Raw genomic sequence first — 144179 nt, 5'->3', positions numbered from 1 at the left:
AATAAGGACAACAGTTTAGCACATCTCAGGAAGATTGCTTTATTGGATATTATTTATGTTGATATCATGTCAAAATTTTATTATGATAACCCCAGTTATACACACAATTTATGATGCTTTGTATTTGCTGAGATACTGTAGTGCCTGCTTTTACATATGGCACAGCAAAATGCAGGAACTAAATTTCACTAAGCCATGCATGCATTTTGCAGGACAGAAAATGCATCATTGCAAGATTTTGTGTTCACAACATTTTTCTTTAAACATATTAAACCTTTTGTTTTTCTCATTTCCTGGTTGAATACTCATTTCACAAACAACAGTTCCAAGTGATGATAATAATCTCACATTCTTCACTACCACCTATTTGCCAAGTTTTCATAAACTGGTGGTGTTTATCTGCCTGGTTTTGCCCAGAATAGACTAAGGACATGTATTGTTTTGAGCTGGGGTAGCGTTAAACTTCTCAGTGGATGGCATGGGACTGAGTTTTGGATTTGTGCTGGACAGAGGGTTGATAATGGAGAGATGTTTTTGTTGTTGCTGAGCACGGCAGGGCTCACACAGAGCCAAGGCCTTTTCTGCTTTTTGTGCTACAACAATGGTGAGGCAGCTGGGAGGGGACACAGCCAGGACAGGTGACCTGGACTGACCAGAGGGATATTCCAGACTGTATGACATCATGCTCAGGTTATAAAGCTGAGGGAATGAAGAAGAAATAGGGAACATTTGGAGTGATGGCATTCGTTTTCCCAAGGCACTGTTATGTGTGATGGGGCCCTGCTCTCTGGAGATGGCTGAACACTTGCCTGTCCATGGGAAGCAGTGAATTAATTCCTTGTTTTACTTTGCCTGTTTGCATGGCTTTTGCTTTCTCTGTTAAACTGTATTTATCTCAGCCCACGAAGGCATTTACCCTTCCAATTCTCCCCCTGATCCTGTTGGTGGGGAAATGAGGGGGTGGTGCTGATAGCTTGGCTGCTGACATTTGCCACATTTGGTAAATTCTGGCAAAACCTGTTAGAATAAAACAGAGAGTAAAAAAGAAGAAGTCATCTTTAACTTGCAAAATTACATCTGGTAGAGACTATCTGTTGCTAAATCCAAAGTAATCTCTTATCATATACTTCATTATCTTTAAAATAGACAATCTTGGAAATGATAAATTAACCTTCAAAGGGAGTTGAAATATGAAACAGAGGCAATTATTTGCACATGGAAGTAATGATGATTTTAATCCTGCTTCTTTTTGCTTGGAAATAAGTCAAAGAAACAAAAAAATTAGCACCTCTGAAAATTAAAATCATGGCATTAGAAATAGATAGATTTGCAATAGTTAGTTACTTGAGATTCAAATGAAAATATGTGCAAAAATATAAAATAAAGAATTATTGCATATTGCCGCCTTTGCTTTTGCCTGAAGAAGCAGCAGCATTGCCTCACAATTTCCAAGAAAACCTCAGAGTTTTTTCTCTTACAATGTTTTATATATTTTTTCATTACAGAAACAATATTTATGTATATAACCATATATGTAATATATTTAGATATATAATTATTATATTATTATATTTCATTCAAATATGTAAGTCTATATTTGCTAAGATACCCATGAATGACTGATACCTATCCCTACTTACGCCAGTAGACAACTGGCTTAAGTAGACCCAGGGAGTGCAGAAACCAAAATTAGGTTAGCGTATAACTGATGTACCTTTGCAAGTTCTCTTCACCTCTCTACTCTTGACAATGTAAAACAGGATAAATTGCCATTGTCTTTTTAAAAAATTATGGTTTTTAAAGGACTTTATTGTAAGGGAGCCTTTTTTCAGAGAGCTGAAGTTTTATCACAGTTGAAACTAATTCCAATTAGAAACTAATTGAACTAATTAGAAGTACTAACTCTTCTTCTTTATTAAGAAACTATTTTTCTTAATAAAATAAGTACCAAACTGCTGAACACTCATTCATGAGTTCTGAAGGAAGGAGTACTTTGTGAGTTAAATTAAAAGAGGAAATAAGTAGACCGATGTCACTGGTATTACCAAATAAATTTTTACCTGCTCTGGGAATTACATCATAACTAAACTGCATTTTAATATGTGTATATAATTGTAATATGCTCAGAAAGAGTGCATCCATCCTGAACAGCTTGATAAACCCTGAAAGACATGTTAAAGTAAAGGACATTATGAGATGACACTGCTGGATTTATTACGTGAGGAAAAGATTCAAGAATCTTTCATAAAGAATGTCTCCTCCATAGTCCTCTCCAACCCTTACCTCTCTTCTCACAGACATGAAGAAATTTTGACATGGGGCTACAAATACTAAATAAAATGGATAGGGTTGTCTGGATTAAGCTATTAAAGGACACAGCCTTACCTCTCCTGATGAGAATTTTTGTTTTGATTCCAGCAGAACTTATTCTTTTTACCAAAAATTATTAATCTGATTGATAAGCAGAAGGACTATTTAAAAGAATTATTGATAGGATTAACCACTTAAAATCAGTACAAAATGACATGCTTTGTCATTCATTCTCCAGAAAAGATCCTGCTGAACATACCCTCGTCATTATGAATTTAGTTACAGGTTCTGTCTCTTCTGTGGCAGTCACTTGAAGATCAAGCCCCATATTTCTGTTATTTACTGCCCACTTTAGAGACTTCAGTGGGAGCTCTGAAACTGCAGTGAAGGCAGACTCTAATTTTAAAATACACTGCAGCCATTATTTGAATTACATTTCCTTTTAAGTTCATTACTTCTTTCTCGAATTACATGCTATGTGAGTCTTACTGCTTGGATTTGCTCTGTCCTCTGGAGAAAGGCTGACTCTTACTTGTAGTACAAGAAGGTCATGCATTTCAATCAGTTTGCAGTTGTGAACAGAAATTACGGCTTGGTGACATTTACTCTTTTTGGTTTTAACTGCAGTCCTTGAATGGTGTGCTAGTGTGGAATACAACTTTTTTTTCATGGTAATGCATAACCACATACCTTTAGCCTGAGATAATTTCCTCTAATCTCTAAAATAAAACATTCATGAAGAGCTATTGATTAAGGCTCAAAAAATGAACTTACAGGCTCTTTTGTTTCAAAGCAAGTGTTATTCTGGTAACAGAAGGGAAGTCCTGGCTCCTTAAACACCATAAACGTAATCAAACTGTCATCCTACTGCTTGTGGTAACAAACAGAAAATGCAATAGAGGCAGCTTTGCACTGCAGATAAGTGGGGTTCGTTTAGTCTCAAAGGCCATTTGTACAAATCCCAACTGAAGTGTAAGACATCTGGGAAATGTATTTACAGTGACTCTAGGATCCTTCTTTTCTCACTGGCTTCTTGTGAAAACCCTAAATGAATCACAGTCTGGAGTCTGACTTGAAGCTGAGAAAATACTCCTTTTAGCAAAAGAAGGAGAGTTAATTACTCACTCAGTTTGAAGGCCAACATGAGAAAACCGGTCTTTCATTAATTACTAGGTAATTGTATGTTTGGAAGCGTGGCAAAACTGTGTTTTTTTGTACTCAGGAGAATTTTGTGTGAGGAGAGAAAAAGTGCTCGACTTCAGGAGCTCTACCTTAGGTCTGTGCCAGGCGACTCCACAGGAGGAATCAGATTAAGCAGGTCTGGAGAAGACAAGGCCTTGGTGAAGGACAAACATCTCACAGTATTCTCTGAGAAGCCAGACCTGTTGCAGCTGATTTCACCTTGTCCATGACAGGACCAAGTTCAAGCTCAGAAAATTCAGCAGGGAGGTCTGCTGCAGGGTCTTGTCCTGGCTACCACCACTGCTCTGCTCCTGGCAATAGCCTGCATGAAATGCCATCCAGCAGCCGGGCAGGTTTTACTGGACATACTTGGACACAAATGACGTCCACAGGAACTTTACTGTTAACATGAACACCACTCTGATTGTCAGAGCATGGTATGAGGGGTCCGCACAGATTGCAGGCCATGGTCGTGGAAACTCCACCTCCATCCTACAGATCCCACTAGTGTACATGCATACTGGGTATAAAGACCCACATTAGTTCAAAATGCTCTTCCTGCCCTGCCAAAGGATACTCAAAAGGCACGGCACAACAAATAAAGATTGAAAGTGCTGGAGTCCACGAATGCTGGCAACTTTTTAAGAGCCCTGTATTAAGAGTGCAGAAACAGGTAATTCCAAAATATCGGAAATCAAGCAAGAGGGCCATGAGGCTGGTTTGGGCCAGGAGGAATCTTCTAGAACTTAGGAGGAGAATGAAAGTGTATGGACACTGGCCCACCAGGACAGGCAACATGGGAAGACTACTGAGATGTTGTTTGTCACTGTAGGGAGAAAATGCATGAGGCCAAAGCTCAGTTAGGGTTACAGCTGGCTGGCACAGTGAAGGACAAAAAATAATAGCTTTTTAATGTATGTTAACAGTGAGAGAAGCAAAGATAACTCTGACACATTATTTGATGAGGCTGATCACCTCACAAATTGGGATGTGGACAAAGCAGAGAGGTTTAACACCTTCTTTGCCCCTGTCTTCCACAGCATTAACATCACCTGGGTCCCAGAGCCGGGAGAGCCAGAAGGTAATAATGGGAGGAAATATAAACTCCCAGTTAATTCTGAACTTGTTTGTGACTTGCTGATCCAGCTGGATGCACATAAGTCTATGGAGCCTGATGGAACTCATCCCAGAGTACTGAAAGACCTGGCTGATGTCATCAGAAGACCTCTCTCCGCTGCTTTTCAACAGTCTGAAGGCTCAGCTGGCAAACGTGAGGTAGCTGTAGAGGTGGTGAGGCACTGGAACATGTTGCCCAGAGAAATGGTGGATGCCCCATCCCTGGAAGTGTTTAAGGTCTGGCTGGATGGGGCTTTGGGCAGCCTGCTTGAGTGGAAGATGCCCCTGTCCATGGCAGGGATTTTGGACTAGATGATTTTAGGATCCTTTCAGTCAGGACCATTCTATAGTTCTATGATTCTATAAAGTGTCCCAATTTTCAAGAAAGAAGTATAAGCGTAAGAAGGAAGACCCTGGTAAATACAATCCTGCTCGTTTCACTTTATTGCATGGCAAAATTAGGGAGAAGGTTTTCCTGAGATTTATAGATATACATTTGAGAGACAATGCAGTCTTCAGTGGTCATAGACGGCACAGGCTCACAAAGGGAAAGTCTTACTGAACCAACATAATTTCCTTGTGACTAGGCCACCCATCTAGCTGGCCAAGGGAAGCCAGTAGATTGGTAGTTTGGGATTTTAGCAAAGCTTTTGATACTGTCTCACAAAGCACATAAACCAGACAAGTCTATAACAGAATGGTTGAACAATTGGTGAACAGGTCTGGTCCAAAATGTTTTAGTGAAGGAAGTTTCAATGGGCTTGTGGTGAAGTCACCAGTGGAGTTCCTCAGAGCTTGAGTTTAGGGGCAGTGCTCCCCAGTGTTTCTATAAATGACCAGAATTGAATGTACATTAAGTAAGGTTGCCAGTGATACTAATTTAGGAAGATCTATAGACTCCATTGAGGATGGAGAGAATTGGATAGAAAAAAGATCTGTGTAATCATTAACTGAATGCAATTTAACAAGTGTTGGATCCTCCACCTGGGGTGGAGGAATCCTCATTACATTTTGGAAATACAAACTGAGGGATCAGAGGCTAAAGGGCAGCCCCAGGGAAAGAGATCCTGGGTTGATGACAAGTTGAACATGGGTCAGCAGTGTCCTGGCAGCCAGGAGGGCCAGCCCTGTCCTGGGGTGCATAAGGCACAGCATCACAGCTGGGCAAGGGAGGGGATTGTCCTGCTCTGCTCTGCATTGGGGTGGCCTAACCTGGAGTGTTGGGGGCAACTGTGAATGTCACAATATAAAGAAATAAAACTATGTCCAGAGGAGGGTGACTGAGGTGCTGCAAAGGTCTAGAGGCAAGACTTATGAGGAGCAGCTGAGGTCACTTGCATCGTTCAGCTTGAAGAGATGGCTGAGGAGTGATCCCATTGCAGTCCACAGCTTCCTCAGAGGGGTGGTGGAGTGAGAGGTGGTGATTTCCTCTCTGTAGCCACCAGCAATAAGTCAAGAGAAAATGGAACAAATATGACTCAGGGGAAGTTTAGACTGGACATTAGGGAGAGATTCTTTGCCTGAAGAAGAAGCAGGAACAGGCTGCACAGGGAAGAGGTCATGGCACCAAGCCTGTCAGAGTTCAAGGAGAGTCCAGACAACACTCTTGGTAGTACAATTTACTGTTAGGTAGTGGTGTGAGGAGCAGGGTGTTGGACTTGATGGTACTTATGGATTCCTTAGAACTTGAGATGTGGTATGGTTCTATGATTCTAAATACTTCAGGAAATACTTTCACAGACATATAGAACAGTTATAGAAACAGTTCTAGAAAATCATAACAGCTGTCACAGTCCATTTGTATCTCAAATTTAGATACAAAGATATTCCATAAATTAGAAATTTTTTCTAGGAAAGAAACGTACAAATATGTTAAATAACGGCTCTATCCCCTTGTAGACTAGTCTAATATATTAATTCACTCATTCATTGCTTCATTAATGACGTTTACAACTCATAAGTTCTCTAATTCTTAACTTGCAACTGGCAACTTACATGCTTGTGAATAAAATAGTTATCTAGTCAAGTAAGGGCAGCAGAGCTTATCCTTCCTCCCCTATCATGATTTGCTCATTCCCTGTGTCACTCAGGGAACCACAAAAGCCTCAGTAGTCTGGCTGCTGTTGGGTTCTCTTGAAAATCTTTTTGGTTAGGCTGACGTATTTATGCCTTCCAGCTTGAAAGGTTTGTCCACAAAATTTCCCTAATTTCGTGGGTTCAGAAGAACCCACAAAGCTCTCAGAGATGTCATGTTTTGCTGCCTCTACTTTGGTGCAGCATCTCAGGTGCAAAAGCAGAAGAAAAAACACAGATAAGCATATGATGAAATTCAGAGATCATAATTTTCTTTTAAATTACATAAGCATACAGCCCACAGCTCTTGGCAGAAAGTCTTCTGATGACACCAGCACCTGGGTGATTCTGAAAGCAGCTCCCCCTCTCTACTCTAGATTCTCAAATTTTGTCACGTCAAAGGTAAGAGAAGGGTAATCTCAACAAGGCAAATATGCATACACACTCCATCACTGTGCGCTGCTAGGCTGAGAAAAAGTGCCATAGCATCATCTGGTAAGTCAGCTGAACTGTGTCACCCAGCAGCACTCAACATGACTGCAGCACCTGCACTTCAAACTCAGGCAAAGCTGAGTGACTCAGGCTTTTCCAATATCATTTTCAAACCCAGTCCTCTGATCTTACTAACTGTCTTGTAACTTAATGAAGGAGGAGAAGGATGGGACTGATACCTCTTGGCACAAATGGCAAACTTTTTGTGGCTCTGCCTTGGCAGCAAAGCTGGATGCAATTTTGCTAATGTGCTATATTAACAGGAATTAAATATCTGGGCCTGTCTTTCTCCTCAGTCCAGCAGCAGCTGTGGTAAGTGGGAGAAAATCCAGACCTCAAGGCTTGAAGGTAGGCTTCACCTCAGTCTGCCCAACACTCTGTAATATTTGTTCAGAAAAAATTTCTCCATGTCCTGCAAGGACATCTACTTGTTAGAACAACTTTTGTTTCACAGAAAGTCTTTCAAAACTATGGCCCTGATGTAATTTGTTATTATAACCAATCTATCTGCCTATCATTGTGTCTATACACCTCCCTCCTTCTCTTCCTCCTTATATTCTAAGCTTTTCTGAGTCAGGATTTGTATTTGTATTTGTATTTGTATTTGTATTTGTATTTGTATTTGTATTTGTATTTGTATTTGCATTTGTATTTGTATTTGCATTTGTATTTCTTCACATTACAGAACCTTGTATATCTCTGCTCAGTGAGACTGTACTTTTTTTTCCAAATTATAATATTCAGTTATGATCCACCAACGGTAGTCCTTGTAGGATATGGTAAGCCTAGGAAAGGAGTCAAATAAGTTCGTTTTCTTTCTATGGTAAAATCTTCATATCTTCACATCCTGGCAAGGTGGCTCTCGGACCCTGAAAAAATGCTGTGTCCTGTTGTAACCTTAATTAGTCCACTGGAATTATTCAAACATTAATTTCTCCATCTGTCCTAGAAAATTTATTGCTGTGAAGCATATAGCAGATATGTGTCTCTCAAAGAGAAAGATAGTGTATTTGGAATATTCTAAAATAGCAAGAAGCTTTAATACTGAGCATTGCACATATATCATATACGTGTGGTAAAACCTTGATGCAAAGGGAGATATTCACTGTTGCCTTTGACCGCAAAGGGATGAGGATTTCTCCCACATTGGTCAAATGGAAATAAAATGGCTACACAAAAATAAGTGATAAGACAGAGAAAAATAGAAGAAAGAAACAAATATCTAGTGAAATCTTTAGAAGCTGCTCATTAAATTATTAGGTTTTAGGAATCTGAAAAATTCAGCATTAGTTGATCTAACTGGAATGTTTTCATTTCTATGCCTACACTCTGTTGTGAAATGAAAGATAATAAATGAAGATGATTACTAGAGATTTTTTACTGGGAAAAAGGTGACATACAGCAGGCTAAGAGACCAATATACTTAGTAACAAAGAGGCACCTAAATTGTTATGCATTTATGAGTTTCTCTTGTTGAAAAAGTACAGAGTGATAACCGAGTTCCTGTCCATATCCTGAGCCAGAAGCTGCAGCTCTCTGTGGGAGGCACACATGTTGGAAAATGACTCCACTGTTTTCTTTTGAATAGCTTTTCACCAGGTGCAGATGCCAGATGCACGACCTTCTGCGCTGCAGAAAGCTCTGGATCACTTTTGTCACACAGGGACTTTTCCGCATTAATATCATGCCCCGAGTAGGTCCCAGTATTTCACTCTCATTAGGAAATAAGGTCTGTGAGCACTCTGCTGAAAAGGAAGAAGCAGAAAGAGGGATACTGCAGAAGGACTGCAAGATTGTGTTTCATTGTTAATTTGGAAGGCAGTTTGTTAGCAGTCGTGGGGGGACAGAGAGATGTGATTTAACGGCTGGAGCACAGAACTAGAAACTATAAATCTCTAATTTGGCTCTGAAGCATCATTTTCTTGTGGCCTAATCCAAGTTACTTAGTCTTCCTTCAGGTGTAAAACAGGGATATTATATATTTTCCAGGGCCTTATGGAGGGCTTATTGGCTTATGTTTCTAAAGTATTCCACCGAGAAAAGAAATTAATATGTCCTTAAAAACTAGATAGAAGCTTCAGCTCACGTGAGGTCTTGAAATTCTAGTATTTACTTGTGTTTATCTGAATTTAATTTCAAAGATATTGAGCTCATAAAACTTGATGAAAAAAGATATTTAAAAATGGTATTATCCCTTTCCAATGCAATGATATATTTTATTCCCTCCAAAACTGTGGCAGATCTTGGATGTTTTTTATCTCTTGTTGATGTTTGTTGTTTATTCACCACATATATTTTTTCTCCTTTCTTCTTTATTTCATCTCTTTGAACATTTTTTGCAAAAAAGTAATAATATTTATAATTTTTGTCTTCAGTTACACTGTCCAGGATACGCTCAGCTCGGACAAGCCTCAGTACACCTCACAGGCCCAGTTATAGCTCTGACAGCCTTGCAAACAATTACCTTGACAAACACTGTCAATTCAGTCAAAATCATATGCAAGATAAGGAGCTGTAATAACTATTAGAGAGGCTGGTTGATTATTAGAAAGTATTTTGGAATCAATAGAAAGGATTTTGGAATCAATGATGTCAATGGAAAATTACCTCCTACGAGTCAAACCTGCTCTGAGGATGGAAAGCAAGAGTTTGCTCTCAAGTTATCTTTCTAAAGTTATTAATGACTTTTAAGGAAACATGTAGTAACTTGTTGCTGTACTACTTTGAAGCAGGTAATTGAAATGTCAGTCATTTAGATTTAGAGCACAAAAGACTGAAAAATAGAAGCCTTAAACAACATGTTGATATTCATAAATATGAACACAGAATGGGAAATATCTTCAGGTTAGAGAACCCAAAATAATTATGCATAGCAAGACTCAAATCACATACTGTCTTATAATTAATAGGAATATCCCTAGTTATTCCTACTGTGGTAGTACCCTTTAAATATTTGGTGTTACAAATTAACCTTTTTCCCCCAAGTACTTAATTTACTTGATTAGATGTAAAATCTCAGTTTTCTTATTAATTGTATGGTGAGCCCTTGGGAAGGTGTACAATAATTTACATAAACTGGGCTAAATTTGCTTTCTGCTGCAGTCAATGGCAAAACTTGTTATTAGTCTCAGTAGAAGGAGGATTCAGTCCCCAGTCTTGCTAAACAGCAAATGAAAGCATGCCTGGAAATTTATTTGCTTTTTATTAATTTTTTCATGTGAGTTATCAATGTCCTGTTCTGCTGTAGGAAAAAATACAAGATTCTGTTTTAATAGAAGTCTGCATCCAACTGAAATTCTGTTTTAAAGGTGCCAGAACCAGAAATCCTGTTATAAACTGGGACAAGAAGCAGGTCTGCTAAGACTTCTAGAGAACAAATTAACAAGTGGGAATGATTAAGTTAGAAACGGCTTGGTGTTCTAATTGAAGAAGTCATGCAGCATGATGTCACTCTCTGTTATTAGTATTAAATTGCTTTCAGAGAGAGCTCTGTGTGCTTCTCTTCTCTCTCCCCCAAGAAAACACTCACAGCATCTAAAATACATCAAGTTATAGAAGAATGTTGCTGTTTAGTCTGTTTTAAGTTCATGTAATTAAATTAGCTAAATAAAAAACACAGAGCTGTTTATAGGCTCAGCTTTGAATTTTTCATTTTATGCATCCAGGTCTGTTTCCAGTCTCATTGGCTGGTTTAAAAACTATTCTTGAAATGTGTCTAACAAAGAAAAGTCACATCCCATGACTGCACCTGGTTTGCTGAACTGGCTATTTGAATTTTTTCTCAGCAAAGTGTTAGTGTAGAGTCATTATATTACAGAAATTGAGAGGGACAGGAGGACGTTGCTGGCTACTTATCCATGCTTATAAGATATTCAGAATCTTTTGGTCATCAAAGTGTTGGGACAGATGAACTTGACTTTTACATTATAGCCAAGTAAAACTTCTAATTTTTGCTTCTATCGATTGCAGATGATCTATCTGCCTCCTATTGTCTGAATGAAACTATATGTTCATACACCATAGAGAAATAAAGACTTAAATGACATTTCAAAGGAGAGAATTACCCTGGACTGGTTTATATTTGCATAAGGTAGCCCACATCGAGGCAGTAGAACTACTGAAGTACCATTACCCCAAGATTTGTATCTATCTTGTTTCCTTTGTCTCTGATGACATATAATATACTGAGCAAGTTTTTAACATTTTCAGCAATTCAATAATGCTATTATTCAAGAAAAAAATTAAAATAATTGATCTTGAATTTTGACAGACTTCTGACTTCTTCATGGCTGAATTTCTCTACAGGTTTTCAAAACAACAATCCTGAGAAATGTTACACATTCCCAGAACTTGCTCCTCATCACTTTGAAAAGGATGTCCTGCTCACATGTTTTCTATTGGCTTAGTTGCAAGGTTGAAAATTAGGTATCTTAAACACTGCTGTGGCAGACACAACTGTGTGTGGTTTATCCCACCTTTGTCTACCTATGCTGCAGCTTCAGAAAATGGCAGGAGTGCCTGCCATTTAGCAGGGCGTTTTTGAGGCCATTTTGGGCATTCTTTTAGGGCATTTTTTCCCTAAGCTGTGCCTGCTGAGAGAAGAGAGAAGCCTGAGGATTGCTCTCTAATGAAAATATGAAATACGTTCTTTTTCTTCAGAGATGGGGATTGCTGTCCTACCTCAGTGCAACCTGCCACAGGCTTTTTTCTGTGACTATTTTCCTTCTTCCTACCTAATGAGGTTTTGCCAAAAAGCAGGAATAAGTAGATATTGTAAGTGGAAAAAAAGAAGCCTTTCCTTTCTCGTGTTCCTGTGATGATTCCAGAAATAAATTCCCTTCCCACTGCAGCAGCCGATCCCTTATAACCAGTGATATTGTGTTTGTTTCTCTTGGTTCTGATCAATAAAACCTGAACATACTGCACTTCAAACAACCAGAAAACTTACTGAACCAGAACAGCTCTGTAGTCAGTTCTGCTCTTTTCCAGTTCTGAACCTCAAATCACTCTTTTAGGTAGTTGCTTGTCCTTAGGTATGTTTATACTACGTTGTTGTAAAGTGACAAAGTGGGAGATATGGATGAATAGGCTCTTCTGAACAAGTTACAAAGTTTGTGAAGTGAAAAGGAGAGACTTTCCCAATGGGAGTCCAGTGAACCTTCAAAAGCTTTACTGAGGCCTGGTATCCTAGTTTTTTAATTCCTGTTACATATTTGGCTGCCTCTGTACAAGGCTGTTTCTGACATCCTTTCTGTGTAGCCTAGGATGAGGCTGATGTAAAAAAGTTGTGTGAATGAGTGGTGAAAAGCAGCACAGGGGCTTCCTGCTTTGCTTGGGAGCTGCAGAAGAGTTCAGGCAGTTGATAATTGAACTCCATGGCAGCTGTGCCAGTGCTCAGCCAGGTACTTTGCTGTTCCAGGGTTTGACTTCTACTTTGTCACTGTGAACTTGCTCAGGGATCACATTGCTGATGTGGTTTCCAGAATCAGACTCCTCTACTCTCCTTGTTCTGGCCCCTTACCTAAAAAGCTTCCACCCTACCCGCCTTGCTGTAGCTCTGAATTCTGGGTTTACCTTCCCATATGGATTGGTGCAGTCCTGTTGGTCTCTGACAAACTGTCTGCTCTTGGTAGGCTTGTCCAGGAAGATGAGGAGGAAGCGTCATCCACTGGATGGATGTGGATGTGCTTGCAGCTCCGTCTTGGGAATGGATGATGAAGTGACTGAGAGCTTCTGGATTAGTACTCAAGGGGGACAGGGACAGAGGATTTTATTGTGGGGGTGTACTACAGGCTGCCTGACCAGGGAGGTGGAGCTGATGAGGCCTGCTACAGAGGTGTATGAGCAGCCTCATGCTCACAAGCCCTGATCCTCGTGGGGGACTTCAGGAGCCTTCAAACCCCTGTTGGAGGGAAACACAGCAGAGCATAAGCAATCCAGGAGGTTCTTGGAATGCACTGATGGCAATTTCCTTCTCCAAGTGATAGAGGAGCCAAGGAGGAGAGGCACTAAGCTGGACCTCATTCTCACTAACAAGGAGGGCCTGGTGGGGAATGAGAATCTGAAGGGCAGGCTGGGCTGCCGTGACTGTCAAGCAGTGGAGTTCAAGATCCTTAGGGAAATGAGGAGAGCAGACAGGGAGCTCACTGTGCTGGATTTGAACAGAGATGGCCTCAACAGAGGCTTTGGCCTCCTGAAGGACTTCCTTGATAGAGTGCCATTGGGATTGAGACTTGAGATAAATATCATCCAAGAGAGATGGATGATATTTAACGATCATTTCCTCCAAGCAAAACAGCAATGCTCTCCAACATGCAACTTCAAAGAGGAAGTCAGGTAAAAATACTAGAAGGCCTGTGTGGATGAATAAAGAGCTCCTGGACAAAATCAAATACAGAAAGGAAGCCTACAGACAATGGAAAGAATGCATAGAAACTGTCCAGAACAATTCCAGACAAGAATCAGGTTAGGAAAACTTAAACCCTGATAGAAGTAAATGTGGCCAGAGATGTCAAGAGGAACAAATAAAGATTTTATAGGCATCAAAAGGAGCGGCCAGCAGGTCAAGGGAAGTGATTCTCCCCCTCCATTCTCCCCCGATGTTCTCCATTCTATTTGGAGTACTGTATCCAGCTCCAGGGTCCCCAGAACAGGAAAGCTTTTGACCTGTGGGACCAATTCCATAGGAAGGACACAAGGGTGATCAGAGGAATTATGAAGTCATAAGACTAGGTTATTCAACTCAGAGAATAATCTTATTTTGGCCTTTCAGTACCAAAAAGTGGTCTGCAAGAAGGCTGGGGAGGGACTTTTCACAAAGGCATGTAGTGATAGAGCAAGGGGTAATGGCTTCAAACAGAAAGATGGCCAGTTTAGATTGGCTATTAGGAAGAAATTCTTTACTGTGAGCGTGGTGAGTCACTGGAACAGATCATCCAGAGATGTTATGGAGTCTCCATTCTTGGGATGTTCAAGACTAGGCTGGACGTGGCTCTGAGTAATCTGGTATAAGGTGTCCCTGCCCATGGCAGAGGCTAGATCATCTTAAAGGTCCTTTCTTAAAAAAACCCCGTGTCTGAAGATTCTAATTTTTTTCGTTTAAATTTGGATTATGTTATTACAAGTAATGAAGATGCTAAACTTGAAAGAAAGTTTAAGCCATAAAGTCAGAGAAACTTAATCTGTATTGTAAAGTTTCCTCTTACTGCTATAATGAGCAGTTGTACTAGAATACTACTTACATACACATCTTTTTTAGCCGTCATGAAAACACAGCTTTTCTGAAAAACTGGATTTCTTGAGTATAACTCAATAACGAGTATTGGAATACTACTTGTATACACATCTTTTTTAGCCTCATGAAAACACAACTTTTCTGAAAAATGGAATTTCTTGAGTGTAACTTTTGAGTAGATACATTCTGTCTGTTTTTTGGCTTTTATTTTTACCTTCCTTCAGATTTAGAACTTCACTGTTTCCTATTCAAACCTATCTCTGACTATGTTTTACTTGTGGTACGTGAGTATTTGTTTTCAAAGAATGAGTTTTATAATATTTGTGAGAAAAACCCCACACCTTAGAAGAACATTTTCAGTTAAAGATTACTTTTTGACCACTTAGTTATTTCAGAGAAATCCTGCTGTCATAAGTTTGTTTGTTTGTTTGTTTTTTCAGATTATCATGAGGATCCTTATTAAAAATGTTTGAAGTAAATCAATTAAATTCTTATATTAGTGAGAAGGTTTAGATCTACTCTCAAGGTTTATTTTTATACAGAAGTGTTTTAAAGTTTTCCATATAGCTTTTTATTAGCAAACAAAATAATGGTACAAATATTTTTTTAATTAACATTGCTTTCAGAAGTGAGGCCTATTACTGTTTTATGTTTGTCACACAATAGAGACATGAAGACATTCTGTACTTTAAACAACTGACTATAAAAGATCAGGGCTTCTCTGCCTGTCCTGGTTCTTATCATCATGAAAGTGGACACTTCAAGAGCTGACTGAGGATGTTGGTATATTACTTTTATGGAGAGGTATTCTAATATAATGTACATAATGAGAGACCAAAGGAACTGGACAAAAAGGGAGAGGAAGAAAGGAAGGAAGGAAGTGTCGGAAGGAAGGAAGGAAGTGTCGGAAGGAAGTGTCGGAAGGAAGTGTCGGAAGGAAGGAAGGAAGTGTCGGAAGGAAGGAAGTGTCGGAAGGAAGTGTCGGAAGGAAGGAAGGAAGTGTCGGAAGGAAGTGTCGGAAGGAAGTGTCGGAAGGAAGGAAGTGTCGGAAGGAAGTGTCGGAAGGAAGTGTCGGAAGGAAGGAAGTGTCGGAAGGAAGGAAGGAAGTGTCGGAAGGAAGGAAGGAAGGAAGGAAGGAAGGAAGGAAGGAAGGAAGGAAGGAAGGAAGGAAGGAAGGAAGGAAGGAAGGAAGGAAGGAAGGAAGGAAGGAAGGAAGGAAGGAAGGAAGGAAGGAAGGAAGGAAGTGTCGGAAGGAAGTGTCGGAAGGAAGGAAGGAAGGAAGGAAGGAAGTGTCGGAAGGAAGTGTCAGAAGGAAGGAAGTGTCGGAAGGAAGGAAGGAAGGAAGGAAGGAAGGAAGGAAGGAAGGAAGGAAGGAAGGAAGGAAGGAAGGAAGGAAGGAAGGAAGGAAGGAAGGAAGGAAGGAAGGAAGGAAGGAAGGAAGGAAGGAAGGAAGGAAGGAAGGAAGGAAGGAAGGAAGGAAGGAAGGAAGGAAGGAAGGAAGGAAGGAAGGAAGGAAGGAAGGAAGGAAGTGTCGGAAGGAAGGAAGGAAGTGTCGGAAGGAAGTGTCGGAAGGAAGGAAGGAAGTGTCGGAAGGAAGGAAGGAAGGAAGGAAGGAAGGAAGGAAGGAAGGAAGGAAGGAAGGAAGGAAGGAAGGAAGGAAGGAAGGAAGGAAGGAAGGAAGGAAGGAAGGAAGGAAGGAAGGAAGGAAGGAAGGAAGGAAGTGTTGGAAGGAAGTGTCGGAAGGAAGTGTCGGAAGGAAGTGTCGGAAGGAAGGAAGGAAGGAAGTGTCGGAAGGAAGGAAGTGTCGGAAGGAAGGAAGTGTCGGAAGGAAGTGTCGGAAGGAAGTGTCGGAAGGAAGGAAGTGTCGGAAGGAAGGAAGTGTCGGAAGGAAGTGTCGGAAGGAAGTGTCGGAAGGAAGGAAGGAAGTGTCGGAAGGAAGTGTCGGAAGGAAGTGTCGGAAGGAAGGAAGGAAGGAAGGAAGGAAGGAAGGAAGGAAGTGTCGGAAGGAAGGAAGGAAGGAAGGAAGGAAGGAAGGAAGGAAGGAAGGAAGGAAGGAAGGAAGGAAGGAAGGAAGGAAGGAAGGAAGGAAGGAAGGAAGGAAGGAAGGATTTCTATCATGTGGTAGTACATGTATGTCTTGCCCCAGCCTTCTCAAAAATCAGTGGAAACATTTGGGCAAAATTTGGACAGAAGAGACTGGTAGTGGACTGGACAATACAGACTAAGAAATGAAGGCTAAAATAATTTGGCAATGTTAAACCACTTTTGTCTTCCTCGTTAAATTTGTGAACTTTTAGTATTGTTAGTACAGGAAAAACATCTGACAACAATTAAGTCTGCATAAGTATAGTCAATTAACAAATGTTCAACCTCCATGGAAATACACCAGTCTGAACAAGCTTGTCATAGTCTTTGGGAGCTATGCATAGGCGATACCAAAATGTGATGTTTTCAGTAGAAAAATTATATTCAGAAAAGATATTCAAGCAACTTCATCAGGAGGAGGCACAAGAGGTGCTGGGTAACAAGCAATACTGTAGGAAAAAGAAACACATCCCTTTACAGGCTGACTAAAGGCATATTGAGGTAGCTACCATTAGTCACAAGACAGTAAAGGTTGTTGCCAGTAAGAATTATGCACTTTATTGTTGATTCCCAGACTTAAGGCAAACACTTCCAGATCTGCTCTTTACATTTTTCCAAGGCTCTGGCTACTTAAGAAGCATCAGCTTAGAAAGAAACAGCTTAGAAATGTAGTTTATTTTGTGTAAACAAACAATTTTATGCAATGAAGCAAAAATTATTCAAAAAGTATGGAAATATTAAAAAATGCACAAATAGCTGCACAGGGAGTTATATAAAAGAAAAACCTAACAATTTCCTCAGAATTTTTCATCTGAATATGTGACCTGCATGTGTTCAAAGGCATGAGAGTATGATCTAAATATACATGACAAACAATATCCTTTTATTGATATGTTTTTCATTATCTCATTAACAATATTCTAAATATCACTACCGAAACCAAGATTTATTCAAAACTACTCAACTTTGATAATCTTTCAACTCAAGTGCCACAGCCCTCTTAATTCAAGGTTTTTTCAGGTCCCTTGGTCTTAATGGACATGAATCAACTGCATGCCTTCTATCTAGCAAACTTTGTTCTACAACATGGCTGAGACTAACAACATGAAGTCTTCAAATGAAAGAGCCTCTTCTAAGGATCTGAGACAAAAAAGTCTTATTTTGATAATCCTAAGAAAACAAATTCACAATTACAAGATCACCAAATTTTAGAAAAAATTCATGCAAATTTTTCTCTTTGAAAGGACATTGTAGGTTTTCACAATATCTCACGGTGCAGACCACAGCAGCTGCTCCCTGTGGGCATGGTAAACACAGAAGCAAACTAGCCAACACTGAAGAAAGGAACCAGCAAATGGGTCGCCTTTCTACAGCTGACTGGAAGGAAGAAAACCCAAAGAGGGGAAAAAACTTCTGTTTTCAAAGCTGTGATGACTGAGGTTCATAAATGCCTACTAGTAAAAAGAGAGTCAAATGAGTTATTACAATACATCTTATCTAGAGTTGTAAGCATTGATCACTGAAAATGAATCCAGCAGCTGCTGTCAAGCGCAAACTAATTTCTCTTTACTACCTGTACACAGATCTTACCCATTACTTTCATTCCTATACAAATTCTCTCCTATTGCATGGGATTTTTAACTTCTCATTGGTTATGCTTAAGCTTTCTGAGAAATTAGTTCCCTTACACTAAAAGCCACCTGAGAGGCTTGGAGTTTTGACCATTAATATGAGCAAAGTTCTGTTGTAGATTCTGGGTACATGTGAGACAATATTTATGGTATTATTGAGTCCTAAAGAGATCTCTCTTCCCTCTCAAATCAAAAGGTAATGTGTCAAATTCTTGCTCTTTATATACCATTACATATCATTGCAGGAATCAGCATTAGTGAGACAAGAATTTAATATTTTTTGAGTTGGCTTTGTACAAGTCAACAGGTTGTTTTCCAATAAATTTCTCATGGACTTTTCAGAAAAAGGGCATCCTAGTACCTTCAGGTCTCCATCAGCATCTATATCAATTTCAGTACCTCTTCCTTCACTTAAGATTCTAAAAATTTAGAGGGAAAACAAGATTTTATGTTTTATGAAGTCACAGATATATTTTATTACTTTGCAGATATTTTTCCTTTATAACTTTTTCTTCAGTGTATGTGACAGTTTCATTTCAGTCAAGACTAAGCTGTAGTGAACAGTTTGTATGACACAAACTGTTTTACAGAGGACATGCGTGCTGGTGTTATACCTCTGGATGGTTTCCTGCATTTATCTCCATCACCCTCGGTCTCTGGGTTAGAGAAACTTTGCCATTTGGAATGGCATAACAATACATCTCCTATGCTACAGGAAGACAGAGAAATTCTGTTTGGCCCATCCTTGGCTTCAAGTCTTGTTAAATTGTCCTACCTGACACTGGAGCATCCTTAGCAGAATGCCATGTGAGGTCTCTTTCTCTGTACAGCACGGTGGCTATTGCTGGTTCAATGATTAGACATCCTTCTCTCTTATTTTAGGCATGGCTTCAGGAAACCCAGACACCCAAAGCTAGGACAGTACGCTCCAGAGCAGGTATTCAAGGTATTTAAAAATTGGGCACTGCAGTGGTTAATGTGCTGACATAATAAGTATCTGACACTGCTACAAACCTCAGTGTAAGAGAAGTTGTTCACTCTTCCCACAGGCTGGCAAAACTGTTGCGCATTCTGCTACATGCACGACTATGATGAATTTTGATTACATGAATCAAGATGTTCTTTGGAAATCTGTTTTGGTAATGATTTGCCTGCACTATCCCTTTTAAATTAATCCAAAGCAAGCTACACAATGACATCCCACTGAATCTGGTGGGAGATTTGCTGTACTAAGAAGATTTGTAAGAGTGCTGAGCAATTTGTGGGTTGCTTTTGCTTTGTTTTTTTCATGCAAGCATTTTGAAAGGGGGAAAAAAAGTTGGTGTCTCAGAAATTGTTTGCTATGAAAATTCTTTTTTTTTAAAGATTTGAATATGTACAAGTAATATTTTTCATAGTCTTTGAAAATATAGTAAAAGCAATCAAAAAGAAAAACAGAAGAAAATATACGACTTAATCTCATCTCTGTAGAAACAAAGTCTACTTGGGCAAAGAAAAAGAAGAGAGTGGTGTGAAATTCCCTTCCTTGTCTTCTCATACAGGACAGCATGTTTCCTGCAAACACATAATCCTTCTGTGGTGGTCTTCTTCAAATTGAAGGAGCATTACACCAGTAGTACAGGCTTTTGCTGACACTACTTCCTATGTATGGTAAACCCATGTTCATCAGCTCTTAATTCCTTTTGGGTACTGCTGGCCAATAAGCATTTCCCATTTTGGAAAGCTGATCAGGTCAGCAGGTGTTATATGGTGCTAATGTGGAAAACAAAATCTCCCATCTTCTGCTGACATGTTTTAGGGAAGAAGGTTGATTTGAGCTTGTGGGTGATGTCTGACATCACTGACATCTCTGCTAGAGAGTGACAGTTTATAAGTGCACTTTTCCTGGAATAAACTAATTTTTCTAATAAGGATGAGACACATTTTCAACATGTTCTGCTGAAAGCAGATACCCAACACTTGAATTATACTATAAACATGTGGTGCTCTCTATAGAGGTTTACTAAAAGTGATATGGGAAAAGTTTCTCATTTATATTCCTCCATCTACTCCTGCATTTATATAAAATCTTAATCTTGTTTTGAAAACTAAATAATGTACACTGGAATTGCAGGCTCCTTGTGTTTGTATATGAGGTCCATGACTATGTAACATCTGGCCATACACCTTAAAAATGCACACTGAAATTACCCTTCAAGAAAACTGAAATACACAGTAGTAGCTACAGATTACAATAAAGAAAGGTTCTAAAACCTTAGACACCACAGAAACATAAATCTAGCTGTGGTTTTTTTATAATCAATTCAAACGGAAACTACTGAAATTTAGCTGACTATTAAGTCATTTTAATAGTTTTACTATGAAAAGAACAGTAAGTATGAAAGCATTTAAACCTGACTATGAGGTAAGGATGTTTATCTGAATAGGACTTGTTACTAAAATGGTCTTAAAGTATGAGAAAAATGTGACTATCACAATTAAACTGCTTTGAAGCTTTGATTTCAAATGTCTACCTCCCCCTCTTTCAGTTTCATGATAAGAAGACATCCACTTTGTGGCATTTAACTACCACAGGTCCTCTGATCAGGGAGCTGTTAAACCAAACACATACAAGCCCATACAAAGTCACTCACGTACTCAGATGTGTGTTACCCTATAGATCTGGAGTGTCTGGAAAACCTTGCATATAGCAAGTGACTTCTTTGTGACTTCTATTGCAGGTGGTAGCCACCAGCGATCAGAGGCTCTTGTGCCACTCTGTAGACATGAAACTAAGTGTCCTATTCCCCAGGTGACAGTCATCCACTGCGTGTTGTGGCGGTGTGTACAGCACGGCTCCTGCATGGGCATGTCAGCAGCTGCTCTGCTTTACTGGCTGATGTTTCTCAGCCTTTCTAGATAATTACCTGGCCCTGCACTTCATGAGTTTGCAGAGGCACTGCAATTCCTCCTATGATCCGTGATTTTTCCACACAGCTTTTTTTCCTTTCTTTTGAGCCAAGCAAAGTAAAACAGTAGCCATACGAACTGCTGAGAGATTTCCCAGTGGCAGGACTCCAACTACAGCGCCTTGCAGAAATAATGCAGACTCGAGCTAGAATTCTGCATTTAAGACCAACTATAATAACATCTTTTAATTATTTCAATACAGACATCATTAATATTCTCTCCTACCCCTATGGAATTAAAAGCAGCCATCCACGTCCATTGAGAGCTGTTTAACATTTTTCCTCTGAACCCTCATTTTTCAGTTCACAGGACTCTTCGTTTCTGCATTAGAGATGGAAGGAACATCTCTGACATCAATATTTCAGATCCATGTACATTCACAAAGAGAATATATGGAAACTCCTACCTTGCAGCTCATGCTTTTAATTTTCTCCTCTTCTTCATTATATTTCTTGGGTGGTTTGGGAACTGGAGTTCTTAAAATGCTCTGCCTGGCTAAGCACAAGTTAGTCATAGTGAGACCTATATAAATGCTGGTCTCAATCAAAAGTTTCAAAAGAGTGAGACATGCTGTCCATTGAGAGGTAATGATGATCTATAACTACTTTTTTTACAGAATGCACATACAAATTTTTTTACCTGTGTGAACGCTAATGTCAGAATCAACTCTCCATATATTCCAACAGTTTCTTGTTTATTGCTTTGGAAAAGAGCATCATAACAAAAACATTCACTTAAATTTAAAAGAAAATATTAATTGCCACAATTATGTTCATTTTAGCCCATGTATGTCAACATAGGACTCAGTCATCTTATCCCATGGACGACATTCTGTAAAGCAAGCAGGTTTGCCACTAGATTCCCTGAGGCCAGAGTAGAAAGGCAGGACTCAGTTTTCTGAAAGCTTCCCCAAGCTTTTAAACACTGAAACAAACAGCTGGTGATTTTGCTGCTGGTAGCATGTCGGTCCTTGTGTTCCCAGCAAATCAGTCTTGCTGGTAAAACAACACTTCACTGTCTGGATTCAAAATAATTCAGATGGGGGAACTTTGCCCTCTCTGTAGACACTGCTGAGCCTGAAAGACAGTCTCTAATGCTTTTTTTCCATCAGGTACTAACTAATTTAATTTTCTCTAGCTGACTGAGTAAGACACAGCTCACTCTTGAGTAAAACATAAAGTCATACTGTATTAGGTGTGTCCAGGATCTGTTGTGCTTTAATTCTAGACATTTCTGGGTCTTTCTAGGTAAATTGCCTTTCCCTCCACTTTGTAAGTGTATAGAGACGCAGTAACTCTGTAATTCTTTTCCATGGCACCTTTTTTCCTTTCCTCTGCATGAAGAAAGCAAAACAGTGCAGTGTGAAGCCTGTGAGTTACTTTGGTCCTAAACTGTTCTCAGGTTCTTATGGACACATAAGACTGTTTTTACTCCATTTTTATGGGGGAATTTACTGTTCTGTATTAGAAAGATCTCCCCCTTTGAAATGGTTAGTTTGTGGGCTTTTAGCAATTAAATAAAAATAATCCTTGAAGGAAAGAAAGAGTTTCAAGCAACCACAATGTGGACTGTGAACTTGAATGCCAGTTGAACCCAATCCTCAGCAGTATTCGTGTTGCAGTAATAACAGAGAGTAACGAGAAACGGCTCCAAAGGAGAAGGCCTCTAACCCACTTAAAAAAGCTGGAAATAGAAACACAACATTTAATCTTTTTTGGTTTGGTTCAAGAAATTAAGATCCAGTGTTAAAGCTTTACAAAACTAGCTCATGAACTGCCCATTCATTGCACCATCTACTATGAAACCACTTTGACGTTTAAAGCTTAAATTCAGACTCAGTTGAACACTTTCAAGTGGAAAAGGAGAAAAAAGGAAAATATGCAAAATGTCTTAAGGCATTATCTGCCAATTCTTTCTCATTTATTTCCATATTAAACTTAGATCACAAATTAAATTATTTATTCCTATTTGCAACGTTGAAAAACAACTCTACAATGGAATATTCTGCCACTTGCACTGTCATTAATATTAATGCTCTCTATATGTACTTAGACCTTAATTAACAGGTCATTGTTGCATAGGGAAAAAAGGACTATTTATCCACTTACATATATTGTATAGGATTGTAGAACAGAGCGGTAAAATTCTTGAGAATTTCTGGAAACCCACTTAAGTTTACCACCTATTTTATGGGCAATGAAAACACTTCAGTTTGCTTGATGTTTTGCAGAAAAAAATCAGGTAACTTTGTTTTCCCATATATGAGACTTTCTCAAGGGGAAGCGTGTATGATAGCTTTATTAACACAAGAATATTAATTTTATCCATGTAATAATTATTTATTGTTTCTATCTTTCTTGATAGAAAACAAAATTAATTTTATTCTTTAAAGAAAACAAAAATATTTGTCTGCTGCTCTCCTTTTTGCAGAACATTTACAAAATGCCTCAAAAGGACAATGCAAGTGTTTTCCATATGCTTGTTGAGCATTACATGCTGAGCTTTTTTGTTTTTATTGAGTAATATTCATCACTTTTAAAGATGACAAACACATCATTTATTTTAAACATACAGTTGTGAGTTTACTGCAGCAGGCCATTTATAGCTGTCTTGTTTAGGTCAGATTGCCTACCAGTAAGTATTACTAATTACCTCTTATGATTGTATTGCTACAGGTTCATCACAGCATAAAACTATACTTGTTTCAATTTTTTATTGATCTACATTAAAAATACCAAATGGGCCACACATTAAGGCATCAGAAGTCATTGTTCCAGGGTCTTCAATTTACTTTTTTTATTCTAGCACATTCTCCTTTTGCAAAGTCAAATGTGTCTTTTTTGGGGGGGCCTTCTCTCTGTATTTAGTATTTCCTTCCTCAACTGAATGGTTTAAATTAGGAGATACGAGTAGAATAAAATATCCAGGACTTAAAAAATCTTTTACAAATAATTTCATCTACCTGTATTTTCTGTTGCATAATAGATTTTTTTGTGTATCATAACAACATAAAGAATTGCACCAAATGCAAAGAGGGAAATGTTAAAGAGCTTGAGTCTGGATTATGTTGCATCCTTTCAATTTTAATGGTGATACTAGAATAAGAATTGTATTTTCATAGTACCTTAGAACATCACATGTTCAAAGATTCAAGGAAAGAAAGAGCCAGGCTGATCTCAGTTTTACAAACAGACTTAGTAACAGGGACATGGAGAACATACTGGTTAAACAATTGTTAATAAAGTTACTTGTGGTCCTGATACTGACAGTGGAGTTAAGTACAGTTGCAGAGAGTATTCTTGCAGCATAGAAAAAAAATATCTGAACTGTTGCTTTTATTCTCGTGATGACTGGTGCAGCAAAGAGCTGAAATCCAAGTATTCTTGCAAACTGTTTCTTGCATGTATTGAATGACCGATCATTTTTGGACTTTTACAAAGTCTGTGTTCAAATGAACACGAGCATCCACCACTTCCTTGTAAATCATGACAATTTGGCCCCTAATTATAAGTCCAGAGATTAAAGTAAATTTTACATAAAGAATCTTTACTCTATAGGTTATTTGCATGATGATGGTGTAGGGTAAATATATAATAACTAAGTATAATGTGTTTGTCTTTATTGCCAGTTTTTAAGCCACAGAATTGTAATAAAAATCCCAATATTCAACGCTTGCCTTACTTTTATTAATTCAAAAGTGGTTGCAAAGAAAAAGGACCTTGTTTTGAAGACATCAAGAGGAATGGATCATGCAAAATCCCTTAAATTATTTCCTATAAAATTCTGTCACCCTTGGCTACTCTGAACAGCCAGACTCATAATATTTTTTTCCCTCAGTGAACGTATACAAAAATTGCTTTCTTCTATGGTTAATACTTTAGAGAGCATGTTTTAATTCCCCATGGCAAAGTTTTCATAGTAAAATTACAGTCTAAGAAAATTAATGATGAGCAGCAAAGTGCTCCAGGGATGTAATGCAATTATTTTCATGATAACTCACACCCTCTATTTACTTTACTTCCTCTGTCTCTCATGTAAATTTTATTTTAACAAAGAGCTGCTCAGTCTATCAGTAAAACATGAAGGTTTATATAAGGACTTTCAAAAGGCTTACATTTAATTGATGTCCAAACCCTCTCAGTCTGCAAATCAGTAACAAAAGATGTTTTGCCTTCTTTCTGCAAACAGAGCAGATGTCTAAGTAAAATATCACCTCTGGAACAGAAGCAACTGACTTTTATGTTCTCATCACAAAAATGGAAGCTCTACACTGGTGGCCTTTCTTATTTACACCACACACATGGCAATCTTTGACATTCATTTCCTTGAATATAAACAGAAGATACAGCCTCCCTCTCCAGAATTAATGAATTGAATGATAAGACCCCTTAATTCAAATGCCTAATAACCCTTTAGTACTTCCACAGTTCTGAAAAGTGTGTTAAAACCAATTTTAGGATAAAACAGAAGATTGGTGAAGCAGTACCTTTGTGCTTGCTATGAGAGGACTTGTTCACATACAGCCTTAAGCTAAATTAGACACAGCAATTTTAATGCTGACTAAAACTATGTTTCCAATTTGACTAAAAGCCAGTTGAAATTATTGGAGCACAGGGGTAAACTTTTGTAACTTATCCACAGGATCCTTTAATATGAACAGGATACCTAGTGAAAGAACATTAACAATATTGAGATTACTGGACATGAATCAGCAGATTGAAAACTTCAGAGAAAAAATGCATTCATTAGAACCAGTCAGAGGTTTTCAGGTGGTCTGTTTAGACTTTAAAAAAAACTACAGAACATGAAACTTTCAAACATGTGTAGGGGAAAAAAGTATTTCAAGTCACACAGAGTAACACATTATATTACTGGAGAAAAATATTCAGGATATCCATCTACAGTGCAGAAAACCTGCTGGATTCAGATGGAGGGCTTAAACCTTGGCTCTATCTAAGCCTTCCAGGCTAAGCAAATGTTGTGTAAAAATATCTGCTTTGATTCACTTAATTTTTGTGGAAAACATCTAAAATTCCTGTGAAAAACTACATAATCTTTTTTTCCAATTGTGATGTGAGAATTTTTCCTTTTTTAAATTTGGAAAATGGGAGAACACAGCTTCTCATCCAACTCTGATATTATCCCCTGCTGAGCTATTGGTTATAAGACTCATTTAGTGTGCTGGAACGACTTAGCATTCAGTTTCCTATAAACTATGGAGTCCCAAACCATAAAAATGGAAACAGATCTTTAAGCAAGATTTTAGTTGCTGTTTGTTTTGTAACTATCTCTACATTAAAAAAAGGTACCTTACACAGGCATGAATCATATTGGATTGGTAAAAAAAGCTAGAAAAAACTGTCCACATATGTAATCTTTTGGAATGACCAAAAATTAAAAAAAACCTCCATAATCCTATCCAGTAGCAGACTAAACATAAAACTTCTGCAAATTCATGCAAATGAAATTGTCATTCATTGCAAAAAAAAAGCTGCTTCACTTGCATTTCTTATGAGTGTTTAGGTGGTCAGGAAGGTAGGACTGAAATAATGCAGAGAATGGGGATGACCATACAGCTTTTATTTCCTAAAACTGCAGAAACTATATCTTGAACAGTCCTTACACTGTGATACACACCTTCCATGGTGGCATTCCTTTTGCAATAATCAATTATATCAGCAAAGGATAAATATTTGAGAAAATCAGCCTTATGTAAATAAGTTGTCAAATTAGAAGGCAAAATGTTTAACTGTTTTATTTATCATAACCTTTGCAATGAGGGATACTTTGTTGAAGAGTAGAACTCTGTGTTTCACCAATTACTTACCATTTTCTCTGCTTTTTGAAAAAAAAATCTAAATAAAGGTTTAAAAATCTATAAGATTTAAGTTTAATTTTATCCATCTGTTAGAAGAGTATATTATGAATAGAAGACCCTAGTAAGGCTGAAGGAATGTGTTGCAAAACTGGGCATAAAATATTTATTTTGATGTAATATACTCTCAAACTGAATTCTGTTGTGATTCAGTTTGTTCTGAATCAAAAAAAATCTATTCTGATTTTTTTTGTCTTTAATGACATGAGGGACAAAGATCAAACGCTTGATCCTTTAACATATGTCAGTCCTCCAGTAAAGTCTGACAGAATCCCAAGCTGCTATGCGAAAGAGAATTCTGTTGTTTTGAGCCTGATGATGTGTAAATTCTCTAAATGCATCTTGTTGACTAATTTCTATTTTTACATTGCTGATTGACTCCAAAGCATTTTAGTGGAGAGCAACAGAATCACCACTGCCATACTGGCAAACTCTGTTCCACTGTAAAGATGTAGCAGAGCAGACAAGACTGCCAGCTAGCTGGACACATGGATTTTCCTCTAAAGTAGCATGAATTCCACCTTACAGTCCTTAGAAAACAGTGGACTGTGCTGGGGGGAAAAACCACCAAACAATGAAAATATACTTTACATGCGTAATTTTTCATAGGAGCACATGACTTTAAACTACACATGAATAATCAAGAATGCAAACGTTCTCCAGTCATTGCTTGCTGTCAGTGTATGAGCAGCTCAAATTTCAGAAGGACTGCTGTCTTTTTTCCCTTGATCTTAATGGAATAGAAAATGAAGTTTAACAAAATTGATTGTCAGTGATAACTCTACTACACTAAGGCAAAAGAAATTAAATTCTTAAATATTTCTGGGCAATTTAATGCATGGCATTTGATTTTGGTTTTCAAAACTGGTTTTCATAACTTCATGAGCCTTGCAGTTCCCACTAAGTTCATGTAAAGTAGTGATAGGTTATTAGTTCTACAAACCCTGGTTGCTCTATTGTCAGTTTACAAGTTAAATATAAAAGGATTTCAAACAGTGGTCACTTGAGAAATTTTTACTTTTACATGCAAACTACCAAGCAGCCCTTGCTTGGGAGCCTCATATTTTATAAACATTTATATTTCAACTCAGTTGATGTTTCAGAGGACTTATGCTCATTGATTTACTGTACTTAAAAGGCAATGTTTGAGAAATTGAGTTTTTATGTATTTTTATCCATTGCTGTCAATGTTGTGTGAATGGTTCTGCAGCTGGCATTATTTATAGAGCTATGTAAACTATGGCTAGACTTTGTTTCCCAAGCAAGTTCTGAAGCAGACATTAGAATTAGCTCAAAAAGAAAAAAAGGGGGAAAAAACCTCTTAAATACCCAACAACCTCCTTCTTCCTCTTACAGACCACTGCCATTTTCTGAACTCCACACATCATTTTTATACTAATCTTCTGATGCAAGTGGGAATCTCCACAGGAACCTGTTCCACACCACCATTTTCTACAAAGGGCAACTAATACCAATACAGATTTTAGGACAAAGCTCACTAATTATGCAGTATGATGCATCTAACACACTACTGCCCATCCCATGACTGAGGCCCTTTAGATGGAAAAGGAAAGCAGAGTTCAGTTTCTTTACTGCAGGAAAGGGTTGTGGTTTTTCAGTTCTTTGGTTTAGTCCTGTTTCTCTCACCAAAGAAGCCTCTTTTTCAGGAAAGTTCAAACTATAATGCCCTCACTGGTACCCCTAAAACCTGTTCTAGATCAAACACATCTCAATTTGTTTGTTTTCCATATGTACTTCAGCAGTTCTTAGTTCTTAAACACATGCACAGTCATGGAGATTTGGAAGCAATTTTTACAACCATACAGCTACAATGTGAGGAGTAACAGCTGAGCTTGAAGAATATTAGCACTGTGCTGCAAGATTCACTGTAAAGGACGGTGCTTTTTTTGTCACAAATCCCTTACAAATATGTGATGATCCACTGCTTCATTTATAAATTGTACTGCCCATAATCTCAAAGAACACTTGAAAACTTAGCTTAAGGTAAAATGAATGAAAGGTAAAAAGCAAGCAAAAGATCTCAATAAAAACTTTCTTCTTATGTTAATGCTGTAACTTTGCTGGAAGTACTATCTCTTATTTGTTTTAATTTGTATTTAGGGACCATCCTACTTGGCTAGGCTTCAGTATTAGCTAAGATGTCTGCAGAAAAATTATGTTTAATAAGAGGTTAATAATTACTTTATACCATTGACTTCACAAGTTCTGTAGAACAGCAGTAGTGAAAATTTCAAAAATGAAATCAGAGTAGTTAAGAGTATATGTCAATATAAACACTGCTGGTATATATTTCTACTTCTCCTGAGCTGGGTATCAAAGTAAACAAGAAAGCCATGAGGAAAGTTACTGGGAGGACTAGTGGTAGTGTTTCCATGTACCTCCTTCAGTCCTACTGCCAGTAACCCCTAGGTAGGCACACCTATCTAACACTCAAGCCTTTGAAAATCTGTTTTCCCTTCCTTGTTTTCTACAAGTATCTGGAGCCTATGGCACACATAATCCAGCAGCAGGGAAGAAAGGACGCTCGAATCAGACCACATTTGTCTCTACTTTTTCCCCCTATTTTCCCAAGCAAGTACAAGTTCTCAGTGCCCATTGTCATGGGGATACTCCACAAGGGCAACCTGCACTGCAAAGTCACCACAGTCCATTGTGTCAGTTATCTTGTATTGTATTAATTAATTTGATCCTTTAAGAACACACTATTCCTGCTGTAATAACAGCACAGTCAGTGGAAGCAGCCTAACACTTCTGTCATAATTCTCTATAGTCGGTCATTTCCAGACATTGATAAACTAATCATGTCAACTGAATTTCTCCATTCTGGTATTCAAGGCAGACTGCGATTTCTTAACTAAAGCTTTAATTAAAAAACATAAAACTTTTCCAGCATGCAAATAAGGGAAAATAGAAATGAAAAGTACACATCTGAAATCACTAGGTGTTGCATTCCCTGAATAATAGCTGTTGTGCACACTGCCAAAGTTGATGATCTAGTGGAAAAATAAATGAATGTTTCCATAAAAAACTTTCCAAAAGAGTCCCAAAGTGAATACTTGTCAGACCACTTAAATTCTGCCGGTTACTAATTTCTGGACATGGGATTTTACAATTTCATACTATTTTTGATACGTTCTTCTGACGTGGTCATGAAAAAAGAATAACATATTTATTTCAGTAACAACACAAAAATGAAAAAATGTTTTTGAAAGGGCAAGCTAGAATTCTAATATAAGCTCATACTGGAAGTGTAAGAACAGTATAAATGCTAAAATTTTTTGTGCACTACACAACCATAGTCCATTTAAAAGCTGTCTCTTTATTTGGACTGATGTTTTCAGAAACTCAGGCAAACAGAAGAACGTGGTAAGTTAAAACTGACATACAGATGTAGGAAAACTGATTTTGCAGAAAGAGTTAGCTTGTCAAAAATGATTTCATGGCCAAACAGCAAGAAAATGATATTGGCAATAATTCTATAATATTTAAATGTGAGCATCAGGCATTATTTCTTGCTTGGAATTTTAGAAATTATCAACAGGAACACAAAGCCCCATTTATTGCCCTACACTGGCTAACTTTCAGAACTATTTGAAACAAAAATTGCAAGAAAGAAAAATGCCAAAAGGAAAACCGGTCCTTAGGAATTTGTGCACGATGACTTTAAGGTATACTGTATTTTACTGAAGCACAAAGGAATTCCATAAAGGCTGTATAGCCAACCTTTCTGATACATGCCTCTTTCAAAATTATTATGGTTCATTCACTTTTTCTGTACAGATTTACTCTTCTTTGCCCATCTCAGTCAGTAATACCGAAAACATTTTGATAAAATAAAATGCATATATCTGCTGTTGAACTCTTGGAAGTATATGCACTGTAGATGGATGACAGCACATGGTGCTTAAAATCGTTTACTACAGTGCATGCTCTTTTTCTTGAACAGTAATTGGGAAGGGGACCTGGATAAATACAGCTGTGTTGAGAGGGAGTATAGTGATGGAAGGGGTAATACCAGACGGCACCATCTGTAGAATATCCTCTCTATTACTTTGCTCCTTTCAATTCTGCAAGGGTTATTTTAATGGCTGATGAAATGCAAGATGTGCATTCTTTTGTTTCTGTATGACAGTGGATGGCACCCGTCACATCCAAATGCAAAAAAAAAAAAAAAAAAAAAAAAAAAAGTGAAAAAGTGGAAAACACTCTGAGCTAGATTATCTTCACTAGAGAGAAACAGCCTGACAGCCCTTACACTGTCCAAGGCACAGAAGTCATTACCAACAACAGCATTGAACTTCGAAATTATTTTAGAAAATCCCTTTACTTAGACTAAAACTCTTTATACATGCCAGAAATAATTTTCAAGGTTTTACCATTAGTTTAATTCTTTCTTGACTGGATTCATAATCACAACACTTTATTCTTGTTTTGCTAAAATAAAAATCTGAATCCAGAGTCAGACAGTGCTATGTCTCTAAAGGTGGATATTTTTATTTGAGTAATAGGTAATTCTATAATACCTAGAATTCTCTATTCTAGAGAATATCTATTACTAGAATTTTAGTAATAGGTATTCTCTAGAATATTTCTATGATGAAACTACAGAAGGGTTTTACCTCTCCTTGCAAAGAAAATTAAAGAACTTATGCTGACATATCTCTGAAAAGCCAACTTATTCCAGCCAGATTTGCTGCAAAACCTCTAAAGGTGCAATGGTAAAATGCAATTCCTGCCTTGGCCAACTGGTCGCTTTCAGAGCCTTGATAAGAAAACAGCTTTACACTGTATCACTGGACAGTTACTCAGTCACATTGGCTCCGCAAGAGAGACTTAAAACTATTTTGTGAGCTACATTGAATAAAATTTGTTCATAAACGTAGATTTTGATAACTCTGAACTTTTAACCCTTCAGCAAAACTATTTACAGTCCAGAAAGACCCCCCAGCAAAGAGAGTCCATCTAGGGCGGTTCTCAGCTACAGAGGCTGATAATGAAAGTCTGCGATTTTACAATGCCTTCGTATGTGGTCAGTGGCTTTGCAGGAGACCACACACACACAAACAGAGGCTCTCATAATTGCCTAACATTTTCACCACCTGTTCTGAAGCCACGTTATCAGATGTGAAGGAACCAGTAAAAAACAGTTTATAAGCTATAAATGGAAGCAGCTACGTCAGAGAGCTGATAAACATTTCACTGCAAGTTATTTGTGTAGCAGACTATAATTTAAATGGCACTAAACTTCTTTAAAGTGTCGGTTTCAAGTTACAGGATGTCACAGTTGCTGTTTTGGGGTAGGAGATATGTGTGTTGGGAGGATCAAAGAGGTGATATTTCTTGTTTAACTGATCCTGTCAAAGATAAGGTTATCTTTCCCTTGCCTTTCTGCTTCATCTTTACTCCTGTCTGCTGCTTAAGTGTGAAAGCTTGGTTTCATTTAGAAAAAAAAAGAATGCCTACCATGTTCAGTCATTTCATAGCCTTCAGAGGTGTTGAGTTAGTATGGAAACGCTGGTATCTCTATCCCTATTGGAGTCAATAAAGTTAATCTTTTAACAAAGGTAACCTTTGCCTCACTCTTAGTTTAAATAGATTAAATCTGAGTGGAAAATATATTCTATATATGACCCAGGTGATTATTAAGAGGACACTATGTCCAGATCTAAGTACAGCTATACATTTCTTATACGGTTCTTTAAGGGCACTTGCTTTGGAAATTATTTTAATTGTAGGTCCTCTGTCACTGCTGACTTGTACAAAAATTGTCTTCTATAACTAGATATTTGGTATGATATATGATGGAAATGAAGCATTCATTAGGAACATGTTGAATATATTGTGAATTTCAGCCTTTTTTCCCCTGTCTTAAATCCATTCCTATATGTTACTTAAGCCCAAAGGTCAGAACTGACTGATTTCCAAGACAGACGAGAAATGAAATATTTTCATACCCAGTTTTAAGTTGACCCAGTTAGTTTTGCATGTCTCATTCAAGAAAAATCTGACAGAATTTTAGTTTGGTCTCAGGTGCCTTATTATTGAAATTGGATTCATATGCGCTGGCTATCAATTGATTTGGGTCTAAATTACCAGGGTTGTGAATCCTTGCCTGTAATGGATTTTCATTAATATTATTAAGTGTATATTTTAAAAAATAAAGAAAACCTAATATGTTATATATATAAAGCCTTACAATTACAACTGGTAAAAAGACTGTTGAAAAATTGTTCATAAATTATTTACTGCATTGTTTCTGGAATATCCCTACATGTGATAAAACTATTCTTATATTCTTACACTGAAATCTTGTAAAATCATTTATTTGTAGCTGTATAGCTCTGTGGACATCCAGACTAAGCTTAAGTCAGTACCAAAAGTATTCCTTACTGTTCTGGGTTATCACTTATGATGACTTATTTTTCATTCACTAGGCAGAACATGAGTATTGGTTTTAATTTTTACCAATGAGTCAGTCACTGGTAGAGCACTGCAGTCTTTGAACAATGCACTTATTTGGGATGATTGCTTGGAAATTCAATTAAAAATTAAATTCTCAAGTTTTGCTCTCAGATCATTATCCACATGATATAAGAAGTCTTGTGCAATGGAATATTCCGTATCCAGATTTGCCAATTTTGGGCAGCTTTGGTACTACTCTCTTAAAAAAACTATTGCAGAAAAAGGAAAAAGAAAAGCAGAGAATGGTGACAAAGGAAGAACACTAAAAAGAATCAGGAAATTAGGCTCATACTGGAAAAGATGAGTAAAAATGGTTCTTCAGTTTGCAACGTGAGGCATGGAGTAGGATGAAGATAGGGGAAAAGAATCACAGATGTTGATGACATTATTACTGTAGTGAAGAGATGTGAAGAAGGATTTAATGACATGAGTAATGGTGACATACACAAAACTATCATACACAGACCTACTAAGGAGTGCTGACTTCCTCCACATCTCAAGTTCTGGAAGTTAGATGCTTGAGATATAAATATCTCAAACACTGGGTACTGGAGGCTGGGTAATGCATGATAGGAGGTCATGCTATTCTCACCATAAATGTACCAGATGCTTTTCTAGACTGTTTGTAGGGCTAAGTAGACTTGGATCAAATCCATTGCAACAATTCTGTAAGTTATATTGTTTTGCAAGGGTGGTAATACTGCTTTTCAGCATGGAAAGCTTCTTTTTTTGTGCTAATTAGCTGAAGAAGGAAAGTTTGAGACTTTGTGCCTGCAGAGATTACAGGAGACTCTAACTAATTACCCCAGCTAAAGCTCTTGTGCTATGCTAACCTTTTTAATTTCAGCAGTACTTTGTGTTCAGATGAACTATAGTTTTCCTGGAATGGATGCATTTTTCCATTAGCAAAACCTCTTTTTAAAACACAGACAAAATAAAACAATGTTTTTGGCAAGATAGGCTCATTTACAAGTTTGAAATGAAGTGTGAAAATTGCTGAAAACTGTTACTTTTATTGCAAATATTTCCTATGTTTCTAACAGAACAGATTTAGTTGCACCAGACAATGCAATTTGAGGAAACCTGAAAATACTGGAACCTCAAAGGGAGAACTTTAAAAACAACAGTTTTTCAAGTTTTTATTCTTACTCAAGTTCAGGCTCTACCTGAACTTGGAGCGTTATTCTATCTTCTTCTATCCACTGTCTCTCTCCTCTTTCCGCTTGCTCCCATGACCTCAGTCTCATGACCCACGACCCTTACTGTCGTGGTTTAGGGACAGTGCCTCCCAATAGAGTGTCCCTATCTCCTTCTACCAACCAGACACCCTTGCTCAATCCCCATCTCTTCCTGCCCCTCTTCTTTTGGAGGCACCAAGGTGAAAATTACAGGTTGAGATAAGAACAATTTACTGGAGAAGCAATGACATAAGGAACAGCAACAGTAAGAGCAACAATGTTAGGAAAAATAACAAAAGGTATAAGGCAAAGAAATAATTTACATGGAAATTATAGTAGTATAATTTAGTTGGTGAGATAGTACCCATCAACTAAGTCCCTTACTCCCACTAAGATTCCCTTTCTACCACATGAGCTAGTATTCTAACCTGCACCCTGCTAGTGCCTGGCCATGCATCCTCCTAGCTACTCTAAAAAATTAACTCTGTCCTGGCTGAAACTAGGCTCTTACTAAGGAGGATATTTTATACTTTCTCTAATGGATGACTGTGTTCTGAACTGTTTATCTAATTTGGTCATGAATTCTGTAATTTCCAGAATGCAATGCATCATTAGGTCATTTCTAAATAATCAACAAATTTGGTATTTACTATATAATTTACTAAAAAGAAGCTTTTTCCATCATACTACCCTAGTCATCTGCTTCCCTGTCAAATGCTAGGGAAGGAGCTTCTCCTGCTTCTTACTACCCCTGATTTATTGCAATAACCTTGGATATTAGCTATCAAACATTTAAAGTGAATGTATCCCCTGAGGCTTTCATGAATCTTGGGAATTCTGCTCCAAGAGCACTCAAGCAGCAGGAGCTGAACCCACATAGATTTCAGTTTAACCTGACAAGAATCACATGGAAGGGAGCTTGGAAACCAAAGTAAGTTTCTGAAGTGAAAGCAAAGTTCTGCACTTTTTTGTTAAGCAGTCAGGCAGAGTCTTCTCAAACAGCTTAATTTCTTATTAGAATGTGCAGTAACAGCTAAAGCAAGGTGGAAAAGTCCAACCCAAGTACAAAACAGGACAAATATATCTTGGATGGCCAGAATTTTTTATACACAAACCTGGATGCAAATCTGTGTTCTTGAGCATGGAGCTACAATAAGAATTGATAACAAAATGAATTGTGAAAACCCCTCCTGAGGATCCCTTCATGGGGAGACCTCTAAAACATTCTGTGCTAGGACTGAGAGAACTTTTGGTTTATTCTGTCTTCAGGTTGCTGTTTATTTTTTCTCTTATCAACAGTTCAGCATGCTGTCTACATACCAGACTTAGTGTACAAAGAGAAGGCACCAAAAGTCACAAGACACAGAGGTTCAAGGTCTTTTAAAGCTATTTCATCCAATTAACTCTTAGAATGTATTTTATTTCTATCTTTCTAACTAATTATTTGTCTGCCCACAGAACATCTGCATTGCGGTTCTTTCTAACAAATCACTCTGTGTTATCAATGCTGCAGAAAATGAGTAGATGAAGGAGATCAGACAACGCCCAAAATCCTCCATCTTGTCTTCTATTTAGCTCCATACTGAAACTCCAAAACTCTAAATTTTCCACACTGTGATAAACTACTATCTATTTCACACACTCATAGATTCTGATTAATCTCAAAGTCTTGGAAGCTTTCTCCATGGATGAAGGTTAAAAGCAGTGTTCTTCTGGGGATCAGGACTTCCCAGGACAGGCAGAGAAACATTCCCTGTGCCCTGGCTTCCAACACTGAACCTCTATCTCTACTGGAAATAGACAGATGCATAACCTCAGCTCAAATTCAGGCGAGGATAGCTATCATTGAAGACCATTATGTCATGGGAACAATTGTGTATTTGGTTAAAGAGGGGTTAATGAGTACAGGAAGCTTTCCATTATTCAAAACTATGTGGATTTTATTGCGGAGCATGAATACTATGACACATTTCTTCTCTCAGTGCTTCCTAGGATGCATCTCAGCAAAGCGAAAGCTAGGTGGAAAGACTTGTACTGCTATTACCTGCAATTTATCACTTATGAAACAAAGGAAACATCAAGACCTTCTAATTTAAAGAAAGATATAATTTGGAAACTATTGGCATGTATCCAATCTCTACTCATATCCCACTACTTAACTCTCATGTGAGTTCAGTTCAAGAGGTGACCCCACTGGATTCAGTTAGAAGGGATACCAAATAATGGACCAGCACCTTATGTATCCTCAGGGTATTAATTTTGTTTGGAAAGAACACAGACATCATGAGCTTTAAAGAAAGTGAACTATTTATATGTTTTCCTTTTTTCTTTAGGTGCTTGGAAACAACATACAGAACCTAATTTCAAGATCAAAGTTCTCTGGTCATCTAACCAGGCAGAACCCTGGTTGTTACTGTTAATACATTACTCAGCATGGCTGAGCAGACAGCTCTCCATGGCCTTTCAGAATGGGCATTATGAATTGCTGCTCTAAAAGCATGTGACTGGCTCCAGATGAGGAATAATGACATTTGTTACACAGTGTGGTCTCTAATGTTCTCTTGTCTTGTCTCTAATGCTAATTCTGTGTTGATAATAATTTTAAAAGGCTTGTCTCTCTCTATCATGAGGCAAAAATTGTTCTGTATATATATCATATGTGCGCTGAGTACATACTTTTCTATTACTACTTTCAGGAATTTTAATTTGATTGATTTTTCTTTTACTTTTCTAGATGTGTATTATTTGAGCAATGGCACATCTATTTACATATGAAATATATTATCAATGCTTTTTTGTAGGCCTGATTCTTCCTTTACCTGCAGCAGAGGGCAGAAATAGAGAAAATATATTTTGCTTTTGATAGCCAGAATATAGCTGTGAATTGATTGTGAATAGTTTTTGAGTTCCTCATTGTTCATTTTTATAGTTTCTTCATCTTGAACAGAAGTTGTATCCTATCCACTTAGTGCAACCATCCATCTAAACTATAGCCTCCCCCACTGTTTGTGGTGTTTTTTCTTTCATCAGGAGACACTCAGACCTGGAGACTTACTCTGAATTCAACCATTTCCCCAAGCAGGTCCAGCATTACTTACTCTTTGCTCTCCTAGGCTCTGTTTTAAACTGCTGATCCCTTTCCCATCATTAGAAGGCTCCCCAGCCCCCGGAGGCAGGAAACATCATTAATACCCAGCTGATCAAGGGCATGAGAGTTGGGAAGGGAACCCTAACTTGAAGACCACCTTGCAATATGGTTTTCAATTCATTCTGTAGCATCGTCAGCAAAAAATCACTGAAATAAGATAGTAATATCCTCAAATTTCTCGCCTTGGAAGAACTTCTACAATAAAATTTTTGTTTAAAGTGTGATATGGATTTGTTCTAAATTAAATAACAATTAGGGGTAAAGTAGTGACCTCATCCTGGAAAAGTCGTGGCATTGAACTGAGATATGGAAACAAGATTAAAATCCTGCTGTTACTAATATCCCCTGCTTATTGGTTGCAACAAACTCATCTTGAATAACCAATAGTGCTTTTCCACCTTTGGAAGGTGGGAAAGCCAGGCTGATGTCACCGCGCCAAGTGTTCTGACACTGTGGTCTCCAGTGGTGCTGTGGGCTGTGGGCTGCTGAGTTCAGAAAGGGCTCTCTGCTTCAGGCATGGAATTCCTCACATGCTGGGGTTGCGTGTGGTCTCTCCAGAAGAACACCCTGAAAAATAAAAAGATGCATTTTTTGACAAATTCCTTACTGTTTTTCTCTTAGCTGACTTGGGAGGATACAGTAAAAGGCTCAAAACTGCAAGAGAGCAAAGACGTGGCAGACAGAGAGGTACATGCAGAAGATAAACAGAACCTGTTCCCCAGTCTATCCACTGGTACTGACTTCAAGATTGAATGAGGAGTGCAGGTTACTTCTTTCTTGTGTCCTTTATTTCAGGAAACTCTGGTAAAGCATTTGATCACAAGTGCCAAAAGCAAAATATAATTATATGGATAAAAAGTGATTGGGCTCTCACACAAGCCCTTGAAATACTGAGGGCCTTTCCCATTGATTTTACTTGCCTCATACACTAGTGACATAACTATAGGCTGTTCTCTTTATTTAATTTATCTAGTTACAGCACACGCACACATACACACATGCACGGACAAAGGCATGCTGAGCCTAAGGCCTGCAAGACAGAGTTAATGATGACACACATCATTATTACATCTGCATGGAAAAATTGAAATAGGCAGAGATATATCCCCCCTCATCTTGAGCCTGGAAATCCACATGTCCTAGGAACATTTCGCATATTCAGCAGGCATATTGTATGTTTATTTCTAATATAAAGCTTGTCCTCTCCATTTTGTTCCATCTCTTTCTCAGTTTTCCATGACAAGCTTTTTGATGTCTGCAGAGCTGCCTGAACAACAATCATAAAGGCCCTAATCCTAAGGCTTTTTCTGGCTCTGTGGGTGAAGTGCAGATTTTCAGGATGTTTGCCAAGACAGCCTGTGCAAAGGATTTGTTTTTGCAAGTGTTTGTGTGCATATGCGTGCATGATCCATGTGTGTGGCCTGTGTGAATACCAAGTGCCATTTACTCTTAAGACTCTCTAAGCCACCCTCTGCCTGTGTAGAAAACATCTCCCTGCTGCAATGAAGCGGAATTAAAATAGTTATTTGCCCATCTTTTTTTTTATGTATATGCAGCCTGAGCAGCAGCTGGACATCCCCTCATGTTATCCATGCAGATAAGGCAGAGCTGAGAAGGGAGGAACAAGACACTGGAAGCACATTCACTACTGCTCTTTGTCTTGTAGAGCAACTGCTTCAAACTCCCTCCCTGCTGCACCAAGGCTCTCAGAAAGCTGCTTTTCCAGGCATGTTACTCCTGCTTGCATTCTTGTTGCAACTCCATCTACTTCATCTCCCTCTCTTGTGCTATGCTTTTCCAGCACTGCAATTGATTTAAGCCTCTCACTCCTCAGAGGCTTCATGCTTGAACTTCTTGGAGAGTGACATAGGAGCTCTGCTTCAAGGGCCATGAAAACACTTGTATTTTTCTATCCTGTTAAACTATTTCTTCTAAACAACTAAGAAAGGCATGGAATAAAACCATAACAAACTAATAGCCACCCTCATGACTTGATTATTATAGAACTTTGGAAGTGATTTGTTTAGTTACTTTCTTTCTCATGCATGCTTGCTGCTAGGAATATACTGAGATCATTTAACTATCAGCTCAAGCAGTTTTATACCTCATTGTAAAGCCTTGGGCAAATACTCTAATTTTTAAAAATTTAATAAAAATGTTGCTTGCACATGAAGTTCATTGGCAAAGTAATGATTCCACTTCACTGCTAACATGCTGAAAATTAGATTTTTCTGTCTTGAAATCTGAGATAATTGCTATTCACTTTATTGTGATTAGTCCAAAAAATTAAGTCCTGTTTGGTGCAGAGCACAATACTTAATATTCAAACACTGTCTTTCTTTTAATTTCATTATTTTAAAAAAATGGGAGTGTTTTGTCCCCTTTTTTATGTAAGAGAAACTGTGGTAGAGGGAAGATAAATGACTTTCACAAGGATTTGAAATCTTGCTGGTCTAATGGTTTTCCACTAGCCTATATTGCTTGCTTCCATTTTAGGAAGGCAGATTGCTCAGATTCTTTTAATGTATTTATGTTCCCCACCTCAAAGCTGCTTTGAGATGATTAAGCACATGGCCGGGAACCACAAGTTCTTCCCCCTTCCACAGCTGGGTGCTCGTCATATTTTATGACTATGTCAAGCTCTGCACAAAGCACTTCATTTTTGTGAGTGAGGAAAAAAGGGTTTGAAAGAGTGACAATGCACAACTGTCCAGGAAACTGATACCAGCATTTCACCTGCAGATACAACATAGATATATAGGAGACAACAATAACTGATGATGAAATCGCATCAGTGCTTTTGGTGAAAGCCTAGGTCTTTTCACTGTATGCCTCAATGGATCCCAAACTTCCCCTTTTCTCTTTATTTTTTAACTTAATCTTCTACATTTATATTGGTCTGTGCCTGTGCACCTTCAGACTCTTGACACTTAGCACGACAACTGCTTTCCACTTAAAAAGATCAAGAAAATTTTATCACAGAGAATCACTGAAGAATGCCTGTGAGAGGAATGTTTCTCACAGGCATATGAAGAAGCAGGCTGGGACTAACTGGTATTTAAATCTTGTCTTTGGCAAGTCAAATATTGCTTACTGTTTGGGAAATTGTGATAGAAATGCACCCAGGTAATTACTTCTCAGTCACTGATGTAAACAATGTTATAATGAAAATCTAGCTGACATAGTGGTGCTGCCATCTGAAATTTTACTGCACTTAGTTCAAGTTCTACATCTTTTTATACCTGAAAGTACACAAAAAAACTAACTCAGCATTTTTAAAAGACAAGATAAATACATCTCTCAGAACTCCATTTGTGTATTTGAGTAGAAAAATGTAGTCTTGTGCAAAGGAAAGTATAGAATAATCTCTCAGATTAACCTATAGTTTTTATAATGTGTAAAAGTGGTGCTGATGATTGAGCAGATAAAAGTCACCTGTATTTATACTACAGATTTATAATGATAATAAAGGCTTATCTTTGCCATTTAAGCCAAGCAATATGAGACAATTGACAGCATTGCGTGGGCAGCAGATTTCTCTCTACAGCACACTCTCTGTTTGTATTATCACCAGACAAACTGAAATGGAAGTCCCTTTCTGTCCTTCCTCCCAGCCACAGGCCAAGGGTCAAGAAGTGGAAATGGGGTGGAATCTGGAGAGCTGACCAAAACTAACCAAACCTTAGATTTACTTAGCTTGGCTTAGTTTAGCCTAATTTAGTTTAGCTTAGTTTAGCTTTATCTCAGCTCAGTTTACCTTAGCTGCTGACTGGGCTCAAATGGCCCCAGAATGCATTTATTTAAATTAAAAAATTAACTCTTCCAGCTAGCAGAGACATGTAATAGGAGGTCCTGGTTTTGGTGAATCTAGAATTGGTAATTGATAAAAACACCACTGCACTTACCTAATAGAAAAAATGTAAGTATTATTTAATCTATCAGATAGCAGCAACATACTTTAGAGAGCTCTGAATTACCAGAGCTCATGTCATGCTAATTTGTCTTGAATCAGCACATTATATAATATTATATATATTATGGAACTTGTGTTCTCCTCAAAACTTTTCAGAGAATGATTACTATTCCAAGGGATCTTTACTCCAAGTATTACTGCAGATCTGATTTGTTAAGGAAAGAAACATCATGCTTGGACTCCGACAGTTCACCTAATTGCTATTGCTACTAATACTCCAGACGTCTCTTGTTTCTTCTCTATTTTTAACTGAAGAGCTCAGAAACTTTTTCAGAAGCGCTTTTTTCTTCCCCACATGCTCTTTCCCACAGGCACAACTACAAACACAGCTAATCTGATCTGTGTTCTTCAAAGCAGCCACATTAGATATCAGAAAATGATAGAAGATCTGCTGTTTTTCTAGATAATTAAAGTACTCACCAGAACTTTAAAATAATTCTTAATACGTATTTTGGCTTTTCTTTCATACTGTTAATATTTTATAAATTTTTGCCTGGATTAACCAATATTACACATTATTTGAAAACAAAAATGGTGACTGATTTTAATACTACAAAACTAGCATTTAGCAAAACATTTCGAAGATATACTGTAACTTTAAAGATATCGAGCCTCTTGTAGCAGAAAGTCTAAGACAAGTACTTATTTGGTGGTGTTGTAATTTAGATGAAACCAACTAATACTTGTAGCAGAATTAGCTGAATTATTAATGAAAGCTTCAAAACCTGGTAAAAAAACAAGTTTAGAATTCTGTTGTCTCTGGTCCTCTTGCTGAGAGTGTGTAGAGAAACATGTGCAGAAAGAGACAGTTCTGAAAAGAGAATTCTCTGTTTGCTTATCCAAATGTTAATATTTTGATTTCCCAGAGTAAAAAGGCACTGCCATTTCCAAGAGAAATATCTTCAGAAAGAAAAACTTGTGTTTCTTTTTACCCTTCTTTGCTTTCTCTGAGAATAGACAGACACTCATGGCACAGGAATATGCTCTCCTTTCTTCATAAATCTTATGCTCATATAGCATGTTTGTTAGAACCCAAGAGGAGTTCTCTTGGAGTATGCTTGGAACAGCACCAGCATCAAAGGTGAAGTAATTGCCTCATTTATTAAGATTCAACTTGTACAGCAGTTAATTTCAAAGAAATCAGGAGGAAATTCAGCAAGAGGTTGTATTTCTTGCTGCAATTTCTACTTAAGTGACATAGGAAATTGGCTTGTTTTATTTAAATGGATCTCAGATGTCGCCAAAAGACAAGAAAACTAAGCCATGGGAAGCAGGGTACTCAGAAAGCTAGCTGTAACTGCTGGCTAATCATAGGTAGAGAAGCCAGTGAACTGAAAAACATTTTACCTTCCAGCTTTTCTGAAGACCCTTTCTGCAGCACATCTTACACCTTTAGGTGATTTGTGTCATTTCTGCACAGTGGAGGTAAATGCCAAGGTTCTAATGACTGGACTAGTATCTCTTAGCAGTCAGGACAATGGTATCTCTGAGAAAAATATTAACCTTCAGCAGCAAGTCTATATACATGTTATACTTCTGTTGCAAAGAAATCTATTAAAATGTTCTGAAACTTGATTAATTCTTGAAATTAATAATTACTAACACAGAACATGTTTCTTGGGAAAAAGCTGGTAATAGACCTATGCCAGATATGCCTGATTTTCAGTAGCAGGGCACTGAAAATTTTTTTTAGACCTTGCAATTTCAGAGACTATAAATTTGGTTAAGAAAATTAACAGAAGCAGAACCTAGAATGGACATAAAAATTTGCACAGGTGAGCCAAATTCATAAAACCGGTAAGAAATTTAATTGAAGTGAGCATTCTCGTTCAGCTTTTAGGGGAGCCAGTGGGAGAGGGGCCATACTGAGCATTCTGTTCACCATACTACACAGCAAAAATAAGTATTTTCAAAAATAAGTATTTTTGGCCTAAGCCAAACTTAGATATATTTCACTTTTAACACTTCAAATTGTTCTATGGGCCTCTCATGTTCTCACTTGCCATTTAAACAGATTTGTCTCTGCTCGTTTAGCAGGTTTGTTGTGTCTTTTTTTTTTTTTTTTTTTTGGTCAGGGTCAATGTCCACATATTGAAGTTCAATCCACGTGATTTTGGTTGTGATACTGGCAAGAACCTGTGTACGGACTTTATTTTCACCACAAGTATTTAGCAACCCTGTCATCTGTGAAGCCACTTTTGCTGTTCAATCTACATGTAAGCACTGCAGAAGAGAGATGCTTTACAAACTAGCAAGCAGACCCAGTTGTTTGCATTTAGAGCTATCCAGCTTAACTAGAATTAGTTTCTACCTAGTCCATGACACATTAATTCAGTATTTATTTCTTAATGAGAAAAACATTATATGCAATGTACAAAAGCTGGTAGATTTAATTAATCCAGATTCATGGACTCATGGAAGAAGACATTTTTCATGCTGGGGTATCAGAAATTGAGTTATATATGATTAGCAGAGCTGGAAGATGTGGAAAACATTAACTAAATCGGAAAACACAGTGAGATAGGCTTAAAGGGAAAATTCTTGACTAAAATAAAGCCTTTCAGTGGAAAGTAATTATTTCAGGAAATCCATTCTGGGGATAAAATTCATTATTTGTTTTAGCTGATTAAAAGCTCATTAATATGCATAGAGGTAAAAGCATTTGCTGTTGACCTAGAGAGTGGAGGAAGATGACACTCATCCAGAGGACAACCCAAACATGACACAGGAATTAGGAGAGTTTGAGGATGGGAGCCATGGCATGAACTCAACAGTGAAAAATGTGAAGTCACGCATTTAACATCTGTTAATAAGAATTTTCTCTCTCCCAAGAGTTCAGTTTTTGGAAGAACAGAACGTCTAGTATCTGTTCTGCAGTATGATTTGAAAAATACTGATTTTTTAATGAGATGTTCCTGTGTTTATTAATATAACTCAGGTACCATAATCATTACAGTTCCCCTCTCCTGTGCTTCCCATGAATCAAAAAACTGGGAAAAGAGAAGAGAAAGCAGGGGAGAGAACAAGGCAGAAGGAGTGTTTTGAAATAAATATTTCCTGAGCATTTTTATTTCAGTGTGACTTAAGAATAAACTGAGCATAGCATACCTGAGCTTAGCAGAACCTAGTGTGGCATATTCACTCGCACTGGGGGTATTCCACACGTGATTTGGTGGATTTCACACGTGACTGTATCTCAGCTGTAGCCAGAGGAGACTCAATGGTCGTTCATACACAGACGGACGGAGGCAGTTACACTCCCTGGCTGGCATGCTCACTTTGTCTCTGGAACTAAACAAAAGGTCTCTGTATGAGGTCACTATATAATGAGCCATAGTTCAGTTTTAAATGCATCTTCAATGTTTCCATCCCAGTACAGAACAAAGAGGAGTGCCCCAATCAGGCCAACACTTTCCAACATCATCATTTTAGGAAAAAAATTATTTTTGTCATCAGTTGTCTCAGCATCACTGTTTCATGGGAAGCAGGCTTCCTGATACATTTGATACTGGCTCTGATGTCAAATGTCTGTCACTGGCCTTGTTAATCTTAATTTGTAATCTCCTCTTTGAGCTTTGTCATATTTCTGCACACTCAGTATTATATGAATGAATCCTGTTTTGATTGTCCTTCAAAATTGTACTGTTTTGGTTATCAAATATCTTCTTACTTTGCTTTCAAGTATGTAAAATCCAGGGTGCTAAACAAAAACATGCTGGTTGGTTTGTGCTTATGCAAGAAGGCGATTTTGCAAGTTTCAATACATCATTAGAGCCCTTTTCTAGAATGCCGGCTCAGCTTTCAGGTCTTCAGGCTCATAATGTAGTGTGTTTTCACTTACAGTTTCTATATAGTTTATATCTTAATTATTGTTTTTATCTCAATTTCAAAACTTTCTCAAAACACTGGATTTCTTCTAGTTTCTGGGTTGGAATTTAGGATTTGAACTGTTGCATGCTACATTTTAAGTGGGCTAATGTATTGTTTCCAGACAGTACAATTAAACATTAGGATTCCAAATTTAGATTTGCTTTAATAAACACCACAGAATGAGAAAATTAATTTTTTTTCTGAACTGAGGATTATAGAAGACTTCCTATGATTTATAATCCTAAATAATGCTGTGAACTAGAAAAAAACAGTTTTGTTTTCAACTGGATATTTTTACATCTATCTCACTGCATTTTACAGGCAGAGCAAAATGGAGGGCAATTTTAAAAGTATTCATCTTTATTTCAATAATTCTTCATCACAATGGGGCTTAAAGAAATCTGTTGCATTAGAAAATCTCAACTCAAAGTCTTTGGCAAATCTCTCTTCCTTGAATAATCCCAGCTCCCTGGGACATCTCAGTTCTGCTTTTGCTCTTTTGTGTTCTTGACTCTGTATTTACCTTGCTCAGCAAGTTTAGAGGCAGAAGCACAGCAACAAGTGATAAAATGCTGCAGTAAGTATTCTACTAGTAATATCACTAGCAGTATCACCAGTAGTATCTACTAAGTATTCTCTAGTAGTATCAGAGTTTTTTCTCCTGGAAACATTTACTGAATGTTTTACATGATGTTGTTCTAAGCTTGTAGGAGAAGCAAGACATATTTTTGGGTGTCACAACCCTAGTATCAGATAGATCTTTGCAACTATATTGCTGAAATAGTGGACTTGGAAAATATACCCATTGGGTTCCTAAGTAATGAAACATAGAGACAGATTTTCTTGGCAAATTCTAACACTAACATACCAGCACATTAACAAGGTACTTTATAGCAATATATGGACAGCCAGGTTACTGTGCAAAATATTTCATTATAGAAACACCAAACACCAGTAACTTTCAGTGTAACCCTCAAGCTCCCTCAGATTTTAGTGTTTCGCATTCTTTAATTTATTCTCTTCCTTGACTTCCAGAACATGTCTGCATCTTCTCATTGCTTTGATTATCCAAACCTCTTTCTGTGTCTTGTGGGAAGTCCCTGCTGTCTGGAACTGCAGTCTCTTTAGAATTAGATTTTTCCTCTCACAGACCTGCATTTGTACTGCAGCTTAGACCCAGGCACAATAGTAGGGTTTCAAGCCTCCCAAAAGAGACTACCTCAGAAATGTGTCACCAAATGAGGCAGAATGTGAAATATTCCTTGAGTAATCCACTGGCTAATCTTCAGCCCTGCTCACTCCTCAAAAAACAATCAGATCTAGGTGTTCTTCATCTCTTTTTCTAGTGGTTTCTAACCCACCAGAGCTTTTTAAATTACATAATGGCTTATCAATTGGCATCACATCAGAGAACAAAACATGGCATGGGAAAGGCTGCAATCTGGCTCTTCTGTAGCTGAGCTTTTATTAGAAAATTGAGGTAGCGATCTTTGGAGAATGGATGTATTTTTCTCCCTTCCCTCCTCTGGCTGGTCAGAGCACGGAGGCTTCTGACTTCTGTGTTCAATTGAGATTTTATTTTCTTTGTTTTATTGTTAAAAACAAAAAGATTCTGTAAGGAGAAAACAGCTCTTAAAAGAACATGTGTGTGGCTTTTGCTCCTCTCTAGCTGGTGACGCAGCCTACATGACTGTACCTTGAAAATGCTTTTCCTCCCCAGAATGGGGAGTCTGAATGTCTCCCACAGTATAAAAGATTCTCTCCCCATAATCACAGCAACAAAGACAAGGCAACATTTAAGCATTTCAGAGATGTGTAAGCATGATGCAGTGCAAAATTTAACAAGCATGTTAGATGTATGGCTGATTTCTATGATCCCACAAAGAAAACTGCGAAGAAAACTCCAGTAAGCCTGTATTTTCCATTTATGAATCTACACCCCTTCATTATCCCTGCCAAGGAAAGCACAAGAGGTTTAACATTTAAGCATAACTGAAAAAAAAGTTCAAGGAAAATGTCAGTCAGAAGGTCTATTTACAAGGGTCTCAGGAACTTCAGTCTTTTCATTTGGTGAATTAAATATATTTTTATGGAACAAGATGTAGAATTAAATCTCTCTCTTCAGGACACAGTAACATCACTGTGGTAGAAGCCCCTACACTTTTCCTATTTCTTTTGAGTGCTGTTTTTTCTCATAATAAAGGACTTCAGAATCTTTAAACTCTGCTGGAATAGAGGAAACAGAGCAACTGGAGCAAAAAGGCCCTGAACTTCCGTGTTTTTGTCTTTATTTCAAGCATGTCGTGGAACTGCAAACAGATCAGATTAATGTTTGTCTGATAGCTGGTTTTCACAGACAGTTGTATTTATTAGTAAACTTCATCCAAAGCCTGTTTTCAAGATATTTCTTGTTTTACAAACACAACTGAACAAGCAAGAAATATAGATTGGTCAAAACTGAGTATTTGTCACACAACTGAAAAATTATGCCAGCGCCAAAGCAAATAAAGAAATACAATGCCAAAAGCTTTGGTTTTGTTCTGCTAAATTATAACCTTATTTTTAAAGTGGGTAAGTGTTTTGTAATTTTTTTGTTTTCTTCTTATAACAAAGCAGAACATTCACTGGAGATTTAATTCATTTCAGCATATTCTTTGGGGAGTTTTTTGGAAAGCAGATAGTGAGAAAAGAGCTTCTGCTTTTGAAAATAATTTTATTTTTTTAATTCTAAATATTTTTATAGTATTTTATTTAGCAGGTTTTGAAAGAAGGAGAAAAGGATTATACACAAGCCTCCACGGCTTCTAACACAGATAGAATTAGTTTTTAATTTGAAAAATACATTCAAACTAGCCAAAGCCTACATTTACATATGTGAGACATAGTACCAAAAAACTTCAGTGAAATTTCTCTGATTTTGCAGGTATAACAGGCTAAGATATATCCATGTGGATTTATGTTCCATAACATGGAGTATATATTTGAAGTGTTAATGTATATACGCCCCATAAAGCTTTATCTAGGTGTAATGAGTAAATCTTGATTTGTGCCTAGTGAAGATTTACAAATAGAAGCATCTAGCCCTTCAAAGAAACTGTTCATTTTTCCTCTGACTCTAGTCCTGATTTATGTTGGAGTTTTTAGTTTATAATTCTTGTGTTGAAAAGGTTATGGTTTTGACAAAACTGTTTTAAAGGCCTTTCATATATTTAGAAAATCATCTAGGCTGTCCATCATTCCATAAGGTACTATTTTCCTCCTTAATAAAAATCTCACCTCTAAAAACCATCACGTATCTAATACTACACCAGTTTTTTGATTACTAATTGATTTCTGCCTAATATTGTGCAAAATCACTAGCAAAGCATTCATTTCTTAACTGAGTCTTTAACACATAAAATTGCCTGCTGTATTATGCTATGCTTCTGTTTAGAAACATAGAGTCACAGAATGGTTTGAGTTGGAAGGACCTTCAAAGCTCGTGTAGTTCCAACACCCCTACATGGGCAGGGACACCTTCCACCAGGCCAGGCTGCTCAGAGTCAGATCCAAACTGATGTTGAATATTGCCAGGGGTGGAGCAACCACCAGTTCTCTGAGCAATCTGTCTCCCCACTCTTACAGTAAAGAATTTCTTTTTTATGTCCAATCTAAATCTATCCTCTTTCAGTGTGAACCCATTGCCCCTTGTTCTATCACTACACGTCCCTCGTCTTTCTTATAAACCCCTTTATGCATATGAAGCCACAGTAAGGTCTCCCTGGAGCCTTCTTTTCCCTAGGCTGAATAACCTCCAACTCTCTCAGCCTGTCTGAATAGCAGACATGCTCCACCCCTCTCACAATCTTCCTCTGGGCGCACTCCAACCTGTCCACGTCTTCCTGCACCTGGAGACTCCATGGTTGGAGACTGACTGCAGTGCTCCAGGTGGGCTCTCACCACACCAGAGCAGAGCAGAGGGACAGAATCCCCTGCTGCGCACACTGCTTTGGATTCAGCTCAGGACACATTTGGCTTTCTGGGCTACAAGCACACATTGCCGAGTCATACACAATTTTTCATCTACCAACACCCTAATTCTTCTCCACAGGTCTGCTCTCAGTCTTTATCAATAGCAGGGGTTGCCTTGGCCCAGGTGCAGAACCTTGCACTTTGCCTTCTTGAACTTCATAATGTTAACTTTGGCACAACCTTCAAGCCTGTCAAGGTCCCTCTGGACAGCAAACCTTCACTCATGTGCAGAACTGCACCACACAACTTGCTGTCATTTCTAAACTTGCTGAGAGTGCTCTTAATTCCACTGCCTATGTCATAAATAAAGATATTGAGGAGCCAAATAGTGACCTCTGAGAGATACCACTTGTTACTGATCTCTGTATGGGCATTGAGCCATTGATCACAACTCTTCAGATATGGCCAGCCAGTTCCTTAGCCATTTAATAGTCCCTTCATCAAACTCAGACCTCTCCAACTTAGTGACAGTGTTGTGTAGTTTTTACAGAGAAGTCAAAATAAAATCCATGGCTTTTCCCTTACCCACCAATGTAGTTATTCCATCCTAATAGGGCATGATTGGATCAGTCAGGCATGAACCCATGTTGCTTGTCTCTTCCACCCCTTCCCCTTTCATCCATATGCCTTGACAAAACTTCCAGGAGGATCTGCTTCATTTTATGTACCACTGGGCACCGAGGCAAGGATGACTGGACAGTAACTCCCAGGGTCCTCCTTTCTTCCCTTTTTAAAAATAAATAAGATGTTTCCAATGTTAAAAAAACCAAATTCCAGTCATTGGGAATTTGCCTGACTGCCATGACTTTTGACTTTGTACAGGCTATAAATATGGTGTGGTTGATATGACAGTCTTCTACAGTCAATCTGCTATCAACATGTTACATAGAATTCTAAGGAAGTCTTGTGGTTCTCTTCTATTTATATGAAAAACATAAATCAAGAGCTCTCAATGCCTGACTAGAATAATACTTATTCTCCATTTCCTCTTAGAGTACAAATGCTTTTATTTACGCTTAAAATATTGCATTTCCTTATTTACATAACTTTGTCTGTTACTACAGCAGATTTTTATCCTTGAACAAAAAATATTATTTTTGCAACAGTGGGTATCAGAGCTTCGGCATCTGTAGTTATCTTCCCTATCCTCTTTCCCTATAGGTTATTTTATTTAAAGGTTAAAATGCAGTAGGCAAGATTATACTTTCCCTATGAGAGAGACTCCCATTGCTATAAAAGCCAAACTTATTTATCACACCTTTCAGGAGAAATTCAGGGAGTGAATGATCTGTATACCACAGTCCTAAAAATTAGTATGCTTAGAATACCTTTAGGAACAAGGTATAATGTATTTTCAAGTTATGACATTAGAAAAAGGAACAAGAATAACTTCAGAAACTAATGCTAGAAACTAGAATTTCTAATCTTCATATGGCAAACTTAATGTGAATGTGAACACTTATGTCTACAGCATTATTCCTGTGGACTTCTGAGTAACTTGATGTCATGGAAAAATTTCTTTATTTTGAGCTCACTGTATCTCTTAAATGAATGTCATAATTTATTCCTGGTTAAAACAACTGTAGTAATCCATACAGGAGATGTTAGGACCAGGGGCTTCTATCAGAGAAAAATCATGAACCACCAAAAGGATTATGGAGATTTTGATCATTAAGTCCATGCCAGGGAACTTTGGGCCACAGATGTTTCAATTTAGTTGTATGACATACTTCCTCCCACATAATGGGATTAGATATTAATTCAGGAACCCTAAATATGCTAAATTATCAGAAGATGTTCACTTTATAAACAGGAAATCTGTGTGGAGGACAGTTCTGCAACAGGGTGAAAAGTTACAGAAAACTCAGTGTTAAACAAGTTGCTGGAGACACACATGCAAATGACAATTACTTCTGCCAGAAATTTATCATGATTAATGTTGAAGATGGTTCAAAAGCTCACAGCAGTGGTGATGAGAGGGAATATTTTTTTCTGAAAATAGCTTTTTTGGATATCACAAAATCCTCATTTGAGTGAAAAGTACAAGCTCACAGATATGAAACCAGGAAGACCTACTATACTAGTTTTAATCTGGAAAGATGGAAGAAACTGCTTCATAGGAACTGTTTGGACCCACTCAAGTGAACTTAGCAGACAAATCAGTATGAACAAGAAGGCTGAGGACACACAGTTATTCTGGAATACAGATCGGGAATCACTGAAATGTCAAAACATTGAAGCAACATGCGTAGTAGTAAAGAGATTTCCGATTGTTTGTAGTAGACCACTGGGCTGAATTGAGATAAAAATATTACTAAAATTAATATGTTTGTCACAGGAGAATGAGAAAGGAAAGCATATCATAGCATGTTCATAGCGCTGTCAACAGAAATTTTGGCAGGTAAGACAAACATTGGAGACAAATGCGTTATGAGACAAAAGCAGGGGCTCAATTCTCCATGCTCTATTTATACAAGACAGGGTAGCAGATGAAGCAATCTAGATTCATTGGAAGGTCTTTGTCAACAAAAAAGGTGATAGGGCCTTGGTCTTTTCTCTAGTTAAGCCATCGCTACTCCTTGTGTCCCTTGTTGTCTGCATTATAATCCAGACCCTGCAACCATACAATAATACATTTTAAAATAAAAACAAAGTCAATGGCTCATCTAGATGAAATAATTTTACTGTTTTCTTACATCTGCACTTTAATAATTATATTTCCTACAGAAATGAAAAAAAAAAACCAGAAACTCTATGTATACAATAAACAAAGTACGTATACAAACTATGTATACAATAAACAAACTACTTAACTAGTTCAAAAGAACTAATTCTTCTAAGTATTATATAGGGCTCAATCAATTAGATTGATCATTATTGATATTTCGATACATGTATATCTGCACTTCTAAAGTTAAAATTAGACCACAGGCGTTAGCTAGACATGTACTGCTGTGGGTAAAAATGCCTAATGCATAAAGACCATTTCTACAGTCTTTATAATCAAAACTTACATTGCTCTTCTTAATTTATTATTTAGGTTAACACTTAAAAGGTCTTGCATTTCATTATGAATTTCCTTTAGAAAATCAAGATCAAAACATCTCTCTAGGAGATTCTCATGATAGTTCCATGAAATTCTAGCAAACTTTCCATACAAGTATATATTAAATTTTCTTTTAAACCTATTCTCATCTTAGAACACTACTTAAAATTTCATTGAGAAATTTAAAATGGGAGTTCAAATAGTCTGAACAGGTCTCTTGTTAACTGTAATTTAATGGTAAATGAATGAAACTGCAAAACAGAGGACCTGAAAAAAGGTTTTGAACTAGTTCAACATAGATAGGTGAATTATTGGAAAAAAAATCAGATAAGAGACCTTTACCTCTTCAGATCTTTACCCGTAGCTCCCATTAAATTCATCCCCACATTCTACCTTTTCCTGCAAAGTCAGTGTACTATAAATTGTTATTGGTCTTAAACTGACTTGTCGTATTTGGCATCAGTTTAATTAGTTTTGGCAGATGATTTTTAGTGACTCATGGGAGAGTACTTTTGGTCTCTATACTAACAGATGTACCATTTCCTGTGCTAAAAGCAATGACAACAATGTCACATGGCTATAAAACTGTAGGAATTTGCTACTCCTAGTCCAATAAAAACAACTTGCTTAAAAAAATTGAGTAGATAAGATGGAAAGTACACATCAGCAGAAATGTCTGGTTGTAAAAGATTTGATCCTTTGTCGCTTCTCTAAACTTTGGGTGGTGAGCTAGAACTCTGTATTATACAAAGCATTAGCTTGGTAGCAACATTACATTTCTGTGACCAAGATCCCGAACTCGTTGCAGAAAGTTGCCTCTTCACATTACACACATGCAATAAAATGGACACATATAATCAGCTATCACTTTATTTATCAGCCCTGGTACAATTTGCTAGATGTTTTCTTGTCCTAGCATGTAAAAGTGCTCTCCTTGTTACAGACAACCTCTGCAGAGTAATGCTAGTAGACCAGAGGAGGCTCTGCAACAATTTCTGGATAATGATTTATCCACTTGCATGTCCTTAGTCTCCTGCTCTACTTAGTTTATGCAGCAGAGAAACCCTCAAAAGGTGCAATAAGAAGTTAAAGTCTAGCAATTAAACTATGGCAGTTTCCTTTCGTGATCGTCAATGAGCAAATGGAAGCAGCATCCGGCCTGCATGCAGGATTCTTGTTCCAGAGAGGGCCCTTGTGGGATTCACATCCTCTGAACCTGAGGGAAGCAGTGAGAGAAGCAGAGAAAAGAAGTATCAAAACAATTCTTATCTCGTTTGTTACTCCTGTGTTGTGCCAAAGTAGAATGCTATATGGAGATTGTTTACCCAAAGTGATATTGTTTTGTTTCCTTGGCCTATCAGGGTCAAGCATGTCTCCAGATTGTAGGTCAGGAGACAGCCACAGGATTTTTTTGAGTGCTTGTGCAGTTTGAGTTTATATGTAGTGTAATATAATGTAATATAGTATAGAATAATATAGTATAATAAAGTAATTAATTAACCTTCTGGTATCATGGAGTCAGATGCATCATTCCTCCCAACGTTGGGGGCTTGAATGATTTCTGATGGGCCCTGGAGGAAGCCACCAGGTTTTTGCCAGACCTTTCTCAAGCTTTTGCAGGAATGCAACTTAAACTACCACAGGCTGCAGAAATTATTTTTCTGCCATACCATTTACAACTATTGGTACAAGTAAAGTCCTACCAAAATGGGTATATATTAAAGAAATTTCCTGACCATCCAGAAGCCACTCTGGCAGTCGCAGTGCCACCACCACAGACTGTCACTGCTGAGATTGGAGCCCCTTCAGAGCCAGCAGCTCCAGTGAACCCACAGGGGCCCCACATGACTCCCTGCACACCCCACTCTCACAAAATCAGACCAGGTTTCCCATGGCACAGTCTCAGATGTCTCATTCCACAAAGCCATTCATCCACAGTGCAGTAATTCAGAGACAGTTCGAGCTGGTGCCTCCGAGGACAGCCCACAGGAAAGGAATCCCTGGGCTTCTGTATTCTCAGTCCCACCAAGCTCAAGTCTCACTCTTCTGCCACATGGGCTCCTGTCCTCCCCTCTATCCACCTCACTGGCTGGTGTCACCGGGCTTCATCTCCTTTGTTATGCTAAAGGTCAGCAATGCCAGGCTCTGTCTGTGTCTTCAGTGTCCATTCACCTGGCTGGTGTCACTCGTGCCCTTTGTTGTCCCAAATGTTGGCACTTCACCTCGGCCTCTTGTTTGGGCTACTACCGAGACATCAATCTGCATTTACAACTGCACCTTCTGTGGCTTGCAAGCTCAGTTACCTGTGTCCTCAACAATACTTACTAGTAATTTCAATTCATTTTTGTAAACAATCTGAGATTTTTATCTCTCTTTTTAAGAACAGGAAAATCCTGTGAATCTTCGAGGGAGATATTAGTGTGAAAGTCTGACTGACTGTTCTGAAATGCTTGTCCTAGGGAGAACAGACACAACCAAGTGGCTTCCATCCAGCTGTATTACACAAGCAACCAGCCCTTCAAGGTGTGGTACAGATAGCTGAATGCAGTTAGAAGGGAAAGACTCTTCTGCTGTTACTAAACTGTGCCCTTTAGAGATAGCTGAAACATTTTTTTAGATAAAACACCAATAAAAGAGGTTAAATAAATGCCTTTTGGATTGCTGGAAGTGCTCAAGCCCAGGCTGAATGGTGCTCTGAGCAACTTGGTTCAGTGACAGGAGTCCCATGGCGGGGAGGATTGGAACCAGATGATCATTAGGGTCCCTTCCAACCCAAATCGTCCTATGATTCTATGATCATCAATTACTTAATTCCACAGTGCAATTAACCTGCTACTTTTATCAGAGCTGAATTCAGCAAAACAAAAATGAAGGGAATGTATTCATCATTTAATTACAATTAAAGGTTCAGATTTAGACGAGCTACCACAGGGGGATGTGATTTGCAGTTCCAGATATTAGCCACTCCTCCTGTGCCAGAGGGGGTAGTTCATCACTGGGGAGGGGTTGTGACTGTTTCGTGAGTGGCAGTAGACTCGAAGTCAACTCCACTGTTAGACATCCTAGTCACACCCCTTTTCTTGACAGCCCTACCCACTCCTTAGGCTGCTCCTTCAGCAGCCTGGGTATAGGCTCTATACTGATGGTATTTGTATTGAACCAGCAGTTTGCAGCTTTTCCACACATCAAAAAAGGGGGGAGGATAAAATTCCTCAGCATTAGAAACATGACTCCATGTCACAAATATAAAATCATGTGCATTAATCCTTTCAATCACACATGTCTGCATAGAACAAGAAAGATCTTTCAAGACTGAAATTAAACCTGGAATTGAAATAATCTCAAGTGTATTCCTTGAATCATCTTCTTTTATGTTTTCATGGTGTTTATCACAGATTCCTCCTTTCTCCTTTCATCTTTTATCATGCAAAAATGAAGTGATTAAAAAAATCTATCTACTGTAGACATGACCACATCCTGTAATATCTATTCATGTCTCAAACCAAAAATTTTGTATTTCTCATGTAACATTCCAATATTTTAATGATGTGTTGAATATTTGATAGAATAGGTCTCACCTCATTTCACTTGTAATGTGGAAAATCTCTTCAAAATAGAATTGGATGTTCAGTGTTAGAGGTTTTCAAACATGGCTTAATTTCTTTTCTATGAAATTACAGTTAACCTTGACTTTTTTTTTTTAACAATGTTCAACACAAAAGGAGCTATTTTGCTAATAAAGAAAGCCTAATGTGACCTTTACATTGTCTGTGACAGAAAAAACCTCTCACCATAGCAAAAACCAGTGTCAGATTTATTTTAAATCCTTGCAATTTGTACTGTCATCAGTTATAAGCTCTCCCTCATCAGCAATAGAGGAACACGTGTCCAGTAGTTTGGAACTCTGTAAAAACCTTCCATGTCAATGAAAGCAAGTGGGGAATTGATTTCAATGTTAAAAATTTTGTTTGTATAAACTGAAGATGACTAGGTATGATTTTAATAGAATAATAATAATATCTTATGTTGAAAGACTTCAGCCCACTTTAGAAGTACAAAAAATCTACTTGTAATATTTTAGTTTCACAGTGATAGTGCAGATCAGTAAAATTGACTCCCTTTGGAGGCAGATAAACTGAACAAAATAAAGATGACCTTTTCTTACAGACATTACCAGATAATTTCAGTTTAGGCATATAATTTGGAACTAAGAACCCATTGTTGATATGAAAAGGAAGGCTTGACTGCCTCATTTAGTGTTAACAAATATTTAGATCAGTATCTAATATAAAGACATGAACTTCAGACAATAATTTAGTCTACATTCACGTTATTCCCATTACCTCTTCAGGAATTTGTATCCAGGATTGAGAAAAATTATTTACAAAATTCCTGGCAGTACTAAATAGTTCATGTTGTCTGCAATGGACTCACATAAACATTCATTTTACTATAGTCTTATCACTACTTAGCAGCAAAGTCAAAATATAAAATATTTTATCCTCTCCCTCTTAAAAATCTAGATCATACTTCTTATAATTAAAGATTCAACTTTTAAGATGCACATACTTCATGTATGCATGGTCATTATAATATTTCTTTCTTCTGTCTTTCACATTCACTCTGCAAACAAAGTAAATACTAGTCACGGAAAAAGGACAAGTAACTTTAGTTTAAAAATATAAGTTGTATTTTCTTTGCTGTTTAAAACACACACTAAATTTTATATACAGTACATAATATGCTTTGCGTCTTACCAGATCTTAATATTTTTTTAGCACATATCTTCCTCATTTTTCATTAGACATGGTTTATGTTCCTGACATTATTAAAACTTGTTCAAGATGGCCAACTAATTTTTGTATAAATACTAAAAATAATCATAAGACATCATGCTGGGAGTCTAAATTACCACCCAAAATGTATCTTATTTTTAGATGTCATTACCCGTGCATTTACATTTTTTAGATATGCTTTTGGCTTTACTTCAAATGTTAACTATGTGACTAAGATTGACTTCCCTGCCACTTTTGTACGCAAAGTGAATCAAATTGCAATCCTTGTCTGTGTCAGAGCATAGAATCATACAATGGTTTGAGTTGGAAGGAACCTTAAAGATAAGATTATACATTCGCCATTCCCCCTGTCACAGACAGGGACACCTTCCACTAGACTAGGTTGCTCAGAGCTCCATTCAACCTGGCCTTAAACACCTCCAAATATGGAGCGCCCACAAGATTTTCCAGTGCCTCACCTTAACATTTTTGAAATTGAAGCTTAGTTTTAAATGTCCTTTACTCTCAAAACCTTAGTTCTCCTCCTGTGGGGACATAAAGGGTTATTAGGCAATATAACCTTCTTGAAGTGTTGAGCACTTAGAGACAGTTGTCCACTTCCCCACAGCAGGGAACAGGCACCACTGCCTTGGAGAAAGGCAGAAGAAGCATAATGGTAGCAAATTCAATCCAGTAACATTACTCACCAATGCAGGTGAAATATATAACTCACATGGCAGGAGATCTGCCATGAGGAGAAGGACTGTGTTGGCAATATATTATAGCATTATCCACTCCGAATATTACTGAAATGCTTACTTAATAAACACTTAATTAACTTAATTACTTAATAAACACTTAAAAATTAAACAGAAAGCTCAGGACAAGTCATCATTCTTGACCAATATAAAGGGTAAATATTTCCACTGTATATTGAGTTAACAGCAGAGAATTTTACTACTGTGAAGTTTTGAAAAACTGTCTTTGTATTTACTATTGTTTTTAATAGATAGGAAAGACTTCCTCTCATTCTCAAAGCAAAAAAACCTGAAAACAAGCAAAACCAAACCCCAGTGCTAGGCTTCTCCCTTTGAATTTCTGAAGAAGCTCACTATTGGTTTAAGCTGGTCCAATGTCAATTATGGCCATATGCCTCATGTAATTCTGACAAATCCTGCTAGACTTGTCTGAAATTTGTAATGTCCAACTCAAGAAAAATTAAGATCAGATACCATTTTTTCTACAAGACAAAGATGTTTCTACCAGAGATTAAAATGAAGACTGTGTAATCGTATGTCTCCACGCATTTTGAAGCAAATAATTGTCTATATCTATCATATATATAAATATATTGGAAGACTGTGCAAAAAAGGCTGGAGGTATAGGCATTCCAAATATTTCATTTTACCAAGGAAAGGAAAAAGAAGAATCTGTGGCAATAATTAGACCAAACAGGTGTCATCCTGGTGTTAACTGAGATACAGACAGGAATGCTCTAACAGCTAAGAGGATGGGTTCCAAGGCAACAGTCTAGTAAGATTTTCCTGATACTGTGATTGCTGTTTCAATCTTACCATAAATTAGAACTAACAAAAAAAAGTGGTGAAGGAAACTGTATCTATATGCCAGACTCTGGCAGAATAAAATTTCATACATCAGTTCCACTGCGCAGTAAGGTCCATTTGTTGGCATTTGTCAACACCACAGTGCTGATTTGCCCTAAAAGCTCAAGTTTTACTATAAATATTTATTGCGTAGAGCACTGCTTTAGGTTGTCAGTACTGCATATCCAATTTAATATGTATGTTGGGAAAAAGAAAAAGAAAAAACCACCCACTCCATTGTATACATCTTTTGTTTGTTTATTTTGCTGCTTGATGAAAGACTTACTATACATTGGATGTGCCGTTTCCATAGCAGATCATATTACTATGTCACTGGTTATGACATAATTATGATTATGTTGATTCTTAAATGCAGCTGAATGCCTCGCATGCTTGTTCTGATTGGTGGACAACTCAGTGATGATAGGTACAGTACCAAGAAGTACTGAAATTGTCAGAGCAAGATCTGAGAATTCAAAAACATTACTATTCAACATTTTTGCCAGTTACCCTACTTCCACAAAACACGCACATTTTTCAAATAATACAGAACATGGACAGGGGTTTAAATAATGACCCTGTAGTTCTGGTTGGCTGCTCCTTATATGTAATGTAATTGTGAATCACAGTGCATCACAAATCAGTCTTGATTACAGAATAGCTTTTTTTTTTAAAGTATTGTGTGAATCCATATTAAAAATAATAATTATTAAAAAATTCAAACAGAGTTTTAAAATTAATTATATGTTTGGGGTATTCTTAGCCAAAGAATGGTTTTGTACAGATTAAAGCAGCTCCTTGCCAGTACTTGAATAATTTCCTATTACAATTAATATTGACAACATCCCGTGTCTATACTGCTAGTATTGTGCCACTGCAGACACCACTTTTCAAATGAGACTGACACAGGAGACTAAGACCAGCTACAGTAAAGGACCTATCATATTTAACTTTTATTTTTGCAAGAGCTGTCATGGCTACTATGGTTTTCTGACCAAAATCCAGTCAAGAGGATCGTTATCTCACAATTTCTGAATATTTTACTCAATTTAATCAGCTGGATGCAATACGGACTTCTTGATCAATAGAATTTTGGAAGCAAAGTTCTAAGCACAACCAAGGAAAGACAGACATATGAAATCTGCTTTCTGTGATCTGATATTCATAGATTGCATGGAAGGGAATTCTCAGATGAACAGTCTTCTCTGTTTCAAGGAAAGGTCCTGAAAACTGGTATGTCAAAATAACCCAAGTTTATGCTTTCTTTTCATCCCTTGTGAATCCTTCCTGGAAGCAGATCCTGTCTTCAGCCTCCTAAGCTTTCTGTGGCTAACAGTACCATCTTTGCAACATATATATAATAGGATTATACCACAAATGAGTATAATGTAACTGAATCAAATTCTGCTCTTCTCCAGAATTAATGGGTAAGTATGGATCAAAAATGATGTTTTAAAACTATTTGAACTGGAGTTAAATACATATGGCATTTTAGATATAGGCTTTGGAGTCCACAGCAGTGCTTTTGACAATGTTATCCTAATTTAAGAGCATCATTCATAAATATATATTAAGGTGTAGGTAAGTTTGTATATATGTTTAACATAGGTTATATAAAATCAATGTAAATTTTTTTCCATAGATAATAAATGTGTTCACAAAATATTTGTGTAAAAATAATCCAGCGATTTTATTCCATCATTATTAAAGTTCTGTGTCATTTTTTCAGAGTAAAAAACCCCACATCTTTTTAAGGAGACTATATTTCAGCATGTTCAGTTACTATTATAAGAATCGCCAAAGTTTTTGATGACAGTCTGAAAACAGTAAATATTTTAAATATGGAAGATTCTCCTGAAGAAAATATCAGAAGAACATGGTGAAATTAAAATTATAGCCCTGCCAAGAGCAGGAGCTTTAGCTAAAAATTTTTTAAAAGGATACCAGACTTGAGTTATACAAGTATGAACTTTTTTCCCCCTCCCTTTGCAGGTTGCTGGATTAAAATAAGGTTAATACAAAAATATCTTTCTTTTATTTCTTTATCAGACTTAAAAGCAGAATAACATAGAGGGAATATTCATGTCTGAGCAAACTCTCCATCTTTCACTGCATGTACCTTCTGTTCCAGATAAAGTTTTTTAGCTCCCACTTTTCCTTTCTGCCCATTTTCATGTTTTATTTATCATCTAGTATCTTTACAAGACTAATGTGTTATGGATCCGTTGAGAAACTGCTTTCAAGACTTTTCTCCTTATCTTCCTGTACTTGGATGCTCTCCATGTTGACACACTGAGGATAGGAAGGCTTTCTTCCTGAACCTAGGCTTGTGCTTCAGCATTCCACCTTACAAGTGAGAGTAGTTTATTAATGAAAAGGAGGACATATTTCAAATCAAAATGAGGAACTTGCTTGACAAGTAGCAGACAAGAGACATAAGATCAGATGGTGAAGTCTGGCTAAATGGGGTGTTGCCATTTCCTCTCACTCAACACCTAGGCTGCCCTCCCAGATGTTGGTGTTGAATATCAAGCAAGTGTAGAGTGATTTCTTTTGGCTGATGAGTTGGATTGTTCTGGAGGCTATGTGGGACTCAATATGAAAGATGGGTTATCTGATTCAGAAATAAACTGTATGACTGAACTTTAAATCTGAAAACAAATCTTGATTTGTAATTCTTGAATGCATACCTTTATAAACTTCTATAGCCAAGGCAGGACTGTGTATAAATTTCAGATCTAGGGTCTGACAAGGAAATATGCCTAACTGAGATCAGTAGAACACAGCCTTAGGCCTTCCAATAAACTTCAGATAAAAATCCTTCTCAGTTACTAAGGAAACTGTAAGGAAGAGGAACAATGTTGATAACAAATGTTATCAATTACCAGACTTTCTAAAGCTGCTTTTAATTTTGTATTTTAATACCACAGACCGACTTCAAGCCTTCTAGTCCAGGACACATGTGCATAGAGATGAGGTTGTTATACCATAATACTTTAGGGAACAAGAAGCAAACAGAGACACAAAAAACTACACTGGTTAGAATTTACTAAAGTAACAGTTAGACTGTAGCAAAATAGATAAATTATCATAGAAGTGATTTTAGTGATCTGTCTAGCTAAAGAGTGAACAAATTCTTCAGTAGATTGCTGGGACAAAGGATGTTCTAGGTTTTAGAGGGGTCAGCAAGCAGGGACCTAATTAATCTTTGGAGTTGAATATGGCACAGCACATTCTGCTCTGTATTCTGACTTTGCTTTTGTGGCAGAGTGCTTTTACAGAGCACTCACCTTTCCATTTAGTTTATACTTTCAAGGAGTATAGACTTTCAAGGAGTCCCCAAAAGAGACTACTCACATAGGACTGTCTGGATCCTTATAAGGGCTGCAGCCCTTGTCCCCAAACAAAGCAGGAGGAAGGACACAAAATACACAGAAGCCACATGTAATTTGCTGCTAATGACTGCTTACAGTCACTAATGCATTTCCTGCAGGTATTCAGATATGAACTGTGGAGCCTTCCTATGAGCTTGAAGAGTACAACTCTGAAATGATGAATGACAATGCCTCGGGCAGTCAGGGGAAGGAAAGGCAGACAGCATGTTTTCTTCATCATACGCAATACTTTCTGTAACAGAAAAAAAAAAGAGTATTCCTTAATTCCTTAAATACATGGAACTCTAAAGACAGCATCTCAGTTGCATCACAAACCTTTTCAGGGTAGTTTTCAGTTTAGCTGGGAGATCAATTTTTGAAAGTGTCCTCAGTTTTACATTAGGAGGATGTCACTGGAGGATAAAATATTAGCATCATTTAAATTGAAAAGGGTGCATTTTTGACACAATTTTCCTTTCAAGAAGCAAAATTTCATTTTCTTCTTATCATAAAATTGTCTTTGATTCATCCTTCTGATAACATCTGTCAGAGAAATCTCACTGGGGCTGGCCACAAGTGTATTCTCAAAAGAAAAACTGGCTAAACTCATGATGAATAGAATGGAATATACAAAACAGGGTTTTTCTTCTTAGTACTAGAGGTTTTCCAAAGTCATCATTATACAAAGTAATAACAAGTATGACTTGAATCTCTCAATCAATGACAACTTGGGATTCAGACTTTTAAGATCCACTTCTTGAAGAGCTTATTTTGCAAAGGAAATAATTTCCACATTCCATAACATTTCTGAGTTTAGGTCCATGAGCAGAAAACTAATAGGCCAATATATGTAACTGGTTCATATATGACGCACTAAGAATCACTTTTGTCACACTGGACACTTTAGAGGCCTACCTCACCAGACAAGGACCATTTCCATTCTTTGAAGGGTGCCAGATGAATAGATATGGGTCATAAATAGATCATCTTCTGCAGCAAGACAAGCATTAACCATAAAACAAATATAGGCACTGCAGCCTAACATTACCATGACTATGGACAATAAACTCCAGCAGAAATTATTCTCCCTGGTATTCTGAAAGCCCTTTGCTTATATTCTTAAGCAGTAAGAATCTCCTCTCCAATCCTATATCTGTCTTCAGCCCTTATGTTTTAGGCAAAATTATCCGTCTCCCAAAATGGACTCCCAGGGCCTCTGGCAGAGGATTTTTCGGCTTGTGCTTTGCATATGACTAATAAACAAAAAAAAGGCTACATGCTAATAAAAGCCAACACTAAGCAAAAGGAGACTAGTTTCTTAGGCAAAAAGGTTGGCATACAGCACTGGGTCAAGATGCAGTGCTTTGATTGAGGCCTGAGGAGCACCTCATCTCAACCTAGTCTTGAGAATCCACTTGCTAAGTCTTCAGGTGTGGCAGATGTAGGACTGTACAAGATCAAGAAGTCCCAGTATATCAGCAAGGAGCCTGGAGCTATAAATGTGTGGCAAACTCTTGAACACTAAATAAACGTCAAGAATAATTCTAGGACACACACACCACACAGCCTCATTCTTGCTTTTCTGATTAGTCAGAATAGCTAATAAGAATGCAGTGCTGAAATTCCAAAAGCTATGTTTGAAGTAAAATACCCTTTGCAGACAGAAAAAATCTTCTATCTTCAATCTATTTCTCACTATGAAAATAGAAACAGAACCCTCCACATGCCACAGTTCTTGTGACTGGATTGTGTTCTTGTAGGGCTAGAGCTTCACGTATTTCTTAGATACAAGCAAAGGAAAACACTGCAGGGAGAAAAAATGAATTTTGGAGGGCAAAAGACCGCTACTAAAGAGCAGCCTGTCAGTGTATGCTATAAGATTAGACCATCGATATTAGCCTCAGACTATATGGAATGGAATACAACTGTCAAATCTTTCAGCCTCCCTTCGTTTCCAAACTCCCTCAAACTGCAGATATTTCAGAGAAAAGGTATTGTTGGTTCTGTCCAGTTTTGAGTGAAGAATTATCCACACTCAAAATCTGCTAATGCAGTTAATTCTATTAACCTAATGAAATATTTTAAATATTTTAGTTACACACATGACAAAGATTTGTCAGGAATATACTGTCCACTACTCCAGCCATTTCATAGGAGGCCTCTGTCCATGGTGCCAGACAAAGCTCTTTCTTACTCTCTATCTGCTACTTAAGTGGCACAATGGAAGATCCGAAAACAAGAATTCTTTGAGAGAAAGTGTCTGAATAGTCTAAAAGACATAGTTTAAAATGCCTCTCTAACTCCCTGGATGAACCCATGAAAAATCAAATTGCAGCAATTCATCTTTTTTCTAAAACAAAGGCTGAAGAACCTTGTAACCTTCCTCCATGTAACCCCACAGATGGAGAAAGTAGCTTTGGTTCCAAAAGTCTACATTGCAGTAGATAACAGCAAAGGCAAAGTGGCAAAAAGCATGCAACGAGAGTAGAATGATACAACAAGAAAACATTGTTTTCTTCAAATATCCTTCTCATGATTTTTCTCTTCTATATTAACTGTCATGTTGAAGAAAGGATTTAAAGATGGAATAAGCTAAATCTGTTAGCATTAAATAGTTAGAAAATGAAGTTCTTTAATCTCAGAAGTTTGGGGGTTTTTTGTATAAAACTCAACCTAGCAGATCAGTACCTTTTAAATGAACCTTTTCTGAAAAATACTCTAGAAAAGACTAGTAAATTTGAAACACAATATAAGGTGTCTAAATAAGAAGCCCATTTGTGAAGATGCCATCCCTTTCCTTTCTGTAAAGGTAATCAGGCCCTTACAAACTGCATTATAGCTCCATCTGTAGGATGTTTGGACATAAATAATTTTATGAGTCATTAAATATACATAGGTATATATCTATCAGCCTTGTGGTTTCTAGTACCAGAAAGCGATTTCTTGTGTTTCCTGTTTCAGAAGGAAAACAAGTGAAAGGGAAGGTAAGGTAAAAAAAAAAACAAACAAATCCCAAAGTAAAATCATAACCTCTGTCTTCATCCAAATTCACTGAAGTGGTTTATATTACTCAAAGGTTAGAAAAAACTTTTGTAAGATACTGGTTGGCTATGTGATTGGAAAACACTTTTCAAAGTTTAGTTCCTGTACCTTAAGCACTTGAATTTCATTTGAGATTAGCCCAACTACAAGAAGCATTGGGAGAAGCATGCAGGGCTTGATTGCTGGTCAGCTTGCTGCTGGGGAAGGTCATGGAGCAGATTTTCTGGAGTACTATCACATGGCACATGCAGGACAGCAAAGGTACCAGACCTAGACAGCAAGGGTTTATGAGAGGCAGGTCCTGCTTGACCAATGTGATCTCCTTCTAAGACAAGGTGGCCCCCTTGGTGCATGAGAAGGACTTTGGGCCCTGTCTGCTTGGACTTCAGTAAAGAGTGTGAAGTCAAGTATGGAGCCAGGCAGTATTTTCTTGCTACTCTGAGAAAATGGCCTCACCCACTTTAGTTGATGCACAAGAATTACTTCTGTGTTTATATAAGATTGTTTTCTTGGCATGAACAATGCTGTTTCACTGCAGATTTGTATATTTTGTATTTTTGCAGCTAAATCTGGAGGTGACTTTTCTGCTCTTTTTCAAAGTAGAAAACAACATAGTACCAGTAAAAGTTGACCTCAGAATTTTAGTTTAGCAGTGCAGATCTATAGTGTAGAAATGAGAAACTAAAAATCAAAGGGCAGTTTTTTCCTGAATACTGTAAGAATTCTTTTTTGCTTTGTGGCAAGTCTTTCACTCAACCTCCTCATTTTGATTGCTTAGCTGTGAAATACTTTGCTGTCCTCTGTACATGCTGCAATATGTTACTGATTAGGTAGCAGAGATGTTGTGGCAGAAGGTATTGTTACTGTTAAGTAAAATATTTGAAGAAAATTAATTAGCAACAGCTTCACACAGTTTATGGTATATTTGTTCTTCAGATGCAGGTTTATCCTGTTACCTGTTTTCCACTAGCATGTTATCACACAGTTGTTTCTATTACACATTGTAGTTTGTTTTGCACTTGCAAGCTACAGTGTCTGACAACAATCTGAAAATGCTTCTAGCCTTTTCCCCAGTGGCTTGGTTTGTTTGTAATGAACAACTCAAAGGCAAAAGACGTTTGCTTTCTGACTGCAATCTGAATATCGATCCTGATTAATATCAATCCTGATCCCTGAGAATACGGTAATCTACATTTATCCTGCAGAAAACTCCATCTAGTGAACAAGATGAAAGCAACTCATTTCTCAGATATAATAATTTTTCACAATGTCTGAAGTGTGATCAGATTGTCAAATGTGACGTATTTAACAATTTGTAAACCAGGAGATTTTGACAGTCTTCTACAGAATGTATAATTTAAACAATTCTGATAACAATAAATTCTGAAATATCCAATGAGAGCTGCATGGTGGTTCACAGGACGAGTTGTTATTCAGCTATGCACACTCTGTACTTTGGATCTTTTATTGGATATTGGATCATATATATTGCAATCTTCCAAGTAATTCAGCAAACCAGATGTGATTATATTATCTACTAGTTTCCTCTTGTAATTCTTCAATTTTTGAGCCAATTTCAATGAAATGGAGGAGAATCTTTAACAAGTCTTGTGAGAAGAACTTTTCGGTGATTATACCTTCACCCTCTTGCTAAAAGCAGGACTAATTTCACATTAGAATTTCAACAGAGAAGTTTGAAGAACTTCAAGCTCAAAATCTTATTTCAAGCTTGAAACCCAATTTTAAGCTAGAAGCCTAATTTCAGGTTAGAAGCTTGGCATTTTGTCCAGTCAAGTTTTAAAAGTTTCTAAAAAAGTTATTATCCATTTCCTCAAAAAAATCTCTTGTTATATTACATTTCTAAAATTTAATAAAACCTATCTTCTCGATAGAGTGGTCAGTAAAAGTGTCATTGTCAAAGAAAAGGCACATAGAGGACAATACACATTTTGCTTGACTTTCTCTAGTTAACTTTTTAGCTCATGGCTGAGGTTATTATGGCACACAGAAACTATCAAGAAGGAAACTAGTGAACACATCAAGGGTAAAAAGTAAACTTTGTTTACTCTCCTGTTTCCAGAATATATTGGAAAATTAACAAACACATGATGGTAAGCATAATTTTAATTTTTCAACTATTTTTGTCACCTATGTAATGTAGTTCCACTTCCTGGACAGCATTTTACAATAGAGCTGTAAAAAGCAAATATACATAACTAGCCCAGATTAAGAAATCTTATTTGCAAACCTGTTGCAAATAAATGTAAACCACTTAGATGCATTTTAAGCAGCATTCAGTTTGTTTTAGAAGGCTGAAAGAATTGAAAGAATTGGCTGAAAGATTGGCAGGTCTGTTATGTACTATCTAATCCTGAGTTTCTTTCGCAAGTCCAAGAATGTACTTGATGTAACATAGGTTTTTTAGAAATCTGTAAGAACAAAAAAGTATCAAACATTACTGAATGAATATCAGCGTCTCAAATAAGGTTCTAGTACTCATAATTCTGCACATTCCTACAGATGGGGACTAGAAATACACAGTCAACACAGATGTACTCAGACTTCAATATTCAAAACCACAATTTATGAGTCAATATCATGGAAGATGAATGGCAAAAAATGGCCATTTGTACTGTTAGTGGTTTCCATCTGAAATAAAAACATTCTAAATATAATATATTCTTATAATAACTGAGTGATTTTAGACTTCTGGACCTTTTAATGACCCAGTGTAGTAAGAAAATATGTATTTTAGTGTGTGGGTGGCTGTTATGTCAGTTGTCTAGCAATGGAAGAGAAAAGCCTCTTTTATACAGTTTTACTTTAACATTTTATTGCACTTGATCAGACATATCAATAAAAACCCTCCCAATTTTACATAATTTTGTACATTACATCAGAGGCAACCGAGCAACAAAGTTGAAAATGTCTGCAAAGCAATAGCTTAGGCAAAATTTGTTTTCCAGACTGATTTCGTTGTTGTTTCAATTGGTATCTAGCCTCTAAGTATTAAAGAAAAATATCTTAAAATTATAGAAATAAATTCTCATTTCAGAGCTAAAGGCTTACATTAAAATCACCCTGAGAAATTGGTTATAAATAACCATGGCAACTGTGGTCTCTGTATATGAGCATTGCATCCAGCTGCACTTAGCAATCCACCACTACACATTCTTGAAAGGGAGAGTGACATCAAAACCACTCAGCATTTCAGAGATCCAGTAATACAGACTGATTATTTCTTATTTCAGATGTGGAAGTTTGTTTAACTGACAAATTGAATTTTATTTCTGAGTCAACTGTATCTTTCAATGACTGATCATCATCCAGCCCTGAAATTAATGTTACCTGATTAAAGTAGTAAAGGTTAAAACATTTAAAACACATGCTGTAGACCTCAGAAATCAAGTCAAGATGTGTAAGGGTATGAATTATTAGAGGACTTATGAAATCCGCCCTGAACAAATTAATTCACCCGTTTAGCCAAAGGCCTGTCAATGAATTCAAGAGCTCTTCAAAAAATGAAACATCTGTTGCATATTTAAAGGTTCTGTGTATATGTAAATGTGTAAATGTTGTAGCTTATTCTTTCCAAGGTGGGATATGCTGTTTAAATCAATGTGTTTGGAAGTTACTTTGTAATTGCTGTAATGTCCTTGAGGATAAGGGGCAATTCATGAAGGGCTCCAGCAGCTTTTGAATTCTCAAGCCTTGGGAGTTATTGACGCAAATTAGATCTTGAGTGAAGCTGAAAGATATGTCCATAAATCTGCACAATGACATCATTGTCAAAACAACCTATTACCCTACAAGAGTTAATAGTAGCTTGCCTTCTTTTTTTTTTAAGCAATCAAGATTACATGGCTTCTTAGAAAAAAGGTGAAATTCTTTCTGGATTCTGCTTTTTTTTCTGAGATGGCATAATAAACTGAGGGTCTCATTTGTTCTACAACTAAGTACTGACTAATCTCATTCTGTTTAGAAAATAATTGGAGCATCACTCAGCTAAAAGAATCTGATGTTCCGTCTTTGTTGTGAAAGGATGGTAGTGATCCAAAAATTTGCATCAAGCAAAAGTTTGAACACTTTTTTCCTTCGGTATATTTATACAAATTTGGTGCTGTGAATGAACACCCCAGACTCTGTAGAAGACTTACTTGATTGTGATAGTTTGTACTAGTTACATAAACCTTATATGCACACAAGTGTAACGAACACAGCCACATACTAATTGAGACATTTTAATCTTCCTACAGTTTACCTGAAGTATTCTAAGAAAATATTTACTAATTTTTTTTATATCATGTAGATGAAATGTAACCTGGACTATCTGGCTGAGAAGGTGACTTCTTTGCCGCAGTATCTATGGTGACAACTTCTACTCCATTTATTTTTATGCCTCCATAATTGTAGTAGTTAGATGATAAATATCAAAGAAGTCATAATAACAAGAAATTTGTCTTAAACCAGAATTATTCTCAGATACAAAGCTAGGTTAATATCTTTAAGAAAAAGAAGAAAAAAACCATGCAATGAGTGACTGGTTTTGGAAACATTTTGTTCTGCTATTTTTTCTAGTTCATTAAACCTATGACTGCAGGTCTGGAGTTTTACCACATCCTTTTTTGGTCAAAGTCAGTGGACTTCCTTTTACATTTATCCTAGGTAGTCAGTTACTAGTTCATTCTACCCAAAGACCCACATGGAGAGAACCAGCCCCCAGGTTCAACCACAACAGACAGCTGGATTTGAAGAAAGGCTGGTAAGGTCTGGATTGGCAATAATCTTGAATGTTGTGGGAAGTCCCTGGTTGGCCTGTGCGGAAGGCAGAAGCAATAGAATGCTGTATATTTTAGTCTTTTTTTTCTGGCTACATTTCTTTGGTTTGGACATTATGACTTAGCTATTATGGCATAGGGGTAAAGTGTGCTATTTTGTGGTTTTATTATGTTTTAATTACAGATACTTGCATTTGAACAGCCTTAATTTCCAACTAGGAAAGGGTTTCAGTCTGGTTTTGGGCCAGGAACACACAATCTGCATATGCACATATATGTACAGGTCAAGAGATTGCTTTGAATAGTCCCAACAGAGATATTATTTATTAAAATGATCAGATACCTAGCAACAATTTTAAGTTACATCTATACATTAAAATGTATGCATGGCAACTTAATTTTTATTATAGAATGTATTTCTCTTGATTCATATCAGTTAAAGTAACTTTTATGGTAGCTGGCTTGATAAGTCCTTTGATGTTTTAGAAATCATATCATGATATTTCTCCTATTTTATCTTCCATTTTATTTATAAGCAAAAACTTGAACAAAATCTACCACAGTTTTACTCATATTATAATCTATTGCCAGTGTCACAAAAGGTTTCATACTTTTGTAACACGTTTACTTTTGTAAATCATTGAACAGAGGCTGAAAATTTGTCTAAATCAAAGATATACTTTACAGTGTAGTTACCATTGTATCATAAAATGTGCTTGGGTTACTGACAATACATTTGTTATATTGAGAGCTGATTCAGCAGAAATAATCTCTGACATACTGGTCCCAGACGTTTGTGGTTTCTGGCACCACCAGCAGTCTGATTCCCCTACTAAAAGAGGTTAAATGACTTCAGAGTAAGAGAAAAATATCCTCAGGGATATAGCAAAAATATCCCTGCCTTCCACACAAAACCCCAGCATTCTTACATGCTTTAGGGGAGCTGACTGGTGAATTGTTTGACAAGACCCCAGTTTAGCCTGTCTCTAGTTTACATCTCTAGCATATTTGTACACAGCTATAATATTCCCCTAAAAACTGCCACTTCATCAAGCTACCCTACTTTGTTAGACATATAGACAGCACAAAGAAGAAACATAGGAAATAACTTGTAAAAAGCACTGTACTCTACTCACAGTATTGGAATATAATTTTTTGTGTTTAAATGGGAGACCTATACTTAATGGAGCTCCAGAGTTGCTTCCTAATATGCTTTTTTGGTGTGTATTGTATGTATGTCTCTTGCTCGTTTCCTCAAAAGTATAACCCATCAGGTTATCAGGTGTTCACAAAATTAATGATGTAAATTGCTTAAAACAGGTAAGAAACAAAACCAAGATTTATCTTTAAGAAAATCACTATACAGTTTTTCTTTATTTGTGGATCCTCACGGCAGCCTAGCAATTTACAGTGGGCATTCATATTTCCTATACTTTCATTTGGTTAGAGATATTTTGGCTAGGTATGACTTTATGATTGAGTCAGATAGCTGCTTACAAGGGCTGTGTATTACAGGTTTTACAAATTTAGTTATGAAAGATATTCAAATCTCCCACACCAGGCCACATTTTCGTCTCATCTTCTTAGGAGGTTTAAAACAAGATTTTCTTATCTCTTGAGAATAATTTGCCATGTTACCATACCTGACCCCTACCATCTACTCTTTTTTGCTTTCTTTTTGTGTGCACTGCTTTTAAATCATTCCCCTCATGTTTTGCTGTCAATCAGACCTCAAAAAAATAGTGAAATTAAACCTGAGGAAGCAAGTACTTTTTATTTTTTCCTCAAGGAAAAAAGAGATTACAGGAACCAAACACAATTGTAATTAAGCATAAAGTATTTCTATAACTACTAGTCCTAATGGAAAGATCTGTTCCCTTTCTAAAATAATTTCTATTTGTAAAGTGAAATCTGTAACACGTAATAAAAGATTCTCTGAAGAACAATTATGCTGATTTCATTTAACCATACCCAGAGTGTAACTGAGACTGGTCCAAATGTTCACAGACTTTTCTGAAACATTCAAAACTGCTCTATACAAATACCTGTTAAAAATCCAGTGGAGCTGACAAGGCTCATTACACAGTTCCCACTCCAGGCAATCATGAAATTGGAGTGTTGCTGACATGATCCATTTATATACAATATTTATTTAAGAACAAAACTTGACATTTTCCTCAAGTCACCCTTTAGCCAGACACTCAAAGGAAATGAATCAATACTTCGTAACACTTGTGGAAGCAGTCTCTCAGGTTTATTCAAGCTGGGTAACACATCATCTGGCAGACAAACTTTAAAGGACAACTTCACAGCAGTAATAAGAATTATACTACCCTGGCTTCTAAGAGTTAGTAAGATTTAGGACTAGCCAGAGTATAATTTGAGGGAAAATGAGTTAACAATACAAGGAATATCTGACTCACTAAGTTAAACTCCCAAGGTGTTATCTATTTTATGGGTTGTGCCCATGTTTAACTGTGCAGCCTTTCCAAACATCCGTAGTTAGCATTTTCAGGCTTTTATTTTACAATTGAGGGTACAAAAGAGAGGAATGACTTGAATATCTTAAAGTTATTAAGAATAACTAGAAGATAAGATGAGAAATATACATAGATTAGAAATGGTGCCATATCTTAACAGGACTGTGCAACAGGACAAGCTGGATTCCGTCTAAGCAACCTGCCTGCTATCTACAGCTCTTAATTTTGAAATAATAGCACAAGCAGTTAACCAGAACTCAGTTTAACCTACACGATTCCTCACTCACAGAATGACCAAGGGGGGAAGGCCCTAGAGTACATCTAGCCCAACTATGCCTACTCCAAGTAGGATCACCTCAAGCAGGTTGCTCAGGCTTGTGTACAGATGAGTTTTGACTCTCTTCAAGGATGTGGATTCTACCTCTCTCAGCAAACTGTGGCAGTGTTTGGTCACTCCCACAGCTGAAAAGCTTTTCCTTATCTCTAAATGGAATTTCCTGTTTCAGTTTCCACCTGCTGCCTCTTGCTGTGGGAACCATTGAGCAAAGTATCCTTTTACTACCCTCTCATCAAATGTTTGTGCACAGACAAGACCTCCCAAAACTTTTCTCAAGCCTACACAATTCCAACTACAATCTCTTAAACTTCATGGCCTTGATTTTCTCCACTATCTTCAAGTTTTTCTTGTTGTGGAGAGATATGAGCTACCCTTGGGCTGCTGAGCAGTGCTCTTCCTGACAAAGCCCAAGACACTGTTGGCCTTCCATGCTGTTGGATGCACCGCTGGTTCATGGACAATTTGATGTCCACCAGGACCCTTAAGCTTTTTTCTGCAAAGCTGGTTTTCAACTAGTCAACCTCCAGTCTATAGTGCAGGGTTATTTGACTGCTGGCATGAGACTTTGTTGAACTTCATGAGATTACTACCTACCCACCATTTTCCAGCATGTCACTCCCCACCTTGCATGGGACCACGAGTATTTGGTCTGTTAGCCACTCTTCCCGACTGAGTGTCATCTGTTAGCTTGCTGAGGATGCACTCTGTCCCACCATCCAAGTCATTAATGGCCGGTACCAGCCTCAGAATCATACCCCAAAATAATACACTAGTAATGGGAGTGCAGCTGGACTTTGTGCTGCTGATGACACTCGTTTAAGTCCACAAGATCAGCCTGCTTTCAACCACCTCACTGCTCATTTACATAGTCCATTTTTCATCAGCCTGTATATTGAGGATGCTCCAGGAGAAAAGAATGAAGGCATTGCTGAAATCAAGATGAACAATATATACTGCTTTCCCCTAATGCCTAAGCCAGCAAACTCCTAAAGTTCAGGGTCATGATCCTACTACTAGATTTGCCTTGTTCCCTTCTCTCAAGACCCTGGACTCCCAACATCTCGTGGTCTCTACAGACCACCAGGTAGAGCTCCACATGTCCTGCTGCTGTCTGAAATAAAAGGCCAAATCTGCTCCTACTGTCCTGACCTGCCCTTTCTAAATCCTGCCCACATCAGCCCACTGTGGCATTCAGCTGTGTGAGCTATCCCTGCACATCTCTTGATCACAAGGAGGAACTGTGGCCCTGCAGCTGCACACTGGGGCTCTAATGCCTTCCTCTGTTTGGTATGGATATGATTCAGAACACCCAGTCATGCTCATTTTCATGAAGAACTCTGAGAGCTTCTTGAATACTGTTGATGGGTAATGTTTAAAACACTGTGGCTAATAAACTGTTGAAGGTGCAAAAGGCTTTCCAATATCTTAATTTGGTGAATATCACATTGTGAAGTTCCTCTTTGTGGCACTTTCAATACTATCATGCTTAGTTAATGTCAATTAATTGAACCACCTCTTCTTTCTCCTATATATTCTAATATAGGATTGAACAACCGACATTTAAAAGAATTCTAGGTGCCTGTACTTTCTGTGGGTTTTGGTTAGGCTTTCAAATGCTGAGTGTATCTGAGAATCAGTCTTGCTGTGTTTTCAGACATACTGATGTGGAAGATGCTGTAACCAAGCTGCCCTTTTCAGATGCACTTCAGTTAATTCGTCTCCTCTCTCTGTCAAAGAAGAGTGAACAGGAAGGCCACAATGTTACATGTGAAATGCTTTCAGGGATATAGCACATATTTAAAAAGTGCTTATCCCCATTATGGTATTCGCTTTGGTTGTTATCTTAGCCTAACACTTCTCTTACGAAATCTAAACTAAGTCAGATATGAAGAGAGTTCAAATTTTAATATAGAGTTTGGATATATTCAACTTTTCAGTAATGGCAACAGCTTTTCAAAATGAAATCTTCTACAAATCTTTTCCCGAGGAAACACGATGTGAGTTATTTTTTGACATCCCAGAAAATAACTTCTATCTTGTGCTAGAAAGATTCCTGAAAGGACTTACATTTTCCAAAAACTTTTAAAGATACATGACAGAGCTAAATATTCTCTGGTCTTGGGATACATTTTCATTATGGGCCCAGTCCAAACATGGTATAGCATTAAAGAAGTCCTAATCTCAGTGAGTCAGCTTGATTTCTAGCTTCTTCTTCAAAGTGAAGATACAGAAACTGCTTGTAGCTGGCAAGAGAAACATTAAAGGTAAAAAGAAAACTACCTGTTGACATACAGCCACCCTGCTGCTACTGTTAAGGGTGCTTTTCTCCCTTTGTTCTCTCTCCTGAATGGAAAAGCTTCAAGTGTGTCCCTAAATGTAAGGAAAACTCATCCTAATGACTTCATCAGGATTTTCAGGTGAAATTCTGTTTCCAGCTAAGCCATCAAGGTCTTATCACTGACACAGAAGCACAATGGATCCTTGAACTGTATGTAGAATTTTTCTGCCTTTTTTATCAGAGAAATTGCAGTGCTTAAGAAAGAATTTAACTTTTCTTATGTTTTATATCATGAAGGCAGAATACCAAATTTGTCACTGTAAAACAGCAGCTCAAGCCTGCATCAGAGTCCTTATTAAGCACAAACAGCTTCATAAGAATCAAATGCAACCTTGTAGAATAAACACACATTTATCTTCAAACACAATACATTTTTAAAGCTTCCTTAGAATCAGAACCTATATTCTTGCTCCTTTTTTAAAGATGCTCTCAGGATCAAGGTCTGTTATGTACCTGAAGTCTTGTACAGTTTACACATGTTTCTTCAGTGAGAATTTTAAAATCTGGCATGCCACTCCTTTCAGTTTTGGGATATTTTTGTGGTTGGCATAGTTCCCTTCATCTTCCTTTGGAATGAATGCATGACTACACACTTTTTAAAAATAATGCAGCATTGGTACTATATTATTCTCTATTGCTCAGCAGCCTCCTGTAATGTATGGGGTGCTCAATGCTCATGTAGTTCATAGTGGAACTTTCTAACATAGCACTAACATAGTGCCTTCATGCTTGCTATTTTCCTATTACTTTAAGTGGCTGAGTAACCATCACCCATCTTTCATTAACCTCTTTTGGAACAAAATTCTGGCTAATAGCAGACAAAGAAGCAAATTAACGCTGCCCTAAGCTGCACAAGTCTGTATTACTCCTAGAGCAAACAAGGCAAGGCAGCATTTTGCATGTTTGCTGCAAGCAGAAACAGCATGGAGACCTGTATCTCCCGCCTTGTCCTGCTTCGGAAAATACTGTAGGATGAAGAATTTTGATTAGGTAGTCTAATTATCCATCTTAATTGTACAGAATTTTGTGGCATATGCCGAAAGAATATAGGTGTTTTACTGCTGATGTTCAATCCCTTCTATAAATTCACCAAAATTATATAAACTGAAAGATGATTAAAAGAAATGGAGAAATCATCCAAAACACCTTGTCTTCTGCATTAAAAATCAAAGCTGATTTAAAAACAGATCTTACATGCTCCTTACACATAAGCATTTAACTTTCAGAAGTGAATTTAGTATAGTGCAATTAAATGCATGTGAAGGTGTTTTGTCAAAATAATAGCAAGGATCTGGGAAGCCATACTGTTCATGTAATACTCCATTGCATTGCTACTGAGATATGAGTCAATCTGAATAGATTTCTTGGTGGGACCCATTTTTTTTTCCAGAAAAAAACGGGTAATTGCCACTCACTGCCTTCACAATCTGCAAAATCTAACTGTGTCCAGTTCAGCTCCCCTGAAAGCAGAGCGGTTTTCATGGATGGAGGTGGAATGGCTGTAAACAAGCGGGTCTTTCTTGATTTTGATTCTTCCCAAATATCAGATCCTTGGCTTTCAGCATCCATCATCTCCACTCAGCTGGCTGCTCTGCACTGCGCCAGCTCTGCCTTCTATTGCATCAACTCTTTGTCCTGCTTCCTCACCTCTCCAATTTTTTTTTCTTTTGCAGAAAATAATTTTAGATCTCTTTACTCCTGCTGCCCAGAATCACAGAATGGTTAAACTTACATGGGACCACAGGGGATCATCTAGTCTAACTTCCCTGCTCAAGCAGGGTTATCCTTGAGCATATTCCACAGGATTGTGTCCAGTCAGTTCTTGAATATCTCTAGTGAAGGAGACCCCACAACTTCTCTGGACAACCTGTTCCAGTGCATGGTCACCTGCCCACAGTAAAGAAGTTCTTCCTCACGTTAAGGTGGAACTTCTGTGCATCAGTTTGTGCCCGTTGCCTCTTGTCCTATTGCTAGGTACCACTGAGAAGAACCCGGTTCCACCCTCTGACACCTTCCCTTCAGGTATTTATACACATTGATATGGTCCCCTCAGCCATCTCTTCTCAACATTGAACAGGCCCAGCTCCCTCAGCCTGTCCTCACAAAAGAAATCCTGCCAAACCCCCTAATCAGCTTCCTAGCCCTGTGCTGGATCCACTCCAAGAGCGCCAAGCCTCTCCTCCACTGACGAGGACAGAACCGGACACAGCTCCACCGGGCAGCGCGAACCAAGGCGCCGCCCCGCAGAAACATCTCGCGATATTTCCCGCCGGCGCCCCTGAGCATCGAGCACCATAGTAACGCACTTCTCGCGATATCCGCGCGGCACTGCCGGCGCCAGGCGGGGCGGAGCGGTGCGCGGCCGACGTGCGGCCCCGGCCGCGGGCTCGGCTCTGCGCGGCTGCGGCGCTCGGGGCCGGCCGCGGGGCGGGCAGCGGGGACAGCCACGGCGCCTGAGGCGCCCCGGCCGCTCCCTCGGCGCCTGCACCGCCGTGACCCCCCGGCGGAGGGGCGGCGGTGGGTCCCCAGCGCGCCAGTGCCCCTCCGCCCCCGGTGCCTCCGCCCGCGGCCCCCGTCGGGCTTTGCACGGCCAAAAGTTAAAATGTGTGGTGATGGTGTCCCAGGTAAGCGTCTTCCATGTGTCTTGCTCTACAATATCTTCGAATTCTGTTTATACAGTCATTTATTAGAGTGTAAAAACAAAAAAAAATTAAACGAAAGGAAAACGAAACCTTTTATTTTAAATTAAGTTTTCAGCCCTCACTAGTTAGAAGGCATTCGACATAGTTTCATAGAGGAGTAGTGGTTGAAAAGAACTAGTGTGTGACAGGAGGCCTTTACCACCATGATTTAGTACAGTCAAAGTTGACAGTGGCACGTTTTTTCCACCTGTAGTAAAAGGCGTAAGTACAGGTAAGTATCTTAAATACCAGCTTTCATCATTGGTGGCAAATGTATTGTACCCATGCTAGGAAGCCGTGTGAGATAATTGTCTTTATTTTTAAAAACTGATCCACATAAATTATGGTTCTAATTCAGAAGCCAAGAACTTGGTGAATCAGGCTAGTTAAACTAAGCAGTTCATGCTTTGGCTTTAACAGCATTATTTTCTGACCTTCTGCAGCAATGGTGTTCTTAATACCATTTCATGTCTCAGCCTTTTTCTCATTCTGTTCTCTGCTTCTCACTAAGTTTGGAGTTTAGTAACACTAGTACTATTGCCCAGTGTAATTTATGCCACTTTGCACCTGAACTGTAGTTGTGAGGATCCATATGCAACTCTTTAGCCTCAAGTAAAAGCTTTGTTAAAAACAAAAGCTCTGTCGTCTTAAATAATGGCTTTAACTTGAGAGTTTCTGAACGTGTTGCGTGTCCCTTCACTGCTGTAAAAAAAAGGAACTACAGAAGTGCTCTGTAGCACTTTGATTTGCATATATAGCAGTGTGCTGAACATAGCCGGTTTCAGTTTTTCAGTTTTGGTTCCTGTTCTCATGAAATTGCAGAAAGAATTAGATGCTACTGGAAGAAGTTAATGTACTCGTCTTTTTTACATTGAGATGAGAGATGTGTACAAATACCATGAACTTTAGGGATTAATTATGTATGATTTGTTGAATACACAGCCTGTTCACACCCTTTGCCTCAGAAAGTTACATTTGAGCTTCAAGTCTTTGAGAAGATCTGAGGGAATGGCTGGGGGTCTTGGAGCAGCTTACGTAGCAGGTCACAAGGTGTGGGGCTGAACTCCAAAAAGGGATGATGGGGCCATTATTAAAGAGATCTGCAAAATAGTGAATTGAAGGGAGAGACTTTGGTTTATGGTCTTGTTAGTGTAAGAACTGGTGGGCCATCAATTTGGGTCTTTGGATCGAAGTTCATATCAGGAAAAAGTGTGACATGTATCCAGAGCAGACCCACAATATTTTTAGTCAGAAGTCACCAAATTCTAGGAATCTGCATGTGTTGAAAGGGGAGTGGAGCTACTTGAAAGAGTGAGTCTGCTGGTATTTGCTAACCAGACAAACTACCTGTGGCCCATGAAATCTCTGTAACTAAAATAATATTTTAGAGGCCAAAGAATTTTGGAATAAGGGTGTTCTGTAGGCTTGTACTATTTTTGTTGTTACCTGCACGTCAGCTTAGGGCTAATGCTGGCTGCAGAATAGTGGGCTTGGCTATATGGAGGCTTTTGTTTTTTCTAAGAGTATATAATTAAATAAATTTAGTAAATGACTAGTGGTTATCATTGATTTAACTAATACATTGTGGGCATTATCCTGTAAGTGTATGCTTCTAGGTGCTCAGAATTTGGTGAGTCTTCTTGCAGTTTTTACACAGAGACATTAAAAGAGGCTAAGGTGGAGTTTCTTGCCTTCAGAACTTTTTTCCTTACCTGTGAAAAATGTCTGGGTTGATGTGTCCAGGAATATATACCACCACTGGTCATAGAATGATGAATATTTGCTCTGGTGGAAGATCTCCCTGGCTCACTCCTTCCTATAAATAAGGTGCATCTCGTGGTAATTGATAATTACTTTCTTGTAAGTATCAAAACTCACTCCAGCAAATAGATAAGAAACAATAAAAGTTCTGAAATGAATCAAATCATCCCTTTGTTTTAGTATGACTGAGCAGGGGAAGATTAGAAATTGTTTCTGCAAACTCAAAAGAACATCCTTTTTTCTATCAATTGAGATTTGGAAAACTTTGTATGGAGCCCTTATTTGTGAGATCTTTTTACTGTGAAGAGTGAAGATCTTGTTTTTCTTAGTAGAGGTATCTTGTATTATTTTTCATTGCCAGTGCGATGTGAGGTCCTTCCACTTTGTGTGTTTGTCTGTGTGAAGCCACTGTGTTAATTTAATGCATCGGAACCTGGATTTTGCTTTTTTTCCTATACACATTCTGTTATTTCTAAAATAGCGGTGTTAGAGCAAACTGTAATTTTATATCTAGCTGTAAACAGTAATTGCTGTTTTGATTCCAGTGCTGCCTTCAATAAAGTGCTTGTAGAGAGTTGTATGAATTTTGTAAACTAAAGTGATATTCATTGTTTTAATAGTGAAGAAATTAAATACTTTGTGCATCAGGCCAGTTTGTCACTGTGTGTTTGGTTTTTTTATAGATCATTGGCGTATTGGGGAGAAATGCCTTGCCCCTTGTTTTGAAAACGGAAAACTTCATGAAGGAACAATAACTTCTCTTGAAAAGGACAAGAATGGAAAATCATTTGCTGTTGTATCATTCTTGGAGTCTGAAGAAAGGAAAATACTAATAACAAAACTTTGTAAAGTCAAAGACTGTAGAGGACCCTGGAAAGGCTTAATATTTGATGAAGGTGATCTGGAAAAGCCATATTTTCCTGACCAAAATCTTCCATCTCCTGGAGTTGCTTTTAAATTATCTGACAATGGCGATTTTATCCCGTATACAATTAACAGATACCTGCGTGATTATCAAAGGGAAGGAGCCCAGTTTCTGTATAGACACTATGCTAATAAAAGAGGGTGTATTCTTGGAGATGATATGGGCCTTGGAAAGACAATACAGGTATTCTTTTTGTTTGTTACTGAGGGAGGAGGTAGTATTTTCTGGGATCTGTAAATCTTTTTTAAAAAAGCATTGTTTTTATGAAATTTAGACCTCCCTCTGCTGTTGCTGAGATGAATGAGGCAGGACATGATGCCCAGGACAGCGGTCAGAGCCAGGAGTGCATTGCTGATTTAAGACTCACTCCTCACAGGCCATAAAACTGGGATGTGACTCCTTTTAGTATAAGGACGAGTAATTATGGTAGCTAAAATGTTAGTGTGTTGAATTTACTTTGAAGATTGCTACCTGCCTGTCATGAAAGCAATTTGCAATGGAGTACACTAAAAGAACTTGAGACCCTTATGTGACTCTTGCTTTTAAAATACCTTTTTCCTTTTTTCCTGAAAACAAACAGTTTCACTGTTCTGGGAATACAAAAGAACTGACACTTTCACTCCCATCTCTGGAAGTAGTGCTTTGGTATTCCATGCTACTTCCATCAAATTTTAATAATGCAGCTTGATTGATGAGAGGATAAAGTGTAGCTGGATTTTTTTCATTATGCTTTGAATCTGGAATTTGCATCCAACCTAAATTACTTATTTTTTCTTTACTTGCTCTTTACTTGCTCTTTACTTGCTTTGCTATAATTAAGGTGATTTTATGTGTGGAATTTCTCTACAGTCTGTCTGATTTAAAGTGAGTGGTTTGAATTCTGTGGGAGATACTTTTTGTCCCACTCTATTTTGTCCTGCTCCATGTGTCCAGTGCAAGCTCATTTCTTCGCTCACAGGTATTGGTTGTGGTACCTGTTGTCTTTCCATTTAGGAGAATGTTGATAGATGTCTTTCAGCACAACAAAAGTGTTGTCCTGTAGTAAACTTAACAAGAGGAGTGGGTAAACTAAACTGTCAAAACTCTGCATAGAGCATTTAGAGGTGTATCATGGATTTGTATAAAGATTTGTATCATCTGTTAGCTGATGCTTCATTTTAAGAAGGGCCATGTTTCTTGTCCGTGGTAGTTGAAGAGCTCAATAGTTACGGAAGACTGTTCCTGCTCAGAGCTGCAAATAATCTGATTTCATATAGTAAGACATGTCTATATATTTATCTGTCTATCTGTCTATATATATATGTGAAAGATAATAGTAAGCTTTGGGGGTAAAAACTAAATTTATTTGTCGTGATTGCATCTTGCATTTTTGAATCTCAGAGCTGATTCTCTAGGCACATTTATCACAATTCCACATAGGAACACAGTGACAGTGTGTTCCTGTGTGGAATTCACATCTGATGGCTATTTCTTTTAATCTGTGTCAAGTTTTCAGAAGAAAGGTAGAGATTCCAAAGAATATTTTATGTGAAGAGTATCATATGTGAAGAATAACAAGAAAGGATTCTGTAGGTACAGAGGTCAGAAGAGAAAGGTTGAGGAGACTGATCTGAGGCAGTGGCAAACTTGTGCCTGACCAGGCTGATGACCTTACATGATGAAATTATGGTAATGGTCAATGTGGGAAGATGGACAGATGTCTCTGATTCTTGTAGGGCCTTTGATACGGTTGCACATGACATCCTTAACTCCAAACTGGAGATGGGTGGATTTGATGGATGGACAGTTCAATGGATAAAGAGCTGACTGGCTGTAGCCAGGGAGTTGTGGTCAATGCCTCTGTGTTGAGGTGGAGGCTGGTGATGAGTGATGTCCTCAGGCTCTGTTTTGAGAACACTGCTCTGCAATGTTTGCCTCAATGACACAGACGGTGGGATCGAGTGCAATCTCAGCAAGTTTGCAAATGACACAAATCTGAGCAGTGCAGTGGGCACAAGAGAAGGATGGGATGCCATCCAAAGGGACCTGGAGAAACTTGAGAATTGGGCCCATGACAACCTTATGAAGTTCAGTAAGTCCAACTGCAAGGTGCTGCACCTGGGCTAGGACACTCCCAGACATGAACACAAACTGGGAGTTGTAGAGAGCAGCCCTGATAAGGGGGACTGGGGGATTCTTGTGGGTGGAGAGCTGGATATGAGCCAGCAATGTGTGCTTGCAGCCTAGGGATGCATCCGAAGCAGCATGTCCAGGAGGTCAAGAGACGTGGTTCTTCCCCTCTGCTCTACTCTTCTGAGACCCCACCTGGAGCGCTGCATCCAAGTCTGGGGTCCCCAGCACAGGAGGGATGTGGGCCTGTTAGAGTAACTCCAGAGGAAGCCACGAGGCGTTGCGAGAGATCTGCACCTCTCCTATGAAGAGAGGTGGAGAGATTTGGGGCAGTTCTGCCTGGAGAAGAGAAGGTTCTTGGAGGACCTCATTGCGGCCTTCCAGTAATCTTTGTGTTCAGGTTGGACGGGAGCCTGAGCAATCTGGTCTAGTGAATGGCATCCTTGCCCATGGCAGGGATTGGAACTAAGTCATCTTTAAAGTTCCTTCCAACCCTTACCATTTTATGATTCTGTGATCTTGTGTATTTTTTGTTAAACACAGTGTTTGTGTTCAATGTGTTCAAATTTCAGCATGGGAAAGTCAGTTCAGTGGATATGAAGTAAAATGGTAGAATTCGCTTGTTTAGAAAAGGTTAGTACATATAAAAAAATAAATTTAAACTTCATTGAATAACTGGTACAGTCTTCGAGAAAAGTTGTCTTATGATTGTCAGTTGGCGGAAGCTTAGTGTTTCTGAATTATAGGACGGTTCACGAGAGAAACTTTTCTAGAGATCCTTTGAATGTTAATGTTCTTTGTATTTCTGAACTGATTTTTGCTTTAAATGTCCTGGCTATATGGTTCATACGTATCAAGCTGAAGTTTAGGTGAAGGCCTAAACTTCACCTAACAATAGAATAATGTTGTTTCTTAGTGATTACAGTAAACTAGGCATTTAGATTGCTTTATCTAGAAGAGCCAAAGATTTTTGATAATGAGTTGCTATTTCACTGCCTTTGTTACTCTTAGAAATATGTGGGGTAAATTCTACCAAGAATGGAGAAGGTAGAAAAGACATGGAGATTTATTGTACAGTTGAATTTGATTCTAATTCTCAAAGGATTTAAAAGTAAAACCCATTAGTTAAACAATATGTGCAAACTGGCAGGTCATCTCAACCTCAGTTTGTGAGATATTATTTATGAAAATGCTTGGGTTACTTTTATTCTACATAGCTTTCTTTTACTCTGTGGCCATACCTAGATTGGATTTTTTCTCTCTTCTGTCCATCCAACTACTCTTTTCAGAGAGGTGTTTTTTTCTGCACTCTGCTCTCCTGACTAGGTCTTTCTCCCCATCATTAGAGGGAGAAAGTTCTTTTTTTGGACATCAACAGTTGGTAGCTTTACCTCTAGCCTGCTATGAGCAGCTGTGTAGCAGCTGCAAAAAGGAAGTGGCTGGAGCTGGCTGCTCTGAATAAAAGGGGCCTGTTGAGATTTCAAAAGAAGGGCACCTCTCTGATGATGCACCTGGTCCTTGCTGCTACTTAGTCCATGGATACTGTTTATCCCAAGTGAATTTTTAATTTGCATTTTCTGGCCAGATCTTCCTCTACCTTCTTCCTGTTTTGGAACATGATAGGAGTAGTTTGGAATAGCCTGTGCTGGGATGTTTGTCCTTGCTGTGGTATATTGTAATAAATGTGTTCTCATAATCACCTTGACTGGTTTGAATCAGATGGGAGAATGTGACACAAAAGGAGGAAAATGGTTTTGATGTCAAGAACAGGAATTTGAAAGAATGGAACATACAGAAAAAGGTGTATTAGTAAAAAACAAACCTGTAGGATAAGCCTCTTCTTCCTTTTGCAGAAATAAAGTTGAGAGGATAGTTAGAGGATATCTGTTCCTTCTGTTTTCTGATCTGAAATTCAAGTACCCTGAAAAGGAGGAGAGTTGCAAGACAAACCTCATCTCTGTTTTTTCCTGGCTCATTCATACTCTGTCTCTTGTGTATTTTTGTTACATTTCCACTTAAAGAATAAAAGACTGAGATAGAGCAATTAATTGCTCCTATCATTAGTTCAAGGAGTTCTTAGGAATCCAGAGGAGGGAGGGGTCCCCTTTTAAAACCAGATTTATTTATAGCCAACAAACACCCCCTGCTGCACCCCCCAGAAAAAAATATTCCCCCCCACTAAACCAAACCACCTTCCAGAGTCCTGTCCAGGATTTTGTCCTAAATGTTTATTTTTTGTGGAATTCATTCAATTTCTTATTATACATAGTTACTGAGAATTGTTTTCTTTCTCAAGGTCATTTCATTTTTGGCTGCAGTATTGCACAAAAAGGGAACACGTGAGGATATTGAAAATAATATGCCGGAGTTTTTGCTGCGGACAATGAAAAAGGGCTCAGATTGTAACCCCAAGAAGGTACAACTTTCAGAGATACTAACTTAAGGATTTTGATGAAAGGCAATACTTGGATTTGTTTGGTTTTTTTTGTTTGTTTGTTTGGTCTAGGAGTTTATGTACATTAATTTTTAAAATTCAGCTGCTGAAGTAGGATTTCATGCCTGTCCTAGTCGTGTTTGAGAAGCCTTCCATTTTCCAGACTGCCATAGTGCCCCTCTCTCTCTCTAGTTGTTATTGTGCAATCTATTACTACTGTTCACCTGCACGAATGGAAAACATTTGGAGGTGTCTGGGTTAGATTTGTGGCTGGAGTACATTGAAAAACCCAGTGAATAGAAAATTAGTGTTTTGTGATGATATTTTTAAAGTAAAAAAAAGTGTGTCTAAATAACAGGGTATTGAATTAAGACAAATCCATATTTTTGGAAAGTGTAATGCTTATAGCCTTGTGATGTTTTGTGTTTTCTTGATTGGCTGTCATAATGTTGGAAGTAAGTCTGGCTGATAATCTAGGTAATGAAATACAGTGACAGCAAATAAAAGATACATGTAAAAGTTCTATGTGAATAAGACACATCTGAAGATCATTTTAATTTTACCCATTACTGAAACCATGTGATTTCTATTTTCCATTGTTATTTTGCTGCAATTGTTAGAGAATTTGACTGGCATAATGGGTTATGTGACTTAGCTCTGTGAGTAATGGATACATTTCCTCAGGAAATACAGGCTGAGAGGAAGGGGTAAAGGGATAGCACTTCATGTGCAAAGAAGTAGGAATGATTCTGGCTCTTGATTATATGTAAGGAAAGAATGTCACTTTGAGGACATTTAATGTTGAATGAGGTCACAGAGATGTTGTAGACCCCATCCATCCTTATGGGATTTTGAAGACCTCAGTTGGCTAAGCTTGGGTTTGAAGTCAGTGTTGCCACTGCTTTGACTATAAAGTTGGACTGAAAATGTCCCAAGGTCACTTCCTACCTCTTTGATTTTATTATCCTGTGATACTAAGTGAATTGTATGAGCTGTCCTAATTTTTTAAACTCTTTTCAGGACTATCTGTTTTCAAGTCACATGATGACTAGACTTACGGATTTGAGGAAGCTGCTTACCCTCTTCATCCTTTTATTTTCTCCATTTGTAAAACATTTTACAAATATATATATATATATACACAGATGCTATGACAACACAAAATGACAGTGTTTCATATCTTACTGCATTTGTTAAGCATATAATTTAATTGTGTTTTTTAGTATTTAATTTTAGTATGACAGTATTTTTATGATGCATTGTATACTTACTCAGTGTAAACTGATTACTTTTGAATTTATATTAACTTTAGATATTTTCCTTACATCGTTTGAAATGGCAGAATTAAACAGTCAGACTGCTCGGAGCAGTAAAATAGTTAAGATCTTGACTTCTGTTATTGAGAAATTGCTATGTTGTATTTTTTCTGGTGATACTGTAATATATATTTGTTTTCAGACTTTCCTCATAGTGGCCCCTCTTTCAGTGCTGTACAACTGGAAGGATGAGTTAGACACATGGGGATACTTTAAAGTCTCTGTCTTACATGGCAGTAAAAAAGATGATGACCTGAGTCGCATCAAGCAAGGGAAATTTGAAGTTGCTCTTACAACATATGAGATACTTCGCCTATATTTGGATGAATTTAACAGGTAATAGTTTTAATATGTTTTTGTGCACACTGAATTTTAACTGTCTAATCGTGCATTGTTCTTTTCAAGGACTTTTTTCCGTACAACATATTTGCTGTTAAATACATTGACTCACTGTGCGGCAGAGAAGAATTCCTGTACTACTGAATTTATCCTGTACTTCTGAGTTTAACCTGTAGAGTTCTGGTGGGTTGACCTTGACTGGACACCAGGTGCTCACCAAGCCACTCTATCAGTCTCTTCCCAGCTGGACAGGGAAGAGAAATTAAGATAAAAACCAGCTCTTCAGTCGAGATAAGGCAGTTTACTAAAGCAAAAGTTTACGCATGCACAAACAAAGAGGGGAAGAAGAAGTTTGTTTTCTGTTTCCCGTAAGCTAGCAGTGTCGAGCCACTTCCTGGGAAATGGTGCTTCTGCACATGTAGCAGTTGCCCTGAAAAGTAAACATCATAAATAACAAATGCCCCATTCCTCCTCCTTTTCTAGCTTTTGTATCTGAGCTGATACCATATGTGATGAGTTATCCCTTTGGTCAGTTTGGGTCAGTGGGCCAAGTTTTGTCCCCTCCCAGGATCTTACCCATTCCCAGTCTGCTGATATGGGGGGAATGTTGAGAGACAGCGCTGATGCTGTGCCAGCACTGCTCAGCAGTAGCCAAAGCACTGGTGTGTTACCAACACCTTTCCAGCTACCCACCAGTGAGACCAGTCAGAGTTGCTGTGGGAAAATCAACTCCATCTCAGACAGACTCAGTGCAACTGTCTTTGTAATGGGACACTTGTAGCACTAAGTGTTTGAATGAAACCAGTCTTTGCTGGTAACACACTTAGGAAATGTTCTCTGAAAGATGCTGGACTTGCCTGCCTGGAACCGAATGACTGTTAAAAGATACTTAGAAAGTATTTCTGTCTGTCAGTATAAGGAGAGCAATCACCTGGAATTTTTAACAAATGCTCAAAAAGGTATTTTCCTTGTTATTTGCTCTTTTCACCAGCTTGATGAGATTATTGAACCCTAAAAGCTTTGAGATTTAAACCCACGCATTTCTTATCCAATCCTAAACGTCCTTTTCCCCTATGTCATCTTGAAAGTAGGGTACAAATTGTGTCAGTGGCTGGTGGTAGCACCTTGCCCTCAGCAGCTGATATAAGTGGATCTGCAGATCTTTGCATTTCAGGTGTTGGGAAAGGTCCAGGCCCCAGAGGGTACCTTAGTTGTCTGGAGATCCATCATCAAAACAATCAGATCTTCATTTCTGTGCTCAGGTCTGAAGTACAGAGAATAGAGAAGTTCAGATAGAAGAATAAAGTTGTTTTGTTATCAACGATTTGTGTTCTTTCTGAAGAACTCTTCATGCTTGATCATGGAATGGACTGTGGTCAGGAAATAGGTGCATGTGTGGAGGAGATCTAGTGTGTGACTGCAAATACATTTCTTCAACATGCAGATTATCAAACTGTTTCTGCGCAGGACGTGACTGGATGGGCCTGTGATCTTGACACCCGGAGAAGCTTTGTGTCTTGCTTCAATACAGTGATGGATTGGCCTCAAAAGCTGCTCTTAAGTAATTAGCTGTCAGGAATAAGGATATATATGCTCAGTTATGCATGTAAATCAGTATGAGAGATTTAAGTGGAAGGAGCTAGGATATGAACATCCATTAGGCTTTTCAGAAACTCCAATTTTTAGCATATTTTGGGAATGTAGGAATTTGAACATGAATGAATGTATTTAGTGATTAGCGAAAATGCCACAAGATCAGCCTGCATTAGTGAACTAAATGCAGCTTGCTCAGGAGATGTTTTCTGCTAAACATCTCTAAACATGTCTGCTTCAGCTTTTTGCAGCATATCAATCTGGATATGGTTGTGTTCTGAAATATTCATATATATAAATTTAATTAATAAAGTTACTAAATCTCTTCCTAAGGACTTGAAGTCTTTCTTTATTATTATCTCAGTACACAGGTCATATTACCCCTAAGTTTTATTCTTGAATTGGCTGCAAAATATCTTTTGGTTACTGCTTATAGCTAAGTTCCTTGTCATCACAATCCCAAAATATTAAAATTCCTCTGCTATATTGGTATTGTATATGTTTTCTTGAGTGATACTTTACATGTAGGAAACCATGCAGATTGAAATGTTTTCAGTTCACTGGTATTTGCCTTGGATAATTTTTGTTGGTAAAATGAAGTATACCTATGTTAAGTATATTTCGGTAGTTTACCTACAGAGACTTACTTATTTTTCATAAATCTTAATTATGACTGGAGTTAATTTTAGTGAGATATGCTGGATTATTGGTCCACAGATTGAAAGCTTCTTTGTTCACGGAAAGCATTTGATACAGGAAACGGGAGGTTATTTATTTGATGATGTAGTTTAGCCATTATGTTCAACTATGTTAATTTAATTTACTAAACAAACAATATAAGGAAATGGAGTGATATTATGTAGCAAAACAGAGAAATCAAAAAGTAATAATGTGTTATAATCACAGCTGTTTGTGTGGCTGGCTTCCCTTTATGTATGTATGTGGGATGATGGGACAAGTAGTGTCAATTAATGAAATCTTTTTTTGATCTGCAGTATAGAGTGGTCTGCTGTGATAGTGGATGAAGCACACAGAATCAAGAATCCAAAGGCTCAAATAACTCAAACCATGAAGTCATTAAAATGCCGTGTTCGCATAGGTCTTACTGGAACCATTCTTCAAAACAATATGAAGGAACTTTGGTGTGTTATGGACTGGTAAATATTTTCTTTTATGTTTAAACATCTCTGTGTGTTGACTGTGCAGTGGGGCTGGGGCAGGACTGGATGGTATGGACCCATCTGTGTTATGAAAAAACAAAAACAAAATACAGCCCTCAACCTCAAAACACCTGCTTTTTTTGAGAATATGACTTACTGGGGAGGTTAGCTCCTCGTATTTTACAGTTGTTTCATACATTTGGGGTTCATCACTGCTGGCTTCTTTGGGGAATTTGGGAAGTAGTTAGAATTATTCTTCCTCCGCCTCCCATATTACCCTTTTTTGTTTCTTCCTTTTTTTTTTTTCCATAAGGACACTTTTAATCATTACACAACCTTGACCAACATAGTGCCTTTGCTCTGTCCAGTATGTGCAGGTCAGTCTGAGACCTACTTGGAGGATGAAAATAATAATATTTTGCCTTTTTTTTTCCAAAATGTACAAGTACACATATTTGAAAAGTAACAGTCTTGTCCAGAAAAACTTTTAATGGTCAAGGAGAGGTGCAACTCACCATAGATACAAATTTAAATCTTCTGGGAATGCTTTGCAGAGGAGAAACAAAGCAAATATATTTTAAATATAAGGATATACAGAACAGAAATAGCAGGAAGAATATTCTAAGCTTAGTAAATTGTTCCAATGTGTAATGCTGCCAACAGTTACTAAATTCTTTCTACCATTGGGTTTCTCAAGATTTTATTCAGTTAATTGTAATATCTGTATATTCTGATTTCATAAAACCAGCAAATATTGAAAACATGATTGTTTAGCTTCCAGTTTAGGCTCCTCGACACTAGCAGCCTTGTAGTTTAGAGCTTCTATATAATTGTGATTTCTGTTGTTCTGCTAAACTTTTTCTTTTCTTGAGTTGGAACCCTTTTCCTGAGGGGTGTGCCTTAGCATTTGAGAATCACAGAAAACAAAGGAAAAGTGGCATGTCTTAAAATAGTATCTGTTTCTATTTGTACTTAAAATTCTTAGTTGTTTCCCTAGTGACTGCTACTTTAAGATAGCTTGCTGTTAGTCAGAAAAAAAAGTTTATGGTATGCTTTAAATCAGTGAATCAATCCCCCATCCCCTTTTGTTTTTTAATAGGGCTGTACCAGGACTTTTAGGTAGCAGAGTGCATTTCAAGAAGAAATTTTCTGATCCAGTGGAGCATGGCCAGAGGCACACTGCAACTAAAAGAGAGCTAGCAACAGGTCGTAAGGCCATGGTGAAGCTAGCAAGAATAATGTCTGGCTGGTTTCTGAGACGTACCAAAGCGCTTATCAGTGATCAGTTGCCGAAAAAGGAAGACAGAGTAAGAGTGCCTGCACATTTTGAATACAATGCTAATGAATGTATCTCTTCTTTAGTTTTCTTGTTGTATTTTCTCTCTTGCATCATGTCTGTAGTTTATGGTTCTCTCTTCATCTTTTTAACTTGGGAAGACTTCATAGCCTTGGAAAAAGTGCACTTGAAGTAGTGTGCTTTGTTCACATAATTACTATGATTGCACATTGAAATGGAGTTAATCAAGCATGAAAATGCTCAGCCAGTCTTCTGTCTAGTGATTTACACATCTGTTTTATGTATGTTTTTGTCCTTATCTCTGCAAGCCCAAAGCAATGTATGTAAATGTATGTCTTGAAATTCTGTGCAGAACTTCTGAATTTGCATCTTGAAACTTTGTGTATGGAACAGTATGCTTTTAACTCCTTCATTTTCAATCCTGAAATAAAAGAAAAATCTCAGACAAAATGATTCTGTGATAGGCCTGTAATCCTGTTCATCTGATGCAATTGTTAATATTACATGAAATGATAATACTTTATTGATATAGATAAGAGTTCTGCTAAATATTTTCTTCTGAGTTGACAAATATGTAAGTTTGCATCTGGTTTTATTTTCAAAATTTGGTGTTTTTTCTTCATCCTTAGTTTATAATAATGTCATCTAGGCAGTCTTCTGAAGGAAAGATTAACACAAACATCAGTCAGTCTCCTTTCTGAATCTAGCAGGTTTTATTCTTTTCATTATCTTGTTAATGTGAGTATATGTTCAAGTTACTGCTGTATTATTGTAGCTCAGCATGGTGCTGCTGCTATGTGGATAGCGTAGGTTAAGGAATGATCTTGGGATTTCTGTCTCCTGCTGCTTAAGACTAAAGATGTCATGGAGATGCCACCCATGGTCTTTCAGAAGAGGGATCAGTTTTCGCCATAGCACTTTGTAGATCCATGCCTTCTCATTGTTTATTCTGTTTGTCCCGCTTGTGGCTTTCGGTAGTGCCCTACAACAGCTAATGCCTAAAAAGGGGAAAGAAAGGGCAAATTAAACACCTTGCAAAACAGAGAGAAATCTCTAATTAACATTATGCATTTACTTCTCTCACTATTCCTTCCTCATCCTATTCCTTCACAAAAGCCATGTTTAAAGGTTTTGAGCAAAATAACAGCAGGTTCTTGTAGAATGGTATTGATATTCTTTGTAGAATTTTGGGGTGGAATAAAATAAGTGTGCATACATTTTTGCTACAGTTTCATGCTATTTTGGTGTAAAGATCCACTTTTTTTTTCATTTGGTGATAGAATAATTTCCTGTTTAACTATTTGAGCAAGTCTAAAATTTATTTCTACTTTATTTTCAGTGATCTGTGATTTGTTTTTTATGATGCAGTGGTTTTTTGCCTTTCATTGTACGATGCACATGATAGTGTTTCTTGTGTTTCCTCTTTGGCAGATGGTGTTTTGTTCCCTCACTGAATTCCAGAGGGCTGTGTACCAAGCTGTGCTAGAGACAGATGATGTAACCTTGGTGTTAAGAGCAGGAGAGCCCTGTAGCTGCAACAGTGGCCGTAAGAGGAAGAACTGTTGTTACAAAGTAAGAACTTCACACTGTTCGGATTTTAGTGCATAGTCTTCTGAATTTCTCAAGAGACTCTCTGCTGATGAAGAGCTGATTGAAATATTTGCCTAGTTGTAGCTCATCTATTTGGGACATCCCAGCTGGAAATATGGGGAGCTGCATCACCAGCATGATAGAGTTAAGCACTTTAAGGTTACTGCAAAGCTGCTTTGCACGCCCTGAGCAGGTGATTGTTCCCTATGCAGTAAATTCTGGATCTTTTGTATCAAAAGATGCACCTGTGATTTAGTTGATAATGGCAAGAGCACTGCATTGAGATGTTCAGTATGTGTCAGGCATGCTGCTTCCAGGTGCCTCAGGCAGTTTGTGCAGGACCTGCGAATGGGAGGCACTATGAGCTCAGCAGGCTGCCTGGGTAGTTAGTTGTGTTCTAACTGCAGTCATGCCTTTCTGTGCCATTAAACATTCAGTTTCTCTTGCTTCATGAGGGGAGAAATCTAACAGCGAAGAGCACTAGTTGAATTTCGTCCATGAGTAACAGCTTTGGAGATTTCTGTAATCTTCTCCGGACTTCTTTAAACCTTGATCAGTCTAGCTTTGTATTTGTTTTGCTTACCTCACTCAGTAGACTCAGATTAAGCACATCTTTTAAACATTTAGAAGCATGTGTCACATGCTTGTTTCTCCCTTTTATCTCTCTGGCCTGCTCTGATTCTTGTATAGTGTTTTGAGTTTTTTCCAAATTATGTAGCTTCTTCAGTCTCCTGCATCTTTATTTATGAGCAATCCCCTCATTGGTTTTTTTTTAATATTCCATGGATATTAGCCCTCTTTGCAGACTTTTGTTTCTAGTGGTGTTTTGTAGAAAAAAGGAATGCTGGTGGACTTGATTCACAAAAGGGCAGTAGGCAGGCCTGCAGATAGTTGAGTGCTCTTATGGACTGTTTTATTCCAAAGTTAACTGTCAAATTTAGTAACTGGAGAAGGGAAAGGAAAACAAATATTGATCAAGCCAGCCAGCCATAACTAGGAAGATAGCTGATGCTGTTGCACAGTTGCTGTTGCACTGTAGAATATCTGAAGCTTGAATTTTGCTGCGATGCTTGTAAAGCTTTTGCTGAAAAGAAAAATAAAGTTAGCAGTTGAAAGGTAAGAAGTCATTCAAACTGGTCTTGCTTGATTTAATTAGTTACAAAGTTACCATCTTCTTGTTTACTAAAGAATTCTTGGTTATCTCCATGGGATGTCTGTAGAAATTACTAAGATGTTTCTATTAATAGGGTGACAAAGCTGAAGAAAAAACAAAACTTGGTTCATTTTTAGCAGAAATACAGTATTCATCTCATGGGGATCAGTTATAGTATTGTTAATGGATTAAACCTGGTAATAATAGCATTTATTTGAGATTATTACTTATTTTCAGTAGTATTTGTTTGCATAAACTGGGTTTTTTTGCAGGTAAATGCACATGGTGAAACGATTAAGTCATTACGCTTCAGTTACCTAATGATCCTACAGAAGGTTGCAAACCATGCTGCACTGCTGCAGACAGACAACACTAGCAAACTGCAGGTTAGTTTCAGAAGTATCTAAAAAATGGACTTTTGGAAGATAAATGGGATGAAAACTCTTGAATGAAAATTGCTGCTGGCTGCCTTATAAGCTTTAACTAACTGCAATTAAGATATTTTGTAAGATTCCTTTTCCATTCAGTCATACAGAATGCATACTTTATAAAGATGTTATACAAAACAACATGTTCATTTAGTTGATTCATATCTGAAAGTAGGGGTTATAAAACATCAAAGAAGTTAGGAGAGAGAGTAATTTTTCATGATTTCTAATAGGGTTTCATAAATGTAACAAACACATAAATTTTTGTTACATTTATGGAGTGCCTATAAGAAAAATGTCTTTATGCAAATAAACAAATAATAGATAATTAGAATGGGTTTTTTCTCTAGTATTTTATGTTAAGAGCTGAGTTTCTTTAAATAATGAGAAACATGTTTTAGAAAAAATTGCTTAATGAAAGATCAGTATCAGCTTATCTTGTTACTATGGCAAGCAACTAGACCCACAAACAGCAGTTTCAGAAATGCTTGTTTGTGAGCCTTAAGATCCAGGAATGAGGAAAGGGATTTAGGGGCATTACCACTTTTTCTTAGAATCTATCAAGGAAGAGATATTGGAATGTCCTAGTTAATTTTGTGAGTTTGTTCCATTAAAGCAGTTTTGCTTTTTTATAAATGTTACTTTTAGTGTCCAGCACACTACACACAGCCTATAGCCAGATGTTTTTAGTGGGCTTTTTTGTGTATTGCATATGTAGTTTTTGTTGTAATAACATCTGATCTTTAAATAACCTCTGAAATAATGAAATGCAAGTATTTTGTGACTTACAGTCTCTTCTGCATCATGCATAATTATTAATTTTACCAACATCTACTAAGAAACTAATACTTAGTAGTTTTTCTTACCATGGATACTGCACTTACCTTGAGTATTGAAGGCCCTTACGTGTGTTATTCTTAGGTGAGAGATGTAATCTTTTCTTTCTCTCTGTAAAAGTGGACTTAAAGTGTGAAATTGTGTTTAAGTTCAGAGCTAAATTTAGCAAGGGAGCTTTATGTGGCTTTAAAACACCTTAAGTCCATTTCCTGTACAATTTTTGTTGTGGAAGAATGTATAATTCCCATACTGGCTTGCCTGAAAGAGTCAAGAGAAATGTTGGTGCAGAACCCTTGGGTAGTGCAAATGTGAAGGCAAGAGGATCTTTTGAAACTGACAACTCTGGCTAGGAGAAGACATTCTGAATACAATCTGTGATTTCAGATTAGGAATCTCTTCTCTTTTTTTTTAAATGAAACAAAGCAAAACACACAGGAAATGTTTTATCCAGCAGTTTTGTAGTGAACTAAATTAAAAACTACATCAGTCTGCTTGAGATACTTTGGCAGATCATGTTTCAACCTGTTTAACTCTTTGCATGGCTTAACATAGCTCTGATTTTTAACATCTGTTCAATCTTTCTGCTTTTCTTCCAGGAAGCGCATATCAAACGAGTTTGCAGCCAGGTATTTTCCAGTTTTCCAGATTTTGTGCAGTTAAGCAAAGATGCAGCCTTTGAAACTATTTCAGATCCAAAATATAGTGGAAAAATGAAGGTAAACTCTCTCCTTAGAAGAAAAATAAATTTTATTAATAGTAATAGATTTGGCCTGTATTATATGGATATAAGAAAATATACACCTAATAGTTTTGGGGGTTTTAATTATTCTGTTTATTGTTCATCATACAACAGCAGGAATCTTTGGTCATGGATCAGTATTTATCTGGGTAAAGACTGGATAAGAATAATCTGTGATGCTAAAATTTTCTGAGACTTTAGCTTCACGTGTTTGATGGTGGGCATGGAAATGACCCTTGTAGTCAACAGGATTATTGTTGCATGAAATCATGGATTCTGGTGACAGTCAGAAATACTTGGCAAAGAAGAGGAAGCAAAACAAAATCATTGTGGGCTTAATGATTTGTGCACGGCTTCAATTTTGTGTGAAGTTCCAGTCTCTCCTCTCAAAAAGGAGATGTTAGACTTCGAAAAGGTTCAGAGGACTGTTCAGAGAAGGGCCACAAGCGTGATTAGTAACTGTGTCAAAAGCAGCCAAGTAGGCTGGGACCCTCCAGACTGTAAGGAATGACTTAGGGTAAATGTGAGTGGGACCTACACAATCATGGAATAGCATGGAACTGGTGAAAATGTACTAAGTGCTTACGGATTTCTTGAACCCTTTGGACATTAAATGAAAATAATAGTAGTTGTGCTGAAGATGACCAAAATAAATGTGTCTAGTATGAATCTGTGAAACCTCTCATGTCAGAAACTGTCTTTCTCTGGTTTCAGAGAGGAGCAAAAGATGGTGTGATGACATATAGTGTAGATTATTATGATGTTGCTTAATGTAGATGAAAAAGATGTCTAGTATAACTAATTAAAAAGAAAACCATACTAGTTTTAGTAGTACTCTGGAGCTGAGAGTGACTGGGAGGGTTAGAAGCTATGCAGAATTTTGGCTCTCTGTAAACCTGAATATTAACATTTTCTTCTTGGGACTGGTGGCAGTGGAAAGATTATGTTGCTGTAGCCGGAATGGCTGTTATCACTTTACTGATTTGTTACCATGTAAGCAACAACGTTCTTTATTGTTAATAATACATATGTATGAAATGCCTGCGTATTAACTTTGTTGTATACACTTGATTATTTTGAGAAGGTGAATTTAGCTGTTGAATTAATACATAGCTTTAAAAACCAAATCTGTCATCTTCAGGAGCTGAAGAATTACTTATGAAGCAGTTCTGTTACTGATTATTTTACCATGACATTATTCACGTTCCTATTTTACATTTTTGTTATTCTTTTATTATATTCAATTTTTTTCCATTGCGTTCTCCTAGAAAAGCTGGCAGCCATGGCTTCCCTTTGCCAGATTAAAAACTGGCTGGGTAGCTGAGCCCAGAGAGTGGTGCTGGATGGTGCCACATCCAGTTGACATCCAGTCACCATGATGTCTCCCAGGGTTCAGTTTTGAGGCCAGTCCTGTTCAACATCTTTACTGATGATCTGGATGAGGGGATCAAGTGCATTCTCAGTAGGTTTGTAAACTTAAGATAGGTGGGATTGTTGGTCTGCTGGAGGTTAAGAAGGTTCTGCAGAGGGATCAGTGGGCTGAGACCAATGATATAAGGTTCAGCAAGACCCAGTGCCAGGTCCTGCATTTGGCCACATCAACATCCTGCAGTAATACAGGCTGGGGCAGAGTGGCCGGAAAGCTGCCAGGTGAAAAAGGACATGGAGGTGCTGGTCAGCAGTGGCTGGATGTGAGACAGCAATTTGCCCAGACAGCGAGGAAGACCAGTGGCATCTTGGCTTGTATCAAATTTTGTGTCCAGCAGGATCAGGGAAGTGATTCTTCCCATGTGCTTGGCATTAGTGAGGCCACACCTTGAGTGCTGTATCCAATTCTGGGCCCCTCTGGCAAGAAGGACACTGAGATGCTGCTGGAGCATGTTCAGAGAAGGGCGAAGGAGCTGGTGAAGGGTTGGAGTGTCAGGTTTATGATGAGCAGCTGAGAGAGCTGGGATTTGTTTAGCCTGCAAAAAAGGTCTCCCCTGGGCCTCCTCATTACTCTGTACAACTACCTGAAATGATGTTGTGGTAAGATACAGTCCTGATTCTGGCTAGAGTTTATTTTGTCCAGTGGCTGCCTGAAGTGGTGCAGGTATGGCTAAAGGATTATTCTGTACAGCCCAGAAAGCCAAAGGTGTCCTGGAATGCATCGAAGGAGGTGTGGCCAGCAGGGCAAGGGAGGTGATTTCTCTCTTCTGCTCCACTCATGCAGTGTACTGTATCCAGCTTTCTCAGCACAAAAAATATATTTTGGAACAAGTCCAGAGGGGCCATGAAGATTATTACATGGGTGGAACACCTCTTCTCTGAGGAAAGGCTGAGGGAATTGAGGTTGCTGAATCTGGAGAAGGCTCTTGAGGAATCTTATTGCTGCCTTTCACTAATGAGGGAAATCTAAAGAAATCTGGAGGGGAACGTTTTACAGTGATAGGAAAAGGGATAACAGCTTCAAAATGAAAGAGGGTAAGTTTAGATTGGATTATAGGACGAAAGTCTTCACTGTGAGAGTAGCGAGGCACTGGAGCAGATTGCCTGTAGAAGCTGTGTATGCCCTGTCCCTGGAAGTGTTCAAGGCCAGTTAGGATGGAACTTTGAATCTAGTAGGTGGCATCCCTACCCATGGTGGCATGGTTTGAAACAAAATAATCTTTAACCCAAACTGTTGTATGATTCGATAATCTTTGTGCCTGGAAAGAAGATAATGGGTTATATAGCTATTATTGAAAATAAGCTGGCTTTTGGGTCCATTAATTCTGACTTCATGGTGCCAAAAACTGGTTCATACCTTTTTGGTGTGGTGACTTGCTTCTTTTTTTTTTCCTAAATTATAGAATGGAAGCTGTTTGTGATGATTTTGCATTTTAGACTGTGAAAGCAAAATCATTCAGGAAGTATGTAATGTAGAAAGTTGTTGTAACATAAGAAAATAATCACAGAGGAGTCAACTAGTATTAAAGCTTGGAAATGGCTTTATGAATTTTTAACATGTTTATTTGGAAATAACTAAGACAAATTATAGTAAAATGTTATTAGTAACCTTGTTGCACTGTAGTAGTTTGCATTTCCTAAATAAATAAATTCATAATTAGTTTCATAAATGAATCCTACAAACTAAGTGACATTCTTTTGTAACTTTCCTCTGGTAATGTAGACTGAATAAGCATTACTTTATCTTTTAACTTAAAATTCACTACAGACTGCAGAGAAGTTTTGGTACAGGTGATTATTCTTTTTAGATAAGCGTAGTTGCAAAGGAATTGTTTGTGGCATTTTTAAAAAATTTATTCAGGGAAGGGGGAAAGGCTGTGATTTTTTTTTTTTAATGAAGTTTATTAGCTAAGCAGCTGTAACTGTTTTGCAGAGTTGGAAAGGTTCCATTACTCAGCCTATTTGTTCTCCAGCCAAACAGAGATAAAACACATTGGAAGACATTCTGTTATGGGATATGAATTACTTCCACCAGTAAAACTAGATCTGCTTGTATGCAATGGGTAAAGAATGGCCTGTATGTAGTGTTTGTGTCCTACCTGTTGTTCTGAGTCATCTCTCTGTGTTTTGCAAACTGTAACATTAACATGCCACCCCAGGTTTTCTGTTCTGAATTTGGAATTACACCAAGAGCCTGGAAAAAACAATTTCTACAGTCCAAATGTACAACTCGTATAGTCATTGATGGTGTACCTAATCCGGTATAACAAGGACACTAATGTATCTTTGTTACAGTGGGAGGTGGGTAATATGCAGTGATTAAAAGCTTCAGCTTTTTTTGTAAAATTATCCCCTCCTTTTCACTTGTACTGCAGATTGTACAGTTTGCAAGCTTTGCTGACATATTTTATTACATGGTAAATTTCATGCTTAGATTTTAAAATAGAAGTAGTTGAGTATATGAGAACTGAGTGAAAGGAGTGTTCTGCTTTGTTTGGAAACCACTGTTTTTCTATCATGATGTTGTAAAATAGTGGGGACCTGCAAAGTTTAAGGGCTAGTGGTTCATTGCTTTTGAAATGCAATGATTTCAGATTGTCTACATGGAAGTATTGGGGACTGGTTGGAAGAAGATGAGTGAGGATAGATTTACAATCCTGCAGTAATTCTCATTCAGATTACCTTGTCTGATTATTTCTACAGTTTTGTTAAAATTGTGTCAGAGAGATGCTATGAGCTTTCTAGGTGTAAAGGGTTATTAAAGTCTGGGCAGTTGAAATATTTTTTTTAAAGATTTATTTTTTAACTGCATACATTTCCACAGAGAGTTATTTGTGGCATTTCAGAATACTGTTCTTAATACAAATATCTTAGGAATACCTGTTGTATTGATTTAATTATTTTTGCTTGGAATATTATCATTCAGTAAGAAAATGGAAGTCTATTGGAGTACTTTGCAAGAAATGGTAATCTCTACCATTAAACATAACTCTGATCCAGACAGGGCTGGCTTTGAAGGTTTAAAAAATACTGTAGGCTAGCTTGAACATCTCTATTGAAAAAAGTTCTCAAAAGCAGGAGGTAAAATTTCATCACATACAGATGACTCACAATGTGTAGCAATGGGGAGATGTATGTTTAAATCCATGGGGACTCTTACAAAGAACATGTGACTTCTGCTTGAGTATGATCGAGTGTTTCTGTTTTGCGCTAAAAACATACAGGATAATATTCTGGTGAGCAAGTGTAGAATTTACTTCTCTTTGGTGCAAAACCATTCATTACTTTTCGCTGTTGGAGTTGTTTCTTACTCCAGAATACCTAAATTCCCAATGGGATGAAATTGATCCATTTCATTTAAGTGAATTGTGTGGATTTATTTTTGTATTCTCCTATAGGAAATTCACTATTTGACCTGTACTTTAATAATAACAACAATAACATAGAAGCCAATTCCTTCTAGTTTAAAAGAATGTCACTTCTGTTTCTTTTCTTAATGTGGCCAAATAAAATGCAAATTTGTATAGTATAGCTCTGCTAAATGGCCTGTTGAGTATTTTTTTTCCTAGTAAAATAAATCCTGGTTTATATGTTCATGTACAATGAAATGAGGCCAAAAAATCTGTCATTTGTACCCTGTTTTCAGTTGTAACAAGATGGCTAACGTTTAGTAAGGAGCTCAGGAGTGACATATTATTACCATTTTATATTGTAGATATTGTCCAAAATTGTAACATTAATAAAAACATTAATCTTCATTTGATTGTCAAAGATTTCTTAGGCTTGTAGTGAAATAATTCTTGATTAACAGTTTATCTATTTATCACTGAATAAATACAATTTCAAAAATATTTATTGTCCAGTGGAAAAAAGCTACAGTCACGGTGCAGAAAATTCCTCTTTTCCCATTGTGTATGGCTTCAGCACAGTGCTCTGGATCTGCCATTGTCAGATGTGGACATAGTTCTTTTGAAAATAACAATATCACTATTATACACAAGGCTCTGGATTATTTGCTTCCCCACCAGAAGAACGTTGTGTGTGGGCGGATTATTGGCATTTCAAGGTCCGCACAGAGTCTGGGAAGCTGGATCCTACTGTAAACAGAGCAACAGATGAGAGTGGGAGCGGAGAGGGGCATACATCTCACTGATTATTTTAAGAAGACAGGTTCCAAGAAGCTCTGAACTCAGATGTAGGACAGAAAGTTTAAGCAGACCTTGGAGTTTTCAGGATAAATGTGTGCATTTTTTAAATGAAAAAACTCTGAATCTGAGCTAGTGTGTGACATAAGTAACCTTTTGTTGCAGTCTATGCACTGACACAAGTAGCTTCTGAATCTACCTCTTAGTGGTCTGATGACCTTGTCACAGTAGGATTTCCATATACATCATTGAAAAATGCAAATTTCCAGCATCTCCGTTACCTTTGTTACGGAGGTAACATTTATTATGTTAGTAATGATTTTTGTTATGGCTCTGCTGGCTTTGCAAATAATTAAGTTCAGTGTAGTCTGTTTGGAGGTTGAAAACATGAGTTAAGTGTGTGTAAGGTGACCTGATAAAAATTTAGATTTTAGATAAAAATGTCTTCATTTTTCTGCTGTGCTTCATTTACAGGTCCTTCAGCAGCTTTTAAATCACTTCCGAAAAAATAAGGATAAAGTTCTTCTTTTCTCCTTTTCCACAAAGGTGAGCTCCATGTGATTTTTATCAATTAACTGCAGCAGTAAGTTCTGAAGGGTGAATCTGAAAGTTGACAACTTGTCAACCACATTTCCTTATTGCTTCTACTGTTAGGAGTAATTACGAGGACAGTGTGGCATACTCCACAAGCATATTGAAACCTTATGTTACCTCATGATAAAAATGGTGACAGCAAAACAGGTGTAGCTCTTCTGCTGTCCCTAGACCTTTTTGAAATAGTTGTATTACTTCAGGTGCAGATAGCTAAGTTCAGCTGGTATGTCTTGAGTTACAGCACTGTCATAGCTCAGTATGACTGCCATATCATAAAACCTTTGTGTTAGCACTGAAAGTTTCCTCATTCTGCTGACTTTTCATCATCAGCAATGAAACTCAAATTCTTGCTGCACTAGTTGATTTGAAGTTAAAACTCTCTAATTAGAGTGAGACTTATATGTACATTTTACTTTTAAGGTACTTGCTGCTTGGTTTCCTTATTAGGGAGTAATGTCTTTCCTGAAATAGCTCACTCTGTTGTATTGGGGCTTTTATTTAAATATTTGTGATGATAGCACTAAAAAGTATTTTAAAGCATAGTAATTTGAATGGTAGTTCAGGAGTCTTAAATACCTTTTTTTTTTTTTGCCTTTAAGAAAGAATGCAAGTTTAATGTTTAGATGCAGCGGTAGATTACTCATGTATCTCTTAGGTTATGTGTTATGGTGTCCAGTACCAGTCTGACTGCTGGTTATTGCAGTGTCTTTCACTCCATACCCCTGAACTCTGACTGTGCACTCTGTGCCTCTGTAATGCTCATTTACTGTATTCAAAGTAATTGCAGCTTGCTAAGATGGGAGGAAGCTGCTTAAATGGACTGCCTGCTGACTGGGTTGGATTGAGTGACAGGATGAAACAGGCAGCTAGAGTGGGATGATGGAGTCAGACCACAGCACACCAATATTAATCACCTTGAGTGCTGTGGAATCATGGCTAAAGAGAATCAGGAATGTTGATACCAAAGTGTCAGAGATTTGCTGTAATTAGCAATGGGTGGTGTACTAAAAATATATTTTGTAAACATGGTTCCTGTGATCATGTTTAATTTAAAATATACTATTAAGTACTTAACTTTTTATTTTCCTTTTTTTTTTTTTTTTCATTTTTCCACTCAGTTGCTTGATGTGCTAGAACAGTACTGCATGGCATCTGGGCTAGATTACCGAAGACTTGATGGAAATACAAAATCAGAAGATAGGATCAAAATTGTGAGAGAGTTCAACAGCCTTCAGGAAATTAACTTATGTCTTGTATCTACAATGTAAGAAAATTTAACTTGTAGCTTGTTTCAATATGTCTGTCTAGTGTTAGTAAATCAGTTACTCTGCATTTCTCTTGCTGAGCTTGTGAGGGATTACTTTCTGAGAAGATGAGAGTAAGTATAGACTTGCTGCTTTGGTCGGAAGCTTCTTAAAATATTTAGACCCCTCCCTCCCTGCCTCCCGCTTCATGAGGATTTTTAAGATCAGAAGGAAGTGGGTCTTCCGGATCCTAGTTTAAAGTTGTTGCAGGATTGAAGAAACAGTTTTATACACTATTATTAAAAAATTATTATTATGTCATTATCTACAAAAGGCTTTTAATTTTATTGTAAACAGACTCATTTTCTTGTTTTACACTAGTAGAACTAACAAGTGAGTTATGAACATGAAATGCCATATTGAGCTGAAAAATTCACTATTACTGCAATTTATTAACCATGTTAATTAGCTAGCATGTCTATTTAAAATGTTTCAGCAAGATCTTTTGTCTTTTTGCAATGTACCTATCAGATTTGCTTATCATTTTATGATGAATAGCAAATTGTTTTGAAATAGATTGTTTTGTTCAACTAAAGTTATTGTTACTACAATGACTATTTATTTGTTTTATTCAGGTTACTTCCTTGCTTCATCTTGAATGAAATTTTTTACTGGGGAAGGGCAGAAAAGGAGCAAAGAAAAGCTTTGCTCCTATTGTCTCCTATCCAGAGGGGAAAACTCAGTGAAACTTAATGAAATATGAGTATCTGTTCACTGTAGTTTTTACTGGAAGTGGGTATGTTGGAGTTAGGAGGATCCAAAATACCTCAATATAACTAGAGCAGACATCATCTTAAAGGCTGTTGCAAGTGGATGTCCGAGCAATCTTCAAATACTCTGGTGCTTATGTATAGCGTTGTGAAGAGATTTGTGATACTGGTCATTGAAGAGATTTGTGATACTGGTCGTGTCCATTGGCTTGTAATCTCTGTCAACTGTGAAATCGGACATGAGCTTCTCTAAGACCTTTGTGAGTCCATAGCCCTTGTCCCTGAAGACAGAGGGAAATTTCAGAAGCTGTAGCATCATGAAGGACTAATTTTTGCTTCAGTTGGTACTGTAATCATGGAGCTGTTAGTTCTCTTTCATTAATTTAAATCAAAATAAGAAGGGAGGTTAACTAAACCGAGATGGGCTTTCTCCTCTCTGTTTTGAGAGCTTGTGTGTAGAGACTCTGCCTGCTGAAGGTGCTGGAGAAAAGGCTTGATTCTGTTTGTAGTTTTACTTATCTTATGAGACAACTGGAAGGAACAAAACATAATTACAGTCAGTATAGCTAGTATGTTATAAACAAAACAGAGGGTGTAATTTTTTGCCTAGTTTATTACAGATAACAGGAAGTGATATTTTTCCTTGCTTGATGCACAGTAATGGAAGCATCTTTACATTTGTAATGCTTTGGAAATTAGAAAGTGATTTATCCTATTTCTGCTGTACAAGAGATTGATCTTTCCTCTTATTCAGATTTCAGGCACATATAAAATAATAATATAGAGTAAATTTAGAGTATATTCTATATTATTCTATATTTTTCATTGTAGAGTACATTGACAGAATTGGTTCATACTCTTCTCTCTGTACTTTCTTGCAAAGTTTCTGGCTGACTGGTCTGTGTAGTCAATACATGTGTGTTCTGGAGGTCTCATTGCTCAGACAACCAAATGTTGATTTTCACTGGAAATACTTGCATGGTCTTTTGGGTGCGTAAGTGCTTTCTGCAACAGATGAATTCTCTACATAGTAATGTTGAGACTGCCATTGTGTTCACTGGTGCAATTAATATGCAACTTACAAAACATAAAACACCAATCAGAGAATTACAGTGCATCACTGATGATTTCACTATTATATTTGTGGTGTTTGTATTTTATATTCCTTTCTTTCAAATGCTGTTTCTGCCTGAAATCATATATAATATAGCCCATAGAGCTTTGAAAATCCTGGTTTTAATTGATCACTGAAATTTTTTGAGAAATGGGATCTTAAAAAAGAAAATGAAATAATAAAGAATAAAAAATAAACATTTGTCCATCTGTAGATTTGACCTCAAATCTTGAAGTTATTATTGGTACCAAGCATAGTCACATGGCTATTCCTAATGCTTTTATTGACAGCTGTGACTAATACAGCTTTATGGATAAATATATTTTATAGGTGTAGAGAGGAAGTGTAATTGTTTTCTTCAGAACTTGTACATTTCATCAAGCCTTTAGATCATGAATTTCAGATTGAGCACTAGGGAAAAATAGGTATATACCTGTTGGAACTTCTAAGTCTCGTGAAGTAATACTTCGTGAGAATACTTCAGTCATGCACTGGTGTTGCTGGGAAAATATGTGATTATTTAGAAAAGAGGATTTTTAGGCATGCTTAGAAACATTAAAATAATTGCTGGAGTTGCTGTAACTTGATAGGAGAATGTCAAGGCTTTCAGTTCCAGTGGTGCTGCTTAGCCAAAAGAAGGGAAACTGTATATGTACAGTACCAAAGTCAGCACAGTTCTGTTCCATCGTAGTTTTCTGGAATAAATAAAAGCAGTGCCTATGTCTGCCTTTAAGTCACTGTTTCTGGATTTTTTGGTGCTAGTCGTTCTCTAGATTGGTTCTGTCAGAATTAACTGTTAATGAAAATCCATTTCTGCTTCTCAGCTTTCTTTTTATGTAAAAAGAAGTGTCTAGAGAAATTTGTAGGTAGTTTTTATCATGTAAGGTTACATATCCACTTCCATTCTACCTGCAGCATTATCTATTACTGTCCATTACTGGACTGCTGTTAGTTAAAGTAAGATCATCTTCTGAAAACTGTTCTTTTTAGTAAAACTCTTTATTTAAGCCATATCATACTAATTTGCATGGACCAAATTGCAGTAATGACTAGCTGCTAGTTAAAATGAGAGGTAAAATGGAGTACATAACTTGTAATGCACAAACTTCTGCATTTGTTCTGTCTATGAAGGATATAAGAGCCATTCTTTTCTGTTTTGGACTAACTGAATTTTTGGGTCATACTTAAAAACACTGAAAGGTAAAATTAGTATAAATCTAGATATCCTGTTTTGTTAATTTTTATGGACAGTTGGTTTTACATCTTCACTTATGTTTCAGTCCAGCTGCAGGGTTGGTTTGGAAACAGGAAAGGCTGAAGTCTTATTAATGAAAAAAGAGTTTTAATGAAAAAAGAGTTTTTTCATTAAAAAGAAGCACACTAAATTTGAAAAACACCATCATGTATTCTGAAAGAAAAACCCAACCAAATATTGTTATTCAGTAATTCACAGTTTGAGAATGTGAGTTCTCTGGAAACATCCATCAATATTGGCAAGCTTCTATATCCCCTCCCTTTCCAGATACAACTAACCCAAAGCTACACCATACTTAGAAAGGAAAGGCTGCAGTTGCGTTTACATTGACATGGATTCCATGAAAACCAGAAGGTGGTGGGGCTCCATAAGTTTTTGGTTTCTGTCTCCATTCACTCTTACACCAGAAAACTTTACCTCTCTTGTATTTCTTATCTGCTTCAAACAAGCAAAATTTAAAGTAATCTGTTAAACTAGGTGCTTGATAAGTTAATGGGATTTACTTTTTCAATTTTGCAGTACCTGTTTTAGAAAAATAGCGCACTTGGAATTAGTGATGCCTATGCTAATGTGAATAATTGTTTTAATAGTTTATTTAATGATAGTATTTAGCTTGTGCTTGTGTAGGAACTTATGTCTTTTGTATGATAGTTGGTTGAGCCAGTCAAAAAAAAAAATTCAGTTTGATTGCTTTGCAACTGGATGAGAAGTGGTATTTTCCTCACTTTTGCTCCTATCAAATCATTCATCTAAGCACGTGCTAAACTCTGAGTAACTGAGCAGTTTTGCAGGGTTCAGGAGTTAGCTGCATCAGGTTAGATGTATGCTCAATTTCTTCTCAGCTTGCAAGTTTTACCTGAAAACACTCTTTAGCTGTTGAGTGTTCTGAGATGATGCAGGTGGTACCTCTGTGACTTCTAAGCCACAGAGCAGATAAATTTCTCACTGTGACTTTTTTCGCTTTAATGACTGTTATGAATGTTGCTCATATGCAGTGTGGCCAACTGTGTTTTTAACAGCTGAATAACTTATTGTACAAATACACTTGTGTTAGTTGTTAATGCTTACAGGTATGGCTTACCTGAGATTGTGACCACTTCAGTGAAAGTTGCGCAGCATTATTGTCAAAAACTATGTACTGGGATTAGCTGAAGTAAAATTTCACCTGTAATTTTCCTGGTTCCATAATATTAACTGGCATTAAACTAGTTGTGAATTTCATTATAATATTAGGGGGTGTTGCCCTGTGTAGGACTTAATGGGAAATTAATGGCAGTGGTTATTTGAGTACTTGGCGGTTGTTAGTACAACAGTAACACAAAGCTATACTGCACTTTTTTCAGTATCTTTCATGTGTTCTTTTTTTTAAGTTGGGGAAGAGTAGGCAAGTATGGACCTAATACAGAATAATCTAGTTGCACCTTTTTTTCTTACTATCATAGAGTTTTGGTTTTTCGTTTTTATGTTTTCAGGGCTGGTGGACTGGGTCTTAATTTTGTTGGTGCCAATGTTGTTATACTGTTTGATCCTACATGGAATCCAGCAAATGATCTTCAAGCGATTGACAGGTACACTCTCAAAATACAGAACTTGATCTATGTTGCACTCTTCCATTGATTCTGTAACATGATTGTCCAACTAAATTTTTTTCTCAAGTAAGAAATTTTTACTTTGTCTGATTAATCTACAAGACAATAGGAAAAGTCCTACTAAATTAGTTTTTAACTCTGATGTGATTATTTTAACCTAAATTTTACAATATATTTTCCTTTATTTCTTCTTTTTTTTTTGCAGCAGTAGGCCAAACAAAACTCAACAAAAAACTCCTTGTGGTTATTATAACTATTTTGTGATCCCTAGAATATATATGTGTGTGTAGATGACATTTTTCTTGAAGAATACATTGCAGTTGACCCCAGTTTAAATGGTGTTTTGAATTCCCAAACCATAAAAGACGCGGCCTCCTTATGTTCCCTTCTACTTCACAATTGTGGAGATTAGTGTCTTTTTAGCCCTTGTATCTATCTCTGATATTATGGTGTTGGAGTATTTACAGTGATGCAGCCAGGCTTGTTGACTCTTGGTATTTCCCTAGGAGTTCAAGGCAGACCTTTTAGTATCTGAAGTAAAGAGTACTAAAAACCTATAAAAGAATATTAGCAATTCAGTAGATTCATATATTTTCATGAGCAGAAATACACTTATTTCTGTTATCTCATGCAATTATGTAATCTGGTTTTAAGTGTCTTTCTGATTATTGGGATGTGTTTATGTGCACCTGTTCTAGAGAAATATATCAGAAACGTATTGGGGACTGTCTTTAAAGAATCTTTGCAAGATCACATTACTACTATGAATTGTTTTAGCCTCCTGTGAATTTTGTGGAATATAGTCTATTAGACGTCTCAGTATTTACCATTTGAATAGAACACAGTGCCAGTTCATTAGCTGTTTTTATGGTGTTGTATCTTGTAAAGTAATTTATGAATTTGAGAAAGAACCGACTGCTCCAAGTAATCTATGAATTAATTCTGTATAATGGAAATAGGAGAATACTTTGAGCAAAAGTAGGTGGAGACACAAAGGGGAAAAAAAACCCCAGCAAACCCTAGGTAAACAGAGTGAATGTGTTTTGTGGAGAGGTGGGAGACAGTTCTTGTGATATAAAATGAGGAGAAGGCTTTTTAAACTGGGTAGGCCTGGGAGAAATATGAAATATTAAAGGTAAAGGAAAAGGAAATCAATTACTGTGGAAAATTCGGAAAGGTAAGGAAAACAGCCCAATCAACATATACATGATTTTGAATAGTACTGTTTTATTAGAATGCTTTTATATATTTAGTTTGTTTACTGTTTATTGCTGCCCCTAAGAGCTCTCATTTCTTCAAATGTTTTTAATGTGCCATGTCCTTGCAGAGCTTATAGAATTGGCCAACACAGAGCTGTTAAAGTGTTTAGATTGATATCCTTGGGAACTGTGGAAGAGATGATGTACTTGCGACAAGTTTATAAGCAGGTAACGCTCACAAACTGTTTAAATTGGGAGTTCTTCGTAGCAGTTTCGGGGATTGAAAGCTAATCTTTTTTCAGGGCCTGAAAGCTAATCTAGCCTGTAGTTTACTTTGTGTTTATGGTATGTGATGGTACCTTAACATGCTAAGCCAAGCTTAGTAGCTGTTAAAGAGTGGAACAGAATAACATTTCTATTCAAGTGTTTTTCTTTAACTATTCACAGTTTAATTATGCAATGTACATTATTCAGGTTATATAGAGAACTGTTTTTATTTGAAGGTTTATGAAGTACAACTGTGATAGTTATAGTAAGTATCTGCAGCAATCTGATTCACACAGCTTTTTCTCATGAAAGTCTGGAGAAAGGAAAGGAGAAGTCTGGCTGATGCTATAGAAGAAAAGTTGATGATCTCGTAGAAAAAGAAGACCTGGATATTGTCTGTTTGGATTTCCAAAAAGCATGTATAAGTCTTCAAAGGATGTATAAATATTTTTCTTTTTCTTTTTTTTCAAATTGACTTGTATTTTTCAAGTTGAATATGCAGTAATAAACAAGAGTAATTATAAGTCTGAGGGGTTGGGTTTTTGTCAGCTATACTTGGATTGCTTTCCCTTAGCAAGTCAATATACAGTGCAAGGGAAGGTGAAAAGATTGCTAATAATTTAGTATAGTGGAAGCTGAGCTGTCAAGATACAGAGGAGTGCCAGTAACATGTATAGTAGGTGTCTGATAATAGGCAACAATGCAGTAAAAGTCTTCAAATGTTCTATTTTTTTTTTTTTTAATTCAGTAACGCCAAGCAGGTTCATATTATACCACAATCTATTATACCAACCTCTGCCGGGGAAATTAAAATATCCTTGCTTAGGAATTTCTGCTTGTTCCAACTGAAGCTGTGTATATAATGTGGGTGCCTGGAAATTTTGACGTGTTGTTGTAGCAAACCCTTCTGAAATCTCTTGTGTTGTTCTGTTTTAGCAACTTCACTGTGCAGTGATTGGAACTGAAAATGCTAGGCGGTATTTTGAGGCAGTGCAAGGATCAAAGGAACACCAAGGAGAGCTTTTTGGTATTCATAACCTTTTCAAACTTAGGACTCATGGGTCCTGTCTTACCAAAGACATACTGGAGGTATGAAGTCCCTTTTACTTTTGGATATTAGTTTTACATTTTTCCTTTCTTGTGAGACTTCTTGGTCATTGTTTTGAATGGAAACACTATAAAACAGAATGATGATACTTAACCAATACTTGTCCGGACAATGACTTAAATGAAATAGAAATGCTAATTTCTTGTTCTGATATGGACCAGATAAATTTCTCTAAATCCAAGAATGGTAAAACCTGGTTTATAATTTTTATAAATTTCCTACTATATATATTTTTTGCATTAAAAACTACATAACTTATTTTTTGATCCTTTCATGCAGCTTTGTGCACAGATACCTCTTATTCATCAGAAACTCATATTGAACTTTTAAGCCAGAATTCGTATCATAGAAATATTTTTATGACCACATTAACCTCTTTAGAGTACTTTTTGAGATGTCAACAATTGTTAAAAAAAGTTTGCTGCAGCTAGCTTACATCTTCACATTTACTGCAGCTTCATTCCATGTTTCTTTTTCTTTCCATGCTTCCCTTTATTTTGTTATTTTTCCTCTGCTAAGAATTTAGTCTGGACCATGCTGATTTTACTTCTGGTACTTACACTTCTGGAAAACAAAGGAAACTTCTTTTTCCTGTGCTTGTCTTTGTGTGTAATAAAAACTGAATCTGTTTATGTTAACTGTTTGATTGTCTTAGAGGGAAGGGCGGGTAGAAGCAGGAGTCATGACAGCAACGACCTGGCTGAAGGAAGAGAATCATTCATGCAGCTCAGAAAAGGTGAGATGTCTTTGTGGACTGTAGACCAGAGCATGACAGGCCTCCAGTTCCCAATATTGCAGTGGCAAATGTGGGCAATGTATCATTAGGCTGATGATACTTTTACTATGTTGTTAAGAAGATTTTGTTTAGGGAATTGTGGAAAGGAGTACTAGGGGTTTAGATGATTGAAAGCTTCAGGTTTTGTGGAACTCTTGAACACCTTGGCTATTTAGTTATTGTAGTCAGACAATCAGAGTGATTCCCACCAAACCAGTGGTCTGTTCAATACTGTCTTTTTTTTGTTTTGTTTTTTTTTTTAAATGTATGTAATTATCTAATGGTTTCCTTCTGGAATAAGATTTTTTTTTTAAATTTTTTTTCAACAAAGGCCAGTTTTAATAGGAGCATTGCATTTGTAGGAATGTTTTGACTGAGTGCCATGTTCAGATACTTTGAGTAAAGGTATCATTAGATTAGATTGCACTGAATTATATTACAAATTAGCCACTGTCTCTTATGCCTGTTGGAGATTTCTGTGAGTATATGTCAGTATTTAATGTGCCCTTACATTAATCTCAGTCTCATATTCATAATACATAACTGGATGGTCATGATCTCACATATGGCTTGCTGACAAACAGCAACTTTTTAAGCTTATATTAAATGCTTTTTGATGAGCCGAATTATATCAGGATTAAAATATTAATTTTAAAATGTCTCTTGAGTACAGAATTTTGGTATTTATGGTTCTGACTTCAATTTACAGGCTGTCATAATTCTTACCTCAGTAGTATGCAGTTCTGGAGCGGTGTTCTGGACTTTTATCTTAAAAACATTTTAAGATTGCCTGGGCATAATTTTGTTTGACCTTGATGAATTTTAGAGTGGAATGCTAGCATTCATATACAAGGAAGTAAACCACTACCTTAGAATTATTTTTATTATGAATGTCATTACACACAATATTAAAACTTGAATGATGAAGTCACCTTCCAAAGCACCCTTGAAAGACAAAAAGTAGCAATGAGATTAGTATAAACTTAAAAAATATGGATGTGGATTGGGAAGGCATAAGTTGTTTTAGCAGTGTACAGCATATATTGTCTCAAGTACATAAACTTTGGTTATTTTCACTGTTTTTCTGCTAAAAATAAGACTTCAATAATTTCTCATTATGAATTACTTTGCATTTTATAATACTACTTTGTGTATTTTTTACTTGAGTAACAATGAAAATCCACTGTTTTACACTGCTTTGAAATTAGGCATGTTGAGTGTACTATAAATTTTAAGTACACTTTATTAAATATAAAACTTTGCAGATGTTTTTTTGGTTTTGTTTTTTTTTTTTTTTTAGTATGAACAACCAGACTGTCAAGAAGATGGAGATCCCCAAAGCATTCAGGCACACTTAAAAAGAGAAGAAACTGATTTTTGGGATGATCTGAGTGATGATGATATTCTGGAGAGTTCTGTGAAAAAATCTGACAGAAGGAAGCCATGCAATGAAAATGTAACAAAAGGACAGCTTTCCTTAATCCAGTGTGGATTCTCTAAGTTGTTGCAGAGAGAAATTGAGACTACCAGAGAAGGGGATCACAATTATGACTCTAATCATTCAAGTTCTGATGCTCACACTATAAGAAAAAATGCAAATAGCAAGCATGGTGGTTTTCAGAAATGTCAAACCAGTGTGCCTGTTTTGGAGCATGGGAAAGCTGTTCTGTCTCCAAATGGAAGTGATAAAGAAAGTATGCATAGTACAGAGTGGCTTGGTTTATCAGGCTCTGAGGAGGAAGGCAACATAAAAAATGAGAATCAAAGCATTTTAAAGCAATGTGACATAGTCATGGAAACTGAAAGTAGTTCTGAAGCAGATGATGATGTCATCTTTCCTACCCAAGTTCAAGTATGCCAGCAACCAGTGCTTACTAAAGAAATTGAAATACATAGGTCAACATCTGAAAATTGTGAAGAGTTAGTAAAAGAAAAAGCTGGGTTTGTATTTAAGGGAAACAGTAGACAATTTGGATTCCACAGGACTGAGTCAAACTTCACCATGTCTTTTGAAGATGTCAAGAATGACATAGATTTGAAAGGAACGAGCGACGTAAGCGATGAGTCTGATGATATTGAACTTCCCCATAATTCTGAATCAAGAAAGCCAGGAACTCTGAGTTTTCCCAAGTGGAAGAAATCTCTACCACAAGCAAAGAAACCCTGTAGAAAAGGAAGGGAAAGTGATTCCCAGAATATAGATGAATTCTCATCCTCTGAAGATAATTTTCCAGTTGAGAAAATTCATGCCAGAAAGAAAAGCTATAGGAGTAAACAGAGTAGCAGAATTCAGTTTGGGTCTAAAATGCTGTGTCCTATTCAAGACATGTCTGTTGCGCAAATGAAGTCAGGCAATTATGCTGTGCATAGCACTTGCGCAAGTAAAACTGTATTTGAGCATCAAGAAAAAAGAATGGAATCAATGGACAAATATTTAGGTAACTATTATTTGTTCAATTTTATTTCAGCTAAAGTAATAACATATGTCTAATTTACCATTGTCAGCAGATTTTAAGTTCTTGTTGCTGTACATTTTTTTTGTTATAAGATGTAGTAAATGCTCTGCTAAGTTGTTTTTCAGAAATATCTTAGTGTATCTTTCTCTTTATTAGTCTTACTTTTTTGTCTTACAGGGTGATAGGCTGCTTTGTAATTCTTGGTTAAACTCTTACAATCTCTTGAAATATGCTGAGATTGAAGATTTATTAAAAATTCACAAACTAAATATTTGTAAAATCTTACAAGGCTTGACAGGCCTATTAAATAAAGTGCACAGAAAAAAATGTAGTTTGGGAGTTTTAAACACCATGTGGAAGACTTGATTCCTAAACTTAATTTTAACCACTGATGTTGCAGCTCTTAAGTCATAGATGCTTTGGAATGTCTTTGTCCATCTGAAAATAACCACACTAAAACTAGTAGTAATAAACTATCTGGATAAATACAAACAAGTCTAATGATTGTTGTTAATTTCATATAACTGAGTAACTTGGTGCTGAGTGAAATAGTAACAAATTTTACAACTTCAGTGTAATTTTTTTTTAAATTACAGTATCCTTCTGTGCAGATGTGTATCTTCAGTGTTTTGGAATAACATCCCTGTATTTTTCTCATGGTGTATCAGATGGCGTTCAAGAAGTGGCATATATTCATTCAAATCAGAATGTGGTTGGATCCAGCAAGGCTGAAAATCACTTGAGCCGATGGGCGGTGCACGACGTGTTTGAGTTGAAGCAGTTTTCCCAGCTGCCTGCTAATGTAGCTGTCTGTAGTGCCAAGGTAAAGAGATATTTTTGGAAATGTCATTTTAACTTTTCTTTGTCCTCATTTTTCATCTTAAAAAGCTCTAAAAGACTTGTTTTTCTGTTACTGGCCACCATGAATGATCAAAGACACTGAGGATGGGAGGAAGAGAATGCTCAGTTGGAAGTCTAATAAATTACTTTGTTTTTTTTGGGGTGGCTTTTACATTAGCCAGCTTTGAAAGAGCTGGTAATTAAACAGCACAGCACCCTCTGTGGATTTTTCTGTGGGAGAAATGTTAAGACTAGAGTTTTGAAATCAAATTCTGTGCCGTGTTTTTCTGATTTGAGCCTTGAAAAATCTTCAGTTTGTCCTGGATCCAGTTAACAAACATCCAGTTGCCACAATACGTTCTGAACACCCTGTAGTTACAGGAATTTGAACATACATGAGTTTGCAGACTCGCTTGGGGAGGTGAGCATATGCAGTTGCTATAGTTAAGTCAAACTGTCTATGTTTAATGTCTTCAACATAGAAGTAGAGTTTACTGGGAGTTCTTATTTGCAGCAATGGTTATTTTTAATGGTTTTTGTTGGTTCTGTAGCTTGTTTAATTGCATTTGGAATACACACAGATCTGGAATAAATTCAGGTACATCTTCCATATTTTTTATTCTTACTACACAATGCTCTGATTATCTGGTTATAAACATTTGCCATTTCCTAGACTGATTTTTAAGATAAACCACAAGCACAGAATAAGTCATTGATGAATGTGCAGCTTAGTCTTTACAGACACGTTAGCTATCCTTAGAGAAATTGTAGACATACGACTGTGTTGTTCTGGGGTGTTGAACATCCACAGTGGCTAGAAGAGTTTCTTCCAGTGCTGTTGTTTTACTGTATTTAATTAAGCCATTAGCAGAGTTGCCAAGAATTTTTATATTGGGAAGATCAAACTAGGCAAACCAGTAAAAGTAAGGCCTTTTCAATTTTAACACATTTGCATTAGAATGTTCCTCATTAGCAGAAAAGTTGGTCAAAAATACTCAAGAGTACAGTAGGAAGGTACTTATTAATTGGCAATGGCTGACAACATTATTAAAACCAAATAAAAATGAAAGAAAACTTTGAAGAGAGTATTTTGAGTAAATGTCTGTGATCCACCTCTGTTGAAAACTAGTTTGTGATGTTCATGTAACTTAGAGCTTATTATGTAGAGTTATGTGACTGCAAGTATTGCAAATTAACTTACCTTGATTAACTCGTCAGGTTTTTTAAGGTATGCACTTTTCACTCAGAAGCAACAGTAGTATCATTTCTCCTGTAGATCTAAGTAGGAAGAAGAACATCAAAAAGTACAGAGAAGGCTACCTCTCTTTTTTCACTACCTGTTATTCATTTACATAAAGGCACTAGTATAGAAATAAAAGATAGATGACTGCCTATTCTTAGATGTGTCATTTTTGTGGTCTACTTAAAAGAGAGCTTCTTAGACAATTTTGAAAGGTTCTCTACTTAGAATTTTATTGATACTGTTTTTCTTTCTTCATTACTTTGTATTTCCTTAGAAGACATTTTGTGAAAAAAACATGGTCACTGTTGTGCTTCTGGCCATCAGGCTTTGCTGGTCAATTTTCACTTATTTGCCATCAAATGAAGTTAGGACATTCACTGTCTCAGCATCTACCTGTTTTATCTTAAATAATACTGCTTAATAAAAATGTTTTTCAGTAGATTAAAGTAGCATCATGTGTAATATTAAACATACAGCTGAGTCATTTAAATTTCCATAATTGTTTTAAGTAAATAAAAGTACACTTTTGAATGTTGGAATGTTAATTGGAAACTGACAGTTACTGAAGAAAATACAAAGTTTTGTGAGAAATTTTGAAATTCCTTATTAATGTAGATTTCAAGTGTCATTGGTCTAATAGTTTCTCAGAAACTTGTGTAGCTCTTTCTGTTGATTTTGGGTATCAATTATATTAGGTTCTTAATTGGAAGCTTTTTTTACAGTATATTTAGGCTGAAGCTTTATGTGATACTATCATGAAGGCATCTGAATAATATTTATACTCTGATAATATTTATTATTCTTAGAACAGCTAATCAAATTGTTTTATTTCTAAGTAGAAGCAATCAAGAAAGGTTGTTTTCATTTCACAGACAGGTCTGCTCAGGACAAAAAGTATAATGTCATTTCTGCTCATTTGTGCCCTGTCCGTTCATTTTACCTGTGGCAACTCTGTCTTCCTGCTTTCCAATTTCACTCAGTGAGCAGTCTGTAATAATACTTCTCTGATGTAATACATTTTAAAACCATTTTCCAAGCAATGACCTATATCTCTGTGAAAGGAGTTCAAGAATTTTGAAAAACTATAATTATTCTGTTGAATTGGATGAGTTGAAAATTGGGAAATACAAAATCCTACAAATCCTGGTAGGAGAGTGACGTTTTTGTTTCATGCTTACATAGAAATCTGGAATGACAGGGATAATAAGCAATATTATAATAAGCTAAAACAAATAATAGTGAATACCCCTTACAAGAACATTGACATGTTGACTCCTTGCTATTAACTAGCCATCTAATCTCATTTTGGATTCACTACTTCTTTTGAACTTTTAAAACCGAGGTTAAGGTCTTTAGTTTCAGTAGCCAATTTATGGAAATTATGTGAGTATGAGTAACAGAGAAAATAAGTTGCTAGAAAACACTATAAAACAATGTCTTCTTCCTGATTGTCTACCTGTAGTACCTGAAAGTATCAGTTAGGTTTAATAGTGCTTCATTTATTGTTGAGTCATGGAGACTAATGTGGTAGCTTAAATTGTAGTAACTGGTTAAATCTGGAGCAGATTGCAAAACCTGTGAGGTCTCTTTGAAAGTGAGAGTGGTTGCATGGCAAGAAGATCCTTGAGAGCCAACTTAGAAGGGATGGGAGGCAGCAAGTCTTGCTCCTCAGAAAATAGCTGAAGGTATGTAGAACATCCTAAGAACATAAGTAACTAACAGGTTTGTATTTAAATTGGTTATTAAATAAAAATGTAAGACTTGAACACCTTTTTTTACATCAAATTTCACCTTGGTGATATTTTCTTTCCTTGAGTTTAGAAGGCCAGTATTAAATGTGCACAGTTGGCACTAGTGTAGTTCTCAGTGTAGGTCTGTAGCTTGTTTAATTGCATTTGGAATACACACAAATCTGGAATAAATTCAGGTACATCTTTCATATTTTTTATTCTTACTACACAATGCTCTGGTTATCTCTGATTAACCTTTTAAACTGTAGGTTTCAATTAAGCTTATTTTTTTATCCAGTGATATGTCTATTATCAGTCCATCCTTAATTTTACCTGGCCTAATATTTGTACATCCTAGCTACCTGTTCTCTGACCAGGTAGAACATATTATTTTAATCTGCTCTTGCCTTGTACCTCTAAAGGGTTAAGGAGACAAAACTTTGATTCTTTTTATGAGAAATAGATCTTACTACTATTTTTTTTCTTGCTTTCTTTGTTCTCCAGGTTCCATAACAATCCTGGATTCAAGACTGCAGAGCCTTTTACATTTCTTTCCCCAGAGCTGACAGGGAGTGTAGTCACATTGTCTATATAAGGTTTTTAAATGAATTTTGCCAACTGACTAGTTTAGCTACAATGTTCACATTTATACTACCGAGTGCTTGTTTGGTCAGTATTTCTATAAGTACTGTATGACTCTGAAAGGCACAGTTTGGTAGCAGCAACCAGAATATAAATAGTATGCCATCAAGAAACATAAACAAGACATCATGATACCTCTCTCACAACTTCGCAGCTGTGAAAGGTGAGATAAAATCCAGAAGTAATAAATGTAACAGTGTAAACTATGCATTAATTGTACAATCAAGAGAATAAACCATCATTTGATTTAGTATCATTACCCAAAATAAATCCTGTCCAGCACCTGAATAAAAGAAAGTCTGTGTATGCAATAGTAGCAGCAAGCATATGTGGAAAGGTGTTTTTTCACATGATCCATTGTGGAACATGTTTCTTTTATCACAGAAGTCCATGGCATTGCATAAAAATAGAAGAAGATGCTCTAGGTGTTAGGTGAGTTGAAGCAGCATTCTCAGTGAAGAAAGACATTATCAAGTTGTTACAGAATGAATTTTCATAAATAATCATCTACAGCAGTGGATATTCATTTATAGTTTATTTTGCAAGTATGATGAGTGAAAAGAGTAAGATTAACTGGAGTATTTTGACAGACGTGGCATGATAGCTCTTAAATGCTTAGAATTAAAATTCTTAGAATTAGAATAAAAGTATTGTAATACTAATAGTTCCTGTATTGAATGTTATTATCCTTTGTTTGAAGATTATCTGTATTCTGACCATGACTCACCACTGTCAGTATAGGATTGCTGTAGATTTTGAGAAAAAAATACGTAAGATCTATAGAGTATGACCCTTAAAGTTCATCTAGTTCAAACTCCCTCCTGCAATCAGCAGAGACATCTCCAACTAGATCAGGTTGCTTAGAGCCATATCCAACCTGACCTTGAATGTTTCCAGAGATGGGGCATCCACTGCCTCTCTGAACAACCACCTTGCAGTATTTTACAATCTTTACTGTCAAAAAGCCTTCTTCCTTATGTCTTGTCTTGGTCAAAACCAGGCCCTGATGGAAAGTATTTTTCCATCTTTCTTACAGACCCCTGTTAAGTACTGAAGGACATACAAAGGAAGTTCTCTCCAGAGTCTTCTCTTCTCCAGGCTAAATAACTTGAAGTCTCTCAGCCTTTCCTGACAGGAGAGGTGTTCCATCCCTCCACTCATATTTGTGGCTTTTTTCTGCACTAAGAATCACCTGCCTTGACCAGTGGCCACACTTCTTTTGGTGAAGCACAGAACAGTATGAAAATCTTCCCTCAAAGAGATGATGTTTCTGATAGTGCTGCTTATGCAGAAGGGACTGATGTGTCAATACTTGGAGGTGTTTAGAGCCTCAGTAATCAAAACAAAGTCAGGGATTTCTGTTCAATGCAAAAGTGTGGTAGGCAGCTGTTTCTGAAGAAATTTTGGAGATATGGATTATACTGTATAATAGGTTAATAGTACATCTCATCTTCCTTTATAGTTATAAACCATAAATGACTTGCATGTCCCAGAACCTAAGTGTCACAGAAAGTAGACAGGTGTGTCTCTGTGCAGTTTGAGATCTCATACTACTCATAATCTTTGCTAAGAAGTCATGAGTGTTAAAGTGTGAGTTACATTTCTATTTGTGATGCCATGATGCAGGGAGAATCACATGAGGCTATAGTAAAGACCTTGAGGTAGAAAATGCATGTCATTAATTGTGGCACATGGCCACTCCAGTAAAGATTACTGAGAGCTGTTATATGACAACAAAACATACTTTATGAGCTGCTTCACTGAAGATTATTCATAGGAAGGGTTTTCTACTCTGTTATATTCAAGGGTGAAGGAGAAAGATTATATTGCAAATTAATCTACTCGAATAAATATCTTGGTTTTTTTCTGGGATTATTTTGTTTGGTTTAGCCTGATTTGATGACATTGAGCACTCTGTGTTCTGCACTTGAGTTGAAATTCAAGTCTTGTGCTAATAAACTATTTAAACAATGTGTTTTCATTAAACGAAGATTGCTGTCTATTATCACGTCACTATATGTTAAGAACATATGTTAAGATGAAAACCAGAAATAACTATCTTGTGTAACCACAGAAAGAGTTGTATGGAAAACAAAAGCTTCTTAAAGCAAATGTATGTAATGAATTTGTAGATTGTACATGGTGGACTTGGCAAAGGCAGACTGTAATTTTCAGGGCAGACGTACATTTACTTCAGCCTTTCAGAGAGAAATAACAGTCTTGAATAATTAAGGTGATACTTTGCTCAGAATTATTCTGACATTAATTTCAAGGAAAGAAAGGAAGTGTTAACAAACTCTGTAAGGCCTTAGTCATCTACTGAGTATTTTTAGAGGTTTTATTTTATTGGTGGGCTCCAGGTTCCAGAGCAACCTGATTTCAGTGCAGAAGCTTTTTACATATTTGGGTTTTTGGTAACTTGCACTGAAACTTCTGCTTGTGAAACTTTTTCTTAGCAACCATAAGAAAGATAAAACTCCCAGAGGCAAGATTTAAATATATTCTAATGTTTCTAGGCTATTCTGAATTAAATGACTGCATTTCCTAATGAATTTCCTAATTAATTTCTAAAACAGCTTACGTTAAATGTTTTGCACAGTATGAAAGTCTGGGATAGGCTTTCTCTAGTTCTTATACAGCTGAATTTGTGTAGTATTTCTTCAGTAGGAGTCCAGGGTGTGGAGGGGCAGGACGGGGGGGCTGTGTGAGCATGGGGAAGTCTTTGGAGAAGGCTTGGAGGTTTCACAAAGAAAGACAGAAGATGGGAACAGGACATACTAACTAATTTGAAAAACTGATGATGTTCCATGTTAGAGCAAGTTGCACTTATTAATATATGGAAAAGTATTAGTCACAAGAACTTGTACTATACCTGTTGAATATGTTAAGTCTTTTTTCTGTCAACTGCATGTTTTCAACTTAAGTTTACTTAAACTTTTACTGAAAAGAAATGTACAAAGACAGCCATTCAATTGAGGATTAATCACTATGGCAACAGAAATGTGGTGACTGAAAAGGGGGAGGATGTATTCTCCCCTCAGCTTCCTGCCAGCTGTCATATTCAACCTCTGCGGCATGAATTCAGGCCAAAATATAGACTGTGACCAGCTCTAAGAAACTTTATCTGTATTTTTATAAATTTGTACAAGAATTGCACTATAAAGGAAGACTTAATCCCCTGAATTGGATGACAGACATTTGGCACTATTGCCAGTGTTTGACAGAGAAATAACGAGATGCTTTGTAGTAAAACCTGGATTAATGGTAAACCCCTCTTTATGTTATTGCAATGTGGTGTAAATGAGAAAACTAAGCATGCTGTCAGCCTAGGAAAAAACATGCCCTTTGTATCTCTGATGCAGATTTAAGCACTGTTGAGAATACTGTAAATACAAAAGTTGTGTCATTAAGAACTCTACTTTATCTTATTTGTATTACACTGACATTTTGTAGATTATTTAAACAAAGACTTTCTATCAGTTGTAGGAACTCTGATTGCAATGTGTTTGCACAGCTTTCAGATTCAACAAGTTTAGATAGTTGTTTACGAAGAGTAGGCTTTTGGGAGATAACATGCCTTTGTCCTTGCTCTTCTGGGATGGGGAAATACTCAGCTTTAAAGTAATTGTTCCGAAATGATTGGCCTGTAATGCTGCTTTATTGAGTTTACTGGTTCAGTTTGCAATGGAATTATTCCACTATTCTGCTTTTGGTTGTGTTTTTATAATGTAGTGAGTTAAAATGTGGCATTCTTTGAAGCTTGTAGTGGAGGTTTCATTATGATGTATGTGCATCGCCTTTGGTTTTACTACTCTTTGATGGAATGATGGTGGCTGCAAGTCCACAGCTTCTGCTGGAATAAGCAATTACCTTAAGCTTTGAATTCTGGGACAGGCTGAGTATCTCCTCTCAAACATTTCTTGGTACTTTGTGTACGTCCTGACAGCAAAGAAACATTGATAAATTAAAATAATATGTAGCAATAGCATATGTTCAAGAAAAGCATATAGAAGTGTCATAATAACTAATATGTATAACTGGAAAAATTGCTAGAGGAAAAAAACCCAAACCAACAAAAACCTCCAAACCAGACCAAAAAACCACAAGGAAAAACTGCAAAGGGGAAAAAGATTAGTTGAAATAATTTAGAATTGTAGATAAAGACACTAGAATGCAGTATCAAATCATCAAATTAATAACAATAATCCAAAATCAACTTCAACTCTCAGTGTATTGGGAAAGTCATGTGTTTTCTCAAGTTTTGAGGGAAGTGGGAAAATATAAATCAAGATATGGCGTAATGGTTTGTTATTTGTTGTAAGAAGTATTTCAAGAGGTTAGTCATACTGAATTTACTGTTTCTTTCTTTTCTGTTTTTTGGGTGACTGCAAGGCACCTAGACATTTTAGAAGGCTATTCTTGTTTATTATAGAAATGTAAATAATTAAACTGTGCAATGATAAATATCTTGGATATCTGACAGCAGTGGTTTCATGCACTCCTAAGGAGAAAAGTCTTATAACACTGAGGGCAAGTCAGAGGGTTTATTGATGACTGGAAGTCAGTATTTGGCAAATTAGTTACTGCAGGGATACTTTGGGTAATGAAGTGTTAAAAGAGAGGAAGGTGCTTGAACATGGTGCAACTATGGCTGAAGAATAATTATGCAAACATTTCAGCTTCAGGTTTCTGAAGGACGTTCATTTTCCTCCAAGTCTGATTTCCTAACAAACTGGCACAGACATTAGACAGTTTAAAAAACAAGTGTCTCTGTTTCTCTACTTAATCTTACTCCCAGTTTCTGCCCACTTACTCTCCCTTGCCTTTTCATCTTGCTATATTTAAAAAAGTGAAACATTGTTGTACTTTGCCTTGCTTGAAGGGACTAAAGAAAAGGAATTTACTGGTTTAAGGTGTCCAATCATCTCAGTCATGTCAGATGATGCATATGCGTGGACTAGCATTCATTGTTCCAGAGTATAGAGCTGCCTCTTTATGTGTGTTACAAGGACAGATACTGAAGTCTTGTACTGTCAAAGATAGACCAAAGTTTGATTTGGTAGGTTTATACTGTTTTTAAATAACTGCTGTAACTAGGCATCAGGAGACAGGTTGCCATACAGAGCTAACAGGTCCAAGAGTTGTAGATTCAAGAAGGACACTTGAAGTAGGTATTACTGCTGCCATTCTTCTTGAAGAGTGTTACCCTTAAATGGGTTCTGTGACACTTAATGTGCAGATAGTCTAGCATTTTTGCTACACTCTTGATTGCTGCATTATGTAATGTATAATTCAAAGGAATCAAAACTCATTATTGGGATGCAAAACTCAATATATACTTTCAAGAGTAAGGGAATTGCATAACAAAAGAAGGGATCAAAACCATCATAGACTAAATGGAACGTGAAAGGGGTCATTATATACTTTCTTTGGAGTATTTTTCCATTGTAGTAATAATCCCTGAGTCTTCTGAATACTTTAGAAACCATTTTCGACTACTTAGTCTTCTTTCCATTGCAATATATAAAAAATGTCTTAAGTGTAGTAGATCAAGGGGGAATAGGAGAAGAGAACAAGGATAAGACAGAAAGGACTGACTACAGTTTTGTGGGTTTTTCCGTAGTTCACAATAGCACTTAATAATTTCACTTTATTGTACTTTTATTAACTTTTTCTTTGCATTTAGTTGGATATTTCTGGAGTGTAACTTTTTCTCATTTCATTTTTTCAGTTAAAAAATACTGCCTTCTGCTTAACTGCTTGCATGGTCTTTGTCTTATATATATGCCTTTGAAAGTAAATTAAAAGCATTTCTTTTGAACTTGCTGTGAAGGTTTTCTTGACAAAATGGAAGTGGACAAAGTTTAATAAAGTAGTAAAGATGCTACATTCAGTAATACAATCAAAATTTTTTATCTTTGATGTCAGTGTAATTATTTTGCTGCACCTCGTGCCCCTCCCCCTCACATTTGTGAAAACAGAAATGTATAATGGTGTTACAGATAATTCAATATAGACAAATATAATTTTTCAGATGACAAAAAAGTATTGGTTCAGTTTAAGTGAAATTTTCCACTTTGATCCATAGAAATTTTATAACATGCACTGCAAAGGCATATTGCGTTTAATGCATTTAAATATTTAGTAAAGACTTTCCTGATTGTTGTCATTTCTGTCTGTCAGTATTCTTTTAACATACAGCATACAGAAGGAGTTCTGTTTCCTTTATTATTCCATCATACTATACCCAAGTATGACATATTGAATGTCATACAGAGTGTGACATTCAGTAGTACAAGCAGATTAAATGTGCTAGTGTCTACAGCAGAACAAGAGTCAAAGGCTTCTAGCTGAATCAAGTTGTCTTGATTTCAGTCTTGCTTCGTGAGATTGTCTTATGTGTGTGATAAGTGTGATAATTCGTGTAAGCATGACCAGCACTATACATGGCATTTCACGTAGAAGCGAGGAATGTGGACACAGTAATTTGTCAGTGAAAGGGCTTGGGGAACAGAAAAATACAGAAAGCTGTTGAAAAGAAATTTTCATTATGAGATCAGTGATTCAGAGGGCAGATATTGAAAGATAATTGAAAATATACTGTCCATGAGATGCATGAATTTAGGAGGGCCATACACGAAGTCAGATTCAAAAGAAAGCAAAATAGTGTAGAATATTGACAGCCCTGGAATATTGACTGAATATCACTTTTTGATAGTAATGCTAATAGAAAGTTAGAATATTTTCATCTCATTTTTCAAGTATTACTTATACATAGACCCTGTCACACATTGTGTCATTCAGAGTAATAAACATCAGATTTGACCTTTAACAAACATGAAGCCATCTAAAAAAACTGAAGTGTTTTAGGTTTATTAAAACAAAATGTTTATTTAAAAAAAAAAAATAAGTTCCTGGGTTTAGGAGCTGGGTATTGGGCTTCCTAAAATGTTTGCCTGTTCAGCAGAGTCAGTTGTTGTGTTTCAGCCTTACTGAGTATCCTGTAACCAATTGCCTTTGCTCTGGAGAGCTGGGAAGCTTTTCAGGAGTAACTTACAATGGCTGCAGACTTTCACTGGAATTTGCTCCTGCAGTTCTTGCAATAATTTTTTTTATGGTAACTATTTCTGCCATGAGTTAAAAAAACCCCACCTTTAAACAACTTATTTAAGTAGAAGAGGACGTGCTCTTTGTATATATTTGGTGGTATTTTTATGTTGTTCTTTTGGGTGGTGCAGTGTACCTAAAATTTTATGCTTCCAGAACTCAGTATTGCCTTTGTACATTTATATGCAATTAATAATACTTCTGACATTAAATGTGGTTCTTTGCAAAGACAAGCAATTTTATGACTTTCAGTGTGTTTAAAACATTTGGCTTTTTTCCCAAAGATATTAAAACTCTTCTTTGTTTGAACAGATGTGTAAACCAAAGTATTACTGCCTTATATACTTTGGTCTTGTTTAATGAGAGGTAGATTGATGTACATTTATGGGGGTTTAACATAACTTTAACACAGACATTTACATGGTTTGCCTTGTATTCTATTCAAGTTATATTTTCTTGAATTAAATTATACAGCCCTAATTTCCTAACAGAGTGAAAAATAGTCTGTCATATCATAGTGAGATAACAATACTGTAAGTATTTTTCATGGAAAAAATCCATAAAAATAAATATTTTTTAAGACCATGGTTTCTTTCTTCTTTGAAAATACATTTTCCTAGTAAAAAAATTAACAAATATATATAGAACCAGCAAGAGAACTGTAGAATATTTATTCTGTAGATAACATCCACTAATTCAGTCTTAATTTTGTTACTAGTATTATACTATTATTGGGAGAATAGGGTTTTTATCTTAATTGGGATGGGCTTTCAGTGTAGTTTAGAGTAACATAATGTTGAAGTAAAATTTTGGTCTTTGGAGCTGTACATTTGTCTTACAGTGAAAATTTATGTCTCTAGGTTCTGTAATATTAACATCTTTCTCTGTATGCTAGTTCGAGGTTACTTACCAAAGTAGTGGAGTGAGAACACATGTGAGATCCTAAGGCTCAAGAACATTGTGAGCAGCCCATGAAAATAAAGGAAATGGACATGGATCAAGTAGAAAAACGTTGGGAAGAAACAGTGTAGATTTGAAACCAGATTTTGAACAGCAAATGACAAGGTGTGAATGCAATTTGTGATTTACTCTCTAAAGTAGAGTCTGTAGGGAGACTGAGGATATCACTAAGCAGCTATATTTTGGCAAAGGGGAAATTTTGGTGAGAATTTGTGAGAGTTTAAGAAAAATAATTCAGGTTTAAATAGGATCATATTTTTGTGCAAGATGTCAGAGAACCAAGACTTCCCTTCAATGTCCCTGGAATTTTGTGACTGAGCAGGGAGTGTGCATTTCAGCTCCAAATCCCAATCCTAGTGTTCAGTCTAGTAATGCTAGTTACAAGGGACAGAATCGGGTGCAGTTGGTTGCATTGTTACATCAGAGGCACAGCTGTTCTAATGACTTCCATGTCTGCTTTTACTAGAAAAATTATGAAGTTCCAGAAGACAATACTTCAGAGAAGAAAGTTGTTAAGGAAAGACAAGAAATGTTGAAGAACAGTAAGCAACAGCATCTATATGTTACACATCCTGTGACCCAGAGAAGCAAAAAAGTACACAGAGTAGATTCAACCACCTTCTTGATTGGAAGGACACCCAAAGGAATACGCAGGTGAGACTGCTTTGGTGACTTGGAAGTAAAATTCTAAGGTTGAAACAAATTTCCTTTTGAGTAGTTGCATTTGTCTTTGTTTCAACCCTGCTGAGGCAATACTGTTATTTTCTATGGCAAGAGTGGAATTAGTGGGAAACTTAGACTCACGCTACCCTGAGTACTGTAATTGATTAATAAAATTAATTGAATCCACAAATTACTTGAACGTGTTGATTCAATGGTCATATATTACATAACTCTGTAGATGTCATTACCATGAGTGTTTGTATTATGTGCATCATGGGCTACTACAAAACAGTGTTTAAACTGTATAGAAATGAGGCAGTTTATAACATTAGCTTCTGACTGCCTACTGACTTTGCCCAGATCTCATCACTTGCGTTGAATGGCTGTTAAAAAAAAGGGCTTCATGTTTCTTTTTTAGCATGGGGCTCAGTATTTTTCAATATTTCTTTTAATGCTTTTTTCCCTCTGTTATTTTTGGAGGGATAATAATTTTTTGTTTCCTTGTTTTCTGTTTTCCCAAATGATTGCTGTTATTAATATGAATATTGATTTCCATTGTTATGCAGATAGAAATTCAATAAAAATAGCCTGATGGTTTGTGGAAATAGAAAGTGGAAAGCTGTAGCTGCATAGTCAAATCTACAGAATAGGTATTTGGTAAATACCTATACTCAACTTGCCTTGAGACAAGTAAATTACTATATGAAAGTTGGTATCTAGGTAATGCCTGTAAGCATTCAGAAGCTGTCATATCCACTAACTGGCTTCAGTTATCCCTACTGTTATTGTCAAAGTGCCAATAATTGTTCGGTTTTTTTACTATTATAGACACTGAAAATTATATATATTTATTATGCAGGTAAAGGAGAACTCTTAATTCTAAAAATGTTCAAAATCTTAATTAGTTATGAAAAAATCTATTGAGGTAAAATTTTCAAAGGTGGTGAAGTGACTTAGGCTGTTATTCCAAGATTTAAAGCCATATCTAGCAAAAAGCTGAAACAATTCACTCTTGAGCATTGAGCAGATTGTTTGTTAGCACCTGGCATGCAGCTAGACTTTGTAGTACATGTGGATGTGCCATGGAGTGAATGAGGGTGATTACATGTCTCAGTTTGTTGTAATTGGAGGGCAGAGTGGGGAGCTCTCTGCAGTCACCACACTCAAATGATTGGAGCTACCCAGTCAAGTGGTACTTGAGGCAAACAGGGTTAAATCTCACTGCCTTTTGGAGCCTTCATAACAGGAAAGGCAACATATTTCATATCTTTTCTCCAACGGGGGATTGTTGATCACTCAACTAGAGTGATCTGTTTTAGTTAGAGGTTGGCTTTTTTAGCAGAAACAAATATTCCATAATTCACTGGGGTAGGATGATGCAGACAGTGTCTCCTGTGCATGCATTTATCCAATTTTTGTTTAGCAAGTCTTTTTTAAAAGGACTTGGAACAATTATTTCCTCCCCATTTCCCCCACCCCCTTGTTAAGGGTGTCAGCATAACACATTTTTCCTTCTTGATAATTACAGGAGACAATTTGAGGAAATGGTATCTCACTTTAATATGGGATCAATGAAGGACCTTGCAGAACACATTGCAAAAGCTACATCAGAAACCAGGCAGAAAATGTTGAAGGAATTCTATGTTTCCAAGCATCCAGAGATGGAGTCTTTCTTCTCACTTGAAAAACCAGCAGAAGCTTCACATAACTGTGAGGAAAGTGAACTGGGTACAACACGCTTCAGAAAAAGAAAATCCATTGTTAATTTTGGAACATCCGAGTCTAGACCTTCATCAGCTAAAGGACTGCTTCTGAGTGGAACTACAGAAACACAGACCCAGGAGGTCCATAAGGGAGAAGCAAAACAGCTTCACAGGGACTCCTACTTGCAAGATATGCTTGTTGATGCAAAATATAAACAATCACCCACTATTGCTACTCAACATATCCAAAGAAGAAACAGTCAGGCATTCAAGGATTTTATGGCATCTGGCTCACGAAGCAGTAAATCAGAAATAATTGAGGTGCTGTCTGTAAAAAGTTGTGAAGGACAGCAAGACTCAGAAGAAACACAGCTGCCAAAGGAAAGATCTGTGTCTCAGTCAGAAAATGGAGAAAGAAAAGCTCAGATTTGCAAGAAAAATTCTTTAGTGGACTTACTTGGAGATACCTCTATTCTCAGTGAAATCTTCAGAAATGATGGAAATGGGTCTACAGGATCACCAAGGACATATTCTTCAGGACAAGCAGAAAAATCAAATGGGAGACCAAAAGATTTCTGGGATATGTTGAATGAACAGAATGAGGACAGCCTCAAAAAGCTCACAGATATAGCAGTCATAGAGAAGCTTTGTGAAAGAGCCCCTCATTCCACAGTGACAGAAGAGAGAGAAGTGTGTGAAAGTTCTCTTTGGAAAAGAAATGAAACTTTTTTGTGGAAAAAATACAGTGCAGATGATTGAGATGAACCATCCACTGCTAAATATTGTAGTGTAGTAAAATGAAAATTTTCTATGTAAGTTGCACTATAACTATTTTATTTGAACTTTGACAGCATTATGCCACAAAATATGGTAATTCCATGAATTTAAAGGTAAAATGATGAATTCATATTTACAGTGATACAGAATTACATTTTACAAGTAATTATTTATAAGTGAATATGTATGCAATTACACATGTAGTGTATAGTACATATGTGCATAGTCATGCCTATGTACTGTATGTTGTAACCTATGATAGATATATAATGGTTTTATATTAAATTTTTTTCGAATTTTCTGAAGTACTATACTTTCTTTAATTCTGATTATATTCCTCGGCTCAACAGAAGTACTAAGTAATTTTTTCCCTTTACTTCAATTTGGACACCAGCAGTCATCTCAACACAATTTAGGGATAACAGGATTTGACAATGATACTGCGTGTATTTTCTGAGGTGCTAGAGACTGGAGGACTTCCTGAGACAAAGATGATGTCTTTGTGTCTAGTAGCTTTTGATGGATTCCCATCTTCCATGATTTTGCTCAGTCTCTGAAGCTGTGGACCTTTGAAATCTTCACTTGTAATGGTGAGTTTCTCAGCTTGGTTGATGTGAAGAACCAAGTTTTTTTTATTTGATCTTTCTCATTAAGTTACATTGGGTGTCAAATTTCATCTCATCTACATTTTCATCTCCCTTTTTCTATAAATTTCTGTCATGTCTTTGTCAGGGAATATGCAGCACAGTATGTGTTGAAAATATGCAGTACAGTGTGTATGTGGTAAGGAATTTCAACATCTTGACAGGTTATAATCTTGAATTCTGGATGTAATAAAACTTCCAGATGAAAACTATACTTCACAGATTGGAAGGGTGTAAGATACTCAGTGTCATATCTCATTTGCCAAATAGTCTGTCACATTTTTCAGTGCTATGGGACCATGTGAAGAGTACCTTGTAACTAGAAGAGACCAGGGCTTCATGTTGCTCTGGAAACCTTGACCCTGATTTTTGATTTTTGTAAGCATTAGTATACATATACATATATATAGGTTTTCATTCAGTATACTGTATAAATTGTTTTATTTGAAGGGTAAATGTTACGAAATTTTAAAACCCTGGACATTGAACCTGCACAGCAGCAGTCTGTGAATGGTGGTAGTTTTTGTGGTCTGGAAGACTGCCCACTGGAAAATAAGCTTAAATTTGATCTGGTGCAGCTTCTACTTTAGGTCATGGGAAGCTGTTGTAGACTATACTCTGTCTCTGTGGTAGCCATTGTGCACATATTATAAGTGGAAACCATCTGAAATCCTGACTGTGAAATCTGACTTAACTACCTGAAACAGGGAGCTGAGTATTTAACGTAAATGTGAAGGAATAAAAGCTTTGGGTTTTACAGGTAGCTAACATAAGTAAGATTAATGTATTCCCTAACTTTTTCTTACTCTATGCTGTTACCACTTTACTATACCAAATGGTATATTGGTCAGTTGGAACAGCTTTTCAAGAAGAAGTATGAACTAAGAAAGTAGAAGAGGAAGCTGTAAGCTCTTACTCATTGGTGCCTTGGAATTACATACAGCTAAATGAAGTCAGCCTAAGCTAGGTAATATCTACACCCTCGTTGATGTTAATAAATGTGAGATAAATTAAGGCCTTTTGTTCATTTCATCAGTATTGATTTTCTTTACAGGTTAGTGTCCTTATGCTTAGAGATGCAAACTGCTTCTTGGGTAAGAAAGAGAAAATTTGATGGAATAAAAACTCTGGTCATCAAATACATTAAAAAAGAGGAAGGGAATAACCCCCTTATGTCAGCAAAAAGAGGAGTTAAGTGGCTTAAATTGCACCAAAGATAACTGAAGTTAGATAATAAAGAAACCCTGTAGTATGCCAGTATTTGACATAATCAAAAATAAGAGAGAAAGGTACCTGCTGAAAGTTGCATGGATGAAACTGTCCTTATTTTAGGCCAGAAGGAGGGACTGATAACCTCTACCTAAGGGGTAGAAGGGGCTGGATAACCTTGTTTAATTTCAGCTGATATTGGTGTACTGAAGGAAGGCTTCACCTTAGCACCATGTTTGTCAGTCATGGTCTGAATCAGTTGGTGCTAGACAGAGTGAAATCTGATTGGGATAGGTAAGATTTCTATTGATGACCAAGTACAAAGCTGTCATCATTTTCTTGAAGTAATCAGGAAGTTATGTTTCACTGCTTAAGTTGACATCATGTCAGAATCTACCTTCCTTTTGAGAGTACCTGAAAAGTAGATAATTGGCTAGGGATGATTAAGGAGATGCAATTTCTGCTGTCGAAACTGGATGTCTAGATTGCAGGTGAGAGTGGTAGGAGTGATTCAGAGCATTTAAGAGATATGCCTTTTGTCCTGTAGATCATGTGTGAATCATAGCAGTGTCAGCTAATTCTGAAAGAGGAAGAGAGTACATCTAAACAGATGATTGGAGGTCTTCAGAGTTGTTTGCTGGGCATCCTAACCTTTGTTTAGTTGGCATCAGAAAGCTGAATCTCCTTTTCAAAGATCATGTGAAGACTGTGCTCTGAAACAAAAGATGTAATTGAACGTAAGCATGATGTATATGCATGATACTTGAAGACAGATTGTTTCAGTTGTTCTCAGAGGTTTGCCTGAGCTAAGAGGATGCAATTGAGTGGTCAGAACCTGACCCAGTGTCTGTGTCAACACAGTGTGACTGAATTGAGACTGTATACACAACTTGCACAAGCTGCAGCATAAGCAGGCCCACTCACTAAAGCATTGTTTTCTGAAAATATGCAGAGACAGTTTAATTACATTAAAATTTGCATTGGTCTGTTGTAACGTGTCACAATGGCTGAATGTTATTTGTATATTTAGTAGCAGCATTCTCAGTCCCTAACACTGTAGCTGGTGAAGACAATGGTTTATCAGTGGAGATAGCTGGGATGCTAAACAAGTATCACCTAGCCTCAGAGTGAATCTGTTTTTTCTTCAACAGAACTGTACTAGAGAGGTTTTATTTCGCTTTGTTTGTATTGAGTTGTTTCCATCATGTGTATGTTCATGTAAACGTGATCTACTGTATCATCCTGAAAATCATTCTATGCTATGCTACTTACTTTAGAAACAAATAGTATTGTCTGTTTGTATTGTTTGAGGTAAGTGCATGCAACTGTCATCAGCCCTTACCTCTCCATGATTTGAGGTAAGTGCATGCAACTGTCATCAGTCCTTACCTCTCCATGATTCAGACTATGATGGAACATGTGTGACAGTTTCTGCTTGTTCTGGTTTATAATTCTGCAGCAAGGAAAACAATCATACTGTGGTCTGATTGGAAATGTAATTTAATTACCTCTGAGAAAGCTGATTCCTTAAAATATCTCTTTTGTGCTTTTGTCTCTTCACCTCCACAGCAAACTCAGAGATTGGTCCCTCAATATATTTATACAGTAACAGCATAACTAGAGGCATTTATGCTCATCTTGCCTTTCTGCCCTCACTGATTTGTAGTTGTGGTTATATATATGGCTGTAATTACAATACGCTAATTCTAATTTAAGAGTCACATACTTGGAGTATTGAGGAATATCTCCTAGTAAAATATTGAGGTCCTGTTCTGCTTCTGATGCATCACTCTGCACTATTTAGAAAAAAGAGAACCTGTGTTCCTTCTAACGGACATTTCCTATACATTGCTATGTGCCCTAATCATTAGAGTTAGATAATTTATATTTAATATATATGTACTTACTCATGTACTGTCTTTATATTATATACTATGCATACCTATGTATATATAAATTAGAATTATGCAATATAATCAACTTCTAGCATACAGTTCAAGTAATTATGATTATGAAATAAGTATTTTATGCCTGAGGCATGGTTTAGAATTTTGTGGTTCTATCAAATTGTAACTGGGTAATTTGCCATCTGATGGTCTTCTATGTCAAACCTTTAGACTGATGAGAAACAAATGAGAAGTGGTAACATCAGAAATACCTGAATTCAGTGCCATTCATCTCTCTGATTCTTTGTAAACTGCACAGAAGACAATGTGCAGTTTCTTACTTTGTACTTAGACTGCGCAGTCTATTTTTAGGTTGGACTAAACTGTGGTACTTCTCTTGAAACATTTCTGGATAAATTAAAGAATTTTCTTTGTAAATTCCATTTCACTAAAAGAAAATGAAGCTTAAAAGTAACAATTGGACTTCCTATTGCTTATGTAATGAAAAAGTTAAAATAAGAATTTAATATTTATTAATTAAATAATCCTCTTTATTAATGAGAAAAAGCTGTTTATAGTGGTGGGAGTTTTTAAAATGTTGAAGACAGCAAAGCTACTTCTTTTAGTCCAGCATAAAGGAAATATTTAAGGAGAGGAGCTGCTGAGCAGGAGTCTGCCTGCTATTTCATTGTTTAGGTGTCTCGTTGTTTAAGAAATCATTTGGTGTAAGGCTGTGAAGAATTAAGCTTAGGAGTAGGTATTGAAGCTGTGGACTAACAGCTGTGGAAGTTTTCCCTTTGCCTTTTCTGTGTGTAGTTTGTTCCCAACAGCCGTACAGTATAGGTCCTCTGCTTAGGAGAAGAAAGAATGTGAGTTTTTGATATGCAATAAACTTATCTTCTTGGTTTACTTCTTTTTATAATTATAATGTAAAATAATATTTGAAACACTCAGTGATTTTAGCTTAACTAAACAAGTAGTGACAGAACCAACATTAGTCTCTAGGAAAATTGTGGGAAGGACTTCTCATCTCCCTGTGCAGTAAAAATAGCTTTAATATGTTTGCATCAGCAGTTTCTCCTCTTGAAAGTATGTAGATGGCACAAGCTTTTTGCTATTTCTCTTTGGCATGGTATGCACATACTGTAGTAATCCATTTTTTTCATCAGTGTGTTACTAATAATGAGCCACCTAAGCTCTGAAAACCTCCCTCTGCTCTTAGCTGTAAAAGAATGCTTAAAGGATTTAGGGATGTCAGTCATCATCTGGTTTTTTAGCAGGGGTGTGTGTATGTGTGCACAGGGATGAGGGGAAGAGAGCCCAAGCTGGAGCTCAGAAATTACACTCTGTGTGTGGTCTGAGGTTATTTCTCATTTCATGAAGTGCATGCTTCATTCCTGGCTCAGACAAACTTGCATGTCACTGAATAAGTCCCTTATCCAGTTTCCAAAACACTGAAGAGATTTGAAAGGGCTCCATGGGTGGACTGCTACTATCAGCAAAAGCAAATAAGCTAGCCTATTTAGTTAAGCATTTTTTAATACTTAAGCAGAATAACTGATAGCAACACTTGAACAGTTGTGGCCAGCCAAGGGAAGAGAAGGAAGAGAAAAAAACACACAAGTTTAAGCAGTCATACATTAATTAACATTAAAGGCTGCATTATAGTTCCTGGTGTGTGAAGGTGCTGTCTGATCAGTCCAGGAAGAACACTAGCGAATGATTAAATGAACTGCCTGTGCTTCTAACAGTCCCCAGTGGTCTGCTGGTCACAGTTTATTCAGCATTTCACCTTCCTTTAATCAAAAGTTGTGTAAAATTATTATTGTAAGCCCCAGAAAGATCAATCTAAAGAATCCTCGTATCAAGCTGGTTTGCTGTCCAAAATACATAAATGGCTCTACCCTGGAATACTACAAATGTCTAGCAACAAAGCATTATTGTAGCAAATTTTAGCTCTGTAATAAATCTCAGTATCCAAAATAAATGATGGCTCATTTCGTGGCAGAAAGAAAATACACCAAACAAACTAAATATTACTGTTCATTAAATTTGAAATTGTTTGGCCAGAATGTGGTTGAGTACTCCAAATCGTATTTTCCATCCAGTATTCAATAATCAGAATATCTCTAATCTTGATACATTGACTCCAAACAAGCAGTGTAGCTAGCTCTGCAATTGCCAGATCCATGTATTTAAAGATTAACTACATTATAGCTCTGAACTAAATTGAAACAAAAGAATCTCTTTTAAAGAGATTAAAGACAGAAGTCTTTTAAAGAGAGAAGTCTTGTATCCTGAGAGATCAGGATCTGTGAAAACCTAGGCAGGGTAAAATGTGGTAACATAATTTGATGAAAGCATCCTGTGACAGATATGCAACAATGGTCTCCTTACCTTGGGTAGCACAGCCTGGGTCCACACCTCTCCGAGGTCTAGTAGGGTGCATGGCTAGAGGCCTTTGCCAAAGGATTGAGGTTCTGATTCTTTGTGGCATGAGAGAGGAAATCATCAGGTTGTGGATAGGGGGTTTTGCTGAAACCTTTGCAACCCAGAATGCAACTTCAAATACTTCTCACCTCCCAGTACCAATGTTAAATTAAGAACCAAGGGTCTCATGCTCTGAATAAACAGTTGAGAAATGAATGTTGCCAAGAGCCTGTTGAATTGTAGGGAAGAGGCTAGAGGTATTTGATGGTTTTGTTTTTTTTGTGACATTAGCAACTCTTACTTGCCTAGTGTGGGCCAAAGACAGATGAATTGCCAAGCCATGTTGGGTGTTGTCTTTTCAGGATGCATGGATCCAGAAAGAACTGGTGACTGTGTAGCTCTTGTCTGTGTTCACAGGCTACTGCCACAGGTTGTCACCATGACATCTTCAGTGTGGGAAATAAGGGGCAGGTTTACCCTTCCCTTTGATGGCATATTTGCCTCTGTGCCTCGTTTCCCCGTCCCCACAGGGAAAATGAAGCACAAGGCAAGCAAACTGCATATGCAAAAACTCTGTGATGGACACCCAGGTTGACATAGAGACCTTACCTGTGAAACTGTTCTTCCTTTCTTAGATTGTGTAATGTGTGATCTGCCTGCAGATTTCCTGCTGTACTGCTTGACAGATCTGGTGAACAGTAGGCACTGAAGAGAGTTGTGGCATAGACCACATTCAAGGATGAATGCCATGAAAATCCCTAAAGCGTGTGCAGTTACTCTCTGGTTGGGTTGGAGACAATATAGGCCATGAATAAATTTTTTAGGGCATCCGTAATGAAAGTTAAGGGTAAACAAATCTGGACAGTGAAACAAGTTAGCTGATGGGGAAAAATGGCATTTGAAGAAATTTTTAGGGTATACTAGGGATCTATAGCGAAAGATATCACAAAAGGTTCAGAGAGATTTGAATAATAAAATACTAATTTACTGCAAGCCATGTCCTTGAATGACAGCAATTTATGCTGAATATTTTCACATTTTCACCAGCTCCAAAACTGAAGATTGTTGTATTGTTGTTTATTTAGTCTGACTTGTTCTGGACAAGGTGTTAGTCTTTCATTCCTTTGTGCTTAAAGCACATCAGTGTGTCCAGCTGCGGAATATAGGGCTTTTCTTAGCAGTTGTCTACATTAGTGTCTGGCTACTAAGACCAAGCTGTCCTGCCGGACTTCAACAACACTGTCCAGACAAGGCTTTCCCAGAGTTGGATGAACCTAGGAAATAAACCCAACAAACCCAAAACCAGCTTAGAGAAATCTTTGCCAGTTTCAAATACCACACTTTAAAGAGCTTCTGCTTCTGAAGCTAGCAATCAGGAAACCTCTCTCTGTCTGGAAAAGGGCTCTAAACCAACCCCTGTTATAGGACCTGACGCTAAGTTCTTGGTGGTAAATGACCACATTACTCTTTGGGGCCTCTGGGTGTCGAGGAAAAGATGCATGTGAGGAAAGTTGCCAGCTGAAAGCATGGATATGTTTTGAACACTGGAGGTAGTTTTTAGCCTGAGCCTGTTTCTGATTAAAATAAGAGTCCTTCAGATGAATGGAATGTAAACCACATACCAATTATTGGAATCCCATAAAGGAAACTCCCTTTTCCGTCTGTCTATTCATCCATCTGCCCACCCACAAAAGTACAGTGTCTCAGAAATATTCCTCAGCAGAAATGATGGAAAAATTCAGTGCTTGTTTGCTTTTTCCTTACCTCCCAGGTGCTGGATGACGACTAAAGAGATGGAATTGCAGTGAAGCCACTTAAACAGTTATCAAGGAAATGGACCTTCTAATTAAAAGGATAGTATTTCCTGGCACAAGAGAAAACAAACTAAGTCAAATCTTGAGGCTTTCCTCAAGCAAACTTCTGTGGCAATGTGACTGTGTGAGGGCTGCAGGAACAGGTCTTAGAGTAAGACCCACTCTAAGTGAAAGCATTAGATCAGTGCACTCATTAGAGCAAAGTACTAAGACATGCATAAACCTGTTTCATTTGGCAAATCTCTCGCTCCTTTGTGTTCCCATAGCACTTTTCATTGAGGCTTTTCCATGTAATTGATTGCAGTAATTAATGTTCCCATTGCTTACTTTTGTGAGGCGGAAGGAGTTGCTCCCAGGTCAGCTTTGCATTTTATGTGTTACAGTGTCTGTTTTACAGAAAGTTCAGAAACAGCAAATCAGTACTGGAGTATGTTAGAGTCCCATTCCTGTCTCTGACCACAATAAGCAGGGCTTCTCCTAAGTATGCTCTAGTCTCAAACACACTGCTTAAACTGAGACCTTCCTTACATGAGTGAAGGCAATAGATCTGCTTTCATGAGCACTCTCTAACATCCCTGACACCACATTAAGGAATCTAGATCTGTGGAAGAGGTAATGCTATGAAATGCTTTTTCCATTGCTACTGTAATTGCAGGACAGTTCAGTCTCATTGCAAAAGGCAGCCCTTGGGCAGCTGGAAGAACTTTTAAATCTTAATGGTTTGGGCAAGATTTGGGTCTACAGTAGTATTATGGTCTAGTTCATGGTAATTGGTTTTTGATACTCTGCTGGCCTCTAGAGGGATAATTTATACAGGCTGAAGCAGTAACCACGGGATTTTAAGCAAGACTGCCTGCTCTTCAATCTTCTTGCCAGGTAGTTCTTTCCTATTTGGCAAGGCCTTTAAGTAATGAGGCTTTGTAGCTCTTTGGAAACACTTTCTCTTTTAACCTCTATGATTTTCCTTCTCTCTGGGCAATACATGTAAGGTATGTTTTTTCTGCTTGAATAAATAAGGGTAGAAGATCCTGGTAATAAACACTGCTCAACCACTGAAGTGAGAAGCTCTGAGGAAAACATGCCAAAGGCACGTGAGAGAGAAAAATGCAGAAAAGCCAAAACAGCATTTTGTGCTTAAGATTTATCCATAATTTAAAATCTCTTAAATGCTAAGAATTCTTCTCATGAATCCTGTCATATTTACTGAAAGTAATGACTGCATTGTAAAAAAAATAAGATTATGACTCTGAAATTCCCAAAAGCCAGTATGTCTTTCTTGGCTTTTTCTGCTTTCTTCTTTACACTCTGTAAGGATTTTCTGTATTCTCCAACTCATTCCCAGACTATATCTTCATGTTTTTCAGGATATGTGTATTAAATCTGAAAAAAACATTAAACAGAAAAGGTGACAATTTACTACAGAGAGCAAATAATGGTCTGTAAGCAGTAACTGCTTCAGGAAATGTTCTTAACATTAGTTCATATATTCTTTATGTTTAAAGTGTACCTCTCTGTAACTTCAGAGGACAATAGGCATCTTGGTGCATCTATGTGAAGGCCTGAGTTACTGTTTCAAAGTCATTTATACGCTTTATCCAACAGCATACATACTTCAGGTCCTCAGCTCTGTCCTGGCCCTTTGCCTCCAGTCGCTGTGGCCACTCTCACCCAGCTGAAGTGATTCTTGTCTCCTCAGGATGTTCCCATTACCAGCTTATTGGCAGTTGTCCACTTGGAGTGAGGTTGACTTGCTGGACCCCAATGCAAAGTAATTTTTTTAACTCATCTGTGCCTAGTGATATTACAATTGAAGGATATATTTCTGTTAACTTCTCCTTTTGTCTTTGAGGTGACTATCAGAAACTTTCAGTGTAGAACCTTGTCTAGAGATCATCCTGTTGTCAAAAGCCATTTTAATGTTAGGCTAACATAGGCGTTGACCAATCTCCCTGACAAAGTCCTTTGCACCATTTAAACATGTATGGCAAATATTACTGGCAGTAAAATGTTGCGTAACGCCTTTTGGCCTTATTCTGGTAGGATATATATCTGTCATGGGATTTTCTGCTTGCCGTATTCTAATAAAATAGTGAAGGAAGCAAAATGCTGTAATAACCAAGATCTATGGCTGTAATCTACAACAAAACTGATTTTGCCTTCCAGTCTTATGTGAAAAAAGAAAAGATTGTACACCGGTGTACCTGTCCTCTCTAGCAAGATTTCTTCTAATTCCTTCCTGGAGTTGTTGCTCTGCAGCTATTTCATCAAAGTTCAACAAACTGAGTTAGTTATAATAATTTACATATATTCTTCAATGTATACAGGAAGCTGAGACGTCAGAAGACTGCAGTGTACTGGAGTGACAGGTAAATGTTTGGTGTAAAGTTGTAAAATTATCTGAATGAGTACTGATGGTTGCTGTGTGCCACTTGAGAAGCCAGCTGAGACTAGTTAGTCATTATAAATCTGATCTTCATATGGCTTTGTATTGAGTAATAACTACTGTCACAGTTTATGGTGAATCTGAGTTATGAGTAGTTCACATGTGCTATTAGTAAAAATGTGTTTCCAAATGGAGAACAAAAGAAACAAAGGAAATTCTGGCTGTTTGATCCAATTAAGAATGTCAAGAGCTGTGTAGAACTGCAGAGTTTCAATGTTTTGTACCCTTGGTTAATGTGTGGTATAGGAAAGAAGGCAACCATTGGCTGATGTGGCCCTAAAATGTTATACTAGAAATTACTGGATTAGTGGTGATGGTAACCACAGGCAGGGAGCTGCAACAATGACATTTCATCTCTGCAGCAAATAACGGGTCAAAGAGAAAGCACAAAGACCACATTCAGAAACTCTGTCCTTTTGTTGTGGGAAACAGCCTCAAATGCAAATGCTTATTGGTTTGAACAGACCTTGAAGAAAATGCTGGAAATTTAAACATATTCAAAAAATACACTGGTTTGTGTGAGCCTTTCAGAAATAAAATGCCATGGTGTTCTGGATTTGTGAGATTACAGATAACAACACAGAACTGGTTGAAAATGTTGCAATTCTGCAGCTGCTGTGTGACATAACAATAATCAACATGTTAAACGAGAGTTAAAACAGAGCTTGATATAACCTCCATGCTTCCTCCAGCTTCACAGCAAGACTCTGAAGGATGACCTAAAGGAGTGAATATGCAAAAAATCTAGATGCTATGAGCAACTTTAACAGAAGAAATCCCTCATTTTCTCTTGGGTGTTATTACAGTGAAGTTCTCATGTAGTTGTAAAAAGCTGACACTAAAAGTCTGTCTTGTGAAGTACAGGAGTGTTGAGTTCTTTGGCAGAGAGCAGAAAAAGAAATTAATCTGATCTGCAGAAGTGCAGAATATCCAGGCAGCTTACAATGAAACCTGTATGATGTACTGAATCTTACCACCTTCCTTCACTCAAGCTTTGGTCTGAATGACTCATTATGATCCTGAATTTGTAGGTTGTAGCAGGCATGTAGTGTTAGTGAATATGGCCAAAGTGCCTGAGGACACAGAAAGAAGGAGGGGGGAAAAATTATTCCTGCCTAAATAAAAATGGAGCTTCAGTTTCATTTGTGTCAGTGTTGGATCAAAACTTCTGGGAAGTCTGAGAAGCCCATTGTAGGTTTATCTACATGGATTAAATTCATACCATGTGCAGGAAGGTCCCTCCACTCCTTTCATTTCAGTCTTCCACATCAGCAGAATGTCACAGTGCTTGACAGAGAAACTTAGTGATTATTAATGGCTGCTGGGTAGGAAATTATTTTCTTGTATTGCTAATAACCAGTTTCTAAACCTTGCTCTAGGAGTACATGTGAAGGTCTTACGAGAATGACAGAAGAAAATATGGTAATTTATGGTACCAACTATTAGGATAGTAATTTCAAGCTATCAGTCAAGTTACAAGTTGGTTGTTCGCCAGTGGAAGAAGGAAGTAGCAGTGGTGACAAGGAACTGGCAACAATTATTTTGTGTCATAGTCTGATATGATGGGGTAAGATCTAATACAGTCCCACAATGTCTAAACAGTTATCGCAAAAGGATTGACTCATATACTGGAAAAACTACTCGTAGCATTCTTTAGTTGAAAGCAAATTAGAGTAGTTAATTTGTTTTTTCAGGTGGTTGTTGCCATGAATTGTGGGTCTTCTATGCTTCAAATAGCATCAGGTTCTTGGGAAGCTGCTGAATCAGAACTCTCTGACAGATGTAACCAGATTCTCATATACAACTAGGAGGGAAAATACCCCTGTAACTTTCCAGTATCTTCTTATAGATTCATAAGAGTTTAAAACCAGAAGGGACTATTAACTTTGTTCACAACCATTTAATTTAATTTGTTCTTAATTTGGTCATTAAGCATACTACAGTTACAGATATGTTAAACGACCTTCATTGTGCTTTATACAGTGTATAACTATATGGTGTGTATGAAGGTCAGCCAGAACAATATGTCCATAAGTAGCCTTCAGATGTTCATTATTATCAGCAAATCTTAGTATTTGAAACCCAACCAATATTTCCACGTTATTTTGCTGAATGAAGAAGAAATGTGTAGAGCCATCCCATTAGTCATTTTTATTCATCAGTCTGCAAGTGTCAAAACCAAAAAAAACTGACTTCCAGCAAATCAGTAAATTTTTAGTTGTTTTGGTTTTGGGAAACAGGAGTAGAGGAATCCATGATGGATTTGTATTTTCCAAACTCCATACCACTGCCTTGCTTGGGTTTGAAATTGCCAAATAGCATTTCCAATGGGAACTCTAACACGGAGTACACCTTTAATGACTGGATACTTTTTCCTCTGTGAGATTTTAGGAATTTTTCAAGTGAAGAAACTTGTTGGAATATTAGAGGAAAACTGCTACTTTCAGTTTGCATTGGAGACTCTTTCTGGCAACCATCTGAGTGGGCCAGTTCAGCACACTGAATGCAATGCACAACGGGCTGGAGTCATTCACAGAGTACTTTGTTGTCTGGAGGGTTTTTTTAGCCCTTTGGGGAAACTGGAAGATGTTTACTGACTCAGGGAGAGTCAGATGATAAAATTCTGTCACTGACAACTGAATTCTCTCTCTCTTAACATCTGTTATGTGCATCATAAAAGGTCATCATGTCAAGAATTTAGCAACTTATTGCTTTCTGTAGAACTGCTGAGCACTCACAAGAGCTGTGAAAGTCAATGGAAGTCAATGGAAATTCCTGCTAATTCCAAAAAATTGGAAAAAAACAATCTAAGAACCTCACTTTAGGTACCCACTTTAGATCCTGATCCTCTTGGACATTAATCTGCTGTTCTTCAATTTCCATGTTATTATAGTAGTCCTTCTCTTCATAGGTTTGGTATAAATGCAGTCTATGAAGCACCCTAGTATTATAATGAGAAGGAAAACAGAGACATGCAAGAAACCCAGTGATTATGTCTTCAAAGTTGTCTCTGAATTATGCAGAAGACACATGCTGAACATTGGGAATGGGACACAGTGGTGACTAGCAGCCCTCGCCGTATCTTAAGGCACATACACAAGTGACCCCATGTTCTGGTATTCTTTATTTTAAAGAATTGAATCTGTGACTTCATTGTGGATTTTTAGCCCTACAAAATAATGCATCCCTAATAGCTTGTCTTTTCATCATCATCTTTGTAATCCTAACTCTAATCTGAAATTTTTAAAATATTCCTTATATTTCTATACTTCTCTGTTACTAGAAAACTGCTTGTGTTTGGTTTTTTTTTTTTTTACATCATGACATCTTTTATGTCTAAATCAGAGGAACAACTATTTGTTTGCCAACAACACACTCACCCTCCCTCCAGAATCAAAAAGAAAATCTAGGTCTTTGCATCCCATAGTATTATCCAGTCCTTACCTGCTCTGGTTCTGACTTCTGTGAGCCTTTATGGAAAAAGGCTTTTCAACCAGAGGGTGTTGGGCACTGGAACAGGCTCCCCAGAGAAGTGAGGCCATCAGCCTGACAGAGCTCAAGAAGAGTTTGGACAGTACTGCCATGCACATGGTGACCCTTGGCATGGTGCTGTGCAGAGCCAGGGGTTGGACTCAGTGATCCTTGTGAGTCCCCTCCAATGCAGTTTATTCTACGATCCAGCTGACAATTATTTGACACCTGATTTGGTTCCACTTCCGTTCTCCCTGCACTATCCTTCTTTCTGAGGATGTCCTATCTGGAGTTTCAGTGAAGATATTTCTCTGATAATATTAGTATTCACAAAAATTCCCTCATACAAAGTGCAGGACAGTACATTCATTCCCTAATCCAGTGTGACTTGCATTCTCATTTTTTTTCATGTATGTGGTACTTTAAATTTGCCTTGTGTCTCACTTTAGGTCTATCAAATACTACAGGTCTTTGTCCTCTACCAGTAAAGGAAACCTCATAAAATTTTAATGGCTATCTTTCAGTATATTTCTTGCTTCAAAGATATCATTATGACCTTATTGGAATTTCCCTTCTTGAAGATATATCTGTTAAAATTTTAGTTACAAATAATCATCATGGCAAAAAATAAGAGGCTGTCAAATACAATATGCATTTGCAATAACTGTAGGGACGTGGCTGAAAGCATGTAAGCCTCGCTTAAGCATGTAAGCCTCAGGGTGTGAGATCCTCTTCCAAACATCTCTCCATAAAACAAAGGAATTTTGCAGTGTGCTGCTCTCACAACCCAAGTCACTAGGACATTTCTCATTGACTACATAGAAAATAGATTAGTTAGCCAACAAATATCTTGCTCATGCATGTGCTGTATTTGACATTCTAAGCTTTATTTTGTACCTGTTCTTTATCTAGTTAATAGAAACCAAA

General features: G+C 37.2%; 1 protein-coding gene and 1 pseudogene across 3 annotated transcripts; both read left to right on the top strand.

Annotated features, from left to right (window-relative positions):
• The first annotated feature begins 77914 nt into the window (after positions 1–77914).
• ERCC6L2 (ERCC excision repair 6 like 2) lies at positions 77915–126317 on the top strand. 3 transcript variants are annotated; one of them, XM_058044189.1, is made up of 19 exons: positions 77915–78008; positions 80510–80934; positions 85157–85276; positions 86753–86946; positions 89538–89699; positions 90802–91009; positions 92431–92571; positions 94015–94128; positions 95604–95723; positions 101794–101865; positions 103032–103177; positions 107769–107864; positions 109213–109312; positions 110288–110440; positions 111115–111195; positions 112535–113672; positions 114359–114513; positions 118008–118308; positions 126148–126317. In XM_058044189.1, exons 1-18 carry the CDS (start codon positions 77987–77989, stop codon positions 118014–118016), a joined length of 3456 nt encoding a protein of 1151 aa, XP_057900172.1. In that variant the 5' UTR covers positions 77915–77986; the 3' UTR covers positions 118017–118308; positions 126148–126317. The 3 variants fall into 3 exon arrangements, with proteins under 3 accessions (XP_057900172.1, XP_057900173.1, XP_057900174.1); XM_058044190.1 differs by lacking the exon at positions 126148–126317 and adding an exon at positions 119182–119258; XM_058044191.1 differs by lacking the exons at positions 111115–111195; positions 112535–113672; positions 114359–114513; positions 118008–118308; positions 126148–126317 and having other exon boundaries at positions 110288–110446.
• LOC131096224 (DNA excision repair protein ERCC-6-like 2) lies at positions 124592–129379 on the top strand (annotated as a pseudogene).
• The last annotated feature ends 14800 nt before the right edge of the window (positions 129380–144179 follow it).

Source organism: Melospiza georgiana, chromosome Z, assembly GCF_028018845.1.
Source record: "Melospiza georgiana isolate bMelGeo1 chromosome Z, bMelGeo1.pri, whole genome shotgun sequence".
Lineage (NCBI taxonomy): Eukaryota > Metazoa > Chordata > Aves > Passeriformes > Passerellidae > Melospiza > Melospiza georgiana.
This window is presented reverse-complemented; position numbering and strand designations above follow the sequence as displayed.

What these genes read in the sequence shown, in the direction of transcription:
- ERCC6L2 (XM_058044189.1), top strand. Translation starts at nt 77,987, where the DNA reads ATGTGTGGTGATGGTGTCCCAG. An exon ending in CTTTGGTGTGTTATGGACTG is followed by an intron (nt 89,700 to 90,801) that starts GTAAATATTTTC and finishes GTTTTTTAATAG; the next exon opens with GGCTGTACCAGGACTTTTAG. An exon ending in GGAAGAACTGTTGTTACAAA is followed by an intron (nt 92,572 to 94,014) that starts GTAAGAACTTCA and finishes GTTTTTTTGCAG; the next exon opens with GTAAATGCACATGGTGAAAC.